The 125,000-nt window shown below is 46.2% G+C and overlaps 3 protein-coding genes across 9 annotated transcripts in view; 2 read left to right on the top strand and 1 right to left on the bottom strand.

The window, feature by feature from the left end:
- Positions 1-29,899: 29,899 nt before the first annotated feature.
- ppp1r13l (protein phosphatase 1, regulatory subunit 13 like) lies at positions 29,900-91,529 on the bottom strand. Of its 5 annotated transcripts, XM_071360248.1 has the most exons (15): positions 91,359-91,529; positions 66,913-66,975; positions 50,589-50,701; positions 49,802-50,495; positions 46,075-46,170; positions 44,001-44,080; positions 42,879-43,278; positions 42,452-42,760; positions 41,420-41,652; positions 36,959-37,057; positions 36,038-36,076; positions 35,355-35,488; positions 34,567-34,733; positions 33,963-34,156; positions 29,900-33,079 (listed from the first exon to the last, which is right to left on the bottom strand). In XM_071360248.1, the coding sequence occupies exons 2-15, from the start codon at positions 66,944-66,946 to the stop codon at positions 33,044-33,046; spliced, it is 2,628 nt and encodes an 875-aa protein (XP_071216349.1). In that variant the 5' UTR covers positions 66,947-66,975; positions 91,359-91,529; the 3' UTR covers positions 29,900-33,043. The 5 variants fall into 5 exon arrangements, with proteins under 5 accessions (XP_071216349.1, XP_071216347.1, XP_071216346.1 ...); XM_071360246.1 differs by lacking the exon at positions 36,038-36,076 and having other exon boundaries at positions 36,920-37,057; positions 91,273-91,528; XM_071360245.1 differs by lacking the exon at positions 36,038-36,076 and having other exon boundaries at positions 36,920-37,057; positions 91,359-91,528.
- A 9,576-nt stretch (positions 91,530-101,105) lies between these two features.
- On the top strand, positions 101,106-117,239 carry opa3 (outer mitochondrial membrane lipid metabolism regulator OPA3). Its single transcript, XM_071360244.1, has 2 exons — positions 101,106-101,289; positions 116,345-117,239. Exons 1-2 carry the CDS (start codon positions 101,148-101,150, stop codon positions 116,755-116,757), a joined length of 555 nt encoding a protein of 184 aa, XP_071216345.1. The 5' UTR covers positions 101,106-101,147; the 3' UTR covers positions 116,758-117,239.
- A 4,706-nt stretch (positions 117,240-121,945) lies between these two features.
- The window catches only part of hnrnpul1 (heterogeneous nuclear ribonucleoprotein U-like 1), a 35,076-nt gene continuing 32,021 nt past the window's right edge, over positions 121,946-125,000 (top strand). For 2 of the 3 annotated variants that reach the window (XM_071360242.1, XM_071360241.1), the window contains exons 1-3: positions 121,946-122,097; positions 122,627-122,946; positions 124,776-124,991. In XM_071360242.1, coding sequence (XP_071216343.1) covers positions 122,661-122,946; positions 124,776-124,991 — 502 coding nt within the window. In that variant the 5' untranslated portion in view covers positions 121,946-122,097; positions 122,627-122,660. The remainder of the gene's footprint in view (positions 122,098-122,626; positions 122,947-124,775; positions 124,992-125,000) is intronic. The other variant, XM_071360243.1, reaches the window with a different exon arrangement.

The following is a 125,000-nucleotide window of genomic DNA, read 5'->3' as shown; positions in this document are numbered from 1 at the left end:
ACAGGATACTACCCTCCACAACATAACCTTCCCTATGTCACCAGGACATATACAGAATACTACCCTCTACAACATAACCTTCCCTATGTCACCAGGACATATACAGGATACTACCCTCCACAACGCTATGTCACCAGGACATATACAGGATACTACCCTCTACAACATAACCTTCACTATGTCACCAGGACATATACAGGATACTACCCTCCACAACACTATGTCACCAGGACATATAATGGATACTACCCTCCTCAACACTATGTCACCAGGACATATACAGGATGCTACCCTCCATAACACTATGTCACCAGGACATATACAGGATATTACCCTCCACAACACTATGTCACCAGGACATATACAGGATACTACCCTCTACAACATAACCTTCACTATGTCACCAGGACATACAGTGAGGGAAAAAAGTATTTGATCCCCTGCTGATTTTGTACGTTTGCCCACTGACAAAGAAATGATCAGTCTATAATTTTAATGGTAGGTTTATTTGAACAGTGAGAGACAGAATATCAACAAAAAAATCCAGAAAAACGCATGTCAAAAATGTTATGAATTGATTTTTGAATTTTAATGAGGGAAATAAGTATTTGACCCCTCTGCAAAACATGACTTAGTACTTGGTGGCAAAACCCTTGTTGGCAATCACAGAGGTCAGACGTTTCTTGTAGTTGGCCACCAGGTTTGCACACATCTCAGGAGGGATTTTGTCCCACTCCTCTTTGCAGATCTTCTTCAAGTCATTAAGGTTTCGAGGCTGACGTTTGGCAACTCGAACCTTCAGCTCCCTCCACAGATTTTCTATGGGATTAAGGTCTGGAGACTGGCTAGGCCACTCCAGGACCTTAATGTGCTTCTTCTTGAGCCACTCCTTTGTTGCCTTGGCCGTGTGTTTTGGGTCATTGTCATGCTGGAATACCCATCCACGACCCATTTTCAATACCCTGGCTGAGGGAAGGAGGTTTTCACCCAAGATTTGACGGTACATGGCCCCGTCCATCGTCCCTTTGATGCGGTGAAGTTGTCCTGTCCCTTTAGCAGAAAAACACCCCCAAAGCATAATGTTTCCACCTCCATGTTTGACGGTGGGGATGGTTTCTTGGGGTCATAGGCAGCATTCCTCCTCCTCCAAACACGGCAAGTTGGGTTGATGCCAAAGAACTCCATTTTGGTCTCATCTGACCACAACACGTTCACCCAGTTGTCCTCTGAATCATTCAGATGTTCATTGGCAAACTTCAGACGGGCATGTATATGTGCTTTCTTGAGCAGGGGGACCTTGCGGGCGCTGCAGGATTTCAGTCCTTCACGGCATAGTGTGTTACCAATTGTTTTCTTGATGACTATGGTCCCAGCTGCCTTGAGATCATTGACAAGATCCTCCTGTGTAGTTCTGGGCTGATTCCTCACCGTTCTCATGATCATTGCAACTCCACGAGGTGAGATCTTGCATGGAGCCCCAGGCTGAGGGAGATTGACAGTTCTTTTGTGTTTCTTCCATTTGCGAATAATCACAGAAACTGTTGTCACCTTCTCACCAAGCTGCTTGGCGATGGTCTTGTAGCCCATTCCAGCCTTGTGTAGGTCTACAATCTTGTCCCTGACATCCTTGGAGAGCTCTTTGGTCTTGGCCATGGTGGAGAGTTTGGAATCTGATTGATTGATTGCTTCTGTGGACAAGTGTCTTTTATATAGGTAAGAAACTGAGATTAGGAGCACTCCCTTTAAGAGTGTGCTCCTAATCTCCGTTCGTTACCTGTATGAAAGACACCTGGGAGCCAGAAATCTTTTTGATTGAGAAGGGGTCAAATACTTATTTCCCTCAATAAAATGCAAATCAATTTATAACATTTTTGACATGCGTTTTTCTGGATTTTTTTGTTGATATTCTGTCTCTCACTGTTCAAATAAACCTACCATTAAAATTATAGACTGATCATTTCTTTGTCAGTGGGCAAACGTACAAAATCAGCAGGGGATCAAATACTTTTTTCCCTCACTGTATACAGGATACTACCCTCCACAACACTATGTCACCAGGACATATACAGGATACTACCCTCCACAACATAACCTTCACTATGTCACCAGGACATATACAGGATACAACCCTCCACAACACTATGTCACCAGGACATATACAGGATACTACCCTCCACTATGTCACCAGGACATATACAGGATACTACCCTCCACAACATAACCTTCCCTATGTCACCAGGACATATACAGAATACTACCCTCTACAACATAACCTTCCCTATGTCACCAGGACATATACAGGATACTACCCTCCACAACACTATGTCACCAGGACATATACAGGATACTACCCTCCACAACATAACCTTCCCTATGTCACCAGGACATATACAGGATACTACCCTCTACAACATAACCTTCACTATGTCACCAGGACATATACAGGATACTACCCTCCACAACACTATGTCACCAGGACATATACAGGATACTACCCTCCACAACATAACCTTCACTATGTCACCAGGACATATACAGGATACAACCCTCCACAACACTATGTCACCAGGACATATACAGGATACTACCCTCCATTATGTCACCAGGACATATACAGGATACTACCCTCCACAACATAACCTTCCCTATGTCACCAGGACATATACAGAATACTACCCTCTACAACATAACCTTCCCTATGTCACCAGGACATATACAGGATACTACCCTCCACAACGCTATGTCACCAGGACATATACAGGATACTACCCTCCACAACACTATGTCACCAGGACAAATACAGGATACTACCCTCCACAACATAACCTTCACTATGTCACCAGGACATATACAGGATACTAACCTCCACAACATAACCTTCACTATGTCACCAGGACATATACAGGATACTACCCTCCACAACACTATGTCACCAGGACATATACAGAACACTACCCTCCACAACACGATGTCACCAGGACATATACAGGATACTACCCTCCACAACATAACCTTCACTATGTCACCAGGACATATACAGGATACTACCCTCCACAACACTATGTCACCAGGACATATACAGGATACTACCCTCCACAACATAACCTTCACTATGTCACCAGGACATATAGAGGAAACTACCCTCCACAACACGATGTCACCAGGACATATACAGGATACTACCCTCCACAACAAAACCTTCCCTATGTCACCAGGACATATACAGGATTCTACCCTCCACAACATAACCTTCACTATGTCACCAGGACATATACAGGATACTACTCTCCACAACATAACCTTCACTATGTCACCGGGACATATACAAGATACTACATATACAGGATGCTACCCTCCATTTTAACCCCTTTTTCTCCCCAATTTCGTGGTATCCAATTGTTAGTAGTTACAGTCTTGTCTCATTGGTGCAACTCCTGCACGGACTCGGGAGAGGCGAAGGTCGAGAGCACAAACACAACCCAACCAAGCCGCACTGCTTCTTAACACAGCGCGCATCCAACCCGGAAGTCAGCCGCACCCAGGTGTCGGAGGAAACACCGTACACCTAGCAACCTGGTCAGCGTGCACTGCGCCCGGTGCGCCACAGGAGTTGCTAGTGCGCGATGAGACAAGGACATCCCTACCGGCCAAACCCTCCCTAACCAGGACGACGCTGGGCCAATTGTGCGCCGCCCCATGGGCCTCCCGGTCGCGGCCGGCTGCGACAGAGCCTGGGCTCGAACCCAGAGTCTCTGGTGGCCCATGGCCACTGCTCCACCCGGGAGGCCCTAGAATCCACATACTTTAATGAAGACAACGTCTCTATCCTGGAAGGGGAAATCAATAATTTCCAGGCCCAGTCTGTGGCGACCTAAATGCCAGAACCGGACAAGAACCTGACACCCTCAGCACACAGGTGGACAAACACCTACCTGGAGGTGACAGCATTCACTCCCCCGTATGCCCCCCTAGGCACAACTACAACAACATAACCAACAAAAAACGGGTCACAACTCCTGTAGCTCTGTCGCACGCTGGGTCTGTACATAGTCAATGGTAGGCTTCAAGGGGACTCCTATGGTAGGTACACCTATAGCTCATCTCTTGGCAGTAGTACTGTAGACTACTTTATCACTGACCTCAACCCAGAGTGTCTCAGATCGTTCACAGTCAGCCCACTGACCCACCCATCAGATAACAGCAAAATCACAGATTACCTGATCAGAGCAATAACTCAATCATTTGGCATCAAAGCCAAAGGAACTGAATAATATTAAGAAATGCTATATATCAAATCAAATCAAATCAAATTTTATTAGTCACATACACATGGTTAGCAGATGTTAATGCGAGTGTAGCGAAATGCTTGTGCTTCTAGTTCCGACAATGCAGTAATAACCAACAAGTAATCTAACCTAACAATTCCACAACTACTACCTTATACACACAAGTGTAAAGGGATAAAGAATATGTACATAAAGATATATGAATGAGTGATGGTACAGAACGGCATAGGCAAGATGCAGTAGATGGTATAGAGTACGGTATATACATATGAGATGAGTACTGTAGGGTATGTAAACATAAAGTGGCATAGTTTAAAGTGGCTAGTGGTACATGTATTACATAAAGATGGCAAGATGCAGTAGATGATATAGAGTACAGTATATACATATGAGATGGGTAATGTAGGGTATGTAAACATTATATTAAGTGGCATTGTTTAAAGTGGCTAGTGGTACATTTTTACATAATTTCCATCAATTCCCATTTTTAAAGTGGCTGGAGTTGAGTCAGTATGTTGGCAGCGGCCGCTAAATGTTAGTGGTGGCTGTTTAACAGTCTGATGGCCTTGAGATAGAAGCTGTTTTTCAGTCTCTCGGTCCCTGCTTTGATGCACCTGTACTGACCTCGCCTTCTGGATGATAGCGGGGTGAACAGGCAGTGGCTTGGGTGGTTGTTGTCCTTGATGATCTTTATGGCCTTCCTGTGACATCGGGTGGTGTAGGTGTCCTGGAGGGCAGGTAGTTTGCCCCCGGTGATGCGTTCTGCAGACCTCACTACCCTCTGGAGAGCCTTACGGTTGTGGGCGGAGCAGTTGCCGTACCAGGCGGTGATACAGCCCGACAGGATGCTCTCGATTGTGCATCTGTAGAAGTTTGTGAGTGCTTTTGGTGACAAGCCGAATTTCTTCAGCCTCCTGAGGTTGAAGAGGCGCTGCTGCGCCTTCTTCACAACGCTGTCTGTGTGGGTGGACCAATTCAGTTTGTCCGTGATGTGTACACCGAGGAACTTAAAACTTTCCACCTTCTCCACTACTGACCCGTCGATGTGGATAGGGGGGTGCTCCCTCTGCTGTTTCCTGAAGTCCACAATCATCTCCTTTGTTTTGTTGACGTTGAGTGTGAGGTTATTTTCCTGACACCACACTCCGAGGGCCCTCACCTCCTCCCTGTAGGCCGTCTCGTCGTTGTTGGTAATCAAGCCTACCACTGTAGTGTCATCCGCAAACTTGATGATTGAGTTGGAGGCGTGCATGGCCACGCAGTCGTGGGTGAACAGGGAGTACAGGAGAGGGCTCAGAACGCACCCTTGTGTGGCCCCAGTGTTGAGGATCAGCGGGGTGGAGATGTTGTTACCTACCCTCACCACCTGGGGGCGGCCCGTCAGGAAGTCCAGGACCCAGTTGCACAGGGCGGGGTCGAGACCCAGGGTCTCGAGCTTGATGACGAGTTTGGAGGGCACTATGGTGTTAAATGCTGAGCTGTAATCGATGAACAGCATTCTCACATGGGTATTCCTCTTGTCCAGATGGGTTAGGGCAGTGTGCAGTGTGGTTGCGATTGCGTCGTCTGTGGACCTATTGGGTCGGTAAGCAAATTGGAGTGGGTCTAGGGTGTCCGGTAGGGTGGAGGTGATATGGTCCTTGACTAGTCTCTCAAAGCACTTCATGATGACGGAAGTGAGTGCTACGGGGCGGTAGTCGTTTAGCTCAGTTACCTTAGCTTTCTTGGGAACAGGAACAATGGTGGCCCTCTTGAAGCATGTGGGAACAGCAGACTGGGATAAGGATTGATTGAATATGTCCGTAAACACACCAGCCAGCTGGTCTGTGCATGCTCTGAGGACGCGGCTGGGAATGCCGTCTGGGCCTGCAGCCTTGCGAGGGTTAACACGTTTAAATGTTTTACTCACCTCGGCTGCAGTGAAGGAGAGCCCGCAGGTTTTGGTAGGGGGCCGTGTCAGTGGCACTGTATTGTCCTCAAAGCGGGCAAAAAAGTTGTTTAGCCTGTCTAGGAGCAAGACATCCTGGTCCGCGACGGGGCTGGTTTTCTTTTTGTAATCCGTGATTGACTGTAGACCCTGCCACATACCTCTTGTGTCTGAGCTGTTGAATTGCGACTCGATTTTGTCTCTGTACTGGGACTTAGCCTGTTTGATTGCCTTGCGGAGAGAATAGCTACACTGTTTGTATTCGGTCATGCTTCCGGTCACCTTGCCCTGGTTAAAAGCAGTGGTTCGCGCTTTCAGTTTCACGCGAATGCTGCCGTCAATCCACGGTTTCTGGTTTGGGAATGTTTTAATCGTTGCTGTGGGTACGACATCGTCAATGCACTTCCTAATGAACTCGCTCACCGAATCAGCATATTCGTCAATATTGTTGTTGGACGCAATGCGGAACATATTCCAATCCGCGTGATCGAAGCAGTCTTGAAGCGTGGATTCAGATTGGTCGGACCAGCGTTGAACAGACCTGAGCGCGGGAGCTTGTTGTTTTAGTTTCTGTTTGTAGGCTGGAATCAACAAAATGGAGTCGTGGTCAGCTTTTCCGAAAGGGGGGCGGGGGAGGGCCTTATATGCGTCGCGGAAATTAGTATAACAATGATCTAGGGTTTTTCCAGCCCTGGTAGCACAATCGATATGCTGATAGAATTTAGGGAGTTTTGTTTTTAGATTAGCCTTGTTAAAATCCCCAGCTACGATGAATGCAGCCTCAGGGTGTGTGGTTTCCAGTTTACAAAGAGTCAGATAAAGTTCGTTCAGGGCCATCGATGTGTCTGCTTGGGGGGGAATATATACGGCTGTGATTATGATCGAAGAGAATTCCCTTGGTAGATAATGCGGTCGACATTTGATTGTGAGGAGTTCTAGATCAGGTGAACAGAATGACTTGAGTTCCTGTGTGTTGTTATGATGATCACACCACGTCTCGTTAATCATAAGGCATACCCCCCCGCCCCTCTTCTTACCAGAAAGATGTTTGTTTCTGTCGGCGCGATGCATGAAGAAACCAGCTGGCTGCACCGACTCCGTTAGCGTCTCTTGAGTTAGCCATGTTTCCGTGAAGCAGAGCACGTTGCAATCCCTGATGTCTCTCTGGAATGCTACCCGTGCTCGGATTTCATCAACCTTATTGTCAAGAGACTGGACATTGGCGAGTAGTATGCTAGGGAGTGGAGCGCGATGTGCCCGTCTCCGAAGCCTGACCAGGAGACCGCCTCGTTTGCCCCTTTTACGGCGTCGCACAGGGTCGCCGGCTGGGATCAGATCCATTGTATTGGGTGGAAGGCAAAACACTGGATCCGTTTCGGGAAAGTCATATTCCTGGTAGGAACGATGATGAGTTGACGTTAATCGTATATTCAGTAGTTCCTCCCGACTGTATGTAATGAAACCTAAGATTACCTGGGGTACCGATGTAAGAAATAACACATAAAAAAACAAAATACTGCATATTTTCCAAGGAACGCGAAGCGAGGCGGCCATCTCTTTTTCGGCGCCGGAAGTATTCAAGTATTCAATATATGGAAGGAATGTAGTGTGGAAACCTACCAAAAAGAAATTAGGCAACAACAAATTCAATCTCTTTTTGACAACTTCCTGGACAAAACGTTCCACTGTAACAGTGAAGGTGTAAACTTGGCAGTAGAATATCTAAACAGTATATTTGACCTCTCAGCTTCCTTATCAAATCTAATACACTAATATATATAATATAATAATAAACAGAAAACCGAAGAAAATGTATATAGGTTAAAATGAACAACAACGACAAACGTTTTGATGAAGAATGCAAAAATCTAAGAAAGAAATTAAGAAACCTGTCCAACCGAAAACATAGAGACCCAGAAAACCTGAGTCTACTTCTTCACTATGGTGAATCACTAAAACAATACAGAAATACACTACGGAAAAAGAAGGAACAGCACGTCAGATATCAGCTCAATGTCATTTTTTTATTTTACCTTTATTTAACCAGGTAGGCAAGTTGAGAACAAGTTCTCATTTACAATTGCGACCTGGCCAAGATAAAGCAAAGCAATTCGACACAAAAGAACAACACAGAGTTACACACGAAGTAAAACAAACATACACAAATAAATAAGTCTATATACAATGTGAGCAAATGACGTGAGATAAGGGAGGTAAAGGCAAAAAAAGGCCATGGTGGCGAAGTAAATACAATATAGCAAGTAAAAACACTGGAATGGTTGGTTTGCAGTGGAAAAATGTGCAAAGTAAAGATAGAAATAATGGGGTGCAAAGGAGCAAAATAAATAAATAAATGCAGTAGGGAAAGAGGTAGTTGTTTGGGCTAAATTATAGATGGGCTATGTACAGGTGCAGTAATCTGTGAGCTGCTCTGACAGCTGGTGCTTAAAGCTAGAGAGGGAGATAAGTGTTTCCAGTTTCAGAGATTTTTGTAGTTCATTCCAGTCATTGGCAGCAGAGAACTGGAAGGAGAGGCGGCCAAAGGAAGAATTGGTTTTGGAGGTGACCAGAGAGATATACCTGCTGGAGCGCGTGCTACAGGTGGGTGCTGCTATGGTGACCAGCGAGCTGAGATAAGGGGGGACTTTACCTAGCAGGGTTTTGTAGATGACCTGGAGTCAGTGGGTTTGGCGACGAGTATGAAGCGAGGGCCAGCCAACGAGAGCGTACAGGTCGCAGTGGTGGGTAGTATATGGGGCGTTGGTGACAAAACGGATGGCACTGTGATAGACTGCATCCAATTTATTGAGTAGGGTATTGGAGGCTATTTTGTAAATGACATCGCCGAAGTCGAGGATCGGTAGGATGGTCAGTTTTACAAGGGTATGTTTGGCAGCATGAGTGAAAGATGCTTTGTTGCGAAATAGGAAGCCAATTCTAGATTTAACTTTGGATTGGAGATGTTTGATGTGAGTCTGGAAGGAGAGTTTACAGTCTAACCAGACACCTAGGTATTTGTAGTTGTCCACATATTTTAAGTCAGAACCGTCCAGAGTAGTGATGTTGGACGAGCGGGCAGGTGCAGGCAGCGATCGGTTGAAGAGCATGCATTTAGTTTTACTTGTATTTAAGAGCAAATGGAGACCACGGAAGGAGAGTTGTATGGCATTGAAGCTCGTCTGGAGGGTTGTTAACACAGTGTCCAAAGAAGGGCCAGAAGTATACAGAATGGTGTCGTCTGCGTAGAGGTGGATCAGAGACTCACCAGCAGCAAGAGCGACATCATTGATGTATACAGAGAAGAGAGTCGGTCCAAGAATTGAACCCTGTGGCACCCCCATAGAGACTGCCAGAGGCCCGGACAACAGGCCCTCTGATTTGACACACTGAACTCTATCAGAGAAGTAGTTGGTGAACCAGGCGAGGCAATCATTTGAGAAACCAAGGCTATCGAGTCTGCCGATGAGGATGTGGTGATTGACAGAGTCGATATCCTTGGCCAGGTCAATGAATACGGCTGCACAGTATTGTCTCTTATCGATGGCGGTTATGATATCGTTTAGGACCTTGAGCGTGGCTGAGGTGCACCCATAACCAGCTCTGAAACCAGATTGCATAGCGGAGAAGGTACAGTGGGATTCAAAATGGTCAGTGATCTGTTTGTTAACTTGGCTTTCGAATATTTTAGAAAGGCAGGGCAGGATGGATATAGGTCTATAACAGTTTGGGTCTAGAGTATCTCCCCCTTTGAACAGGGGGATGACCACGGCAGCTTTCCAATCTTTGAGGATCTCAGACAACACGAAAGAGCGGTTGAATAGGCTAGTAATAGGGGTTGCAACAATTTCAGCAGATAGTTTTAGAAAGAAAGGGTCCAGATTGTCTAGCCTAGCTGATTTGTAGGGATCCAGATTTTGTAGCTCTTTCAGAACATCAGCTGTCTGGATTTGGTGTCAAGGAGAAGGGGGGGGGGGGGGCTTGGGCAAGTTGCTGCAGGGGGTGCTGAGATGTTGGCCCCGGGTTGGGCTAGCCAGGTGGAATGCATGGCCAGCCGTAGAAAAATGCTTATAGAAACTATCGATTATCGTAGATTTATCGGTGGTGATAGTGTTTCCTATCCTCAGTGCAGTGGGCAGCTGGGAGGAGGTGATCTTATTCTCTATGGACTTTCTGGTTCCTGACTTCCCTGAAAAGTTGCATATCGCGGGGCTATTCGATGCTAATGCAGAACGCCACAGGATGTTCTTGTGCTCGTCAAGGGCAGTCAAGTCTGGGGTGAACCAAGAGCTATATCTGTTCTTAGTTCTACATTTTTTAAATGGGCCATGCTTATTTAAGATGGTAAGGAAAGCCCTTTTGAAGAGCAGCCAGGCATCCTCTACTGACAGGATGAGGTCAATATCCTTCCAAGATAACCGGGCCAGGTTGATTAGAAAGGCCTGCTCGCTGAGGTGTTTTAGGGAGTGTAACAGTACAAACTCTGAAGATAGATGGGGGACGATCAATTCACATATGGTGTCCAGGGCACAGCTGGGGGCTGAAGGGGGTCTATAACAAGCGGCAATAGTGAGAGACTTGTTTCTGGAAAGGTGGATTTTTAAAAGTAGAAGCTTGAATTGTTTGGGCACAGACCTGGACAGTATGACAGAACTCTGCAGGCTAACTCCGCCCCCTGTGGCAGTCCCATCTTGTCGGAAAATGTTATAGTTAGGGATGGAAATTTCAGAATATTTGGTGGCCTTCTTAAGCCAGGATTCATACACGGACACCGGGTTGGCGGAGTGCGCTAAAGCAATGAATAAAACAAACTTAGGGAGGAGGCTTCTAATGTTAACATGCATCAAACTAAGGCTTTTACGGTTACAGAAGTCAACAAATGAGAGCTCCAGGGGAATGGGAGTGGAGCTAGGCGCTGCAGGGCCTGAGTTAACCTCTACATCACCAGAGGAACAGAGGAGGAGTAGGATAAGGGTACGTCTAAAGGCTAAAAGAACTGGTCGTCTAGTGTGTTGGGAACAGAGAATAAAAGGAGCAGATTTCTGGGAGCGGAAGAATATATTTAAGGCATAATGTACAGACAAGGGTATGGTAGGATGTGAGTACAGTGGAGGTAAACCTAAGTATTGAGTGACAATGAGAGAGATTTTGTCTCTAGAGACACCATTTAAGCCAGGTGAGGTCACCGCATGTGTGGGGGTTGGAACAAAAGGGCTAGCTAAGGCATATTGAGCAGGGCTGGAGCAGGGCTGTTAGAAAGAAGTGGTGGAGAAGACGAGAAGATGAGAAGAGTGGAGGAAAGGTCAGCCATGAGAGGGCTGATTAACAGAGGAAGGAGGGGATGAGAGGAGAGGGCTGATTAACAGAGGGAGGAGGGGATGAGAGGCGAGGGCTGTTTAACAGAGGGAGGAGGGGATGAGATGAGAGGGCTGATTAACAGAGGAAGGAGGGGATGAGATGAGAGGGCTGATTAACAGAGGAAGGAGGGGATGAGATGAGAGGGCTGATTAACAGAGGAAGGAGGGGATGAGATGAGAGGGCTGATTAACAGAGGAAGGAGGGGATGAGATGAGAGGGCTGATTAACAGAGGGAGGAGGGGATGAGAGGAGAAGGCTGATTAACAGAGGAAGGAGGGGATGAGAGGAGAAGGCTGATTAACAGAGGAAGGAGGGGATGAGAGGAGAGGGCTGATTAACAGAGGGAGGAGGGGATGAGAGGAGAGGGCTGAATAACAGAGGAAGGAGGGGATGAGAGGAGTAGGCTGATTAACAGAGGAAGGAGGGGATGATAGGAGAGGGCTGATTAACAGAGGAAGGAGGGGATGAGAGGAGAAGGCTGATTAACAGAGGAAGGAGGGGATGAGAGGAGTAGGCTGATTAACAGAGGAAGGAGGGGATGAGAGGAGAGGGCTGAATAACAGAGGAAGGAGGGGATGACAGGAGAGGGCTGATTAACAGAAGAAGAAGGCAAGACAAGCACTCCTCAATTATTCATCACTTCAGAAGAGAGGAGAGAGGGAACACTGGCGCTGTGGAAGAGGAGAGAAGGATGAGAAAAGGGAGGATGAGAAGAGGAAAGGAGGAGGAGAGGAGGGGAGGAGAGGAGGAGAGGAGGGGAGGAGGGGAGGAGAGGATGAGAAGAGGAAAGGACTGGAGGAGAGCTAAAGCAGATGTGAGGAGAGGAGGAGAGGAGGAGGAGAGGAGGGGAGGAGGAGGAGAGGAGGAGAGGAGGGGAGGAGGAGAGGAGGAGGAGAGCTAAAGCGGATGTGAGGAGAGGAGGAGAGGAGGAGGGGAAGAGCAGAGGAGCAGAGGAGGAGAGGAGGAGAGGAGGACAAGAACACGGGACAGAGGATGAGATATTTTTACCTCAAGTCACAGGCCTCAACAGACCCTGTAAAAAAAATCCTGTTGTTTTTACAGTAACTTTACTGGCAGACAGTTACTTGCAAGTTACTGTTAAAAAAATTGACAATATGTTACCGTAAGTTCCCAACAAATCTTTGATTAACAGTACATTACAGTTCATCAGTAAAAAACTGTTCTTTGGAATTTACGGTAACATACTATACCTTTTTTTGTTGTTGAGTAACTTACAGGTAACTTACAGTGTACATATAGGTGTAGGTACACTGTGGTAAACTATGTGTACCTGTTTGTTTCCTGCTGTGGATATGTGGACCTGAGAAAGCATCTGAGAGAGGGTTAAACAGAGGACACGCCCCCAAGTCAGTCTACTCTACCAACCAGCCTGACTCAGTCCACTGTACCTACCAGCCTGACTCAGTCCACTGTACCTACCAGCCTGACTCAGTCTACTGTACCTACCAGCCTGACTCAGTCTACTCTACCTACCAGCCTGACTGAGTCTACTCTACCAACCAGCCTGACTCAGTCCACTGTACCTACCAGCCTGACTCAGTCCATTCTACCTACCAGCCTGACTCAGTCTACTGTACCTACCAGCCTGACTCAGTCTACTGTACCTACCAGCCTGACTCAGTCTACTCTACCTACCAGCCTGACTGAGTCTACTCTACCTACCAGCCTGACTCAGTCTACTCTACCTACCAGCCTGACTCAGTCCACTGTACCTACCAGTAATATGGGTTATCTGTCTCACCTAAAGTCCATTCTGGTGGGAAGATGCTATAGACCACCAAGTGCTAACAGTCAGTATCTGGATAACACGTGTGAAATGCTTGATAATATATGTGATATCAGAGAGGCATATTTTCTAGGAGATTTAAACATTGACAAGTTTTCATCAAGCTGCCCACTCAAGATAAAGCTTCGAACTGTAACTAGTGCCTGCAACCTGGTTCAGGTTATCAACCAACCTACCAGGGTAGTTACAAACAGCACAGGAATGAAATTATCAACATGTATTGATCACATCTTTACTAACGCTGCAGAAATGTTCTTTAAAGCAGTATCCAGATCCATCTGATGTATTGATCACAATGTAGTAGCCATATCTAGGAAAACCAACGTTCCAAAGGCTGGGCCTAATATAGTGTATAAGAGGTCAGGCTGGGCCTAATATAGTGTATAAGAGGTCAGGCTGGGCCTAATATAGTGTATAAGAGGTCAGGCTGGGCCTAATATAGTGTATAAGAGGTCAGGCTGGGCCTAATATAGTGTATAAGAGGTCAGGCTGGGCCTAATATAGTGTATAAGAGGTCAGGCTGGGCCTAATATAGTGTATAAGAGGTCAGGCTGGGCCTAATATAGTGTATAAGAGGTCAGGCTGGGCCTAATATAGTGTATAAGAGGTCAGGCTGGGCCTAATATAGTGTATAAGAGGTCAGGCTGGGCCTAATATAGTGTATAAGAGGTCAGGCTGGGCCTAATATAGTGTATAAGAGGTCAGGCTGGGCCTAATATAGTGTATAAGAGGTCAGGCTGGGCCTAATATAGTGTATAAGAGGTCAGGCTGGGCCTAATATAGTGTATAAGAGGTCAGGCTGGGCCTAATATAGTGTATAAGAGGTCAGGCTGGGCCTAATATAGTGTATAAGAGGTCAGGCTGGGCCTAATATAGTGTATAAGAGGTCAGGCTGGGCCTAATATAGTGTATAAGAGGTCAGGCTGGGCCTAATATAGTGTATAAGAGGTCAGGCTGGGCCTAATATAGTGTCTAAGAGGTCAGGCTGGGCCTAATATAGTGTCTAAGAGGTCAGGCTGGGCCTAATATAGTGTATAAGAGGTCAGGCTGGGCCTAATATAGTGTCTAAGAGGTCAGGCTGGGCCTAATATAGTGTATAAGAGGTCAGGCTGGGCCTAATATAGTGTCTAAGAGGTCAGGCTGGGCCTAATATAGTGTCTAAGAGGTCAGGCTGGGCCTAATATAGTGTCTAAGAGGTCAGGCTGGGCCTAATATAGTGTCTAAGAGGTCAGGCTGGGCCTAATATAGTGTATAAGAGGTCAGGCTGGGCCTAATATAGTGTATAAGAGGTCAGGCTGGGCCTAATATAGTGTATAAGAGGTCAGGCTGGGCCTAATATAGTGTATAAGAGGTCAGGCTGGGCCTAATATAGTGTATAAGAGGTCAGGCTGGGCCTAATATAGTGTATAAGAGGTCAGGCTGGGCCTAATATAGTGTATAAGAGGTCAGGCTGGGCCTAATATAGTGTCTAAGAGGTCAGGCTGGGCCTAATATAGTGTATAAGAGGTCAGGCTGGGCCTAATATAGTGTCTAAGAGGTCAGGCTGGGCCTAATATAGTGTCTAAGAGGTCAGGCTGGGCCTAATATAGTGTCTAAGAGGTCAGGCTGGGCCTAATATAGTGTCTAAGAGGTCAGGCTGGGCCTAATATAGTGTCTAAGAGGTCAGGCTGGGCCTAATATAGTGTATAAGAGGTCAGGCTGGGCCTAATATAGTGTATAAGAGGTCAGGCTGGGCCTAATATAGTGTATAAGAGGTCAGGCTGGGCCTAATATAGTGTATAAGAGGTCAGGCTGGGCCTAATATAGTGTATAAGAGGTCAGGCTGGGCCTAATATAGTGTATAAGAGGTCAGGCTGGGCCTAATATAGTGTATAAGAGGTCAGGCTGGGCCTAATATAGTGTATAAGAGGTCAGGCTGGGCCTAATATAGTGTATAAGAGGTCAGGCTGGGCCTAATATAGTGTATAAGAGGTCAGGCTGGGCCTAATATAGTGTATAAGAGGTCAGGCTGGGCCTAATATAGTGTATAAGAGGTCGAGCTGGGCCTAATATAGTGTATAAGAGGTCATACAATAAGTTATGTAGTGATTCCTATGTTGTTGATGTAAAGAATATTTGTTGATCTGTGGTGTGTAATGAGAAGAAACTAGATGCTGAACTTGACGCATTTCTGAAATTGCTTATCCCAGTTACTAATAAGCACCCACCCATTAAGAAAATGATAATAAAAACTGTTAAATCCCCGTGGATTGATGAGGAATTGAAAAATGGTATGGTTGAGAGGGACGAGGCAAAACAAATTGCAAATACTGTAAGTCTGGCTACGCAACCCGATTGTCAAAGAAATCCTGTGACTAAACTGAATAAAAAGAAGAAGAAACTACACTATGAAACAAAGATAAATTACATTAAAGAATGAGAGTAAAAAGCTTCGGAGCAACTCCTTTTTATCTCTATTTTGGTTGGGAAAAAAGGCAAACTCAGGAGCACCTTAAATGAAATTTCGGGCAAAAAGGCAAACTCAGGAGCACCTTAAATGAAATTTCGGGCAAAAAGGCAAACTCAGGAGCACCTTAAATGAAATTTCGGGCCAAAAGGCAAACTCAGGAGCACCTTAAATGAAATTTCGGGAAAAAAGGCAAACTCAGGAGCACCTTAAATGAAATTTCGGGCAAAAAGGCAAACTCAGGAGCACCTTAAATGAAATTTCGGGCAAAAAGGCAAACTCAGGAGCACCTTAAATGAAATTTCGGGCAAAAAGGCAAACTCAGGAGCACCTTAAATGAAATTTCGGGCAAAAAGGCAAACTCAGGAGCACCTTAAATGAAATTTCGGGAAAAAAGGCAAACTCAGGAGCACCTTAAATGAAATTTCGGGCAAAAAGGCAAACTCAGGAGCACCTTAAATGAAATTTCGGGCAAAAAGGCAAACTCAGGAGCACCTTAAATGAAATTTCGGGCAAAAAGGCAAACTCAGGAGCACCTTAAATGAAATTCCGGGCAAAAAGGCAAACTCAGGAGCACCTTAAATGAAATTTCGGGCAAAAAGGCAAACTCAGGAGCACCTTAAATGAAATTTTGGGAAAAAAGGCAAACTCAGGAGCACCTTAAATGAAATTTCGGGCAAAAAGGCAAACTCAGGAGCACCTTAAATGAAATTTCGGGCAAAAAGGCAAACTCAGGAGCACCTTAAATGAAATTTCGGGAAAAAAGGCAAACTCAGGAGCACCTTAAATGAAATTTCGGGCAAAAAGGCAAACTCAGGAGCACCTTAAATGAAATTTCGGGCAAAAAGGCAAACTCAGCTCCATCATTCATTGAATCAGATGGCTCATTCATTACTAAACCCACTGATATTGCCAACCTACTTTAATGACTTCTTCATTGACAAGATAAACTTAGGCGTGACATGCCAGCAACAAACGCTGAGACTACACATCCAAGTACAGTTGAAGTCGGAAGTTTACATACACCTTAGCCAAATAGATTTAAACTCCGTTTTTCACAATTCCTGACATTTAATCCTAGTAAAAATTCCCTGTTTCAGGACAGTTAGGATCACCACTTTATTTTAAGAATGTGAAATATCAGAATAATAGTAGAGATAATGATTTATTTCAGCTTTTATTTCTTTCATCACATTCTCAGTGGGTCAGAAGTTTACATACACTCAATTAGTATTTGGTTGCATTGCCTTTAAATTGTTTAACTTGGGTCAAACTTTTCGGGTAGCCTTCCTTCCACAAGCATCCCACAATAAGTTGGGTGAATTTTGTCCCATTTTTCCTGACAGAGCTGGTGTAACTGAGTCAGGTTTGTAGGCCTCCTTGATCACACACGCTTTTTCAGTTCTGCCCACACATTTTCTATAGGATTGAGGTCAGGGCTTTGTGATGGCCATTCCAATACCTTGACTTTGTTGTCCTTAAGCCATTTTGCCACAACTTTGGAAGTATGCTTATGGTCATTGTCCATTTGGAAGACCAAATTTCAAATCAAATCAAAGTTTATTTGTCACGTGCACCGAATAAAACAGGTGTAGTAGACCTTAGTGAAATGCTTACTTACCGGCTCTAACCAATATTGCAAAAAAAGGTATTAGGTGAACAATAGGTAAGTAAAGAAATAAAACAACAGTAAAAAGACAGGCTATATACAGTAGCGAGGCTATAAAAGTAGCGAGGCTATATACAGTAGAGAGGCTATATACAGTAGAGGCTATATACAGTAGAGAGGCTACATACAGTAGAGAGGCTACATACAGTAGAGAGGCTACATACAGACACCGGTTAGTCAGGCTGATTGAGGTAGTATGTACATGTAGATATGGTTAAAGTGACTATGCATATATGATGAACAGAGAGTAGCAGTAGCGTAAAAGAGGGGTTGGCGGGTGGCGGGACACAATGCGGATAGCCCGGTTAGCCAATGTGCGGGAGCACTGGTTGGTCGGGCCAATTGAGGTAGTATGTACATGAACGTATAGTTAAAGTGACTATGCATATATGATAAACAGAGAGTAGCAGCAGCTTAAAAAAGAGAGGTTGGGGGGAGGCACACAATGCAAATAGTCCGGGTAGCCATTTGATTACCTGTTCAGGAGTCTTATGGCTTGCGACCAAGCTTTAACTTCCTGACTGTTGTCTTGAGATGTTGCTTCAATATATCCACATAATTTTCCTACCTCATGAAGCCATCTATTTTGTGAAGTACACCAGCCCCTCCTGCAGTAAAGCACCCCCACAACATGATGCTGCCACCCCCGTGCTTCACGGTTGGGATGGTGTTTTTCGGCTTGCAAGCCTCCCCCTTTTTCCTCCAAACATAACGATGGTCATTACGGCCAAACAGTTCTATTTTTGTTTCATCAGACCAGAGGACATTTCTCCAAAAAGTATGATCCTTGTTCCCATGTGCAGTTGCAAACTGCAGTCTGGCTTTTTTATGGCAGTTTTGGAGCAGTGGCTTCTTCCTTGCTGAGCGGCCTTTCAGGTTATGTCGATATAGGACTCGTTTTACTGGATATAGATACTTTTGTACCTGCTTCCTCCAGCATCTTCACAAGGTCCTTTGCTGTTCTGGGATTGATTTGCACTTTTCGCACCAAAGTACGTTCATCTCTAAGAGACAGAACGCGTCTCCTTCCTGAGCGGTATGACAGCTGCGTGGTCGCGTGGTGTTTATACTTGCGTACTATTGTTTGTACAGATGAACGTGGTACCATCAGGCGTTTGGAAATTGCTCCCAAGGACGAACCAGACTTGTGGAGGTCTCCAATTTTTCTTTCTGAGGTCTTGGCTGATTTCTTTTGATTTTCCCATGATGTCATGCAAAGAGGCACTGAGTTTGGAGGTAGGCCTTGAAATACATCCACAGGTACACCTCCAATTAACTCAGATGATGTCAATTAGCCTATCAGAAGCTTCTAAAGCCATGACATCATTTTCTGGAATTTTCCAAGCTGTTTAAAGGCACAGTCAACTTAGTGTATGTAAACTTCTGACCCACTGGAATTGAGATACAGTGAATTATAAGTGAAGTAATCTGTCTGTAAACAATTGTTGGAAAAATAACTTGTGTCATGCACAAAGTAGATGTCCTAAACGACTTGTCAAAACTATAGTTTGTTAACAAGAAATGTGTGGAGTGGTTGAAAAACGAGTTTTAATGACTCCAACCTAAGTGTATGTAAACTTCTGACTTCAACTGTATATCTGACCACATTATGAAAGACAAGCATAGTAATTCTGAATTCCGTAAAGTGAGTGTGGAAGAGGTGAAAAAAGTATTGTTTTCTATCAACAATGACAAGCCACCGGGGTCTGACAACTTGGATGGAAAATTACTGAGGATAATAGTGGACGATATTACCACTCCTATTTGCCATATTTTCAATGTAAGCCTACTAGAAAGTGTATGCCCTCAGGATTGGAGGGAAGCAAAATTCATTCCCCTACCTAAGAATAGTAATCCACCCTTTACTGGCTCAAATAGCCAACCAATCAGCCTGTTACCAACTCTTAGTAAACTTGTGTTTGACCAGATACAATGGTAAACAGTAAACAAATTGACAACAGACTTTCAGCACAGTTATATGGAAGGACATTTAACAAGCACAGCACTTACACAAATGACTGATGATTGGCTGAGAGAAATTGATGATGAAAAGATTGTGGAGGCTGTTTTGTTAGACTTCAGTGCGGCTTTTGACATTATCGGTCATGGTCTGCTCCTGGAAAAACGTATGTGTTATGGCTTTACACCCCCCCCTGCTATAATGTGGATAAAGAGTTACTTGTCTAACAGAACACAGAGTGTGTTCTTTAATGGAAGCCTCTCCAACATAATCCAGGTAGAATCAGGAATTCCCCAGGGCAGCTGTTTAGGCCCCTTGCTTTTTCAATCTTTACTAACCATATGCCACTGGCTTTGAGTAAAGCCAGAGTGTCTATGTATGTGGATGACTCAACACTATACACGTCAGCTACCACAGTGACTGAAATGACTGCAACACTGAACAAAGAGCTGCAGTTAGTTTCAGAATGGGTGGCAAAGAATAGGTTAGCCCTAAATATTTCAAAAACTAAAAGCATTGTATTTGGGACAGATCATTCACTAAACCCTAAACCTCAACTAAATCATCTAATAAATAATGTGGAAATTGAGCAAGTTGAGATGACTAAACTGCTTGGAGTAACACTGGATTGTAAACTGTCATGGTCAAAACATATTGATACAACAGTAGCTAAAATGGGGAGAAGTCTGTCCATAATAAAGCGCTGCTCTACCTTCTTAACAACACTATCAACAAGGCAGGTCCTACAAGCCCTAGTTTTGTCGCACCTGGACTACTGTTCAGTCGTGTGGTCAGGTGCCACAAAGAGGGACAATTGCAATTGGCTCAGAACAGGGCAGCACGGCTGGCCCTTGGATGTACACAGAGACCTAACATTAATAATATGCATGTCAATCTCTCCTGGGCTCAGACTGGAGGAGAGATTGACTTCATCACTACTTGTATATATGAGAGTGATTGACATGTTGAATGCACCGAGCTGTCTGAACTACTGGCACACAGCTCAGACACCCATACATACACCACAACACATGCCACCAGAGGTCTCTTCACAGTCCCCAAGTCCAGAACAGTGTCGTGTCTTTGGCATCATTAAAACTGAAGACTTATATATCAAATAACTCTGTAATTATTATTACGCGATTAAACTGATCATGTAACTGTAAATAACTAGGAAGTCGGTGCACCAAGGAAAATATTCAGATTACAAAGTTAAAATGTTCATAATATAACTTTCAGATATTTTAATATCTGCTCAATTAGTCTTCGAACTAATTAATTATTATTTACCTCACGTTAGTCTCATTCCAAACGTCGTAAATTGTTGGTTATCTGCACGAACCCAGTCTTCACTATGAGTCATCCATACATCAATTGTCTTGAAATCATTTATTTACTAACTAAGTAATTCACAGAAATGCATCACACAAACAAATAAAATAAAAATTTTCTTCAAATCAAAATCAAATCAAATTTTATTAGTCACATACACATGGTTAGCAGATGTTAATGCGAGTGTAGTGAAATGCTTGTGCTTCTAGTTCCGACAATGCAGTAATAACCAACAAGTAATCTAACCTAACAATTCCACAACTACTACCTTATACACACAAGTGTAAAGGGATGAAGAATATGTACATAAAGATATATGAATGAGTGATGGTACAGAACGGCATAGGCAAGATGCAGTAGATGGTATAGAGTACGGTATATACATATGAGATGAGTACTGTAGGGTATGTAAACATAAAGTGGCATAGTTTAAAGTGGCTAGTGATACATGTATTACATAAAGATGGCAAGATGCAGTAGATGATATAGAGTACAGTATATACATATACATTATATTAAGTGGCATTGTTTAAAGTGGCTAGAGATACATTTTTGATCAATTTACATCAATTCCCATTATTAAAGTGGCTGGAGTTGAGTCAGTATGTTGGCAGCAGCCACTCAATGTTAGTGGTGGCTGTTTAACAGTCTGATGGCCTTGAGATAGAAGCTGTTTTTCAGTCTCTCGGTCCCTGCTTTGATGCACCTATACTGACCTCGCCTTCTGGATGATAGCAGGGTGAACAGGCAGTGGCTCGGGTGGTTGTTGTCCTTGATGATCTTTTTGGCCTTCCTGTGACATCGGGTGGTGTAGGTGTCCTGGAGGGCAGGTAGTTTGCCCCCGGTGATGCGTTGTGCAGACCTCACTACCCTCTGGAGAGCCTTACGGTTGTGGGCGGAGCAGTTGCCGTACCAGGCAGTCCAAACAAACAAACAAAATAGATATGTTTACAAAGAAATGATAGGGGGATGTGCCCTAGTGGGCTAAACCGGTATGGCGGTTTGTTAGACAGAGTGATAATTATAACAATTGAAATGCTAATCCTTTGCACATGAACGCTCACTCATTCGGGAACAATTGCAATCAATATACACTGCTCAAAAAAATAAAGGGAACACTTAAACAACACAATGTAACTCCAAGTCAATCACACTTCTGTGAAATCAAACTGTCCACTTAGGAAGTGTCGTGTCTTTGGTATCGTTAAATTGAAGACTTTTAGTTTTATCATAGATTCCTGTAATTAGGGATTACGCGATCACTTTAGTAATAACGTAACTAATTAACTATGAATTCGAGGGCACCAGGGAAAGTTATTAGATTACAAAGTTATCATTTCCCAATATAACCTTTCAGATATTTCATATCTGATCAATGGTCTTCTAATTAATGATTGATTTACTCTACCTTACGTCAGTCTCATTCCAAACGTCGTAAATCCTTGATCTGCACGAACCCAGTCTTCACTATGAGTCATCCATACATCAATTGTCTTAAATCATTTATTTATTACTAACTAATTAATTCACAGAAATGCAAAACAAACAAACTTAAAATAGTTACATGAAATGATGGGAGAAATATGCCCTAGTGTGCTGAACCGGCATAGCGGCTGTTAGACAAAGGGAAAGTTGCGTTCGACTAAGAATTCACTACAGAGTCCATAATTATAACAATTGACATGCTAATCCTTACACATGAACGCTCACTCATTCGGGAACAATTGCAATCAATATATATATAGTTACGTCCAGTGTGTGTGTCGCCTTGGTCGTTGGAGAGAAGTTGGAGAGAAGTTCGTTTTGGTTGGAGTGAAGTTCTGTCTCGGTTGTGGATTGTTCAGAGGGACATTCGTTAAAGAATGATTGTTTCGGCGGTTGTCTTTCTTCGCGTTCAATGATACCGAATTCCTAGCTGCAGACTAGAAGTCAATATCAAAGACTTGTTCTGATTCGTATAAGAGTTTTAACCACGTGGTATAGAAAGTAATTCTACTCAACCTTCGTTCTCCTCCTTGGAGGATAACATGGTCTAGGGTAATTTCTTAAGAGTTGGCTTTTATTCAGATAGCAGAGAGGGGTGGTCCCATGGTCTCTGACCCAACTGGCTCAGGGGCGGTCCTTGGATTTAGTTCAAATACAACCAAATAGTTCAAATACAAATACAATTGTATTTTCCTTCATTAAACAGTTCAAAATCATATTACACAATTATACAAACAGTATCATACTCACTCATTCATTTTATACAACAAACAGATGTTAACCTCATATCTGAGGTTATTATATAAACAGCGGTATGGTAATGTGGTCCCACAGTCTCACGTGAGTTTCCCACGTGGTGACAAATGGACATGTTCATAGCTGGACCTTCACCGATCATTCCTACTTGTGCAGGAATATGAAATATGTTCGTACCTCAAGTTCTGTGAGGTGGAAGAGAATTCCTTTGTCCTGAAAGTTTACCCTCTGTCTTAATACTGTTTGTGGTGGGGAGATTCTCAGGAATTTACGACATCTCTCTGTGATCACAGCATGGGTTGAAGGAGGAAAGGGGGAGGCAGGGAGAGGGGGATGGGGTTTGCTATACCCACGCAGGCAACGTCATGACAGAAGCAACACTGATTGACAATAAATTTCACATGCTGTTGTGCAAATGGAATAGACAAAAGGTGGAAATTATAGGCAATTAGCAAGACACCCCCAAAAAAGGAGTGATTCTGCAGGTGGTGACCACAGACCACTTCTCAGTTCCTATGCTTCCTGGCTGATGTTTTGGTCACTTTTGAATGCTGGCGGTGCTTTCACTCTAGTGGTAGCATGAGACGGAGTCTACAACCCACACAAGTGGCTCAGGTAGTGCAGTTCATCCAGGATGGCACATCAATGCGAGTTGTGGCAAAAAGGTTTGCTGTGTCTGTCAGCGTAGTGTCCAGAGCATGGAGGCGCTACCAAGAGACAGGACAGTACATCAGGAGACGTGGAGGAGGCCGTAGGATGGCAACAACCCAGCAGCAGGACCGCTACCTCCGCCTTTGTGCAAGGAGGTGCACTGCCAGAGCCCTGCAAAATGACCTCCAGCAGGCCACAAATGTGCATGTGTCAGCATATGGTCTCACAAGGGGTCTGAGGATCTCATCTCGGTACCTAATGGCAGTCAGGCTACCTCTGGCGAGCACATGGAGGGCTGTGCGGCCCCACAAAGAAATGCCACCCCACACCATGACTGACCCATCACCAAACCGGTCATGCTGGAGGATGTTGCAGGCAGCAGAACGTTCTCCACGGCGTCTCCAGACTCTGTCACGTCTGTCACATGTGCTCAGTGTGAACCTGCTTTCATCTGTGAAGAGCACAGGGAGCCAGTGGCGAATTTGCCAATCTTGGTGTTCTCTGGCAAATGCCAAACGTCCTGCACGGTGTTGGGCTGTAAGCACAACCCCCACCTGTGGACGTCGGGCCCTCATACCACCCTCATGGAGTCTGTTTCTGACCGTTTGAGCAGACACATGCACATTTGTGGCCTGCTGGAGGTCATTTTGCAGGGCGCTGCCAGTGCACCTCCTTGCACAAAGACGGAGGTAGCGGTCCTGCTGCTGGGTTGTTGCCATCCTACGGCCTCCTCCACGTCTCCTGATGTACTGGCCTGTCTCCTGGTAGCGCCTCCATGCTCTGGACACTACGCTGACAGACACAGCAAACCTTTTTGCCACAGCTCGCATTGATGTGCCATCCTGGATGAACTGCACTACCTGAGCCACTTGTGTGGGTTGTAGACTCCGTCTCATGCTACCACTAGAGTGAAAGCACCGCCAGCATTCAAAAGTGACCAAAACATCAGCCAGGAAGCATAGGAACTGAGAAGTGGTCTGTGGTCACCACCTGCAGAATCACTCCTTTTTTGGGGGTGTCTTGCTAATTGCCTATAATTTCCACCTTTTGTCTATTCTATTTGCACAACAGCATGTGAAATTTATTGTCAATCAGTGTTGCTTCCTAAGTGGACAGTTTGATTTCACAGAAGTGTGATTGACTTGGAGTTACATTGTGTTGTTTAAGTGTTCCCTTTATTTTTTTGAGCAGTGTATATATTTACGCTCAGTGTGTCGTCGGGATCTCTGTTGAAAAGTTTGTTTCTGTTGGAAAGTCTGTCTGCCCTCTCTCTGTCGTGGTTAGAATGGATAGTTCAGAGTGACATTCATTCATGTCGTTATAGGATAGATGTTTCGGCGGTTGTCGGACTTCGCGTTCAATGATATCGAATTCCTGGCTGCAGACTAGTAATTAATATCAGACTTGTTCTTATTCTGTCGGTATCGATAGTCTAAGAGTTTAACCACGTGGTATGGTTAAAAGATTCAGCCATCTACTCAAACCTTAGGTTTATGGTCTCTACTCAAACCTTGGCCCTCTCGTTATCGAGGTAAGCTGGTCTCCTCTCAAACCTTGGCCCTCTCGTTATCGAGGTAAGCTGGTCTCCTCTCAAACCTTGGCCCTCTCGTAATTGAGGTAAGGTGGTCTGGTGATAGAAAACCCGGGTGGGGGTTTTATTCGGAAGAGCAGAAAAGGGCCTGTCCCATGACACCAGACCATAACTGTGCTCATGGGCGGTCCTCTGATTTAGTTAAACTCCAAAGGGAATTGGAGTTTCCTTCATTAAACAGTCCAAAATCACAAATGGCCTTAATTTTTGAGCGAGTCAGGTTGCTATGTGTGTCACCCTGAGATCATCATCACAACAGCATGTACACACACACACACACACACACACACACACACACACACACACACACACACACACACACACACACACACACACACACACACACACACACACACACACACACACACACACACACACACACACACACACACACACAGACCCCTCCTTCCCTGTTTTGTTGCGTTTAAATAATTGAGCTTGGTTCCAGTTGAATATACATCAGGAAAGATGTCTGCGTTGTTCAGACACATCTACTCTAGCCGAAGACATCCGAAGAGAGGGAAGGTTGTCTTCAATAGTTAATGGAGAAAATACAAGTTTAATGACCACTGGGTCTGATGCCTCACTGCATCACATCCCTGGGCTTGGACATGTCTGAAGCATTGTGTGAGTGTGTGTGTGTGTGAGTGTGTGTGTACTTGTTTTCCTACATTATCAGCACCCCAATGTCCTAACATTTCCCTTAATGTCCTGAAAATGTAGGACAACAATAGAAAGTCAGGACTTTTTTTTTCAGGTCCTGAAAATATTTGAATGCTATATTAAGACTAATGGATAGGGTTTTGGGGGTCAGGGTTTTGGGGGTTAGAGGAAAATAGGTCAAACATTTTTCTCTCGCTCCTTTTCATGAAGAATATTTCTGATTTTATTTTCATTGTTTTTCCAATAACCTGCAGCAACTCGTTTCACCTTGATTTACCTCCCTGTCTGAGCTGTAGTAGATCTCTCTCTCTCACACACACACTTTTAGATAGTCCTTTCTCTTCTATCCATCCCTTTATTTCTCCACCTCTTTTATCATTCCCTCTCTCTCTCCATCTCTCACCTCTCTCCTGTTTTTCTCTCTCTCCTGTCTTTCTCTCTCTCCTGTCTTTCTCTCTCTCCTCTGTCTCGCTCTCTCTCCTCTGTCTCGCTCTCTCTCCTGTCTTTCTCTCTCTCCTCTGTCTTTCTCTCTCCTGTCTTTCTCTCTCTCCTCTGTCTCGCTCTCTCTCCTCTGTCTCGCTCTCTCTCCTCTGTCTCGCTCTCTCTCCTGTCTTCCTCTCTCTACTGTCTTTCTCTCTCCTCTGTCTCGCTCTCTCTCCTGTCTTTCTCTCTCTGTCTTTCTCTCTCCTCTGTCTCGCTCTCTCTCTCAATCTTCTGTCTCTCTCTCCTCTGTCTCGCTCTCTCTCCTCTGTCTCGCTCTCTCTCCTGTCTTTTCTCTCTCTCTCTCTCCTGTCTTTCTCTCTCTCTGTCTTTCTCTCTCTGTCTTTCTCTCTCTCTGTCTTTCTCTCTCTCTCTCTGTCTGTCTCTCTCTCTGTCTGTCTCTCTCTCTCTGTCTCGCTCTCTCTCCTGTCTTTCTCTCTCCTCTGTCTCGCTCTCTCTCATGTCTTTCTCTCTCTGTCTGTCTCTCTCCTCTGTCTCGCTCTCTCTCTCAATCTTCTGTCTCTCTCTCCTCTGTCTCGCTCTCTCTCCTCTGTCTCGCTCTCTCTCCTGTCTTTCTCTCTCTCTCTCCTGTCTTTCTCTCTCTCTGTCTTTCTCTCTCTGTCTTTCTCTCTCTCTGTCTGTCTCTCTCTCTGTCTGTCTCTCTCTCTCTGTCTCGCTCTCTCTCCTGTCTTTCTCTCTCTCCTGTCTTTCTCTCTCCTCTGTCTCGCTCTCTCTCCTGTCTTTCTCTCTCTGTCTGTCTCTCTCCTCTGTCTCGCTCTCTCTCTCAATCTTCTGTCTCTCTCTCCTCTGTCTCGCTCTCTCTCCTCTGTCTCGCTCTCTCTCCTGTCTTTCTCTCTCTCTCTCCTGTCTTTCTCTCTCTCTGTCTTTCTCTCTCTGTCTTTCTCTCTCTCTGTCTGTCTCTCTCTCTGTCTGTCTCTCTCTCTGTCTGTCTCTCTCTCTGTCTGTCTCTTTCTCTCTCTCCTCTGTCCGTTCACTCTGTTCATGTGTAATAGATGTAATGCTTGTCATAAATCCCATCTGACCAGTGGACACTGCCCTCCACTGGATAGTAAAGGGTATTGCAAGCAGCAGACATCAAAACAGCTTGAAGTGATGCAGCAGACATCAAAACAGCTTGAAGTGATGCAGCAGACAACAAAACAGCTTGAAGTGATGCAGCAGACAACAAAACAGCTTGAAGTGATGCAGCAGACAACAAAACAGCTTGAAGTGATGCAGCAGACAACAAAACAGCTTGAAGTGATGCAGCAGACAACAAAACAGCTTGAAGTGATGCAGCAGACAACAAAACAGCTTGAAGTGATGCAGCAGACATCAAAACAGCTTGAAGTGATGCAGCAGACAACAAAACAGCTTGAAGTGATGCAGCAGACAACAAAACAGCTTGAAGTGATGCAGCAGACAACAAAACAGCTTGAAGTGATGCAGCAGACAACAAAACAGCTTGAAGTGATGCAGCAGACAACAAAACAGCTTGAAGTGATGCAGCAGACAACAAAACAGCTTGAAGTGATGCAGTCACTGAGATACATACGTGTTACTGTAACAGAATAAAGTCTACAGGTTATAACTAGTTAAAGGCTGTAGGTTATAACTAGTTAAAGGCTGTAGGTTATAACTAGTTAAAGTCTACAGGTTATAACTAGTTGAAGTCTACAGGTTATAACTAGTTAAAGTCTACAGGTTATAACTAGTTAAAGTCTACAGGTTATAACTAGTTAAAGTCTACAGGTTATAACTAGTTAAAGTCTACAGGTTATAACTACTCTGAACAGAAATATAAAACGCAACATGCAACAATTTCAAAGATTTGACTGAGTTCCTAAAAACCTTTTATGACCATTATGGAAAGAGGAGAATCTCACGAACACGGATGTTGGTTACTGACCGGTCTTCTAAACCACACCCCTATTTTTTTTTTAAGGTATCTGTGACCAACAGATGCATATCTTTATTCCCAGACAAAAATATAAAAACGTAACATGCAACAATTTCAAAGATTTTATTGAGTTAACAGTTCAAATAAGGATATCAGTCAAATTAGATGAATTCATTAGGCCCTAATCTATGGGTTTCACATGACTGGGAATACAGAGATGCATCTGTTGGGAACAGATACCAAAAAGTAGGGGTGTGGATCAGAAAACCAGTCAGTATCTGGTGTGACCACCATTTGCCTCATGGAGCGGGACACATCTCCTTCACATAGAGTTGATCAGGCTGTTGATTGTGGCCTGTGGAATGATGCCCCACTCCTCTTCAATGTCTGTGTGAAGTAGCTGGATATTGGCGTGAACTGGAACACGCTGTCTTACACGTCGATCCAGAGCATCCCAAACATGCTCAATAGGTGACATGTCTGGTGAGTATGCAGGCCATGGAAGAACTGAGACATTTTCAGCTTCCAGGAATTGTGTACAGATCCTTGCGACATGGGGCCGTGCATTATCATGCTGAAACATGAGGTGATGGCAGAGGATGAATGTCAATGTGCCTCAGGATCTCGTCACAGTATATCTGTGCATTCAAATTGCCATCGATAAAATGCAATTGTGTTTGTTGTCTGTAGCTTATGCCTGCCCATACCATAACCCATAGGGCACTCTGTTCACAACATTGACATCAGCAAACCACTCGCCCACACAACGTCATACAAGCTGTCTGCCATCTGCCCGGTACAGTTGAAACTGGGATTAATCTGTGCAGAGCACACTTCTCCAGCGTGCCTGTGGTCATCAAAGCTGAGCATTTGCCCACTGAAGTCGGTTATGACTCTGAACTGCAGTCAGGTCAAGACTCTGGTGAGGACGACGAGCACGCAGATGAGTTTCCCTGAGACGGTTTCTGACAGTTTGTGCAGAAATTCTTCGGTTGTGAAAACCCACAGTTTCATCAACTGTCCGGGTAGCTGGTCTCAGACTATGCCGCCGGTGAAGAAGCCGGATGTTGAGGTCCTGGGCTGGCGTGGTTACACCTGGTCTGCGGTTGTAAGGCTGGTTGGACGTACTGCCAACTTCTCTAAAACGACGTCGGAGACAAAGATTTACATTAAATAATCAGGCAACAGCTCTGGTGGACATTTCTGCCAATTGCACCATCCCTCAAAACTTGAGACATCTGTGGCGTTGTGTTGTGTGACAAAACCGCACATTTTAGAGTGGCCTTTTACTGTTCCCAGCACAAGGTGCACCTGTGTAATGACCATGCTGTTTAATCAGCTTCTTAATATGCCACACCTGTCAGGAGGATGAATTATCTTGGCAAAGGAGAAATGTTCACTGACAGGGGTTTAAACAAATTAGTGCACAACATTTGAGTGAAATAAGCTTTATGTTCGTATGGAACATTTCTGGGATATTTTATTTCAGCTCATGAAACATGGGACCAACACTTTACATATTGCGTTTTATATTTTTTGTTCAGTGTATATACAGAAAACAGCCATATATTGAACAGGAAAATACCGGACAGACATTGTTCATTTGCTTTATTTCATACTGTTATTTTCAGTGTTAAACATTTGTTCATCAAAACACTACGAGAGGTCTTGTGCTCAAAGCATAGTCCCATTCAAACAACAACCGACCTACTAATGTGTACAGACACACACAAGTGCATATGCACAGCCACAATCATCACACACAGACACCGACACACATGAAACCCACAACAGATCCTGGTCCATCTCCCGAACAAGCCTTTTCCTCTGACACAGAACAATACAATCATTTCAGTGTTCATTTTGTCACCTATTTGTAGATTAAGTCTTTATGATTAAAATATATTTTAATCTTAGTCCCATTTTAGTAATTGTATTCGTCTTAGTTTCAGTCACGGTCATTTTAGTTCTATTTTAGTCATTTTCTTTTGTTTTATTAAACAGTTCATACAAACCTCCATCTTAGTCACATAATAGCTTCCCCTCTCTTAGTCTCAGCCATCTTAGTCACATAATAGTGACTATTATATAATGACTATAATAAAGGCTACCTTTTAACTTCCATCATGTGCACATTCAGAAAGCCTTGTCCTTCTAGGAGGGATGCTGAAAAGTAATCTAGATTCTCTATTACAGGACCAGTAAAAGGCCCAGGTTGCAACTTATTTCTACGTGAAAACTGAAATGGTCTATTAATTATTTTTCCATTTTAGTAGATGCTCTTATCCAGAGCAACTTACAGTAGTGAGTGCATACATTTTCATACTGGACCATGGTGATGAAAAGTCTACAGGTACAAAACCCTAGATGACCAGCCTATGTACAATACACTAATGTATATTTTGATTTAATGGTTTGTAAGAATGGTACATTTAATATACTGCACAAAAAAGTGGTTGTTTTCCAATATTATTTGATCAGGAACAAAATATTTAATTTGATGTTAATTTGGATGTTTTGTGCCTTTGCCCATACGTTTTGATGTAATATTTGAGAACAGGGTTTAGTTCTTTCTGGATTCCATTAGAGATGACATCACAGAGAAAGGGGACAGGGTTGAGTTCTTTCTGGATTCCATTAGAGATGACATCACAGAGAAAGGGGACAGGGTTGAGTTCTTTCTGGATTCCATTAGAGATGACATCACAGAGAAAGAGGACAGGGTTTAGTTCTTTCTGGATTCCATTAGAGATGACATCACAGAGAAAGGGGACAGGGTTGAGTTCTTTCTGGATTCCATTAGAGATGACATCACAGAGAAAGGGGACAGGGTTTAGTTCTTTCTGGATTCCATTAGAGATGACATCACAGAGAAAGAGGACAGGGTTTAGTTCTTTCTGGATTCCATTAGAGATGACATCACAGAGAAAGAGGACAGGGTTGAGTTCTTTCTGGATTCCATTAGAGATGACATCACAGAGAAAGGGGACAGGGTTTAGTTCTTTCTGGATTCCATTAGAGATGACATCACAGAGAAAGAGGACAGGGTTGAGTTCTTTCTGGATTCCATTAGAGATGACATCACAGAGAAAGAGGACAGGGTTGAGTTCTTTCTGGATTCCATTAGAGATGACATCACAGAGAAAGAGGACAGGGTTGAGTTCTTTCTGGATTCCATTAGAGATGACATCACAGAGAAAGAGGACAGGGTTGAGTTCTTTCTGGATTCCATTAGAGATGACATCACAGAGAAAGAGGACAGAGTTGAGTTCTTTCTGGATTCCATTAGAGATGACATCACAGAGAAAGGGGACAGGGTTTAGTTCTTTCTGGATTCCATTAGAGATGACATCACAGAGAAAGGGGACAGGGTTGAGTTCTTTCTGGATTCCATTAGAGATGACATCACAGAGAAAGGGGACAGGGTTGAGTTCTTTCTGGAATCCATTAGAGATGACATCACAGAGAAAGGGGGCAGGGCAACAACTCTTATCCTTCCAACATTTGAATCCTGCAAGATACTGTTGTTAATTATTCAAGTACCTTTTTTTGTTGTTGTTGCAAAAATCAGAACCGGTTTGTACCTGTTAGACTTACCATCACCGTGAAGTGAAAAAACAAAACAATGTACAATATAGTAATTGAGTACATTGAGACAGCAAGTGGTTTGTGACGGTGTGGCTCATGGGGCTTGCAACGCTAGGGTTGTGAAGTTCTCGCGGCTATGCCTACACGAACGTAAGAGAGAGAGTAAACATGATTGTTTCTAGTTGAGGTTAGTTACAAGTGAAGCGTCCCTGCTTCACATCACTTCAAAAGATTGAAGCGTGACTGAAGAGACTGCCTGAGAGGCCGCGCAGATCAGCTCAATCAGATCGCGTAACTGAAAGATGTTCCTTCTTCCAATGAGAGGATTGCATGAAATATTCTGCATGCAATGCTTAGGATTGGACAAAACAGATGAAACGGAGCTTTATGTTCAAATGTCCGTTAGTCTTACTTGGAAGTCTAGTTACATTTTCGTCAACTAAAATGAGAAGTCATTTGTAATACTTGTGTTTTGATTCCCCCCCCCCCCCCCCAGGGCGTCTCATCTCGTTATCGCCATAGTTTTAGTCAGGGAAAAAAAAGAAAGAAAAAAAAAGAGATCCTTGAGTACTTTTCGTCATAGATATTGTTGACGAAATTAAAAACTGCAATATATATCAACGTTACATAGAACAATAACAACATTAGTAGCCTAGCAATGACATTTACTTAAAGAAGCATTTGAAGAAAGAGACAGAGAGAGACAGAGAGAGAGACAGAGAGAGACAGAGAGAGAGACAGAGAGAGAGACAGAGAGAGACAGAGAGAGAGAGAGACAGAGAGAGAGACAGAGAGACAGCGACAGAGAGAGAGAGAGAGAGAGAGAGACAGAGATAGAGAGAGACAGAGAGGTTTTATATACCAATAAAATCAGACTCATAAATGACAGTGACACATTGAGACCATTGACGAAGTATAATCCAGTAATAACATCACTGACACTCCCGTCTAGTACCTGCCCTATATCTCACTATAGTGACTCATGTCCTGTTATTCTACTTCACTTCTTAGTGAAATCAGGCAGGACAAAGGAACAAAGGTTATACTGCGTAATGTGGTTTCTCCTCCCAGGTCTTCAACAACAGTTTTCTGCTCCAGTTCCTGTTCCAGCCATTCGGTGGGGCGAGGGCTGATTGGGTCGAGGAGTCTAGCAGAGGGACTTAGGACGAACTTTAGGGAACAGCTGACCGAAGAAAAGGAAATTTGAAGAGAAAGAAAGAGAGAGAGAAAGAAAGAGAGAGAGGGAGACAGGGAGACAGAGACAGACAGACAGAGGGAGACAGGGAGAGAGGGGGAGACAGACAGACAGAGGGAGACAGGGAGAGAGGGGGAGAGAGAGAGAGAGAGAGAGAGAGAGAGAGAGAGAGAGAGAGACAGAGAGAGAGAGAGACAGAGAGAGAGAGAAGGAAAGAGAGAGAGAAAGAAAGAAAGAGAGAGACAAGGAAAGAGAGAGAGGGAGAGAGGGAGAGAGGGAGAGAGAGACAGAGAGAGAGAAGGAAAGAGAGAGAGGGAGAGAGAGAGAGAGGGAGAGAGAGAGAAGGAAAGAGAGAGAGGGAGAGAGGGAGAGAGAGACAGAGAGAGAGAAGGAAAGAGAGAGAGGGAGAGAGGGAGAGAGAGACAGAGACAGCGAGAGAGAGAGAGAGGGAGAGAGAGAGAGAGAGAGAGAGAGAGAGAGAGAGAGAGAGAGAGAGAGAGAGACAGAGAGACAGAGAGACAGAGAGACAGAGAGAGAGAGAGAGAGAGAAGGAAAGTCCAAAGAAAGGAAAGTCAACATTGAGTTCAGAACAGAAACTAACAATTATTTGTTGGCGCTGGACTAATGAAAATTGAGTTCGGAACAGAAACTAACCAGAAACTGTTTTAGTACTGGGCTAGAACAAATATGTGCTACCCTGTGGGATCTCAGGACCAGGAAACTGCCTTGCCACCAAGTAAATAGATTTTTTAAATTCAGGATATGTGAAAGTTATCCTGGAATTTGTCCCTGAAGGGGAACAGTCAGACCTTTACTGATTGATAAGGGAGGAGACAACTAATCAAATGAATCTAAACTTATTGTCTCTTACCCCAAAGTAGTTGTTAGGTATGAATCCCTCTCGGCCACAAAGTGATGCCCACCACCAATCTACCCCATCCGGCTTCTGGAGGATAGTCACCATGTCCCCCTCTCTGAAGCCCAGCTCGTCTGCCTCCTGGGAAGGGTACTCCCACAGGGCATACAGCACCCCGCTGTTCTCCACACCCATCGCCTCCTCCACACCTGACAACACACACACACACACACACACACACACACACACACACACACACACACACACACACACACACACACACACACACACACACACACACACACACACACACACACACACACACACACACACACACACACACACACACACACACACACACAACGATTTTTCTAACACTTTCAGAAAAGGTTTCGACACAGAGTGCAAATAGTTCAGGATAAAGTGGTCTATGTGGTTTAGTGGTTAGAGTGGATGACCCCGGCAGTCATGTAAGCCAGAGGCAGCATGGGTTAGAATCCAGACCACTGCTCGTTGACTCGATGTCTTCGACTGTTTCTGTTCAATAACAGATGTGGGACTGCCCCACTCCTAAAAATAGTTATGGAGAAAGAGGGCACCCCTGTCTAGTTCCTCCTACCCCTGAGGAAGCTCTCACACTCCTCGAAGCCCATAGCGTACGGGTCACACTTCTGAGAGGCTGTGGCCTCATCACTCTCCGTCACCGCCATGACAGCTGCTCCGTTCCTCACCAGGAACTGACAGAGAGGAAGGTCGTTACAGGATGCTGCACAGTGGAGGGGGGTCCTGGTACAGAGCAACAACAACAACACTATGTGAACAAAACAACCCGATCTGACTAAACACAACGCATAATGACACAATATGACCCAAAACAGGGACAGCAACAGAGGGAGGGGACAGTAAAGGAAAATTGGACTGGTCAATGAAAGAGCCCGTTATAAGGGAGGGGAAGTATTCGGGACTAGAATGTACTATTTTTTCTTTAAAAAAAATAAATGTAACCCTTATTTTACCAGGTACGTTGACATTTACAGCAACGACCTGTGGAATAGTTACAGGGGAGAGGAGATGGGGAACAAATGAGCCAATTGTAAGCTGGGGATGATTATGTGACCATGATGGTATGATGGCCAGATCGGGTATTTATCCAGGACACCGGGGTTAACACCTCTACTCTTACGATAAGTGCCATGTGATCTTTAGTGACAACAGAGAGTCAGGACACCCGTTTAACGTCCCATCCGAAAGACGGCACCCTACACAGGGCAATGTCAGAAAGTGGGATGCAGGATGGCACGCTGCTGGCCATAAGGAATAATGGCCAGCAGCGTGCCATTATTATGTAGAAGAAGGAAGCTAACAGGGACATAAGCCAGTTAAAAGGGCAGACGATAATGAAGTTACCATCCGTGGCTGTCTGGGGCGGAGACGTTGGCTCCTATACGAACCAGGAAGTCCACCACGCTGTAGTGACCTCCACAGATGGCGTTATGGAGGGCTGTGATGCCCTCGTCATTCGGCTGGCTCGGGTCACTCATCTACAGGTCACAGACCACGCAGGGGTGAACCTCATGCTTGCTGTCAACACACACTGAATGCTTTATTTGGGTCAACAACAGACCCTACCTCCTGCACCCAACCCCTACACCCATCCTTCTCACCTCCTGCAACCATCCTCCTCTACCTCCTGCACCCATCCTCCTCTACCTCCTGCACCCATCCTCCTCTACCTCCTGCACCCATCCTCCTCTACCTCCTGCACCCATCCTCCTCTACCTCCTGCACCCATCCCCCTCACCTCCTGCACCCATCCCCCTCACCTCCTGCACCCAACCCCATACCTCCTGCACCCCATCCTCCTCTACCTCCTGCACCCATCCTCCTCACCTCCTGCACCCATCCTCCTCGCCTCCTGCACCCATCCTCCTCACCTCCTGCACCCATCCTCCTCTACCTCCTGCACCCATCCTCCTCACCTCCTGCACTCATCCTCCTCTACCTCCTGCACCCATCCTCCTCACCTCCTGCACCCATCCCCCTCACCTCCTGCACCCATCCCCCTCACCTCCTGCACCCATCCCCCTCACCTCCTGCACGGCCCTCTGAACAGTGTCCAGTTCCCCCACCTCCTGCACGGCCCTCTGAACAGTGTCCAGTTCCCCCCACCTCCTGCACGGCCCTCTGAGCAGTGTCCAGTTCCCCCTACCTCCTGCACGGCCCTCTGAACAGTGTCCAGTTCCCCCTAGCTCCTGCACGGCCCTCTGAACAGTGTCCAGTTCCCCCTACCTCCTGCACGGCCCTCTGAACAGTGTCCAGTTCCCCCTAGCTCCTGCACGGCCCTCTGAACAGTGTCCAGTTCCCCCTACCTCCTGCACGGCCCTCTGAACAGTGTCCAGTTCCCCCTACCTCCTGCACGGCCCTCTGAACAGTGTCCAGTTCCCCCTACCTCCTGCACAGCCCCCTGAACAGTGTCCAGTTCCCCCCACCTCCTGCACGGCCCTCTGAACAGTGTCCAGTTCCCCCTACCTCCTGCACGGCCCTCTGAACAGTGTCCAGTTCCCCCTACCTCCTGCACGGCCCTCTGAACAGTGTCCAGTTCCCCCTACCTCCTGCACGGCCCTCTGAACAGTGTCCAGTTCCCCCTACCTCCTGCACGGCCCTCTGAACAGTGTCCAGTTCCCCCTACCTCCTGCACGGCCCTCTGAACAGTGTCCAGTTCCCCCCACCTCCTGCACGGCCCTCTGAACAGTGTCCAGTTCCCCCTACCTCCTGCACGGCCCTCTGAACAGTGTCCAGTTCTCCCCCACCTCCTGCACGGCCCTCTGAACAGTGTCCAGTTCCCCCTACCTCCTGCACGGCCCTCTGAACAGTGTCCAGTTCCCCCTACCTCCTGCACGGCCCTCTGAACAGTGTCCAGTTCCCCCCCACCTCCTGCACGGCCCTCTGAACAGTGTCCAGTTGCCCCCTACCTCCTGCATGGCCCTCTGAACAGTGTCCAGTTCCCCCACCAGTGACCCGTCCAGCAGTAGAACCAGAGGGCTGAGCCGAGCCCTCTGACCAGAATCCCCTCGTTCCCGACTGGCCCGACGCAGGATGGAATTGTACCCCTGGGAAGATGGAAGAGTACCACAACTTAATACCTTAACTTTTCCCTTATTAGATACAAGACGTAGTAACATCGAGATGGAGAGACATGACCAAGAAGTCTTTGTTTAAAATGCATGTGACTATTATTAGTGAAGACCTTTCACTAACTGGATCAGTTCACTGACAATGGGACTGTTTCATACATGGAATCAAGCTGCATCTTAGAGTACCAGCCAAAAGTTTGGACACATCTACTCATTCAAGTAAAAAAAATTAAATAAATTGTACTATTTTCTACATTGTAGTATAATAGTGAAGACATCAAAACTATGAAATAACACACATGGAATCATGTAGTAACCAAAAAAGAAGTGTTAAACAAATCAAAATATATTTTATATTTATATTTGAGATTCTTCAAAGTTGCCATCCTTTGCATTGATGACAGCTTTGCACACTCTTGGCATTCTCTCAACCAGCTTCATGAGGTAGTCATCTGGAATGCATTTCAATTAACAGGTTTTCCTTGTTAAAAGTTAATTTGTGGAATTTCTTTCCTTCTTAATGTGTTTGAGCCAATGAGTTCTGTTGTGACAAGGGATGGGTGGTATACCGAAGATAGCCCTACTTGGTAAAACACCAAGTACATATTATGGCAAGAACATCTCAATTAAGCAAAGAGAAACGACAGTCCATCATTAATTTAACACATGAAGGTCAGTCAATGTGGAACATTTCAAGAACTTTGACCGTTTCTTCAAGTGCAGTCGCAAAAACCATCAAGCGCTATGATGAAACTGGCTCTCATGAGGACCGCCACAGGAAAGGATGACCCAGAGTTACCTCTGCTGCAGAGGATAAGTTCATTAGAGTTACAAGCCTCAGAAATTCCAGCCCAAATAAATGCTTCACAGAGTTCAAGCAAAAGACATCAACTGTTCAGAGGAGACTGTGTGAATCAGGCCTTCATGGTCGAATTGCTGCAAAGAAACAACTATTAAAAGGACACCAATAATAAGAAGAGACTTGCTTGGGCCAAGAAACACGAGCAATGGACATTAAACCGGTGGAAATCTGTCCTTTGGTCTGATGAGTCCAAATCTGAGATTTTTGGTTCCAACCGCCGTGTCTTTGTGAGACGCAGAGTAGGGGAACGGATGATATCCGCATGTGTGGTTCTCTGGACGGTTCTGACTTAGAATATGTGGACAACTACAAATACCTAGGTATCTGGTTAGACTGTAAACTCTCCTTCCAGACTCACATTAAGCATCTCCAATCCAAAGTTAAATCTAGAATTGGCTTCCTATTCCGCAACAAAGCATCCTCCACTCATGCTGCCAAACATACCCTCGTAAAACTGACCATCCTACCGATCCTCGATTTCGGCGATGTCATTTACAAAATAGCCTCCAACACTCTACTCAACAAACTGGATGCAGTCTATCACAGTGCCATCCGTTTTGTCACCAAAGCCCCATATACTACCCACCACCGCGACCTGTATGCTCTCGTTGGCTGGCCCTCGCTTCATACTCGTTGCCAAACCCACTGGCTCCAGGTCATCTATAAGTCTCTGCTAGGTAAAGCCCCTCCTTATCTCAGCTCACTGGTCACCATAGCAGCACCCACCTGTAGCACGCGCTCCAGCAGGTATATTTCACTGGTCACCATAGCAACACCCACCTGTAGCACACGCTCCAGCAGGTATGTTTCACTGGTCAGCCCCAAAGCCAATTCCTCCTTTGGCTGCCTTTCCTTCCAGTTCTCTGCTGCCAATGACTGGAACGAACTACAACAATCACTGAAGCTGGAGACTCATATCTCCCTCTTCAGCTTTAAGCATCAGCTGTCAGAGCAGCTCACAGATCACTGCACCTGTACACAGCCCATCTGTAAATAGCCCATCAAACTACCTCATCCCCATACTGTATTTATTTATTTATCTTGCTCCTTTGCACCCCAGTATCTCTACTTGCACATTCATCTTCTACACATCCTACCATTCCAGTGTTTAATTTGCTATATTGTAATTACTTCACCACTATGGCCTATTTATTGCCTTACCTCTCTTATCTTACCTCATTTGCACACACTGTATATAGATTTGTTCTACTGTATTATTGACTGTATGTTTGTTTATTCCATGTGTAACTCTGTGTTGTTGTTTGTGTCGCACTGCTTTGCTCTATCTTGGCCAGGTCACAGTTGTAAATTAGAACTTGTTCTCAACTGGCCAACCTGGTTAAATAAAGGTTAAATTTAAAAAATATTATATATATTTTTTTTTAAAGAGTAGGTGAACGGATGATCTCTGCATGTGTGGTTCCCACCGTGACGCATGGAAGAGGAGGTGTGATGGTGCTTTGCTGGTGACACTGTCATGACCTCAACACAATTGAGATGGCTTGGGATAAGTTGGACCGCAGAGTGAAGGAAAAGCAGCCAACACGTGCTCAGCATATGTGGGAACTCCTTCAAGACGGTTGGAAAGTTGGTTGAGAGAATGCCAAGAGTGTGCAAAGCTGTCATCAAGGTAAAAGGGTGGCTACTTTGAAGAATCTAAAATATTACATACAGTGGGGAGAACAAGTATTTGATACACCGCCGATTTTGCAGGTTTTCCTACTTACAAAGCATGTAGAGGTCTGTCATTTTTATCATAGGTACACTTCAACTGTGAGAGACAGAATCTAAAACAAAAATCCAGAAAATCACATTGTATAATTTTTAAGTATTTAATTTGCATTTTATTGCATGACATAAGTATTTGATACATCAGAAAAGCAGAACTTAATATTTGGTACAGAAACCTTTGTTTGCAATTACAGAGTTCATACGTTTCCTGTAGTTCTTGACCAGGTTTGCACACACTGCAGCAGGGATTTTGGCCCACTCCTCCATACAGACCTTCTCCAGATCCTTCAGGTTTCGGGGCTGTCGCTGGGCAATACGGACTTTCAGCTCCCTCCAAAGATTTTCTATTGGGTTCAGGTCTGGAGACTGTCTAGGCCACTCAAGGACCTTGAAATGCTTCTTACGGAGCCACTCCTTAGTTGCCCTGGCTGTGTGTTTCGGGTCGTTGTCATGCTGGAAGACCCAGCCACGACCCATCTTCAATGCTCTTACTGAGGGAAGGAGGTTGTTGGCCAAGATCTCGCGATACATGGCCAAATCCATCCTTCCCTCAATACAGTGCAGTCGTCCTGTCCCCTTTGCAGAAAAGCATCCCCAAAGAATGATGTTTCCACCTCCATGCTTCACGGTTGGGATGGTGTTCTTGGGGTTGTACTCATCCTTCTTCTTCCTCCAAACACGGCGAGTGGAGTTTAGACCAAAAAGCTCTATTTTTGTCTCATCAGACCACATGACCTTCTCCCATTCCTCCTCTGGATCATCCAGATGGTCATTGGCAAACTTCAGACGGGCCTGGACATGCACTGGCTTGAGCAGGGGGACCTTGCGTGCACTGCAGGATTTTAATCCATGACGGCGTGGTGTGTTACTAATGGTTTTCTTTGAGATTGTGGTCCCAGCTCTCTTCAGGTCATTGACCAGGTCCTGCCGTGTAGTTCTGGGCTGATCCCTCACCTTCTTCATGATCATTGATGCCCCACGAGGTGAGATCTTGCATGAAGCCCCAGACCGAGGGTGATTGACCGTCATCTTGAACGTCTTCCATTTTCTAATAATTGCGCCAACAGTTGTTGCCTTCTCACCAAGCTGTTTTTCTATTGTCCTGTAGCCCATCCCAGCCTTGTGCAGGTCTACAATTTTATCCCTGATGTCCTTACACAGCTCTCTGGTCTTGGCCATTGTGGAGAGGTTGGAGTCTGTTTGATTGAGTGTGTGGACAGGTGTCTTTTATACAGGTAACGAGTTCAAACAGGTGGAGTTAATACAGGTAATGAGTGGAGAACAGGAGGGCTTCTCAAAGAAAAACTAACAGGTCTGTGAGAGCCGGAATTCTTACTGGTTGGTAGGTGATCAAATACTTATGTCATGCAATAAAATGCAAATTAATTACTTAAAAATCATACAATGTGAAGTAAAAAGTACAGACCTCTACATGCTTTGTAAGTAGGAAAACCTGCAAAATTGACAGTGTATCAAATACTTGTTCTTCCCACTGTATATTTTGATTTGTTTCAAACTTTTCGGGTTACTACATGATTCCATATGTGTTATTTCATAGTTTTGATGTCTTCACTATTATTCTACAATGTAGAAAATAGTAAAAATAAAGAAAATAAAACCCTGGAATTGAGTAGGTGTGTCCAATAGTTCTGACTGGTACTGTACATTTAAAACATCTTGACACACGTCACTGTAACATAGTCACAACAACAGAAAGCAAAGAGAAGAAATGTGTCCTGTCATACCCTGTACTCTGGCGAGGCAGGTTCAGGGTTAGGGACCGGGTTAGTGACAGGGGAGAGGGATGTAAAGCTGTCCCCTTCTCCGTCTGAGGATGAGCTGTAGTCACTCCTCATCTCCCCCCCTTGCTGGCCCGTCAACCCCTTCCGCCGGAAAAGTTTATTCATGATCTGTTTGTACTGTTTCCGATTGTGATCCGGCTGCAGGTTGGCTTGCTTCTTCTGGGGCTGGCCAGGGACTAGGGTCAAGGGTCACAAGGTTACCACAACATCGTGCACACACATGTAGACGCTTTCGAAAATGAAACATTCATAAGACCAGCGCCGCATTGATAACGTGATCAGCAGGAGATTCTACAGGGTGAGTATTGATAACGTGATCAGCAGGAGATTCTACAGGGTGAGTATTGATAACGTGATCAGTAGGAGATTCTACAGGGTGAGTATTGATAACGTGATCAGCAGAAGATTCTACAGGGTGAGTATTGATAACGTGATCAGCAGGAGATTCTACAGGGTGAGTATTGATAACGTGATCAGCAGGAGATTCTACAGGGTGAGTATTGATAACGTGATCAGCAGGAGATTCTACAGGGTGAGTATTGATAACGTGATCAGCAGAAGATTCTACAGGGTGAGTATTGATAACGTGATCAGCAGAAGATTCTACAGGGTGAGTATTGATAACGTGATCAGCAGAAGAATCTACAGGGTGAGTATTGATAACGTGATCAGCAGAAGAATCTACAGGGTGAGTATTGATAACGTGATCAGCAGAAGATTCTACAGGGTGAGTATTGATAACGTGATCAGCAGAAGATTCTACAGGGTGAGTATTGATAACGTGATCAGTCGGGGAGGCTGTAGATACATACTAAATAAATACAACTTTAATTAACAGAATGACTGTAAAACAGTTTGATAGTGAACTTTCTTTGTTGCGAACCATTCACTCCGTCATTGTCACTCACATCGCTGGTCCCCTTTTGTGTCAAATTCTTATGCAAAGTAATTGTATATTAGAAGTCATTTCCTAACCTTGTGACCCTGGTTCAGGGTTTGGGTCAAGTTTGGAGATAGGGGTCACAGAGCCGCGTCTCTTCAGGGCCCGGGGGATCTCAGAGCGGATACGGAACAGTTCTTCCATGTCAGGGACATCTGGGCTCTCTGGAGCCACCACTGGCTGCAGCTTGGACGGGCTGAGGGGCCTGGGGGCCACCACCTGGGATTCTCCTCCTATCTCTGTCTCCCTCTCTCTCTCTGGGAGAGCTGGGTCAGGGGCCGTGGGACTTTGATGAATCGGGTCCAGTCGCTCCAACTCAATGTCAACATCACCTGGTTTCAGCACTGTGGGAGAAGAGAGAACATACAGATGGACGGATGGACAGAATTACACACAGACGGGTGACCAAGCATAACCGGTTAGATTGTGAGAGTAGAGTCTATGTTCGTGTAGATACTATACCTTCCCCGTGGTAGGCTGGCTGCCTGAGCTCACGGGTCTGTGGCTGGGTCTGTGGCTGGGTCTGTGGCTGGGTCTGTGGCTCTCTGTACTCTAGGTAATCCCTATACTCCCTGGGTACAGCCTGGCGGTACAGAGCCACGTCCTTCTCGGGCCCCAGGGCCCGGGGGTGGAGGGCAGACGAGGCCCAGTAGGGGTTCTGGAGCCGCATGATGACGGAGAGAGGGATGGGTCTGTGCTGACGGGGGGGCTGGGAGGAGGAGGAGCAGGGGGGGATGGAGATACGGGATATGATTGGTTGGGGAGGGGCGTGGTAGAGGGAGGACGAGTCAGGAGGGACAGTAATACGGGTGTTACGGGGGAGAGATGCGTGGGTGGGCTGGTGGGAACGAGGGAGGGTGTCCTGGAGGGAAAGAAAAGGGGGCAGAGAGACAAAGAGAGAGAGAGAGAGACAGAGACAGAGACAGAGAGAGAGAGACAGACAGAGAGAGAGACAGACAAAGAGAGAGAGACAGAGAGAGAGACAGAGAGAGAGACAGAGACAGAGAGAGAGACAGAGAGAGAGACACAGAGAGAGACACAGAGAGACAGAGAGAGAGACACACAGAGAGAGACACAGAGAGAGAGACACAGAGAGAGAGAGACAGACAGACAGAGAGAGAGAGAGACAGAGACAGACAGAGAGAGACAGACAGAGAGAGAGACAGAGACAGAGAGAGAGACAGAGAGAGACACACAGAGAGAGACACAGAGAGACAGAGAGAGAGACACAGAGAGAGAGACACAGAGAGAGAGAGACAGACAGACAGAGAGAGAGAGACAGACAGAGAGAGAGACAGAGAGAGAGACAGAGAGAGAGAGAGAGACACAGAGAGACAGATTCTGTTCATCCGACCATCATTACTATACGTGACAATTTAAGCAATTTAACTTTCCATGTCAATAAAGTATAGAGAGGGATGATTATTAACAAACAAAACGCCTGAGCGCGCACACACACACACACACACACACACACACACACACACACACACACACACACACACACACACACACACACACACACACACACACACACACACACACACACACACACACACACACACACACACACACACACACTACCTTCTTGGAAGAGGAAGGGCCATCCAGGTTAGATTCTCTCCAGTTGGTGTTTGGCACCAACGGTCTCAGCCACTCAGTCTCTGCAACAAGGAGATGCTAGGTTAACAACAGGGAGATGCTAGGTTAACAACAGGGAGATGCTAGGTTAACAACAAGGAGATGCTAGGTTAACAACAGGGAGATGCTAGGTTAACAACAGGGAGATGCTAGGTTAACAACAGGGAGATGCTAGGTTAACAACAGGGAGATGCTAGGTTAACAACAGGGAGATGCTAGGTTAACAACAGGGAGATGCTAGGTTAACAACAGGGTGGTGCTAGGTTAACAACAGGGAGATGCTAGGTTAACAACAGGGAGATGCTAGGTTAACAACAAGGAGATGCTAGGTAAACAACAAGGAGATGCTAGGTTAACAACAGGGAGATGCTAGGTTAACAACAGGGAGATGCTAGGTTAACAACAGGGAGATGCTAGGTTAACAACAGGGTGGTGCTATGTTAACAACAAACAGGTGCTAGGTTAACAACAGACAGGTGCTAGGTTAACAACAGGGAGATGCTAGGTTAACAACAGGGAGATGCTAGGTTAACAACAGGGTGGTGCTATGTTAACAACAGACAGGTGCTAGGTTAACAACAGACAGGTGCTAGGTTAACAACAGACAGGTGCTAGGTTAACAACAAGGAGATGGTAGTTTAACAGGGAGATGGTAGGTTAACAACAGACAGGTGCTAGGTTAACAACAGACAGGTGCTAGGTTAACAACAGACAGGTGCTAGGTTAACAACAAGGAGATGGTAGTTTAACAGGGAGATGGTAGGTTAACAACCGGGAAATGCTAGGTTAACAACAGACAGGTGCTAGGTTAACAACAGGTAGATGGTAGGTGTGTGTGTGTTGAGGCCTTACTGTCATAGGTGTGTGTGTGTGTGTTGAGGCCTGACTGTCATAGGTGTGTGTGTGTTGAGGCCTGACTGTCATAGGTGTGTGTGTGTTGAGGCCTGACTGTCATAGGTGTGTGTGTGTTGAGGCCTGACTGTCATAGGTGTGTGTGTGTTGAGGCCTGACTGTCATAGGTGTGTGTTGAGGCCTGACTGTCATAGGTGTTTGTGTGTTGAGGCCTGACTGTCATAGGTGTGTGTTGAGGCCTGACTGTCATAGGCGCGCGCGTGTGTGTGTGTGTGAGGCCTAACTGTCGTAGGCGTGTGTGTGTGTGTGTGTGTGTGTGTGTGTGTGTGTGTGTGTGTGTGTGTGTGTGTGTGTGTGTGTGTGTGTGTGTGTGTGTGTGTGTGTGAGGCCTTACTGTCGTAGGCGTGTGTGTTGAGGCCTGACTGTCGTAGGTGTGTGTGTGTTGAGGCCTGACTGTCATAGGTGTGTGTGTTGAGGCCTGACTGTCATAGGTGTGTGTGTTGAGGCCTGACTGTCATAGGTGTGTGTGTGTTGAGGCCTGACTGTCGTAGGCGTGCGTGTGTTGAGGCCTGACTGTCGTAGGCGCGCGTGTGTGTGTGTGTGAGGCCTAACTGTCGTAGGCGTGTGTGTGTGTGTGTGTGTGTGTGAGGCCTAACTGTCGTAGGCGTGTGTGTGTGTGTGTATGTATGTGTGTGTGTGTGAGGCCTGACTGTCGTAGGCGCGTGCGCGTGTGTGTGTTTGTATGTGTGTGTTTGTATGTGTGTGTGTGTGTGTTTGTATGTGTGTGTGTGTGTGTGTGTGAGGCCTAACTGTCGTGTGTGTGTGTGTGTGTGAGGCCTAACTGTTGTGTGTGTGTGTGAGGCCTAACTGTCGTGTGTGTGTGTGAGGCCTAACTGTCGTGTGTGTGTGTGAGGCCTAACTGTCGTGTGTGTGTGTGAGGCCTAACTGTCGTGTGTGTGTGTGTGTGTGTGTGTGTGTGTGTGTGAGGCCTAACTGTCGTGTGTGTGTGTGTGTGTGTGTGTGTGTGTGTGGAGGCCTAACTGTTGTGTGTGTGTGTGTGTGTGTGTGTGTGTGAGGCCTAACTGTCGTGTGTGTGTGTGTGTGGTGTGTGGTGTGTGGTGTGTGGTGTGTGTGTGTGTGTGTGTGTGTGTGTGTGAGGCCTTACTGTCGTAGGCGTGGTGGGGTTTCTTCTTATGAGACGCCACGTCCAGATCAGTCTCATTCCATTTACCTGGGCTCTTATGTCTCTGCATGACTTCATCTGGAGAGAGAATAAAAGCTAACAGTCATATTAACTAATTCAGATTACTGAGAAATGTAGGCTCCTGTCTATGTGTCAAAGTTATTAACTTTGTAGTTAATTAACAGTGTAGTGACACGCACTAAAGAGTCAATATAGTGACACGTACTAGAGAGTCAATATAGTGACACGTACTAAAGAGTCAATATAGTGACACGTACTAGAGAGTCAATATAGTGACACGTACTAAAGAGTCAATGTAGTGACACGTACTAAAGAGTCAATGTAGTGACACGTACTAAAGAGTCAATGTAGTGACACGTACTAAAGAGTCAATGTAGTGACACGTACTAGAGTCAATGTAGTGACACGTACTAAAGAGTCAATGTAGTGACACGTACTAAAGAGTCAATGTAGTGACACGTACTAGAGTCAATGTAGTGACACGTACTAAAGAGTCAATGTAGTGACACGTACTAAAGAGTCAATGTAGTGACACGTACTAGAGTCAATGTAGTGACACGTACTAAAGAGTCAATGTAGTGACACGTACTAGAGAGTCAATATAGTGACACGTACTAAAGAGTCAATATAGTGACACGTACTAAAGAGTCAATGTAGTGACACGTACTAAAGAGTCAATGTAGTGACACGTACTAAAGAGTCAATGTAGTGACACGTACTAAAGAGTCAATGTAGTGACACGTACTAGAGTCAATGTAGTGACACGTACTAAAGAGTCAATATAGTGACACGTACTAAAGAGTCAATGTAGTGACACGTACTAGAGTCAATGTAGTGACACGTACTAAAGAGTCAATGTAGTGACACGTACTAAAGAGTCAATGTAGTGACACGTACTAGAGTCAATGTAGTGACACGTACTAAAGAGTCAATATAGTGACACGTACTAAAGAGTCAATGTAGTGACACGTACTAAAGAGTCAATATAGTGACACGTACTAAAGAGTCAATGTAGTGACACGTACTAAAGTGTCAATATAGTGACACGTACTAAAGAGTCAATATAGTGACACGTACTAAAGAGTCAATGTAGTGACACGTACTAAAGAGTCAATGTAGTGACACGTACTAAAGTGTCAATATAGTGACACGTACTAAAGAGTCAATGTAGTGACACGTACTAAAGAGTCAATGTAGTGACACGTACTAAAGTGTCAATGTAGTGACACGTACTAAAGAGTCAATGTAGTGACACGTACTAAAGAGTCAATGTAGTGACACGTACTAAAGTGTCAATATAGTGACACGTACTAAAGAGTCAATATAGTGACACGTACTAAAGAGTCAATGTAGTGACACGTACTAAAGAGTCAATGTAGTGACACGTACTAAAGAGTCAATATAGTGACACGTACTAAAGAGTCAATATAGTGACACGTACTAAAGAGTCAGTGTAGTGACACGTACTAGAGAATTGTGAAGCATTCACTATACTTCCAGAACCTGTGTTGACTAAATTACATTAAAGTTCCAATGCAGCCATTTTTATCTCAAAATCAAATAATTTCCGGGTAACAATTAAATACCTTACTGTGAATGTATTTGATTCAAATGGTCAAAAAGAAACAACAATAGCTTATTAGCAAAGAGTAATTTCTCAAGCAAGAATGATCCTAGGACTGTCTGGGTCTGAATGGGGAAGGGAACCTGAGGAGTAGCTGTTGAATTGAGGTTAGGAACTCTTTTCAAAACAGCTCTTTAAACTAAAAAGACACTATCATCATTTTCACAATTTCATACTTTTATTCCAGATCTGTTAATTGAAATGAATTCCAAAGGAATTCAACCTCATGAAGCTGGTTGAGAGAATGCCAAGAGTGTGCAAAGCTGTCATCAAAGCAAAGGGTGGCTACTTTGAATAATTTGTTTAACACTTTTTTTGGTTACTACATGATTCCATATGTGTTATTTCATAGTGTTGATGTCTTCACTATTATTCTACAATGTAGAAAATAGTAAAAATAAAGAAAAACCCTTGAATGAGTTAGTTGTGTCCAAACTTTTGACTGGTATTGTATATATAAATAAACACAGGAAAATCACATTTGACTGCACTGGCCCTTAAATATAGTACTACACGGTGCATTCGGAAAGTATTCAGACCCCTTGACTTTTTCCACATTGCTACGTTACAGCCTTATTCTAAAATAGATTAACATTTTTTTCCCGCTCAAACACAATACCCCATAATGACAAAGCAATTAATATATATACTTTTAAATATCCTATTTGCATAAGTATTCAGACCCTTTACTCAGTACTTTGTTGAAGCACCTTTGGCAGCGATTACAGCCTAGAGTCTTCTTGGGTATGATGCTACAAGCTTGGCACACCTGTATTTGGGGAGTTTCTCCCATTCCTTCTCTGCAGATCCTCTCAAGCTCTGTCAGGTTGGATGGGAAGCGTCGCTGCACAGCTATTTTCAGGTCTCTCCAGAGATGTTCGATCGGGTTCAAGTCCAGGCTCTGGCTGGGCCACTCAAGAACAATCAGAGACTTGTTCCGAAGCCACTCCTGCGTTGTCTTGGCTGTGTGCTTAGGGTCGTTGTCCTGTTGGAAGGTGAACCTTCGCCCCAGTCTGAGGTCCTGAGCGCTCTGGAGCAGGTTTTCATCAAGGATCTCTGTACTTTGCTCCGTTCATCCGTCCATCGATCCTGACTAGTCTTCCAGTCCCTGCCGGTGAAAAACATCCCCACAGCATGATGCTGCCACCACCATGCTTGGTGCCATGTTTCCTCCAGATGTGAAGCTTGGCATTCAGGCCAAAGGGTTCAATCTTGGTTTCATCAGACCAGTTAACCTTGTTTCTCATGGTCTGAGAGTCCTTTAGGTACCTTTTGGCAAACTTAGGCTGTCATGTGCCTTTTGCTGAGGAGTGGCTTCTGTCTGGCCACTATATTATAAATTCCTGATTGGTGGAGTGCTGCAGAGATGGTTGTCCTTCTGGAAGGTTCTCCCATCTCCACAGAGGAACTCCGGAGCTCTGTCAGAGTGACCATCGGGTTCTTGGTCACCTCCCTGACCAAGGTCCTTCTCCCCTGATTGCTCAGTTTGGCCGTGGGGCCACCTCTAGGAAGAGTCTTGGTGGTTCCAAACTTCTTCCATTTCAGAATGATGGAGGCCACTGTGTTCTTGGGGACCTTCAATGCTGCAGACATTTTTTGGTACCCTTCCCCAGATCTGTGCCTCGACACAATGCTGTCTCAGCATTCCTTCGACCTCATGGCTTGGTTTTTGCTCTGACATGCACTGTCAACTGTGGGACCTTATATAGACAGGTGTGTGTGCCTTCCCAAATCATGTCCAATCAATTGAATTTACCACAGGTGGACTCCAAGCAAGTTGTAGAAACATCTCAAGGAAACAGGATGCATCTGAGCTCAATTTCTAGTCCCATAACTAAAGGGTCTGAATAATTATGTAAATAACATATTTCTGTTAATTTCTTTTATACATTTGCAGGAAAAAAACTGTTTTCGCTTTGTCATTATGGGGTATTGTGTGTAGATTGATGAGGGAAAAAAACATTTTATAAATTTTAGAACAAGGCTGTAACATAACAAAATGTGGAAAAAGTCAAGGGGTCTGAATACTTAATGAATGCACCGTTGCTACAGTAGGCGACTCACCAGATTGGCTGAAAGGCACAAAGTTACGTGGCAGGGTACTGGGTGCTGCTGATTGGCTGAACTGGCAAGGGGAGTGGCTTCGGCCCAGTCGTGGGGATGTCCGACCCATCGTAGGAGAATCATACGGGGACAGCAGATTGGACAAGGAGTGTGAGGGTTGTACCCTCCCCCGATGTGATTGATCATAGCCAGGAGCAAAGGAAGGAGGGGAGTGGTTTGAATCAATATAGCTGATTGATCCTCGCGGGCTGCGGTCGTAGGTCATTCGGCGAGACGGAGAAGGAGACGCACGACGCTGGGTACGAGGTGATTGGTTGGGAGGGGTCAGCTGACCATAGGAGTAGTTGGGGTCAGGACCTCCAGAATGATGGGACGGAGAGAGAGAGTATCTGTCTCGTTGTGCCTGGGAAGGGGAGGAGGGCATCGTCTTAGGGCTGGAGACCATGGGATCCAGGTTGGAGAGGTTGGCGCTGGGGGAGTAGGGGAGGGTAGAGCTGGAGCTGGGGGAGTAGGGGAGGGTAGAGCTGGGGGAGTAGGAGAGAGAGCTGGGGGAGTAGGGGAGAGAGCTGAAGCTGGGGGAGTAGGGGAGAGAGCTGGAGCTGGGGGAGTAGGGGAGAGAGCTGGTGCCTCCTGTCTGTCTCTCTGAGGTTGAGGGCTGGAGTTTTCCTCTGGGGATCACAGCATCAGAGGCAGTCTGTAGGGAAACGAGGAGGAGAACATACACGGCACAGCATTGTTACTGAGCTCTGGGTCTGAATAGCTGAGGTGTGTGTGTGTGTGTGTGTACCTGAGAAACAGACTGGGTGGTGGGGGAGACCTTCTGTAACAGAGAGGTAAACTCTCTGGATAACTCATCAGCCTGGGCCAGAGACGCATTCAGGTCCTCGTCCATCGTCTGGACTGCATGGTCACACACACACACACACACACACACACACACACACACACACACACACACACACACACACACACACACACACACACACACACACACACACACACACACACACACACACACACACACACACACACACACACACACAAAAAATAACATTAGGAGAAGCAACTACTACATAAATATAGAGTAGGACAAACTTGATCTATTTTAAGTGTCTTCAGAATAGAAGACCTGGAGCTGAGGACTTAACCTGACCTGTTACAGAGCAAGTTCAGGTCAGGAAAAACTCCCGATCCTGCTAGAGAGCTCACACAGCTGTTATGCTGTTTGTTTTATGTGTCTATGGGTGGTGTTAAAGGGATAGGTCAGGCCTTTATCTACCGACCCAGAGTCAGATTAAGCCCTTTATCTACCGACCCAGAGTCAGATGAGGCCCTTTATCTACTGACCCAGAGTCAGATGAGGCCCTTTATCTACTGACCCAGAGTCAGATGAGGCCCTTTATCTACTGACCCAGAGTCAGATGAGGCCCTTTATCTTCTGACCCAGAGTCAGATGAGGCCCTTTATCTTCTGACCCAGAGTCAGATGAGGCCCTTTATCTACTGACCCAGAGTCAGATGAGGCCCTTTATCTTCTGACCCAGAGTCAGATGAGGCCCTTTATCTACTGACCCAGAGTCAGATGAGGCCCTTTATCTACTGACCCAGAGTCAGATGAGGCCCTTTATCTACTGACCCAGAGTCAGATGAGGCCCTTTATCTACTGACCCAGAGTCAGATGAGGCCCTTTATCTACTGACCCAGAGTCAGATTAAGCCCTTTATCTACCGACCCAGAGTCAGATGAGGCCCTTTATCTACTGACCCAGAGTCAGATGAAGCCCTTTATCTACTGACCCAGAGTCAGATGAGGCCCTTTATCTACTGACCCAGAGTCAGATGAAGCCCTTTATCTACTGACCCAGAGTCAGATGAGGCCCTTTATCTACTGACCCAGAGTCAGATGAAGCCCTTTATCTACTGACCCAGAGTCAGATGAACTCATGGGTACCATTTATATATCTATGCATGTAGGTTGAAAAGAAGTCGCTAACGCTAGTTGGTGACTGGAAGTCAAAGGTAAGTGCTAGCATGTCATTGCACTAACGCTAGTTGGTGACTGGAAGTCAAAGGTAAGTGCTAGCATGTCATTGCACTAACGCTAGTTAGTATTGGCTAGCGAAACTATCAAAATCCCGAAGTATCCCTTTAAGATGTTGTACTCACATAGTGTGTTTCTGCCATAGCTAACAGTACATTTACATTTTACATTTACATTTTACATTTACATTTTACATTTACATTTTACATTTACATTTTTACATTTTTAGTCATTTAGCAGACGCTCTTATCCAGAGCGATTTACAGTAGAGTGCATACATTTTTATTACATTTTTACATACTGAGACAAGGATATAAGGATTTAACGCCAGCAGCATACCACCCTGCATACCACTGTTGGCTTGCTTCTGAAGCTAAGCAGGGTCGGTCCTGGTCAGTCCCTGGATGGGAGACCAGATGCTGCTGGAAGTGGTGTTGGAGGGCCAGTAGGAGGCACTCTTTCCTCTGGTCTAAAAAATATCCCAATGCCCCAGGGCAGTGATTGGGGACACTGCCCTGTGTAGGGTGCCGTCTTTCGGATGGGACGTTAAACGGGTGTCCTGACTCTCTGAGGTCATTAAAGATCCCATGGCACTTATCGTAAGAGTAGGGGTGTTAACCCTGGTGTCCTGGCTAAATTCCCAATCTGGCCCTCAAACCATCATGGTCACCTAATAATCCCCAGTTTATAATTTATCCCCCTCCTCTCCCCTGTAACTATTCCCCAGGTCGTTGCTGCAAATGAGAATGTGTTCTCAGTCAACTTACCTGGTAAAATAAATAAATAAAATATCCCTACCGGCCAAGAGCAGACGCTCTTATCCAGAGCGACTTACAGTAGAGTGCATACATTTTATTAAATATTTTTTTTTTACACATACTGAGACAAGGATATCCCTACCGGCCAAACCCTCCCTACCGGCCAAACCCTCCCTACCGGCCAAACCCTCCCTAACCCGGACGACGCTATGCCAATTGTGCGTCGCCCCACGGATCTCCCGGTTGCGGCCGGCTGCGACAGAGCCTGGGCGCGAACCCAGCCCAGCCTGGGCGCGAACCCAGAGACTCTGGTGGTGCAGCTAGCACTGCGATGCAGTGCCCTAGACCACTGCGCCACCCGGGAGTACAGTGGATCTTCCTTTAAAAGTTGTGTAGTACTGCAGCAGAGCTTCCGGACTGTTGCGGAATTCTATGGCACGTTATTTGTTATTTAATTGTCAGCCATTGTTGCCATTAACGCTAGTTAGTTCTAGTTTGACCACCAGAGGGAATCTTTGAGAAGTATTTGACTGTTATTAAATATTGGCTGTACTAGAGAATTTAAAACATTTTTGTCGTAAGAACATAGTATATGGGATAGATTAAGAAATTTAGCTTAATTAATTTGATTAATGTTATGGTGTTTCTCTTCCAAGAAAAACGAAATTCTAAGGGTTTCCGTTAGGAAAATATGTCTCTCTGTACAATGTGACCGGTCGGGAGTAAACTACTAAGTGACTACGAGTGAAGAGCAAAATAATCCTAACATTTCCAAATCAAAATCTGATTGATTTATCAAGACCAGTCTCCATGCTATGTCATGATATTTATTCCCACAGTAATTCGTTATGGATCCATTAATATATTTAAAGTCCCTAAACTTCGACAAGAGTCTATTGTCCTGCTGATAGTTGAAATAAAACATCTGGATTTTGAAAGAGTATTTTTTATCATTATTTTATTAACGAAAGCATAAAGATGTTGATGAAGAAATACTGTACAGTATATGCGTTATCCGACATTTTGCGGTTGCATAAAGTTTGTAATCAGAAATGTAAAACTTTAGAGTACTTAAACCATTGCAAGTTGGGGGGAATTTCTTTTCACACCTACAGTAGCCGAGCTATTAGACTATCCTTTTGTAAAGGTTGAGGAGTCTATTGTCCTGCTAATAGCCCATCGTGGAAACGTTGTTTGCACCCTATAGGTTTTAGACCTGCAGTAGGTTATAACAATCCATGCCTTCTGGGAATGTTTAAAAGTCCAAAAGTTAGAAGTTGGCTGTCAGAAGTATTTTTTTTTAAATCAACCAATGGCAGCCTTTAAATGCTTTATTATCCAAATGTTTAAAGTGCGTGTGGGCGACAGAGAGAACGCATCCGACTGTTTCTAACATCAGGGCTTTCAGGAGGAATAGAAAATTGCGTGTAAATTCATAAACCACGTGCCATAGAATCGGTTCATCGAAAATCTCTTCCCAACTATTTTGCAATCTATACGGCACAGTTGTCAATTTTTTGGTCCTTAAATTAAACTGGCCGACAGACAAGTTCCTTACTTTTTCCCCCTTCCGCTCGCCTCTTCCATATTTGCGGTAATGCTGCAATTAGTTGGTTGTAATTTTGAGCAGACTTTTCCATATATTTTTGTTAGCTGCATGTGTGACAACTCCACCAGTTCTATTTATGAAATAACTTAAAGATTATACTTTTTTTTTTTTTTTTTAAACTTTTTTTCTCAAAACTAATGTTTTTTTCTCAATGAGTATATTTGAGTTTACATTTACATTTTACATTTAAGTCATTTAGCAGACGCTCTTATCCAGAGCCACAATATTTGTTGTATTATTTGTTCTGTCTTCGCAACCAACTTTCTATGGCTTGTTTTAAAAATAACTATATTTTGGAGATGATTTCGTTTTCAAATAACCGAAAGGGAGAGGTTGTAATCTGAATAAAGGGAGAGGTTGTAATCTGAATAAAGGGAGAGGTTGTAATCTGAATAAAGGGAGAGGTTGTAATCTGAGTAAAGGGAGAGGTTGTAATCTGAATAAAGGGAAAGAGGCCATTCTTGAACATGGGGTGAGACATTCTTACTAATCTGCTAGAGAACCAGTTCAGATTTAAGTATAACTTTTGTATGACTGAAGCCGTTAGTGAGCGGTCTAATGCTTGAATATTTAATCATTTCTGCCCTTCGAATTTATATTAATTATATAAATAGGCCCTTTTAAGTTTGTCTGGCTTGCCGTTTAAAAAAAATAAATAAAATTTGCTCAACATTTTTTAAAAACAGGTTGCTAGGTGTAGGCAAGACCATAAGCAAATAGGTCAACTGGGATATGACTAAAGATTTAATCAGGGTAAACTGGGATATGACTAAAGAGTTAATCAGGGTAAACTGGGATATGACTAAAGAGTTAAATCAGGGTGATTTTTCAACAAATAGTCAAATAGTTTCCTTTCCATGGTAGCAAGATCTTATCTATTTTTCAAACTGTCTATTAAAATGTATTGGAGTGAGATCATTTCTTTCTTTCAGGATATGTATACCGAGTATATCCACATCCGGCGTCATACCATTTTATTGGTAAACTACACAGTAATGGAAAAGTTATATTTTTTATTGATCCAATACAGAATATAGCAGGTAAAATAAATAAAAATAAAGCTTGCCACATGCATCTGATTATTCATTATGAAAAGGATTTATTTCTGGTCTGTGAGAATATCTAAGGTGCTTTTATATAATTATAATGCAGGGTTAATAATAATAATAATAATAATATTAATCGTTGGATAACAGATCAGCTCTCGGAACTCATTAAGAGGCGGCTTCTATCTTCAATATGCTTTAAATGCTTTATTATCCAAATGTTTAAAGTGCGTGTGGGCGACAGAGAGAACGCATTCGACTGTTTCTAACATCAGGGCTTTCAGGAGGAACAGGAAATTGCGTGTAAATTCATAAACCACGTGCCATAGAATCGGTTCATCGAAAATCTCTTCCCATCTTGCAATGTGTATGGCACAGCTGTCCATTTTATGCAGATATTCAATTTGTGCCACAGATTAGACTACCGATAGATCAGCGTTGTGACTCCCCCTTGTGGTAGTGCGGTGCAATGACAGAATGCAAGCATCTACCACTAAGGGTCGCGGCATAAACTCAAAACCTTTAAAAGGAAGAACCACTGTATGTCTCTACAGGTGTTGTTAAGGGTGATCTGGTACTCACACATGTTACTGCCATATACTGTAGTAGCAAGAAACACAGTCATGCATCTCGATGACTGGGGTTAACCTCTTAAAACGTAAAATGGCAAACTGTAGATTTCCGCCTAAATAGACATACCCAACAGTAACTGCTATTCATGTGTAATTACATGATTCTGACATGCAAAAACTTGGTATATTTGGAAAGAAGTCATCTGGGATATTATGAGGAAATGATCAGAAGATAGGAGTTGCATTGTTCAAAATAAACAAGATCAAACACTTTTTTTGTTGTTGAGTGAAGTGAGTTAATTATTGATGACCAGAGCTGGAAACACATCAGACGGCTCCCACAACATGTGAACAATATCAGAAAAGAATGGGATTGATAGACCTTACAACTAGAAATGGGAAGATATTTTAGTAAGTAGTGTCAGATGTGGTCACGGAACATTTCAAAGTGTTCCTAAACCTCTCCAAAGTGGCATATGTCTGTAAATGAGAATTCCAGTGCTATTACATATTTGCAATCCCTAAATGATATTGGTTCAGTATAAAAACACCCTTTCTACCATATCAACCTGACTCAAACATTATGGTGTTGTTATGGGGTATCCAGGGTACACTCAAGTGTCCTTTCAACCTCTCCAAAGTGCCCGAATGTGGTAATTGCACTGTGTTTGCCCACTGGATCTGCTCTACTATAAAAACTATACTTGTACAACACCAACAGCTCTCAAACATTGTAGTGGTGTCGGGGGACATACGGGGGATATCCAAGTGTGCCTGAACGTTTAGCCCAGGCATATCCAATGTATTGGTCCCACATACAAATTAACTGTTTACAAAAACAAATGTAAAAGCAACAGATATACAGTACCAGTCAAAAGTTTGGACACACCTACTCATTTGAGGGTTTTTCTTTATTTTTACATTGTAGAATAATAGTGAAGACATCAAAACTATGAAATAACACATATGGAATCATGTAGTAACCAACCACCCTTTGCCTTGATGACAGCTTTGCATACTTTTGGCATTCTCTCAACCAGCTTCATGAGGAATGCTTTTCCCACCGTCTTGAGGGAGTTCCCACATATGCTGAGCACCTGTTGGCTGCTATTCCTTCACTCTGCGGTCCAACTCATCCCAAACCATCTCCATTAGGTTGAGGTCGGGTGATTGTCGAGGCCAGGTCATTTGATGCAGCACTCCACCACTCTCCTTTTTGGTCAAATAGCCCTTACACAGCCTGGAGGTGTGTTTGGGGTCATTGTCCTGTTGAAAAACAAATCATAGTCGGACTAAGGGCAAACCGGATGGGATGGCGTATCGCTGCTGAATGCTGTGGTAGCCATGTTGGTTATGTGTGCCTTGAATTCTAAATAAATCACTGACAGTGTCACCAGCAAAGCATCCCCACACCTCCTCCTCCATGCTTCACGGTGGGAACCACACATGTGGAGATCATCCGTTCACCTACTCTGCGTCTCACAAAGACATGGTGGTTGGAGCCAAAAATCTGAAATTTGGACTCATCAGACCAAAGGACATATTTCCACCGGTCTAATGTCCATTGCTCGTGTTTCTTGGTCCAAGCAAGTCTCTTCTTATTATTGGTGTCCTTTAGTAGTGGTTTCTTTGCAGCAATTCAACCATGACGGCCTGATTCATGCAGTCTCCTCTGAACAGTTGATGTTGAGACGTGTCTGTTACTTGCACTCTGTAAAGCATTTATTTGGGCTGGAATTTCTGAGGCTGGTAACTCTAATGAACTTATCCTCTGCAGCAGAGGTAACTCTGGGTCTTCCTTTCCTGTGGTGGTCCTCATCAGAGCCAGTTTCATCATAGCGCTTGATGGTTTTTGCGACTGCACTTGAAGAAATGTTCAAAGTTCTTGAAATGTTCCGCATTGACTGACCTTCATGTGTTAAATTAATGATGGACTGTCGTTTCTCTTTGCTTATTTGAGCTGTTCTTGCCGTAATATGGACTTGGTCTTTTACCAAATATGTCTATCTTCTGTATACCAACCCTACTTTGTCACAACACAACTGGCACACCTGTTAATTGAAATGCATTCCAGGTGACTACCTCATGAAGCTGGTTGAGAGAATGCCAATAGTGTGCAAAGCTGTCATCAAGCCAAAGGGTGGCTACTTTGAAGAATCTCAAATATAACATATATTTTGATTTGTTGAACACCCGTTGTGGTTACTACATGATTCCATATGTGTTATTTCATAAGTGGTACTGTACATAAAAATATATAAAATGTCTTATCAAACACAAACTTGGTTACACCCCGTGTCCTTCAATAAAAAAGGTACAACAATAGAAATAAGCGGAACTATTTACAAAATGGCGTTCGTGTTTGTTTTCCATCCCAGGTATAGATGATTAGATATCACTTTCACCATAGCTTGTGCATGTCGTGATAGTCTTTGAAGCAAGTCTCTCTCTGACCAGGAAACAAAAAGAGAACTGGCATTTCGGACAGAACATCTGGCATTTCCCCCTTCTTTTCCACCTGTGTTTTTTTTGCAATACTTGCAGTTCTTCCTTTTGTCTTTTGGCATGTGTTTTGGATAGTGGCGCTCACCTTGAGTGGAGGGGGGGGGGGTCTTGTGATGGTTGTGAGGTTGCTTTGGGGCCCCAATTCAGCCATTTCCAACACCAGCTGCTCTCGGAAGGCCAACTGGGAGAGAGGGGTTTGTCCTTTTGCTTTGACCATCTGCTTGTGGAGAATGCTACAGTAAATGTTTTCCATGTCCACAAAGTTGTACCACTTCCTGGTCTTGCGGAGGACCTGGTAGTAGCCTATCAGAGCAGATCGGTCGACACCCCCCCATGCTGGCATTGTAGTCTTTCACTGAAACAGGAACGGGGACATTCTTCCTCACTCATGCCCCATTGTCATTTTTCACCCTCCTTGAGACATGGTTGTTATTGAATGCTTTATGCTGTGTGGTGAGCATGGTTACTTCCCTAGTGTCCTTCCATTTCACAAAAAAACAGCTTGTTAGTCCTGATCCAACATATGGTCCCCCTCTCCGCTGTCTTTGTCATGTCTTGTTAGTCCTGATCCAACATATGGTCCCCCTCTCCGCTGTCTTTGTCATGTCTTGTTAGTCCTGATCCAATGTATGGTCCCCCTCTCCGCTGTCTTTGTCATGTCTTGTTAGTCCTGATCCAACATATGGTCCCCCTCTCCGCTGTCTTTGTCATGTCTTGTTAGTCCTGATCCAACGTATGGTCCCCCTCTCCGCTGTCTTTGTCATGTCTTGTTAGTCCTGATCCAACGTTCCCCTCTCTGCTGTCTTTGTCATGTCTTGTTAGTCCTGATCCAACATATGGTCCCCCTCTCCGCTGTCTTTGTCATGTCTTGTTAGTCCTGATCCAACGTATGGTCCCCCTCTCCGCTGTCTTTGTCATGTGTTGTTAGTCCTGATCCAACGTTCCCCTCTCCGCTGTCTTTGTCATGTGTTGTTAGTCCTGATCCAACGTTCCCCTCTCCGCTGTCTTTGTCATGTCTTGTTAGTCCTGATCCAACATATGGTCCCCCTCTCCGCTGTCTTCGTCATGTCTTGTTAGTCCTGATCCAACATATGGTCCCCCTCTCCGCTGTCTTTGTCATGTCTTGGGGAAACCGATTCTGTTAGGACGAATGGTGCCACAAGCCCTTATTTTATTTTTCAAGAGGTCTATGAAAGGTGGATGTAGAGCCATCAGACAGGGTGATTGACATCGCAGTGGGGGGGCGCAGTGGGGGGGTGAAGACCTTGACCGGCGGGGGTGCTTGCTGAGGAGGGGTGATGGCCTTGACCGGCGGGGGCGCTAGCTGAGGAGGGGTGAAGGCCTTGACCGGCGGGGGTGCTTGCTGAGGAGGGGTGAAGGCCTTGACCGGCGGGGGCGCTTGCTGAGGAGGGGTGAAGACCTTGACCGGCGGGGGCGCTTGCTGAGGAGGGGTGAAGGCCTTGACCGGCGGGGGCGCTTGCTGAGGAGGGGTGAAGGCCTTGACCGGCGGGGGCGCTAGCTGAGGAGGGGTGAAGGCCTTGACCGGCGGGGGCGCTTGCCGAGGAGGGGTGAAGGCCTTGACCGGCGGGGGCGCTTGCTGAGGAGGGGTGAAGGCCTTGACCGGCGGGGGCGCTTGCCGGGGAGGGGTGAAGGCCTTGACCGGCGGGGGCGCTTGCCGAGGAGGGGTGAAGGCCTTGACCGGCGGGGGCGCTTGCTGAGGAGGGGTGAAGGCCTTGACCGTTCGGGGGCGCTTGCTGAGGAGGGGTGGCTCCCAAACGGCATCATTCAAATCCTCTGCATCCTCCTGTGGTGAATAAAATAAAGAGATATACTGTTGTAAAGACATACATAATTACAGTTGACTAAATTTACTAAACGACACCAAGCCTTAACTTTATCTATAAAGTGACTCGCATAGAAGTTGTGACGCACACACACACACACACACAATGCAAACAGTTACACTTTGGAAACAAAGGCAGAGGTGAGAACCACAAATAAAACAATGGCCATGAGAGATTAGTGGCCTCTCCAATGGCCATGAGAGTTTAGTGGCCTCTCCAAAGGCCATGAGAGTTTAGTGGCCTCTCCAATGGCCATGAGAGATGAGTGGCCTCTCCAATGGCCACGAGAGATGAGTGGCCTCTCCAATGGCCATGAGAGTTTAGTGGCCTCTCCAATGGCCATGAGAGTTTAGTGGCCTCTCCAATGGCCATGAGAGTTTTGTCATGTTTTGTCTTTGATCATGTCTTGTCCCTGTGCTTCCCTCTGCTGGTCTTATTAGGTTCTTTCTCTTTCTCTCTCTCTATCGTTCCGTTCATGCTCCCAGCTGTTTCTCATTCTCCCTACGACCTCATTTACTCTTTCACACCTGTCCCCTATTTTGCCCTCTGATTAGAGTCCCTATTTCTCCCTCTGTTTTCCGCTCCTGTCCTTGTCGGATTCTTGTTTGATGTTTGCAGTTCCTGTGTCTTGTTCCGCCCTGTCGTGTTCTTTTGCCTTCTTCAGATGCTGCGTGTGAGCAGGTGTCTATGTCAGCTACGGCCTGTGCCTTCCTGAAGCGACCTGCAGTCTGTGGTCGCGTCTCCAGTCGTTCCTCTCTATTGACGAGAGGATTTCAGTTTCCTGTTTTGGATTTCCATTGATTTATATCCAGGAGTATCATTATTTGTTTTATACTGGAATAAAGACTCTGTTACTATTACGTCGCTTTTGGGTCCTCATTCATCTGCATAACAGAAGAATCCGACCAAGAATGGACCCAGCGACTACGGATTCTCTCAACACTGCCGTCGAGTTCCAGGGAGCTATGCTCGGCAGACACGAGCAGGAATTGTTTGCTGCTCGTCATGCCGTTGAGACCCTGGCCGCTCAGGTCTCCGATCTCTCTGGACAGTTTCAGAGTCTTCGTCTCGTGCCACCAGCTACTTCCTGGTCTTCCGAGTCTCCGGAACCTAGGGTTAATAACCCACCATGTTACTCTGGGCAGCCCACTGAGTGTCGCTCCTTTCTCACCCAGTGTGATATTGTGTTCTCTCTCCAGCCCAACACGTACTCAAGAGAGAGAGCTCGGATCGCTTACGTCATATCACTCCTTACTGGTCGGGCTCGGGAGTGGGGCACAGCTATCTGGGAGGCAAGGGCTGAGTGTTCTAACGATTATCAGAACTTTAAAGAGGAGATGATACGGGTTTTTGATCGTTCAGTTTTTGGGAAGGAGGCTTCCAGGGCCCTGGCTTCCCTATGTCAAGGTGATCGATCCATAACGGATTACTCTATAGAGTTTCGCACTCTTGCTGCCTCCAGTGACTGGAACGAGCCGGCGTTGCTCGCTCGTTTTCTGGAGGGACTTCACGCTGAGGTTAAGGATGAGATTCTCTCCCGGGAGGTTCCTTCCAGCGTGGACTCTTTGATTGCACTCGCCATCCGCATAGAACGACGGATAGATCTTCGTCATCGAGCTCGTGGAAGAGAGCTCGCGTTAACGGTGCTTCCCCTCTCCGCATCTCAACCATCTCCTCCCACCGGCTCAGAGACTGAGCCCATGCAGCTGGGAGGTATTCGCATCTCGACTAAGGAGAGGGAACGGAGAATCACCAACCGCCTTTGCCTCTATTGCGGTTCTGCTGGACATTTTGTCATGTCATGTCCAGTAAAAGCCAGAGCTCATCAGTAAGCGGAGGGCTACTGGTGAGCGCTACTACTCAGGTCTCTCCATCAAGATCCTGTACTACCTTGTCGGTCCATCTACGCTGGACCGGTTCGGCTGCTTCCTGCAGTGCTTTGATAGACTCAGGGGCTGAGGGTTGTTTTATGGACGAAGCATGGGCTCGGAAACATGACATTCCTCTCAGACAGTTAGGGAAGCCCACGCCCATGTTCGCCTTAGATGGTAGTCTTCTCCCCAGTATCAGATGTGAGACACTACCTTTAACCCTCACAGTATCTGGTAACCACAGTGAGACCATTTCCTTTTTGATTTTTCGTTCACCTTTTACACCTGTTGTTTTGGGTCATCCCTGGCTAGTTTGTCATAATCCTTCTATTAATTGGTCTAGTAATTCTATTCTATCCTGGAACGTTTCTTGTCATGTGAAGTGTTTAATGTCTGCTATCCCTCCTGTGTCTTCTGTCCCCTCTACTCAGGAGGAACCTGGTGATTTGACAGGAGTGCCGGAGGAATATCATGATCTGCGCACGGTCTTCAGTCGGTCCAGAGCCAGCTCCCTTCCTCCTCACCGGTCGTATGATTGTTGTATTGATCTCCTTCCGGGGACCACTCCCCCTCGGGGTAGACTATACTCTCTGTCGGCTCCCGAACGTAAGGCTCTCGAGGATTATCTGTCTGTTTCTCTCGACGCCGGTACCGTGGTGCCTTCTTCCTCTCCCGCCGGAGCGGGATTTTTCTTTGTTAAGAAGAAGGACGGTACTCTGCGCCCCTGCGTGGATTATCGAGGGCTGAATGACATAACGGTTAAGAATCGTTATCCGCTTCCCCTTATGTCGTCAGCCTTCGAGATTTTGCAGGGAGCCAGGTGCTTTACTAAGTTGGACCTTCGTAACGCTTACCATCTCGTACGCATCAGAGAGGGGGACGAGTGGAAAACGGCGTTTAACACTCCGTTAGGGCATTTTGAATACCGGGTTCTGCCGTTCGGTCTCGCTAATGCTCCAGCTGTCTTTCAGGCATTAGTTAATGATGTACTGAGAGACATGCTGAACATTTTTGTTTTCGTTTACCTTGACGATATCCTGATTTTTTCACCGTCACTCGAGATTCATGTTCAGCACGTTCGACGTGTACTCCAGCGCCTTTTAGAGAATTGTCTCTACGTGAAGGCTGAGAAGTGCGCCTTTCATGTCTCCTCTGTCACTTTTCTCGGTTCTGTTATTTCCGCTGAAGGCATTCAGATGGATCCCGCTAAGGTCCAGGCTGTCAGCGATTGGCCCGTCCCTAAGTCACGTGTCGAGTTGCAGCGTTTTCTCGGTTTCGCTAATTTCTATCGGCGTTTCATTCGTAATTTCGGTCAAGTGGCTGCCCCTCTCACCGCTCTGACTTCTGTCAAGACTTGCTTTAAGTGGTCCGGTTCCGCCCAGGGAGCTTTTGATCTCCTCAAGAAGCGTTTTACATCCGCTCCTATCCTTGTTACTCCTGACGTCACTAAACAATTCATTGTCGAGGTTGACGCTTCAGAGGTGGGCGTGGGAGCCATTCTGTCTCAGCGCTTCCAGTCTGACGATAAGGTCCATCCTTGCGCTTACTTTTCTCATCGCCTGTCGCCATCGGAACGCAACTATGATGTGGGTAACCGCGAACTGCTCGCCATCCGCTTAGCCATAGGCGAATGGCGACAGTGGTTGGAGGGGGCGACCGTCCCTTTTGTCGTTTGGACTGACCATAAGAACCTTGAGTACATCCGTTCGGCCAAACGACTTAATGCACGTCAAGCTCGTTGGGCGTTGTTTTTCGCTCGTTTCGAGTTCGTGATTTCCTATCGTCCGGGAAATAAGAACACCAAGCCTGATGCCTTATCCCGTCTCTTTAGTTCTTCTGTGGCTTCTACCGACCCCGAGGGGATTCTCCCTGAAGGGCGTGTTGTCGGGTTGACTGTCTGGGGAATTGAGAGACAGGTAAAGCAAGCACTCACTCACACTGCGTCGCCGCGCGCTTGTCCTAGTAACCTTCTGTTCGTTCCTGTCTCTACTCGTCTGGCTGTTCTTCAGTGGGCTCACTCTGCCAAGTTAGCTGGCCACCCCGGCGTTCGGGGTACGCTTGCTTCTATTCGCCAGCGGTTTTGGTGGCCTACTCAGGAGCGGGACACGCGTCGTTTCGTGGCTGCTTGTTCGGACTGCGCGCAGACTAAGTCAGGTAACTCTCCTCCTGCCGGTCGTCTCAGACCGCTTCCCATTCCTTCTCGACCATGGTCTCACATCGCCTTAGACTTTATTACCGGTCTGCCTTCGTCTGCGGGGAAGACTGTGATTCTTACGGTTATCGATAGGTTCTCTAAGGCGGCACATTTCATTCCCCTCGCTAAGCTTCCTTCCGCTAAGGAGACGGCACAAATCATCATTGAGAATGTGTTCAGAATTCATGGCCTCCCGTTAGACGCCGTTTCAGACAGAGGTCCGCAATTCACGTCACAGTTTTGGAGGGAGTTCTGTCGTTTGATTGGTGCTTCCGTCAGTCTCTCTTCCGGGTTTCATCCCCAGTCTAACGGTCAAGCAGAAAGGGCCAATCAGTCGATTGGTCGCATTTTACGCAGCCTTTCGTTTCGAAACCCTGCGTCTTGGGCAGAACAGCTCCCCTGGGCTGAGTACGCTCACAACTCGCTTCCTTCGTCTGCTACCGGGCTGTCCCCGTTTCAGAGTAGTCTTGGCTACCAGCCTCCTCTGTTTTCGTCCCAGCTCGCCGAGTCCAGCGTTCCCTCCGCTCAGGCTTTTGTCCAACGTTGTGAGCGCACCTGGAGGAGGGTCAGGTCTGCACTTTGCCGTTACAGGGCGCAGACTGTGAGAGCCGCCAATAAGCGTAGGATTAAGAGTCCTAGGTATTGTCGCGGTCAGAGAGTGTGGCTTTCCACTCGTAACCTTCCCCTTACGACAGCTTCTCGCAAGTTGACTCCGCGGTTCATTGGTCCGTTCCGTGTCTCTCAGGTCGTCAATCCTGTCGCTGTGCGACTGCTTCTTCCGCAACATCTTCGTCGCGTCCACCCTGTCTTCCATGTCTCCTGTGTCAAGCCTTTTCTTCGCGCCCCCGTTCGTCTTCCCTCCCCCCCCCCCGTCCTTGTCGAGGGCGCTCCTATTTACAAGGTACGGAAGATCATGGACATGCGTTCTCGGGGACGTGGTCACCAGTACTTAGTGGATTGGGAGGGTTACGGTCCTGAGGAGAGGAGTTGGGTTCCATCTCGGGACGTGCTGGACCGTTCGTTGATCGATGATTTCCTTCGTTGCCGCCAGGGTTCCTCCTCGAGTGCGCCAGGAGGCGCTCGGTGAGTGGGGGGGTACTGTCATGTTTTGTCTTTGATCATGTCTTGTCCCTGTGCTTCCCTCTGCTGGTCTTATTAGGTTCTTTCTCTTTCTCTCTCTCTATCGTTCCGTTCATGCTCCCAGCTGTTTCTCATTCTCCCTACGACCTCATTTACTCTTTCACACCTGTCCCCTATTTTGCCCTCTGATTAGAGTCCCTATTTCTCCCTCTGTTTTCCGCTCCTGTCCTTGTCGGATTCTTGTTTGATGTTTGCAGTTCCTGTGTCTTGTTCCGCCCTGTCGTGTTCTTTTGCCTTCTTCAGATGCTGCGTGTGAGCAGGTGTCTATGTCAGCTACGGCCTGTGCCTTCCTGAAGCGACCTGCAGTCTGTGGTCGCGTCTCCAGTCGTTCCTCTCTATTGACGAGAGGATTTCAGTTTCCTGTTTTGGATTTCCATTGATTTATATCCAGGAGTATCATTATTTGTTTTATACTGGAATAAAGACTCTGTTACTATTACGTCGCTTTTGGGTCCTCATTCATCTGCATAACAAGTTTAGTGGCCTCTCCAATGGCCATGAGAGTTTAGTGGCCTCTCCAATGGCCATGAGAGTTTAGTGGCCTCTCCAATGGCCATGCGAGTTTAATGGCCCCTCCAAAGTTACAAGGATAAAACTTAGAACAGAAACAGTGAACTAATATGAAACATTGACAATAACTACTTTGGAATGATATAACATTGAAATCACTTGTTACATAGGGCCTATGTAAACTAAATCCAAAGCACAAAAAGCAGACAATTTATAATAAACTAAATACATATTGTAAATTAACTATATAAAGCCATGAAAATAATTTACTTACAGATCTGAAAGTGGATCCAAATCCTTCTGGAACGCAATCTTCGTCGGCCGAGTCGAAATCCTCTTTTTTAGGTTCCTGTTCGGTATTCTTAGTAGATATTCTTAGTTTTTTCTACCCCCTTGAGAAGCCACCTTTTATAATAAAGCGATGAAATCTGGATGAAATCTGTTGACAATGTAACGTAGCGTGCTCTGTGTGTCTCGTCTCTGAGTCAGGTAGAAATAGTTCGCATTACGCATTCAAATGTTCTAGGCCTTGCTTTGTCCCACCCAGGTCAACTGCATATCCCTGGAAAGCTTATCTCATTGGCTACAAGACTATCAAGGTGCCACAGTAGCCAATCCCTTGCGTAATGGATGCCTACAGCGCGTAAGCAGGCAACGTCATATTCTTTATGCGCAAAGATATAGTCACTCTGTGGACATCAGATAACAAGGCAATAGGCTAGATGTGTTCCTACCAACCCCCCCGGGACTTGGATACAGTAGCAGCCATCTTGGAATTAGGTCATCGGCTCGGCCTGCCCTTATATATTTGTATGCCCATATATGGTAGTAAGTCACACCAACGATTGTGAAAGCCCTCTGATCAATAGCCAAGATACTCAACTACCCGCAGACACCCTGCTCTTGCAGATAGAGGCTACCGTTCTCATACCAGACTGAATGGAATAGATTATAATCATACGGGTCCTCAAATATGGGGACTTTACACTTAAGAGGTTTTAAGACAGGAGTTGTAATACTCACACATGCTGCTAGAATATCTGTTCTGGGAACTCATGGCTGCGGAGTGGTGGTGGATTCCACTTCCTGGATTAACAAACACATGAAAACAACAATAAACAAAACAAAACCACATGACAACAAGCAGGATGAGAGAGATAACTACACTCACACACGCCGATACCATTCATACTAGTCTGCTAAAAGGCAGTGCTCGAATTCAGGGGGTGCGCAGGGGGTAAACTGTACCCCTTGACTGAAAGAAAAGAGAGCAAAAAGTCCACCCCTCGTTAGCTTAAACATTTGAAGGGTAAAAAAAATAATGGATCCCGATTATATTAAGCGATCTACAAGTACGCTTTCCTCCGCGAGCCTTTATGCTACAAAACACATTAGAAAGATGCAACTTCCATCGTCATGAGGATATTTGGTTCGTCTCTCTGACATTCAGAGGCTGTTACGATCGTCATGTGGGATATTTGGTTCGTCTCTCTGACATTCAGAGGCTGTTACGATCGTCATGAGGGATATTTGGTTAGTCTCTCTGTCATTCAGAGGCTGTTACGATCGTCATGAGGATATTTAGTTTGTCTCTCTGACATTCAGAGGCTGTTACGATCGTCATGAGGATATTTGGTTCGTCTCTCTGACATTCAGAGGCTGTTACGATCGTCATGTGGGATATTTGGTTCGTCTCTCTGACATTCAGAGGCTGAGTTACGATCGTCATGTGGGATATTTGGTTCGTCTCTCTAACATTCGGAGGCTGTTACGATCGTCATGAGGATATTTGGTTCGTCTCTCTGACATTCAGAGGCTGTTACGATCGTCATGAGGATATTTGGTTCGTCTCTCTGACATTCAGGGGCTGTTACGATCGTCATGTGGATATTTGGTTAGTCTCTCTGACATTCAGAGGCTGTTACCATCGTCATGAGGATATTTGGTTCGTCTCTCTGACATTCAGAGGCTGTTACCATCGTCATGAGGATATTTGGTTCGTCTCTCTGACATTCGGAGGCTGTTACGATCTTCTAAATTTGAGGAGGAAAAAAAGCTGTTGTATTACAGCCTGAATTAAAAATGGATTACATTGAGATTTTGTGTCACTGGCCTACACACACACACACACACACACACACACACACACACACACACACACACACACACACACACACACACACACACACACACACACACACACACACACACACACACACACACACACACAAAGTCAATTTTATATATATTTTTTACAAATATATATTCAATTAAAATACTGAAATGTCTTGAGTCAATAAGTATTCAACCCCTTTGTTATGGAAAGGATCCTAAATAAGTTCAGGAGTGAAAATGTGCTTAACACGTCACATAATAAGTTGCACGGACTCACTCTGTGTGTAATAATAGTGTTTAACATGATTTTTTTAATGACTACCTCATCTCTGTATCCCACACCTACAATTATCTGTAAAGTCCCTCAGTTGAGCAATGAATTTCCAACACAGATTCAACCACAAAGACCAGGGAGGCTTTCCAATGCCTCGCAAATTAAAAATAAATTCTAAAGCAGACATTGAATATCCCTTTGGGTGAAGTTATTACACTTTGGATGGTGTATCAATACACCCAGTCACTGTGATGTCTTCTTCACCTCAAACAGCAAGTAAACAAATGTCTGTTTTTAGAAACCATTGAGAATGACAATAGGTCCTCATTGTATTTGGAAAAAAATTCCAGCTCTCTTTCGATAACCACTTGAAAGGGAAACATGTAATGCTTTGATCCAGTGAATCATTACATAAATATCACATTTACATAAGTATTCAGACTCTTTACTCAGTACTTTGTTGAAGGACCTTTGGCAGCGATTACAGCATCAAGTCTTCTTGGGTATGACGCCACAAGCTTGGCACACCTATATTTGGGGAGTTTCTCCCATTCTTCTCTGCAGATCCTCTCAAGCTCTGTCAGGTTGGATGGGGAGCGTTGCTGCACAGATAGAGGTGAAGGTCGAACGTCCTCCGAAACACGAACCTGCCAAGCCGCACTGCTTCTTGACACACTCCTCACTTAACCCGGAAGCCAATGTGTCGGAGGAAACACCATACAGTTGGGCGACCGAAGCAAGCGGCAAAAAATACACGTTTTAAGATTGGTTGAAAGAAAAGATGACTCTCGGTCGACTAAGATTTTTTGGGGTCAGGGACAGCCATTTTCAACAGACACTGGGAGACAAATTAATCTTTTAGCCAAACAATAACTGAAAACACAAGGCCAAATATGACGTGCCTAGTTTAAATAAAGGTTAAAAAAAACTCTCTATATAAAAAATATAAAAAACAATACACTGGAGTTGCTTACCAAGACGATTGTTCCCGAGTTACAGTTTTGATTTAAATCTATGCTGTCTAGGTCCAAAAAGGATTCTTAACCGCAAAGCTGTTCATCAAGGCAAAGGGTGACTGCTTTGAAGAATCTCAAATATATTTTGATTTGTTTAACAACTTTTTTTAACAACTTTGTTTTGGTTTACTACATGATTCCATATGTGTTATTTCATAGTTTTCATGTCTTCACTGTTATTCTACAATGTAGAAAATAGTACAAATAAAGAAAAACCCTTGAATAAGTAGGTGTGTCCACACTTTTGACTGGTACTGTTTGTATTGTGCTTTAGAGGAGTTGGTAACAGTTAACATCTGAGCCATCTGAACCGGGCTCGGAGCGAGGGAGGGAGAGAGAGAGAAAAGGAGAGAGAGAGAGAGAAAAGGAGAGAGAGAGAGAGAGAGAGAGAAAAGGAGAGAGAGAGAGAGAGAGAGAGAGAAAAGGAGAGAGAGAGAGAGAGAGAGAGAGAAAAGGAGAGAGAGAGAGAGAGAGAGAGAGAAAAGGAGAGAGAGAGAGAGAGAGAGAGAGAAAAGAGAGAGAGAGAGAGAGAGAGAGAGAGAGAGAAGGAGAGAGAGAGAGAGAGAAAAGGAGAGAGAGAGAGAGAGAGAGAGAGAAGAGGAGAGAGAGAGAGAGAGAGAAAGAGAGAGAGAGAGAGAGAGAAAAGGAGAGAGAGAGAGAGAAAAGGAGAGAGAGAGAGAGAGAGAAGAAGAGAGAGAGAGAGAGAGAGAGAGAGAGAGAGAGAGAGAGAGAGAGAGAAAAGAGAGAGAGAGAGAGAGAGAGGAAAGGACAGAGAGAGAGAGAGAAAAGGAGAGAGAGAGAGGAAAGGAGAGAGGGAGAGAGAAAAGGAGAGAGGGAGAGAGAAAAGGAGAGAGAAAAGGAGAGAGGGAGAGAGAAAAGGAGAGAGGGAGAGAGAAAAGGAGAGAGAAAAGGAGAGAGGGAGAGAGAAAAGGAGAGAGGGAGAGAGAAAAGGAGAGAGGGAGAGAGAAAAGGAGAGAGGGAGGAATGAATTGTTATGTGCTCAAAGACATCTTAGAATATGTTCAGGACTTGCTGTGATGTTATAACGCTTTACATTGTTTAAAATTAGAATTTCGGCGGTCTAGAAAAGCATATTCATGAAGCTTCTCTCTACCTCCCTCCCTGTCCCTCCCCTCCAGCTTTCTCTGGGTAAGAGAAGATATTTTAGTGGTTTCCAAACCAGAATATCCTAAATCATGTTTAAACAAGTCAGCCTTTGAGCAGCCCATGCACACTATACAGCTCCACACACTGAACACTTTGTACACTGGTGTCGTCAATCCACTAGTAAGACATGACATCACTCATACAGTCCTGTACCCCTACCGACCCTGTGGTTCATTTTGGGCCCTCCCTCCCGCTCTCCTTTCCTCTCTCTCTCTCCTTTCCTCTTTCCCTCCCTCCCTCCCGCTCTCCTTCCCTCCCTCCCTCCCGCTCTCCTTTCCTCTCTCTCTCTCTCTCTCCTTTCCTCTTTCCCTCCCTCCCTCCCGCTCTCCTTTCCTCCCTCCCGCTCTCCTTCCCTCCCTCCCTCCCTCCCGCTCTCCTTTCCTCTCTCTCTCTCCTTTCCTCTTTCCCTCCCTCCCGCTCTCCTTTCCTCCCTCCCTCCCTCGCTCCGATTCACCCGTGTCTGTATAACAGTGTTCATTTTGTCACCGATTTCAGATTGAGTCTTTATGACTAAAATACCTTTTAATCTTAGTCCCATTTTAGTCATTGTATCCTTCTTAGTTTCAGTTCATATCAGTCGACTAGCTTTAGTTAAAGTCATTTTAGTTCTATTTTAGTCATTGTAGTTTTCTTGTTTTATTGTAACAGTTCATACAAACCTCCATCTTAGTCACATAGCTTCCACTCTCTTAGTCTCAGCCATCTTAGTCACATAGCTTCCACTCTCTTAGTCTCAGCCATCTTAGTCACATAATAGCTTCCACTCTCTTAGTCTCAGCCATCTTAGTCACATAATAGCTTCCACTCTCTTAGTCTCAGCCATCTTAGTCACATAGCTTCCACTCTCTTAGTCTCAGCCATCTTAGTCACATAATAGCTTCCACTCTCTTAGTCTCAGCCATCTTAGTCACATAATAGCTTCCACTCTCTTAGTCTCAGCCATCTTAGTCACATAGCTTCCACTCTCTTAGTCTCAGCCATCTCAGTCACATAATAGTCAGTGAATTATTTTCTATTAAATAATGACTATAAAGGCCACCTTTAACTTCCATCATGTGCACATTCAGATAGCCTTGTCCTACTAGGCCTACTATCCCATAATATGCTGTACCTTAGCAGGCAACATAGATATTATAACAACGCCATAATTAACCATATACTATAAAAGTCTTGGCTGCAGGTTAAACAATTTAAAATCTCAGATTTTCAGCTTTCCACCAAAAAATGCCAGAAGTATTACTGTATGCCTAATGTTCAACAAATAGCATTTGTTTTTCCCATTGGAGAAAAAGAAACCGCAACTGGAATTTGCTGACCGCAAGAGACTGCATCGGGGTGTTAGATTCATGAATAACAGCGCGGATGGGAAAATAGAGCTTATGATGAGAAAAAAAGCAAAATTGGCCTACAAAGTAAGAGAGAGGGGGGCGACAGGGTAGCCTAGTGGTTAGAGTGTAGGGGCGACAGGGTAGCCTAGTGCTTAGAGTGTAGGGGCGACAGGGTAGCCTAGTGGTTAGAGTGTAGGGGCGACAAGGTTAGAGTGTAGGGGCGACAGGGTAACCTAGTGGTTAGAGTGTAGGGGCGACAGGGTTAGAGTGTAGGGGCGACAGGGTAACCTAGTGGTTAGAGTGTAGGGGCGACAGGGTTAGAGTGTAGGGGCGACAGGGTAACCTAGTGGTTAGAGTGTAGGGGCGACAGGGTTAGAGTGTAGGGGCGACAGGGTAGCCTAGTGGTTAGAGTGGAGGGGCGACAGGGTTAGAGTGTAGGGGCGACAGGGTAACCTAGTGGTTAGAGTGTAGGGGCGACAGGGTTAGAGTGTAGGGGCGACAGGGTAACCTAGTGGTTAGAGTGTAGGGGCGACAGGGTAGCCTAGTGGTTAGAGTGTAGGGGGGACAGGGTAGCCTAGTGGTTAGAGTGTAGGGGCGACAGGGTAGCCTAGTGGTTAGAGTGTAGGGGCGACAGGGTAACCTAGTGGTTAGAGTGTAGGGGCGACAGGGTAACCTAGTGGTTAGAGTGTAGGGACGACAGGGTAACCTAGTGGTTAGAGTGTAGGGGCGACAGGGTAGCCTAGTGGTTAGAGTGGAGGGGCGACAGGGTAACCTAGTGGTTAGAGTGTAGGGGCGACAGGGTAACCTAGTGGTTAGAGTGTAGGGGCGACAGGGTAACCTAGTGGTTAGAGTGCAGGGGCGACAGGGTAACCTAGTGGTTAGAGTGTAGGGGCGACAGGGTAACCTAGTGGTTAGAGTGTAGGGGCGACAGGGTAACCTAGTGGTTAGAGTGTAGGGGCGACAGGGTAACCTAGTGGTTAGAGTGTAGGGGCGACAGGGTAACCTAGTGGTTAGAGTGTAGGGGCGACAGGGTAACCTAGTGGTTAGAGTGTAGGGGCGACAGGGTAACCTAGTGGTTAGAGTGTAGGGGCGACAGGGTAACCTAGTGGTTAGAGTGTAGGGGCGACAGGGTAACCTAGTGGTTAGAGTGTAGGGGCGACAGGGTAACCTAGTGGTTAGAGTGTAGGGGCGACAGGGTAGCCTAGTGGTTAGAGTGTAGGGACGACAGGGTAACCTAGTGGTTAGAGTGTAGGGGCGACAGGGTAACCTAGTGGTTAGAGTGTAGGGGCGACAGGGTAGCCTAGTGGTTAGAGTGTAGGGACGACAGGGTAACCTAGTGGTTAGAGTGTAGGGACGACAGGGTAACCTAGTGGTTAAAGTGTAGGGGCGACAGGGTAACCTAGTGGTTAGAGTGTAGGGGCGACAGGGTAACCTAGTGGTTAGAGTGTAGGGGCGACAGGGTAGCCTAGTGGTTAGAGTGTAGGGACGACAGGGTAACCTAGTGGTTAGAGTGTAGGGACGACAGGGTAACCTAGTGGTTAGAGTGTAGGGGCGACAGGGTAACCTAGTGGTTAGAGTGTAGGGGCGACAGGGTAACCTAGTGGTTAGAGTGTAGGGGCGACAGGGTAACCTAGTAGTTAGAGTGTAGGGACGACAGGGTAACCTAGTGGTTAGAGTGTAGGGGCGAAGGGGTAACCTAGTGGTTAGAGTGTAGGGGCGACAGGGTAGCCTAGTGGTTAGAGTGTAGGGACGACAGGGTAGCCTAGTGGTTAGAGTGTAGGGACGACAGGGTAACCTAGTGGTTAGAGTGTAGGGGCGACAGGGTAACCTAGTGGTTAGAGTGTAGGGGCGACGGGGTAACCTAGTGGTTAGAGTGTAGGGGCGACAGGGTAACCTAGTGGTTAGAGTGTAGGGACGACGGGGTAACCTAGTGGTTAGAGTGTAGGGGCGACGGGGTAACCTAGTGGTTAGAGTGTAGGGACGACAGGGTAACCTAGTGGTTAGAGTGTAGGGGCGACGGGGTAACCTAGTGGTTAGAGTGTAGGGGCGACAGGGTAACCTAGTGGTTAGAGTGTAGGGGCGACAGGGTAACCTAGTGGTTAGAGTGTAGGGGCGACAGGGTAACCTAGTGGTTAGAGTGTAGGGGCGACAGCGTAACCTAGTGGTTAGAGTGGAGGGGCGACAGGGTAACCTAGTGGTTAGAGTGTAGGGGCGACAGGGTAACCTAGTGGTTAGAGTGTAGGGGCGACAGGGTAACCTAGTGGTTAGAGTGTAGGGGCGACAGGGTAACCTAGTGGTTAGAGTGTAGGGGCGACAGGGTAACCTAGTGGTTAGAGTGTAGGGGCGACAGGGTAACCTAGTGGTTAGAGTGTAGGGGCGACAGGGTAACCTAGTGGTTAGAGTGTAGGGGCGACAGGGTAGCCTAGTGGTTAGAGTGTAGGGGCGACAGGGTAACCTAGTGGTTAGAGTGTAGGGTCGACAGGGTAACCTAGTGGTTAGAGTGTAGGGACGACAGGGTAACCTAGTGGTTAGAGTGTAGGGTCGACAGGGTAACCTAGTGGTTAGAGTGTAGGGGCGACAGGGTAACCTAGTGGTTAGAGTGGAGGGGCGACAGGGTAACCTAGTGGTTAGAGCGTAGGGGCGACAGGGTAACCTAGTGGTTAGAGCGTTGGACTAGTAACCGCAAGGTTGCAAGATCGAATCCCCCACCCCGAGTTGACAAGGTAAAAATCTGTCGTTCTGCCCCCTGAACAAGGCAGTTAACCCACTGTTCCTAGGCCGTCATTGTAAATAAGAATTTGTTCTTAACTGACTTGCCTTGTTAAATAAAGGTTAAATATATATTTTAAAAAACGAGTAAACATGACTGTTTCTAGTGGAGGTTAGTTCCAAGTGAAGTGTCCCTGCTTCACATCACTTCAAAAGGCGGAAGAGTGACTGCCAGACCCCCTGGCAGTTGTGTAGGAGAGCCGTGCAGATCAGCTCAATCTGATACTACTTAAGTAGTGATTGAATGTATTTTTTACCTAGTTACTTTACACCACTGGACAAAACAGATTAAAAAGGAGCTTCACGTCAAATTAAATGTCCTTTAGACCTTTTGGAATTCTGTCTCTACAGCTCAGTGAGCCGTTTGAGAGAAGCTTCACTCAGCCAGTCAGCCAGAAGTCCTATACGAACTGGAGACTCCAGACAGACAGAGAGACAGCAGGTTAGTGAGGACAGACTGGATGGGCAGAGCAGACCCAGACAGACGGAGAGACACACAGCAGGTTAGTGAGGACAGACTGGATGGGCAGAGCAGACCCAGACAGACAGAGAGACAGCAGGTTAGTGAGGACAGACTGGATGGGCAGAGCAGACCCAGACAGACAGAGACACAGCAGGTTAGTGAGGACAGACTGGATGGGCAGAGCAGACCCAGACAGACAGAGACACAGCAGGTTAGTGAGGACAGACTGGATGGGCAGAGCAGACCCAGACAGACGGAGAGACACACAGCAGGTTAGTGAGGACAGACTGGATGGGCAGAGCAGACCCAGACAGACGGAGAGACAAACAGCAGGTTAGTGAGGACAGACTGGATGGGCAGAGCAGACCCAGACAGACGGAGAGACACACAGCAGGTTAGTGAGGACAGACTGGATGGGCAGAGCAGACCCAGACAGACAGAGAGACAGCAGGTTAGTGAGGACAGACTGGATGGGCAGAGCAGACCCAGACAGACGGAGAGACAAACAGCAGGTTAGTGAGGACAGACTGGATGGGCAGAGCAGACCCAGACAGACAGAGAGACACACAGCAGGTTAGTGAGGACAGACTGGATGGGCAGAGCAGACCCAGACAGACAGACAGAGACACAGCAGGTTAGTGAGGACAGACTGGATGGGCAGAGCAGACCCAGACAGACAGAGAGACACACAGCAGGTTAGTGAGGACAGACTGGATGGGCAGAGCAGACCCAGACAGACAGAGACACAGCAGGTTAGTGAGGACAGACTGGATGGGCAGAGCAGACCCAGACAGACGGTGAGGTCAGTATATTCCAGAGTAGCAGTGGTCCCCCCAGATACAGGTTACAGTGCATTTGGAAAGTATTCAGACCCCTTGACTTTTTCCACAATTTCTTATGTTACAGCCTTATTCTAAAATTGATTAAATAGTTATTTCCCCCCCCCCCCCCCTCATCAATCTACACACAATACCCCATAATGACAAAGCAAAAAACAGGTGTTTACATAAATATTCAGACTCTTTACTCAGTACTTTGTTGAAGGACCTTTGGCAGCGATTACAGCATCAAGTCTTCTTGGGTATGACGCCACAAGCTTGGCACACCTATATTTGGGGAGTTTCTCCCATTCTTCTCTGCAGATCCTCTCAAGCTCTGTCAGGTTGGATGGGGAGCGTTGCTGCACAGATATTTTCAGGTCTCTCCAGAGATGTTCGATCGGGTTCAAGTCCGGGCTCTGGCTGGGCCACTCAAAGACATTCAGAGACTTGTCCTGAAGCCACTCCTGCGTTGTCTTGGCTGTGTGCTTAGGGTTGTTGTCTTATTGGAAGGTGAACCTTTGCCCCAGTCTGAGGTCTTGAGCGCTCTGGAGCAGGTTTTCATCAAGGATCTCTGTACTTTGCTCCGTTCAGCCGTCCATCGGTCCTGACTAGTCTCCCAGTCCCTGCCGGTGAAAAACACTGCACGCACACATGATGCTGCCACCACCATGCTTCACCGTAGGGATGGTGCCAGGTTTCCTCCAGATGTGACGCTTGGCATTCAGGCCAAAGAGTTCAATCTTGGTTTCATCAGACCAGTTAACCTTGTTTCTCATGGTCTGAGAGTCCTTTAGGTACCTTTTGGCAAACTCAGGCTGTCATGTGCCTTTTGCTGAGGAGTGGCTTCTGTCTGGCCACTATACAATACATTCCTGATTGGTGGAGTGCTGCAGAGATGGTTGTCCTTCTGGAAGGTTCTCCCATCTCCACAGAGGAACTCTGGAGCTCTGTCCGAGTGACCATCGGGTTCTTGGTCCCATCTTTGACCAAGGTCCTTCTCCCCTGATTGCTCAGTTTGGCCGTGGGGCCAGCTCTAGGAAGAGTCTTGGTGGTTCCAAACTTCTTCCATTTCAGAATGACGGAGGCCACTGTGTTCTTGGGGTATTGTGTAGATTGATGAGGGGGAAAAAATAATTTTATCCATTTTAGAATAAGCCTGTAACATCTGCAGCAAAGCACCCCCACAACATGATCCTGCCACCCCCGTGCTTCAAGGTTGGGATGGTGTTCTTCAGCTTGCAAGCATACCCCTTTCCCTCCAAACATAACGATGGTCATTATGGCCAAACTGTTCTATTTTTGTTTCATCAGACCAGAGGACATTTCTCCAAAAAGTACGGTCTTTGTCCCCATGTGCAGTTGCAAACCGTAGTCTGGCTTTTTTATGGCGGTTTTGGAGCAGTGGCTTCTTCCTTGCTGAGCGGCCTTTCAGGTTATGTCGATATAGGACTCGTTTTACTGTGGATATAGATACCTTTCTACCTGCTTCCTCCAGCATCTTCACAAGGTCCTTTGCTGTTGTTCTGGGATTGATTTGCACTTTTTGCACCAAAGTACGTTAATCTCTAGGAGACAGAACGCGTCTCCTTCCTGAGCGGTATGACGGCTGCGTGGTCCCATGGTGTTTATACTTGCGTACTATTGTTTGTACAGATGAACATGGTACCTTCAGGCATTTGGAAATTGCTCCCAAGGATGAACCAGACTTGTGGAGGTCTACAATTATTTTTCTGAGGTCTTGGCTGATTTCTTTTGATTTTCCCATGATGTCAAGCAAAGAGGCACTGAGTCTGAAGGTAGGCCTTGAAATACATCCACAGGTACACCTCCAATTGACTCAAATTGTGTCAATTAGCCTATCAGAAGCCATAACATAATTTTCTGGAATTTTCCAAGCTGTTTAAAGGCACAGTCAACTTAGTGTATGTAAACTTCTGACCCACTGGAATTGTGATACAGTGAATTATAAGTGAAATAATCTGTCTGAAAAACAATTGTTGGAAAAATTACTTGTGTCATGCACAAACTAGATGTCCTAACCGACTTGCCAAAACTATAGTTTGTTAACAAGAAATTTGTAGAGATGTTGAAAAACGAGTTTTAATGACACATACATAAGTGTATGTAAACTTCCGACTTCAACTGTATATTTTTGTTCAGTGTAAATTGGCTGAAACAAGGAGTTGCCCATCTCCATTTACCGTATCGGGCTAATCATTAACTAGATCCCAAATGTCATCTCTTAACTAGTTAGCATCCTATTGATTCACTTTATGTTCCAAAATAACTTGCATAAACCTGTTAGGTTAGCTTGGAGTAAGCCACTACCCGAGGTAACACACCCCCCTGCCTGTACTTCTCACACTTCATGTCACCAACCCCCCCAAACACTTTACCCGGTCGACACTACTCTTGTGCAACTAAACAGGTCATCTGTCTCATCACAATGCTTTTTTAAAGTCACACCCACTCAAAAAATGTTCATCTTGGGTGGCTTACCTTACCATTGACCTATGCTCCATTTAGCCCCACACAGAGCAGTAGCTTCGACATGACTCTGACAGAAACTCTGGGTTTAAATTATTATTATTATTATTTTTTTTTTAATGGTGCAGTTTACACATATTTAAGAAAGACAGAAAGTAGGAATGAAAAGCTGGGATTTTTAAACAAAGGCCATTAAAACGTCTGTTTTCCCCGTGACTGCAATACTTGTGGTGCTTTGACTGTTTGTCTGAATGCAGGTTTCCTTCATGGCACTTAGTGAATAATGTCCACAATGTCCAGTACTGCCGTAACTTACAATGTCCAGTACTACTGGACACGGTCAGTTACGGCAGTACTGGACACGGTCAGTTACGGTAGTACTGGACACGGTCAGTTACGGCAGTACTGGACACGGTCAGTTACGGCAGTACTGGACACTGTCAGTTACGGCAGTACTGGACACTGTCAGTTACGGCAGTACTGGACACTGTCAGTTACGGCAGTACTGGACACTGTCAGTTACGGCAGTACTGGACACTGTCAGTTACGGCAGTACTGGACACTGTCAGTTACGGCAGTACTGGACACGGTCAGTTACGGTAGTACTGGACACGGTCAGTTACGGCAGTACTGGACACTGTCAGTTACGGCAGTACTGGACACTGTCAGTTACGGCAGTACTGGACACGGTCAGTTACGGTACTACTGGACACGGTCAGTTACGGTAGTACTGGACACGGTCAGTTACGGCAGTACTGGACACGGTCAGTTACGGCAGTACTGGACACGGTCAGTTACGGTAGTACTGGACACGGTCAGTTACGGTAGTACTGGACACGGTCAGTTACGGTAGTACTGGACACGGTCAGTTACGGCAGTACTGGACACGGTCAGTTACGGCAGTACTGGACACGGTCAGTTACGGCAGTACTGGACACGGTCAGTTACGGCAGTACTGGACACTGTCAGTTACGGCAGTACTGGACACGGTCAGTTACGGCAGTACTGGACACGGTCAGTTACGGCAGTACTGGACACTGTCAGTTACGGCAGTACTGGACATTGTCAGTTACGGCAGTACTGGACACGGTCAGTTACGGCAGTACTGGACACGGTCAGTTACGGCAGTACTGGACACTGTCAGTTACGGCAGTACTGGACACTGTCAGTTACAGCTGCAATGAAGTTGTACACAGTTTGAACACCAGATTCTCTGACAATGTTATAACATGTTAGTTAGTTAGTTAGTGGGTTAGTTAGTGGGTTAGTTAGTGGGTTAGTTCATGGGTTAGCTAGTTAGTTAGTGGGTTAGTTAGTCAGTTGGTGGGTTATTTAGTCAGTTCGTTAGTCAGTTAGTGGGTTGGTTAGTCAGTTAGTGAGTTGGTTGGTTAGTCAGTTAGTGAGTTGGTTGGTTAGTCAGTTAGTGGGTTGGTTAGTCAGTTGGTGGGTTAGTTAGTCAGTTGGTGGGCTAGTTAGTCAGTTGGTGGGTTAGTTAGTCAGTTGGTGGGTTAGTTAGTCAGTTGGTGGGTTAGTTAGTCAGTTGGTGGGTTAGTTAGTCAGTTGGTGGGTTAGTTAGTCAGTTGGTGGGTGGGTTAGTTAGTCAGTTAGTGGGTTAGTTAGTCAGTTAGTTAGTCAGTTGGTGAGTTGGTTAGTCAGTTGGTGGGTTAGTTAGTCAGTTGGTGGGTTAGTTAGTCAGTTGGTGGGTTAGTTAGTCAGTTGGTGGGTTAGTTAGTCAGTTAGTGGGTTAGTTAGTCAGTTAGTTAGTCAGTTAGTGGGTTAGGTCATTTGGGTGATTAGATTACAGTCAACTTTAATAAGAGGCAGGTTACAACAGTGAAGCAAACAGTTCAAGTCATGATAATACCCGCATGTGTGTGTGTGTGTGTGTGTGTGTGTGTGTGTGTGTGTGTGTGTGTGTGTGTGTGTGTGTGTGCTGGTCTCCCAGGCTGTCTGTGTACTGCTATGTGACCTCTTAGCTCGAGTCATAGAGACCTCGTGACCACATTCCTCCAAACCATCACCCAGTCACCACACCTTCCAGCCTGCAAGAGGCCGGAGGACAGTGCTCCCTGAAACCAGGGCTCTGCCTGGGCCCCGACCACTCCTCTTCCTGCTACTGGCTAATGCTTATCTCTGTTTGTCAAGAGCAACACACACATTCCACTCTCACTGGCTCATACAGGTCACACACACATACACTCCAACTCTCACTCTCTACTCAGCAACTCACTTAACACCACTCTCTCTTCCTCTGTCTCTCAGCTTTTCCTCTCTTCACGTTTCACTACCTCCTCTCTTTCCCTCGTTGCTTCCCTAAAAGTCTCCTAGTGTCTGTTCTGTTGTCTACTGCAACACTTAGCTTCAGTCTCTTGTTACTCGTGCTGAACCCATCCCCTGGGATAGTTTGGTAATAGATAATTTCTCCATAGGCCTGCTGCGTACTGCCTGCTGTCTGCTGCGTACTGTCTGCTGCGTACTGCCTGCTGCGTACTGTCTGCTGCGTACTGCCTGCTGCGTACTGCCTGCTGCATACTGTCTGCTGTCTACTGTCTGCTGCGTACTGTCTGCTGGATGCTGCGTACTGCCTGCCGTTTGCTGCGTACTGCCTGCTGGATGCTGCGTACTGCCTGCCGTTTGCTGCGTACTGCCTGCTGCGTACTGTCTGCTGCGTACTGCCTGCTGCGTACTGCCTACTGCGTACTGCCTACTGCATGCCGCCTACTGCCTGCCGCGTACTGCCTGCCGCGTACTGCCTGCCGCGTACTGCCTGCCGCGTACTGCCTGCCGCGTACTGCCTGCCGCGTACTGCCTGCCGCGTACTGCCTGCCGCGTACTGCCTGCCGCGTACTGCCTGCCGCGTACTGTCTGCCGCGTACTGTCTGCCGCGTACTGCCTGCCGCGTACTGCCTGCCGCGTACTGCCTGCCGCGTACTGTCTGCCGCGTACTGCCTGCCGCGTACTGCCTGCCGCGTACTGCCTGCCGCGTACTGCCTGCCGCGTACTGTCTGCCGCGTACTGTCTGCCGCGTACTGTCTGCTGTGTCAATGTGCGGGGGCACCGGTGTCGAGGTAATTGATGTAATTATGTACATGCAGGTAGAGTTATTAAAGTGACTATGCAATGTTGTTCTGAGACCCCCCCCCACCCCACTAGCATTGACTTTGCCGATAGCTACTTTATTGAGGAGAAATGTACTTACTCTGAGATGTGGTTGTCCCACCTGGCTACCTTCAGACGGATGCACTAACTGTAAGTGGGCTCCTGGATAAGACTGTCTGCTAAATGACTCACATGTCAATGTAATGTTGTGTAGAGGTACACATGTACACAAGGCATTGAATACACGTGTCTGTTAAGCAGCGCTACTGTAGAGGTACACATGTACACATCTCAACCAATGAGACAGGCTTCAACTTCAAAAGGAATCTGACTGACGTATGTGTTTCGCAGAATTTACGCTCACACAGTCAACACACAGTCAACCTGAGGGGGGAAAACACACCCTAAAGTTGTGAACTAAAACTCCTACAGACAAGTCTTATGTCAGAGCACCAACGGTACACTCCTACACGACAGTGGAAAGCAGCAACAGAGATCCTAAACCAGGGATGGGCAACTCTCTGCGAGAGGCGTAGAGTTTGCTACAATTCTACACATTTTTACCCACGGGGCGGAGAGAACGTTTAGCAATTTTAAAACTCATTTAAATTCTACACATTTTTCTTAAAATAGGATAGAGGCAAATGTTTGCCGTTTTTTAAAAATGGTATCTGATGAATGAACCCCACCCCGGGCGTTAATTTAACCACGTTTACTAAAAGTTTAGATAGCTGGCTGCTAGACTGACTTACCAACGTTGATCGATGCACAACCTAATCTAGAAATGATTCACAGCTTCTACCAGTTTGACGGCAAAAACATACTGGCATTGTGAAATAAAATGGAGGCTTGTAAGAAAAGGATAAATACACCCTCCCTTTGCAACCCTTCTATGAGCTGTTCTGGCTCAAACAAGACAAGGCTACCACACACACACACACACACACACACAGACACACACACACCTCCCTCCGACGCACCCACTTTATCCGAGTCCTCATACCACAGAGTCAGTTAAAGACTGTCCTAACTCACAGCACCACACCCCATTCCTCTGAAGGACTCACTCACAGCAGGAGGGTTCCATAAAAAAAATATATAAAAAATGTAACCTTTATTTAACTAGGCAAGTCAGCTAAGAACAAATGATTATTTACAATGACGGTCTACCTTGTTCAGGGGCAGAACGACAGATTTTTACCTTGTCAGCTCTGGGATTCGATCCAGCAACCTTTCGGTTACTGGCCTAATCACTAAGCTACCTGCCGCCCCAAAAGCCAGTTAAAGCCAATGTGGATAAGGAACCATTGAACTAGACTAGAGCACGCGAATGAGGAACTATTGAGCTAGACTAGAGCATTGGGAATGAGGAACTATTGAACTAGACTAGAGCACGGGAATGAGGAACTATTGAGCTAGACTAGAGCACGGGAATGAGGAACTATTGAACTAGACTAGAGCACGGGAATGAGGAACTATTGAGCGAGACTAGAGCACGGGGATGAGGAACTATAGAGCTAGACTAGAGCACGGGGATGAGGAACTATAGAGCTAGACTAGAGCACGGGGATGAGGAACTATAGAGCTAGACTAGACTAGAGCACAGGGATGAGGAACTATTGAGCTAGACTAGACTAGAGCACAGGGATGAGGAACCATTGAGCTAGACTAGAGCACAGGGATGAGGAACTATTGAGCTAGACTAGAGCAGGAGGATGAGGAACTATTGAGCTAGACTAGAGAATGGGGATGAGGAACTATTGAGCTAGACTAGAGCACGCGGATGAGGAACTATTGAGCTAGACTTACTTATTGAGCATTGGGATGAGGCATTGGGATGAGGAACCATTGAACTAGACTAGAGCAGGGGGATGAGGAAATATTGAGCTAGACTAGAGCATTGGGATGAGGAACTATTGAGCTAGACTAGAGCAGGGGGATGAGGAACTATTGAGCTAGACTAGAGCATTGGGATGAGGCACTATTGAGCTAGACTAGAGCATTGGGATGAGGCACTATTGAGCTAGACTAGACTAGAGCAGGGGGATGAGGAACTATTGAGCTAGACTAGAGCATTGGGATGAGGAACTATTGAGCTAGACTAGACTAGAGCAGGGGGATGAGGAACCATTGAGCTAGACTAGAGCAGGGGGATGAGGAACCATTGAGCTAGACTAGAGCAGGAGGATGAGGAACTATTGAGCTAGACTAGAGCAGGAGGATGAGGAACCATTGAGCTAGACTAGAGCAGGAGGATTTATAGCTGAAGGAAAACAGATAGGACATGGGCAGAGAGCCATAAAACGCTCAGCTAGGCGTGATGGTACCGTGTGTACGATGTGTGTGTTTGTGTTACTCTATGAACGACTGATTGTCTGAGTGTAGATAGCACAGTTCTAGATTGAACATAAAACACATGTCTAGGCAGACTGGCACGGTCTGTCTTCTACACCATGGAGAAAACATATGTTGTCCGACTTTACTTACTGTAACACTGGTTCTCCATAAAACCCAACAGAAAAGGCAATCTTCTGAAAATGTTCAGTTTTGACAGTTCAAATATCAAACTGTCTAAACTAGCCTGTGCCCCCAAGCTTACAACAGTAACAGATAGCCTATAGAAATAAACTTACTGATTCACACAGACTGTTGAAATCTGTTGAAATATGTATAGAATGTTCCATACTGTCATGTCATGCACTTTGCACTTGGCAAGTTGGCAGTAGAAGAATGGTCCCACCCTGAGTTACTGCAATGCCGTGTCCATGGCAAGCTATGTGCAAGGTATGTTTAATGTTTACAATGTTTTGGTTTTCATGGATTGCTTGTTTTTCCCACCATGGATATATAGACATAACGAACTGCCAACGGCATGACATCTGAACTACAAATCAAAACGTTACAATAGAGATGGTACATGTTTACATAGCGGGTATTTGTTTACACATAGTGGTACATTGTGTTCTTGGCTGTTGCAGACTTTGTAGCTGCAAGGCTAGCCTAGTTCAAATTAACACACCTAAATGACTTTCACTACCTTGTCCAATCTGCAGATCCAAACCTCTAGAACACCCAGTCTCTCTCTCGCTCTCTCTCCGCCAGCCAGGCAGCAGCATGTGACTGAGGGAGGAATCTCTCAAGGCTCCACAATGTGACAGGCAGACATTCCAGTCCAGAACACAACACACACTAACAGCTATCTAATATCTAGCTAACATCCACATAGCTAACAGCTGTCTAATATCTAGCTATGTGGATGTTAGCTGACAGCTATCTAACATCTAGCTAACATCCACATAGCTAACAGCTGTCTAATATCTAGCTATGTGGATGTTAGCTGACAGCTATCTAACATCTAGCTAACATCCACATAGCTAACAGCTGTCTAATATCTAGCTATGTGGATGTTAGCTGACAGCTATCTAATATCTAGCTATCATCCACATAGCTAGATATTAGATAGCTATGAGCTATGTGGACGTTAGCTAGATATTAGATGGATGTGAGCTAACGTCCACATACAGTAGCTAACAGCTATCTAATATCTAGCTAATGTCCACATAGCTCACAGCTATCTGATATCTAGCTAACGTCCACATAGCTAGATATCAGATAGCTACTGTATGTGGACGTTAGCTCACAGCTATCTAATATCTAGCTATGTGGATGATGGCTACTGTATCTAATATCTAGCTAACAGCTATGTGGACGTTAGCTAACAGCTATCTAATATTTAGCTATCATCCACACAGCTAGATATCAGATAGCTGTGAGCTATGTGGACGTTAGCTAGATATCAGATAGCTGTGAGCTATGTGGACGTTAGCTAGATATCAGATAGCTGTGAGCTATGTGGACATTAGCTAGATATTAGATAGCTGTGAGCTATGTGGACATTAGCTAGATATTAGATAGCTGTGAGCTATGTGGACATTAGCTAGATATTAGATAGCTGTGAGCTAAAGTCCACATACAGTGCATTCGGAAAGAATTCAGACCCCTTGACTTTTCCACGTTTTGTTACAGCCTTATTCTAAAATGGATTCAATCACCCCCCCCCCCCCCTCATCAATCAACGCAATATACCCCAGCTAACGTCCACATAGCTCACAGCTAATAGCTGACATACGCTAAGGCCTATCATCCAAAACATGTTCTGCAGGGGACTTGGCTGAGGGCATCATTAACCTCTCATGGGTAGGGGGCAGTGTTCTCACCTCTGGATGAAAAGCGTGCCCAAAGTAAACTGCCTGTTACTCAGGCCCAGAAGCTAGGAAATGCATATAATTGGTAGATTTGGATAGAAAACACTCTAAAAATAATGCCTGTGAGTATAACAGAACTGATTTGGCAGGCGAAACAACGAGGACAAACCATCCAGGGGGAAAAAAATTGAGGTCATAGGATTTTCCAATTGTTTTCTATGGGATACCCTTATTATTAGGAACCTGGTTGCAGTTCCTATGGCTTCCACTAGATGTCAACAGTCTTTAGAAATTGTTCGATGTTTTTCTTTTGATTAATGAAGAAGTAGTCCCTGTCATTGTAAGTGTCACTCCAGGTGGACTCTACTGTTTTGATGCGCGTGAACTGGAGCGCGCTTCATGTTGTTTATATCCGGTATTTGAAACAGTTTATTCCGTCTTAAATTTATTTACATTTTAGGGTACCTGAGATTGGATTAGGAACGTTGTTTGAAATGTTTGGACCAAGTTTACAGGTAACTTATTAGATACTTTGTAGGCATGTTGGGCGAGTTGAAACCGGTGTATTTCTGAATCAAACGCGCCAAATAAATGGACATTTTTGGGACATAAAGAAGGACATTATCGAACAAAAGGACCATTTGTAATGTTTCTGGGACATTTTGGAGTGCCAACAGAAGAAGATCTTCAAAGGTAAGGCATTAATTATATCGCTATTTCTGACTTTCGTGGCACACCTGCCTGGTTGAAATATGATTTTCATGTGTTTGTATGCGGGGCGCTGTCCTCAGATAATCGCATGGTTTGCTTTCGCCATAAAGCCTTTTTGAAATCTGACACAGTGGCTGGATTAACAAGAAGTTAAGCTTTATTTTGATGTATAACACATATATTTTCAAGAATGTTAAATATTTGAATTTGGTATTTTTTGAATTTCGCGCCCTGCAATTTCACCGGATGTTGGCCAGGTGGGACGCTGCCGTCTCACATGCCCATAAGACGTTTTAAGGGACTCATCATCACATGTAAACACTGGGTCAATCTGTTACTATGAACACTACTGTTAGTTCAATACATTGCTTAGAGATTCCTTCTTCATTCTTTAATGTGAATTTGCATGACATGTCTTGTCTTGGAGGGCCTTAGTGTGTGTGTGTGTGTGTGTGTGTGTGTGTGTGTGTGTGTGTGTGTGTGTAATGTGTGTGTGTGTGTAATGTGTGTGTGTGTGTGTAATGTGTGTGTCAAATCAAAGTTTGTTTGTCACACACATAGTTTTTGCAGCTGGTATAAAAGGTGCAGCGAAATGCTTAGTTGCAAGATCCCTCAACAGTGTGTGATGAGTGATGTCCCATAGCGCTCCAGAGGGAAGCTAGAATACAGGTTACAGCAGGCTGAGTTGAGCTTTATTCATATAATTACATCATTATGTTACCCAGCTGGTTCTGACACACAGCCTACACTCTGCCCAGGCTGAAGGATGTTCTGACAGACATCTCTCTCTCTCTCTCTCTCTCTCTCTCTCTCTCTCTCTCTCTCTCTCTCTCTCTCTCTCTCTCTCTCTCTCTCTCTCTCTCTCTCTCTCTCTCTCTCTCTCTCTCTCTCTCTCTCTCTCTCTCTCTCTCTCTCTCTCTCTCTCTCTCTCTCTCTCTCTCTCTCTCTCTCTCTCTCTCTCTCTCTCTCTCCCTCTCTCTCTCTCCCCTCTCTCTCTCTCTCTCTCTCCCCTCTCTCTCTCTCTCTCTCTCTCTCTCTCTCTCTCTCTCTCTCTCTCTCTCTCTCTCTCTCTCTCTCTCTCTCTCTCTCTCTCTCTCTCTCCCTCTCTCTCTCTCTCTCCCCTCTCTCTCTCCCCCCCTCTCTCTCCCCCCCCTCTCTCTCTCTCTCTCTCTCTCTCTCTCTCTCTCTCGGCTGAAGGATGCTAGTTATCAAACAAGAAATACAGATTAGTTCGCTGTTACTTACTTATTCTCTGTTTTTTTTCTCTGTTGGTTGTTAAAAATAACAGTTTTACTTAAAATGTTTGCTCACAATCTATTAATCAAATGTACAATGTTATGACCAATGATGTATATATATAAACCCAGGATTACTGGTGCTATGGACAGGCTTTGAAGCCACCGGTCGTCTATATTGGCACTCCTCAGAAAAGCAGAATTAATGGCTTTATACAGTATTTCATTTAAAATGTTCAAGGACAAAATTACATTTATTTAAGTATGTTTTTAGTTGTAGCGTGGACAGTAGCATTAGTACTTTCCATTATTTATTTATTTTTTACATAAAGGAATGTTTTTAAATGTATGTAAAAAAGAATTCAATAAATTGCTCACATAATATAATTGAAAAAGTATCCATACAGATGTCTGTAATACAATAAATGTGGCAAAAACGAATGTAGACATTAGTAAATGAATTCTCTACATCTTCCTGAATGTTTTTAACACCGGTGGAGGAGTTCCTAGATGGAGGCACTAGGGGGGGGGGGGGGGGGGCAGCGCCCCTGTGACAACAATTTTGGACCCCCTTGTGGCCCCTCCCAAATGTGGAGTATGAAATCATTTTTACATAACTAATTTTTGCTATCGTTCTTTTTTTTTTTTTTACATCCGTTATTAGAGAGAAAATGCAAATAAATTGTTGAGTGATTATGAACATGGTCTTTTGCCTGCTAATGTCGGCAATGCAGTGAAGAAAACAATATGACAACAATAACGTCTATTGTAACTGGCCCCTCTGACAGTTCAACCGGGGCCCCTCTGACAGTTCAACCGGGGCCCCTCTGACAGTACAACCGGGGCCCCTCTGACAGTACAACCGGGGCCCCTCTGACAGTACAACCGGGGCCCCTCTGACAGTACAACCGGGGCCCCTCTGACAGTACAACCGGGGCCCCTCTGACAGTACAACCGGGGCCCCTCTGACAGTACAACCGGGGCCCCTCTGACAGTACAACCGGGGCCCCTCTGACAGTACAACCGGGGCCCCTCTGACAGTACAACCGGGGCCCCTCTGACAGTACAACCGGGCCCCTCTGACAGTACAGCCGGCCCCAGCTTGGCCCCCCCAGTTGAAATGGTCTAGAACCGCCACTGGATGGAGGCACGGTGGATTCAAAACAGCGCCCTTGTGCGTCATCTAGTGTATATATCATTTTTTTACATTTTATTTTACCTTTATTTAACCAGGTAAGCCAGTTGAGAACAAGTTCTCATTTACAACTGCGACCTGGCCAAGATAAAGCAAAGCAGTGCGACACAAACAACACATATTTACACATGGGATAAACAAACGTACAGTCAATAACACAATAAAAAAATCTATATATAGTGTGTGCAAATGAAGTAAGGAGGTAAGGCAATAGGCCAATAGTGGCAAAGTAATTACAATTTAGCAATTTACACTGGAGTGATGATGTGCAGGTAGAAATACTGGTGTGCAAAAGAGCAGAAATACAAAAACAAATATGGGGATGAGGTAGGTAGTAGGTTGGTGGGCTATTTACAGATGGGCTGTGTACAGCTGCAGCGATCGGTAAGCTACTCTGACAGCTGACGCTTAAAGTCAGTGAGGGAGATATGAGTCTCCAACTTCAGTGATTTTTGCAATTCGTTCCAGTCATTGGCAGCAGAGAACTGTAAGCAAAGGCGGCCAAAGGAGGTGTTGGCTTTGGGGGTGACCAGTGAGATATACCTGCTGGAGCGCGTGCTACGGGTGGGTGCTGCTATGGTGACCAGTGAGCTGAGATAAGGCGGAGCTTTACCTAGCAAGGACTTATAGAGCCAGTGGTTTTGGCGACGAATATGTAGCGAGGACCAGCCAACGAGAGCACACAGGTCGCAGTGGTGGGTAGAATATGGGGCGTTGGTGACAAAATGGATGGCACTGTGATAGACTGCATCCAATTTGCTGAGTAGTGTGTTGGAGGCTATTTTGTAAAGGACATCGCCGAAGTCAAGGATCGGTAGGATAGTCAGTTTAACGAGGGTATTTTTGGCAGCATGAGTGAAGAAGGCTTTGTTTTGCAAAATAGGAAGGCAATTCTAGATTTAACTTTGGATTAGAGATGCTTAATGTGATAATAAGTTATGCCACTATTTATTGACTTCAATAACTATTTCTCATGTCACATGAAAACATCATAAATTCAAATGAGTTAACGGTTTAAACTTTAGATCGGTTCAGTACCATATACCCCTTCTTGTAAATTAGGCAATGGCTGCATTTAGCTACAGTATAATATTATGTTTATAAGGCAATATAAAACTGGATAAGTTGCATCAAGTATTATCAAGTGTTAACCCAAATTCTTGAAGTACAAATGCAGGCTGGGCAGAATAGTTTTATATCTAGACCTGTGTCTGAGCTGTCTCATCCCGTTTTAGTGTAGTGTCAGTGCAGTGCTGTCTGTAGTGAATGGGAAGCCAACATCTGATTTCCATTAGTTGGTAGAAAATCCGTCAAGCTAAAGACATGTGTGAAGCTAGCCACAATAAGGATTAGCCACGGTCGTGGAATTTGCAGATCGCCTTCTAAATAAAAGCTCTCTTTCGAAAGCGATTCAAAAATTAGTTGAATCATGCCATCTTTGGACTAGATAACACTAAACGACGTTCGAATGTAAAATATGACAATAATTGGTTAAGAAAAAAAACCATGTTGAAATCACACTGTAAATGTATTAAGACTTTAGAATTGCATTGTGGGGCATATGTATATGCTCTGTACAAACATGGATCTTGGGTCCATGAAATGGGGTATCAGCCTCAGTGACAACCACAGATTACAACTGTGAAGAGTCTTCACAGGATCCATAGGCACAGATCAATAGGGTGACTGGTGAGCTTGTGCTACGATTGTAATATTTGTGAAAACTCTTCCCAGTTGTAGTCTGTGGTTGTCACTGAGTAGACACCCTATTTCATGGACATACGGTCCATAGGGAAGGTGGTACAGGGGCTCCCGAGTGGTGCAGAGGTCTAAGGCACTGCATCTCAGTGCTTGAGGCATCACTACAGACACCCTGGTTCAAATCCAGGCTGTGTCACATCCGGCTGTGATTGGGAGTCCTATAGGGCGGCGCACAATTGGCCCAGCATCGTCCGGGTATGGCTGGGGTAGGCCGTCATTGTAAATAAGAATTTGCTCTTAACTGACTTCCCTAGTTAAATAAAGGTTACATTTTAAAATATATATACGTTTGCCCCACAATGCAATTCTAAAGGCTAATACATCCACAGTGCAATTTCACAGATTTTTATTTTAACGAATTATTGTCTTTTGTTGAATTTATATAACAATATTCCGATTTTGTTTAGCATTAAAGTTGTCTAAATATGGTATGATTCCGCTATTTGTATCCGACTGAATCACTTTCAAATACTTTTATTTTGAAGGCAACCCGCAAAATACCACTACTGTGGCTCATCCTTATTGTGGCTAGCTTCACACAGGTAAACGAAAGCTCCTCCTCGCAAGACATCACAAAGAATGTCCTAAGTCTTCCATCAAAGCCATTTGAAAAAGGAATGACTGACCGTGTTTCGAAACGATCTATTGTAATATCTAATGGGACACGGAAATCTAGTATAAAGTAATCCTAAATCAACAAATGAAAATACATAATAAAACAAACTACAATTACTAACCTCCTGCAGTAAACTGGGCAGAGTAGGCTATCCCACGCAGCGAAACATTTCTATAGCCAGACAAACCAAATCAAATGCTTCCTTACCCGATGGACCTTAGTTCCGTTGAAAACTAAGACAGCAAAGTTCAGCCTGAACTAAACTTAGACAACTCCTTCACTATACGTCTGTTAAAACTAGGACTATTCTTGAGCCGTCCAGTCGGTGCGTTGTGAAATGAGTGAACTTATTTTGGAGCGGAGTCCAGCCCACTGCGCACTGTAACCCGACCCAGGTGTTCCAGTGCACAGCTGGCGCAGGTGAGCCCTCCCCTGGCCGCGGTGTATCATGGGGTATGTAGGTTTTTACACATTGACCGATGTTACTCATAATGTTCGGGAAATTACATTGCAATGACAGTATAGAGAAATGTAGGCTATTTATAATTTTGACTAAGGCTTTTGTCTCTTATATTGTAGGACTTATTAGATAAAGGTAGAATAGTTTCAGGTGTGAGTAGTCTAGTATCGGCATTAATAAATAAATTCATGTTTCTGCAGTGGTGGAAAAAGTACCCAATTGTCATACTTGAGTAAAAGTAAAGATACCTTAATAGAAAATGACTCAAGTAAAAGTCACCCAGTAAAATACTACTTGAGTAAAAGTCTAAAAGTATTTGGTTTTAAACATACTTAAGTATCAAAAGTAAATGTAAAAGTTATTTCAAAGTCCTTATATTAAGTAAACCAGACGGCATCATTTTCTTGTTTTTTATTAATTTACGGACAGCCAGGGGCACACTCCAACACTCAGACATCATTTACAAATGAAGCATGTGTGTTTAATGAGTCCTCCAGATCAGAGGTAGTAGGGATGACCAGGGATGTTCTCTGTTTAGTGAGTCCTCCAGATCAGAGACAGTAGGGATGACCAGGGATGTTCTCTGTTTAGTGAGTCCTCCAGATCAGAGACAGTAGGGATGACCAGGGATGTTCTCTGTTTAGTGAGTCCTCCAGATCAGAGGCACTAGGGATGACCAGCGATGTTCTCTGTTTAGTGAGTCCTCCAGATCAGAGGCAGTAGGGATGACCAGGGATGTTCTCTGTTTAGTGAGTCCTCCAGATCAGAGGCAGTAGGGATGACCAGGGATGTTCTCTGTTTAGTGAGTCCTCCAGATCAGAGGCACTAGGGATGACCAGCGATGTTCTCTGTTTAGTGAGTCCTCCAGATCAGAGGCAGTAGGGATGACCAGGGATGTTCTCTGTTTAGTGAGTCCTCCAGATCAGAGGCACTAGGGATGACCAGCGATGTTCTCTGTTTAGTGAGTCCTCCAGATCAGAGGCAGTAGGGATGACCAGGGATGTTCTCTGTTTAGTGAGTCCTCCAGATCAGAGGCAGTAGGGATGACCAGGGATGTTCTCTGTTTAGTGAGTCCACCAGATCAGAGGCAGTAGGGATGACCAGGGATGTTCTCTGTTTAGTGAGTCCTCCAGATCAGAGGCAGTAGGGATGACCAGGGATGTTCTCTGTTTAGTGAGTCCTCCAGATCAGAGGCACTAGGGATGACCAGGGATGTTCTCTGTTTAGTGAGTCCTCCAGATCAGAGGCACTAGGGATGACCAGGGATGTTCTCTGTTTAGTGAGTCCTCCAGATCAGAGGCACTAGGGATGACCAGGGATGTTCTCTGTTTAGTGAGTCCTCCAGATCAGAGGCACTAGGGATGACCAGGGATGTTCTCTGTTTAGTGAGTCCTCCAGATCAGAGGCAGTAGGGATGACCAGGGATGTTCTCTGTTTAGTGAGTCCTCCAGATCAGAGGCACTAGGGATGACCAGGGATGTTCTCTGTTTAGTGAGTCCTCCAGATCAGAGGCAGTAGGGATGACCAGGGATGTTCTCTGTTTAGTGAGTCCTCCAGATCAGAGACAGTAGGGATGACCAGGGATGTTCTCTGTTTAGTGAGTCCTCCAGATCAGAGGCAGTAGGGATGACCAGGGATGTTCTCTGTTTAGTGAGTCCTCCAGATCAGAGGCAGTAGGGATGACCAGGGGTGTTCTCTGTTTAGTGAGTCCTCCAGATCAGAGGCAGGAGGAATGACCAGGGATGTTCTCTGTTTAGTGAGTCCTCCAGATCAGAGGCAGTAGGGATGACCAGGGATGTTCTCTGTTTAGTGAGTCCTCCAGATCAGAGGCAGTAGGGATGACCAGGGATGTTCTCTGTTTAGTGAGTCCTCCAGATCAGAGGCAGTATGGATGACCAGGGATGTTCTCTGTTTAGTGAGTCCTCCAGATCAGAGGCAGTAGGGATGACCAGGGGTGTTCTCTGTTTAGTGAGTCCTCCAGATCAGAGGCAGGAGGAATGACCAGGGATGTTCTCTTGAGAAGTGTGCTAATTAGACCATTTTATTGTCCTGCTAAGCATTAAACATGTGATGAGTACTTTCGGTTGTCAGGGAAAATGTATTTAGTAAAAAGTACATACCTTTCTTTAGGAATGTAGTGAAGTAAAAGTAAAAGTGTCAAAATTATGAATAGTAAAGTAACGTGCAGATACCCAAAACAGCTTCTTAAGTATTACTTTCAAGTATTTTTTACCTAAGTACTTTACACCACCATGTTTCTGTTTGTCAAATCAAAATCAAATAAGGTGTCAATTGTGTAATCCTACGTTGTATGAAATTATACAGTATTTTTGGGTTGTCACTAGTGACCACAGCCTCAGCTCTATCTAAATAATGTATGAAAACAAAAATGTGCTTTTGGGTCAAAGCTTTTGACATGGTAAACCATTCCATTCCTGTTGGTCGGCTAAGGAGTGTTGGTGTCTCTGAGGGGTCTTTGGCCTGGTCTGCTAACTACCTCTCTCAAAGAGTGCAGTGTATAAAGTCAGAACATCTGCTGTCTCAGCCACAGCCTGTCACCAAGGGAGTACCCCAAGGCTCGATCCTAGGCCCCACGCTCTTCTCAATTTACATCAACAACATAGCTCAGGCAGTAGGAAGCTCTCTCTTCCACTTATATGCAGTTGATACAGTCTTATACTCAGCTGGCCCCTCCCCGGATTTTGTGTTTAACGCTCTACAACAAAGCTTTCTTAGTGTCCAACAAGCTTTCTCTGCCCTTAACTTTGTTCTGAACACCTCCAAAACAAAAGGACATGTGGTTTGGTAAGAAGAATGCCCCTCTCCCCATCGGTGTGACTACTACCTCTGAGGGTTTAGAGCTTGAGGTAGTCACCTCATACAAGTACTTGGGAGTATGGCTAGACGGTACACTGTCCTTCTCTCAGCACATATGCAAGCTGCAGGCTAAGGTTAAATCTAGACTTGGTTTCCTCTGCACTCTGTACTCCTCTGTAAACTGGTCATCAACCCGTCGCAAGACCCATTGGTTGATGCTTATTTATATAACCCTCTTAGGCCTCACTCCCCCCTATCTGAGATATCTACTGCAGCCCTCATCCTCCACATACAACACCCGTTCTGCCAGTCACATTCTGTTAAAGGTCCCCAAAGCATACACATCCCTGGGTCACTCCTCTTTTCAGTTCGCTGCAGCTAGCGACTGGAACAAGCTGCAACAAACACTCAAACTGGACAGTTTTATCTCAATCTCTTCATTCAAAGACTCAATCATGGACACACTTACTGACAGTTGTGGCTGCTCCGCGTGATGTACAGTCGTGGCCAAAAGTTTTGAGAAAGACACAAATATTAATTTCCACAAAGTTTGCTGCTTCAGTGTCTTTAGATATTTTTGTCAGATGTTACTAGGGAATACTGAAGTATAATTACAAGCATTTCATAAGTGTCAAAGGCTTTTAATGACAATTACATGAAGTTAATGCAAAGAGTCAATATTTGCAGTGTTGACCCTTCTTTTTCAAGACCTCTGCAATCCGCACTGGCATCCTGTCAATTAACTTCTGGTCCACATCCTGACAGATGGCAGCCCATTCTTGCATAATCAATGCTTGGAGTTTGTCAGAATTTGTGGGTTTTTGTTTGTCCACCCGCCTCTTGAGGATTGACCACAAGTTCTCAATGGGATTAAGGTCTGGGGAGTTTCCTGGCCATGGACCCAAAATATCGATGTTTTGTTCCCCGAGCCACTTAGGTATAATTTTTGCCTTATGGCAAGGTGCTCCATCATGCTGGAAAAGGCATTGTTCGTCACCAAACTGTTTCTGGATGGTTGGGAGAAGTTGCTCTCGGAGGATGTGTTGGTACCATTCTTTATTCATGGCTGTGTTCTTAGGCAAAATTGTGAGTGAGCCCACTCCCTTGGCTGAGAAGCAACCCCACACATGAATGGTCTCAGGATGCTTTACTGTTGGCATGACACAGGACTGATGGTAGCGCTCACCTTGTCTTCTCCGGACAAGCTTTTTATCCGGATGCCCCAAACAATCGGAAAGGGGATTCATCAGAGAAAATGACTTTACCCCAGTCCCCAGCAGTCCAATCCCTGTACCTTTTGCAGAATATCAGTCTGTCCCTGATGTTTTTCCTGGAGAGAAGTGGCTTCTTTGCTGCCCTTCTTGACACCAGGCCATCCTCCAAAAGTCTTCGCCTCACTGTGCGTGCAGATGCACTCACACCTGCCTGCTGCCATTCCTGAGCAAGCTCTGTACTGGTGGTGCCCCGATCCCGCAGCTGAATCAACTTTAGGAGACGGTCCTGGCGCTTGTTGGACTGTCTTGGGCGCCCTGACGCCTTCTTCACAACAATTGAACCGCTCTCCTTGAAGTTCTTGATGATCCGATAAATGGTTGATTTAGGTGCAATCTTACTGGCAGCAATATCCTTGCCTGTGAAGTGCATTTTGTGCAAAGCAATGATGACGGCACGTGTTTCCTTGCAGGTAACCATGGTTGACAGAGGAAGAACAATGATTCCAAGCACCACCCTCCAGTCTGTTATTCGAACTCAATCAGCATGACAGAGTGATCTCCAGCCTTGTCCTCGTCAACACTCACACCTGTGTTAACGAGAGAATCACTGACATGATGTCAGCTGGTCCTTTTGTGGCAGGGCTGAAATGCAGTGGAAAAGTTATTTGGGGGATTCAGTTCATTTGCATGGCAAAGAGGGACTTTGCAATTAATTGCAATTCATCTGATCACTCTTCATAACATTCTGGAGTATATGCAAATTGCCATCATACAAACTGAGGCAACAGACTTTGTGAAAATTTATATTTGTGTCATTCTCAAAACTTTTGGCCACGGATGTATTATTGTCTCTACCTTCTTTCCCTTTGTGCTGTTGTCTTTGCCCAAAAATGTTTGTCCCATGTTTGTGCTGCTGCCATGTTATGTTGCTAGCGTGTTGTTGTCATGTGTTGCTTCCATGTTGTGTTGTCATGTGTTGCTGCCATGTTGTGTTGTTGTCTTAGGTCTCTCTTTATGTAGTGTTGTGGAGTCTCTCTTGTCGTGATGTGTGTTTTGTCCTACATCCTACAGACTCTTTGAAGGTTTTGGACCGATGGAGTTACGCAGAGGTCTAAACTACTTAAGTAAAAATACTTTAAAGTACTACTGAAGTATTTTTTTAGGGTATCTGTACTTTACTATTTATATTTTTTGACTACTTTTACTTCACTACATTCCTTTTTTGATTTATCTTTTGGTACTTTTTCTCCCAATTTCGTGACAAGGACATCCCGGCCGGCTAAACTCTCCCCTAACCCGGACGACTCTGGGTCTCCATGGCTGTGGCGAGCTGTGACACAGCCTGGGATCGAACCCTGACACTGACACTCAGAAGTACCCGTTACATTTTGAATGCTTAGCAGGACAGGAAAAATGGACCAATTCACACACTTATCAAGAGAACATCCCTGCTCATCCCTACTGTCTCTGATCTGGCGGACTCACTAAACACAAATCCTTTGTTTGTAAATGATTTCTGAGTGTTGAGGAGTGTTCCTCTGGCTAAAAAAACTAGAAAATGGTGCTGTCTGGTTTGGTTAGTATAAGGAATTGTAAATTATTTCTAATTTTACTTTTGATACTTAAGTTTATTTGAGCAATTACATTTATTTTTGATACTTAAGTATATTTAAAACCAATTACGTTAAGACTTTTACTCAAGTAGTATTTTACTGGGTGTCTTTCACTTTTACTTGAGTCATTTTCTATTAAGGAATCTTTACTTTTACTACAGTATGACGATTTGCGTACCTTTTCCACCACTGGGGTTACCTGGGAGATCCATTTGACGTCTAGAGTTGGCTGAGGTTGCGTCAGTGAGGATAACAAGAAGTGGGCTTATTTTGTTTTTGTGTGTGTCCGAGGAGCAGGAGGAGTGTGCTTTGCACCTGAAAAAGATATTGGATTGGAATGTGTTGTGTGTGGATCTGTGAAGCAGGGTACCTATCAAGGGGATTGTCTCTGGAGAGGCACTAGGAGTGAGAGCAGAGGCTGTAACTGAAGAAGTAGAGGCAGTGGTCGGAGCACGCCGACTGACCCGTATGGTGGATGGAGTGGTCGGTACACGCCGACTGACCCGTATGGTGGATGGAGTGGTCGGTGCACGCCGACTGACCCGTATGGTGGATGGAGTGGTCGGAGCACGCCGACTGACCCGTATGGTGGATGGAGTGGTCGGAGCACGCCGACTGACCCGTATGGTGGATGGAGTGGTCGGAGCACGCCGACTGACCCGTATGGTGGATGGAGTGGTCGGAGCACGCCGACTGACCCGTATGGTGGATGGAGTGGTCGGTACATGCCGACTGACCCGTATGGTGGATGGAGTGGTCGGAGCACGCCGACTGACCCGTATGGTGGATGGAGTGGTCGGAGCACGCCGACTGACCCGTATGGTGGATGGAGTGGTCGGAGCACGCCGACTGACCCGTATGGTGGATGGAGTGGTCGGAGCACGCCGACTGACCCGTATGGTGGATGGAGTGGTCGGTACATGCCGACTGACCCGTATGGTGGATGGAGTGGTCGGTGCACGCCGACTGACCCGTATGGTGGATGGAGTAGTCGGAGCACGCCGACTGACCCGTATGGTGGATGGAGTGGTCGGAGCATGCCGACTGACCCGTATGGTGGATGGAGTGGTCGGTGCACGCCGACTGACCCGTATGGTGGATGGAGTGGTCGGAGCACGCCGACTGACCCGTATGGTGGATGGAGTGGTCGGAGCACGCCGACTGACCCGTATGGTGGATGGAGTGGTCGGAGCACGCCGACTGACCCGTATGGTGGATGGAGTGGTCGGAGCACGCCGACTGACCCGTATGGTGGATGGAGTGGTCGGAGCACGCCGACTGACCCGTATGGTGGATGGAGTGGTCGGAGCACGCCGACTGACCCGTATGGTGGATGGAGTGGTCGGTACATGCCGACTGACCCGTATGGTGGATGGAGTGGTCGGTGCACGCCGACTGACCCGTATGGTGGATGGAGTAGTCGGAGCACGCCGACTGACCCGTATGGTGGATGGAGTGGTCGGAGCATGCCGACTGACCCGTATGGTGGATGGAGTGGTCGGTGCACGCCGACTGACCCGTATGGTGGATGGAGTGGTCGGAGCACGCCGACTGACCCGTATGGTGGATGGAGTGGTCGGAGCACGCCGACTGACCCGTATGGTGGATGGAGTGGTCGGAGCACGCCGACTGACCCGTATGGTGGATGGAGTGGTCGGAGCACGCCGACTGACCCGTATGGTGGATGGAGTGGTCGGAGCACGCCGACTGACCCGTATGGTGGATGGAGTGGTCGGAGCACGCCGACTGACCCGTATGGTGGATGGAGTGGTCGGTACATGCCGACTGACCCGTATGGTGGATGGAGTGGTCGGTGCACGCCGACTGACCCGTATGGTGGATGGAGTAGTCGGAGCACGCCGACTGACCCGTATGGTGGATGGAGTGGTCGGAGCACGCCGACTGACCCGTATGGTGGATGGAGTGGTCGGTACACGCCGACTGACCCGTATGGTGGATGGAGTGGTCGGTACACGCCGACTGACCCGTATGGTGGATGGAGTTAGGAAGCCCATTTCATCCTTTATTTTGTTCTTTGAAGAAGAGTCTCTCCTTTCACACGTATGTTTGGGTTATGTGACATACCCTGTACACGCCTTCATGCCCAAACCCTTTTGCAGTGTGACACATTTAAAATATTTGAACATGAGTCAAGTGTATGTAGACAGGAGGAGTATCGATAGCCCAATATTGGACTAAAGCAGCCTAACTTTACTCCTTAGTCCAAGGACCTTACACGTTCTGTTTAAAGGGCAAATTGGCTCCGGAAGCCAAATCAGCCAAATACTCCCATCGAAACATGAATCGATTCTCAATTGCCATACGGTTCTAGAAAACATAAATCCCTCTACTTCCATTTCTCATTAAAAATAATTTCACAAAATGCAAAATACACACTTACTGCTCACTGTTTTAACCCGTTTTAACAGTTGCGGCAGACAGTATTTTTCAGTGTTTTGTCTTGTCTGTTTTCAGTAAATAAGCGCTGTAACATCGGAAAACAAAATGGCCGTCTGGGAACCCTAACCCTGTAAAAGGTGTGTATCAATTCAACCTTTTTCTCGCTGATATGAAAGATAAGGTTCTTATGATTCCAAATCCAGACCGCAAGCGATGTGTGTTAATCTCAAACCAAGTGTTGGGGCTCTTTAAAAATAAAAAAAACTCCACCGTACAGAAGACGCCTTTTTCGTCCAATGACTCTTATGTGTGATGTAAAAGAACTGAAAGTCATGACCACTGGCTAGAGAATTATATACGAGGTGAGACGGAAATGCTGTGGTGGCGAACGTGCGCCACAGTTCCTGTCCTGTTAGGGTGAAGGACACACAGGTGTGGCAAGATTAAGGCCTGTCCAGCGTGTCTCCCTCTCCGCAGGTGCTGAGAAGAGCGGAGGAAGGGAGTAACGGTGAAGAAACCATGGTAGTTGTATTATTATTAAAGACTCCAGTAAATGTTCCTCACCAACAGGATCCTGACATGTTGCATGTTAAAAAACGTGCACTTTGTATCGTTTATTTCATTGGTTCTAAAACTGCACGGAGCAAATAAAGAGGAAATCGGAGAAAATAAGCATCGTTGTTTAGTGCGGCTGATTTTTTTTGGGGGGGGGGGGGGGGACTCAGGGATTTTACAGCAGAGGCATTACAAGGAATCCTATCAATGAATGTTCAGTCTGTATTTTGTTTTCGGATGTTTGAGTGGATTAAAAAAAGTTTTTGTTTATTTCCGTTTTCTGTTTTGGAGTTCCCCCATCCAGTAGGGTGCAGCAACTCACCTTTTCCGGTGTATTCAGCCCTAAAGCACGACCAAAGAAGAGTTTCCTTGGTTTTGGTGGCAGCTGCAGAGAGGTATTTGGGTGTGTGAGACTTGACGTGAGAATAATTACAGGGTGTGTCCCATCCTTTCAAATTATTTTTTTTAAACTAGGAAAGTCAGTTAAGAACAAATTCTTATTTACAATGACGGCCAACAACGGCCAAACCCGAACGACGATGTGCCAATTGTGTGCCGCCCTATGGGACTCCCAATCACGGCCGGTTGTGATACAGCCTGGATTCAAACCAGGGTGTCTGTTGTGACGTTTCAAGCACTGAAATGCAGTGCCTTAGACCGCTGCGCCACTCGGGAGCCCAGGTAGGACCAAGGTTGGCCTGAGGTAGGACTAAATAGATTGAAATAGTGGAGTAGGGTGGTGTTATTTTGAATTTTATAATTTATTTTGTGAGTGTTGTGTTAGGGTATTTGTTTATTTTATTTATTATTACATTTTTTTCAAGCAAAGTATAAGGGAGTTGTACTCCAGTCTAGTAGGTGGTGCTAATTCAACATTTATTGGATGCCAACCGCCGTTAAACCACACCGAAGAAGAAGACGAAGTGTTTCCGTTAAGATGGCTGTCGGTGCCTTCCCCATCGCCAAGCTCCTCTACCTCGGTGTACGGCAGCTCAGCAAGCCCGTGGCCAACAAGCTCAAGGCTGGGGCTCTCCGGAGCGAGTTCTTCAAGACATATGTTTGTCTTCCACCGGGACAGAGTAAGTCATTTAGGTTTCATTGAAGCTACGGCCTGAGTGGTTCTGTTAAACGGGAGGTTGGGGAGAGTCGAAGGACGGGAGCGTCATGTAATAGTTAACCAATAGAATTCACCTGTCACTGCCGCTAGGCCAATAGTTTACATGGGAATGGTCGTGAAGAACGCCCATTTGTGACTTTTGGTGATTGAAATAGAAATGGTCCAATGATACGGTAGATACGTCAGTCAGGAGGATTATCCAGCGAACCATGTAGCCAATTGGAGCGCGTTAAAATTAATGTGTGCCGGACTTTGTTCGTTTGTCATTGAGGTTGTCTGTAGGAAATGAAATGTTAAGTGCTTTTTTAGCCATTATTACGAATGAAATGTAACATTTTACATTACAGCGACCTCCAGCAGTAGTATTACGCTATTAGCTATGTCACTATAGATAAAAAGAGTTTGATCTGAGTACAGATAATGTTGCATGGCTACCGTTGTCGCCTCCTCTTTCTCTGGGTGTTATTGGCAGTTGGCATCCAACGTTATAGTGTATTATCTCCACCTACTGTACTAGAGCGCCGCTGCCTCCCGCCTGTGTACTGGAGGCCTAGCTTAAACATGAACCAATATATAGAGGGGTTCCTATAGATGCAGGAATGCCCTGAATTGCGTGCTGCAGTTTCACCCTTCTACTTTGGATGAGCCATGTTTACAACCTCTTGTTATTGTCGCTGTGAAGTTTGAGTTTATCTAGTGAACACCCCTGTAACTGCATCACAGATAGAACAAGGAGACAGATGTTTCACCGATTTGTTTTGAATAAATCTGAAGCATTTTCCGGTTGGAATTTCCACTCCCCACCATATATGGTGAGGAGAAGGTGGCTGGCGTTGGGAGAGTATGGCGTGAGATGGAACTGGGCTGACATTCTGCTGATTTTCTTCTCGTAGAAGAAAACGCCTGCTCTTAAAGTTTTCTGTTACGAACAAAGTGCACTAAGTTTTGTAGACGTGACCTTTTGCCCAAAGTTTAAATGGCGTTGTTTACAAGGTGTGCAAGGGCTCGAATTGAGTTATTACACACGCGAACTACAGGGGAAGTAAATGGATACATGCTAGAAAGCACCAATAGGATCTCATTAGGTTGTTATACACACTAAGCTTCATTTACTCACATTGAAAACACAGATGTACTATCTTGGGTTAGTTATAAATATCTTTGGCGGCGTTTGGTTCTTACAACTGTATAGTTGATACATGGTCTGGCCAGACCATAATGCTGGGATACCAGCGACTGACCACCCGTTGTTGGCAGGGGTAGTTAGCCTAAGAATGGACTCAAAGGAGCTCAATGTTATTCTTTATAGTCCAAGGACCTTATATTTTCTGTCTTAGAAGTGAATTGGCTCTCTGGTAGCCAAAACAGCCAAATACTCCCATCTGAATCGATTCTCAATTATGGTACGGTTCTAGAACTAAAGCCCTCCTACTTTCATATCACATCAGTTGCCGCCAACAGTATTTCTTTTCAGTAGCTAGGTTTCTATCCAAATGGCGACCGATTATTCTTGTGAATATTCTAAAATCCACCTTAAGAAAATATGCCGACGTTTCCCACCAGTGGTGTATTTGCACCAAACTGACTTGTTGCGGATAAAAGGCAGAGCGTGATGATGTAGCGCACACACAATGTAGTAATTCTGCTTTTACAAAATGTGATGCTGTTTTCAAATGAAACACAATACCTTGCTCTTGTTAAAGCTTTTAGAATTTATTTGTTTTTATATGTCAAAAAACATGACTAGAAACATAATCTAATGGTGACACCTCGTTGCTCATTTACAAAAGGCACAAATAAAAACAAGAAACTGAATAAGACATGAGAAACCATGAGAGAAACTTAAGTTTTCATGTCCTGAATCAAAAATCTAAAGTTCAGTGTATCTCCATCGCACTTTCAACTCTACTGATCGTTTGGTCAGGAAAAACTGTTGTTTTTAAATAGCAAATGTGCCTCTGGTCTTGGCATGTGGTCTCTAGCCCAACAGCTCACAGATACAGTGCTGGTAGGCTAGTCTACATGATGTATTATTACGGGTAAGAGAGAGAATATTTTTATTTGTCAAACGGCAGACGAGCATCGATCTTCGTGTCACCAGAATAAGACCCTCGATATTTATTGGAATGGAGCATTAACTTCATCACACACTGTCATCACCACCACCACACACTGTCATCACCACCACCACACACTGTCATCACCACCACCACACACTGTCATCACCACCACCACACACTGTCATCACCACCACCACACACTGTCATCACCACCACCACACACTGTCATCACCACCACCACACACTGTCATCACCACCACCACACACTGTCATCACCACCACCACACACTGTCATCACCACCACCACACACTGTCATCACCACCACCACACACTGTCATCACCACCACCACACACTGTCATCGTCATCACCACACACTGTCATCACCACCACCACACACTGTCATCACCACCACCACACACTGTCATCACCACCACCACACACTGTCATCACCACCACCACACACTGTCATCGTCACCACCACACACTGTCATCGTCATCACCACACACTGTCATCGTCACCACCACACACTGTCATCGTCATCACCACACACTGTCATCGTCATCACCACACACTGTCATCACCACCACCACACACTGTCATCACCACCACCACACACTGTCATCACCACCACCACACACTGTCATCACCACCACCACACACTGTCATCACCACCACCACACACTGTCATCACCACCACCACACACTGTCATCACCACCACCACACACTGTCATCACCACCACCACACACTGTCATCACCACCACCACACACTGTCATCACCACCACCACACACTGTCATCACCACCACCACACACTGTCATCACCACCACCACACACTGTCATCACCACCACCACACACTGTCATCACCACCACCACACACTGTCATCACCACCACCACACACTGTCATCACCACCACCACACACTGTCATCACCACCACACACTGTCATCACCACCACCACACTGTCATCACCACCACCACACACTGTCATCACCACCACCACACACTGTCATCACCACCACCACACACTGTCATCACCACCACCACACACTGTCATCACCACCACCACACACTGTCATCATCACCACCACACACTGTCATCACCACCACCACACACTGTCATCACCACCACCACACACTGTCATCACCACCACCACACACTGTCATCACCACCACCACACACTGTCATCACCACCACACACTGTCATCACCACCACCACACACTGTCATCACCACCACCACACACTGTCATCACCACCATCACACACTGTCATCACCACCACCACACACTGTCATCACCACCACCACACACTGTCATCGCCACCACCACCACACTGTCATCACCACCACCACACACTGTCATCACCACCACCACACACTGTCATCACCACCACCACACACTGTCATCACCACCACCACACACTGTCATCACCACCACCACATACTGTCATCACCACCACCACACACTGTCATCACCACCACCACACACTGTCATCACCACCACACACTGTCATCACCACCACCACCACACTGTCATCACCACCACCACACACTGTCATCACCACCACCACACACTGTCATCACCACCACCACACACTGTCATCACCACCACCACACACTGTCATCACCACCACCACACTGTCATCACCACCACCACACACTGTCATCACCACCACCACACTGTCATCACCACCATCACACACTGTCATCACCACCATCACACACTGTCATCGTCACCACACACTGTCATCGTCACCACACACTGTCATCACCACCATCACACACTGTCATCACCACCACCACACACTGTCATCACCACCACACACTGTCATCACCACCATCACACACTGTCATCACCACCACCACACACTGTCATCACCACCACCACACACTGTCATCACCACCACCACACACTGTCATCACCACCACCACACACTGTCATCACCACCACCACACACTGTCATCACCACCATCACACACTGTCATCACCACCACCACACACTGTCATCACCACCACACACTGTCATCACCACCATCACACACTGTCATCACCACCATCACACACTGTCATCACCACCATCACACACTGTCATCACCACCACCACACTGTCATCACCACCACCACACTGTCATCACCACCACCACACACTGTCATCACCACCATCACACACTGTCATCACCACCACCACACACTGTCATCACCACCACCACACACTGTCATCGCCACCACCACACACTGTCATCGCCACCACCACACTGTCATCACCACCACCACACACTGTCATCACCACCATCACACACTGTCATCACCACCACCACACACTGTCATCACCACCACCACACACTGTCATCACCACCACCACACACTGTCATCACCACCACCACACACTGTCATCACCACCACCACACACTGTCATCACCACCACCACACTGTCATCACCACCATCACACTGTCATCACCACCACCACACACTGTCATCACCACCACCACACACTGTCATCACCACCACCACACTGTCATCACCACCACCACACACTGTCATCACCACCACCACACACTGTCATCACCACCACCACACACTGTCATCACCACCACCACACACTGTCATCACCACCATCACACACTGTCATCACCACCACCACACACTGTCATCACCACCACCACACACTGTCATCACCACCACCACACACTGTCATCACCACCACCACACACTGTCATCACCACCACCACACACTGTCATCACCACCACCACACACTGTCATCACCACCACCACACACTGTCATCACCACCACCACACACTGTCATCACCACCACCACACACTGTCATCACCACCACCACACACTGTCATCACCACCACCACACACTGTCATCACCACCACCACACACTGTCATCACCACCACCACACACTGTCATCACCACCACCACACACTGTCATCACCACCACCACACACTGTCATCACCACCACCACACACTGTCATCACCACCACCACACACTGTCATCACCACCACCACACACTGTCATCACCACCACCACACACTGTCATCACCACCACCACACACTGTCATCACCACCACCACACACTGTCATCACCACCACCACACACTGTCATCACCACCACCACACACTGTCATCACCACCACCACACACTGTCATCACCACCACCACACACTGTCATCACCACCACCACACACTGTCATCACCACCACCACACACTGTCATCACCACCACCACACACTGTCATCACCACCACCACACACTGTCATCACCACCACCACACACTGTCATCACCACCACCACACACTGTCATCACCACCACCACACACTGTCATCACCACCACCACACACTGTCATCACCACCACCACACACTGTCATCACCACCACCACACACTGTCATCACCACCACCACACACTGTCATCACCACCACCACACACTGTCATCACCACCACCACACAATGTCATCACCACCACCACACACTGTCATCACCACCACCACACACTGTCATCGTCATCACCACCACCACACACTGTCATCACCACCACCACACACTGTCATCACCACCACCACACACTGTCATCGTCACCACCACACACTGTCATCGTCATCACCACACACTGTCATCACCACCATCACACACTGTCATCACCACCACCACACAATGTCATCACCACCACCACACACTGTCATCACCACCATCACACACTGTCATCACCACCATCACACACTGTCATCACCACCATCACACACTGTCATCACCACCATCACACACTGTCATCACCACCACCACACACTGTCATCACCACCACCACACACTGTCATCGTCATCACCACACACTGTCATCACCACCATCACACACTGTCATCACCACCACCACACAATGTCATCACCACCACCACACACTGTCATCACCACCACCACACACTGTCATCACCACCACCACACACTGTCATCACCACCACCACACACTGTCATCGTCATCACCACCACCACACACTGTCATCGTCATCACCACCACCACACACTGTCATCGTCATCACCACCACCACACACTGTCATCGTCATCACCACCACCACACACTGTCATCACCACCACCACACACTGTCATCACCACCACCACACACTGTCATCGTCATCACCACCACCACACACTGTCATCGTCACCACCACACACTGTCATCGTCACCACCACACACTGTCATCACCACCACCACACACTGTCATCACCACCACCACACAATGTCATCACCACCACCACACACTGTCATCACCACCACCACACACTGTCATCACCACCACCACACACTGTCATCACCACCACCACACACTGTCATCGTCATCACCACCACCACACACTGTCATCGTCATCACCACCACCACACACTGTCATCGTCATCACCACCACCACACACTGTCATCGTCATCACCACCACCACACACTGTCATCGTCATCACCACCACCACCACACACTGTCATCGTCATCACCACCACCACCACACACTGTCATCGTCATCACCACCACCACCACACACTGTCATCGTCATCACCACCACCACCACACACTGTCATCGTCATCACCACCACCACCACACACTGTCATCGTCATCACCACCACCACCACACACTGTCATCGTCATCACCACCACCACCACACACTGTCATCGTCATCACCACCACCACCACACACTCATCGTCATCACCACCACCACCACACACTGTCATCGTCATCACCACCACCACCACACACTGTCATCGTCATCACCACCACCACACACTGTCATCGTCATCACCACCACCACACACTGTCATCGTCATCACCACCACCACACACTGTCATCGTCATCACCACCACCACACACTGTCATCTTCATCACCACCACCACACACTGTCATCTTCATCACCACCACCACCACACACTGTCATCGTCATCACCACCACCACACACTGTCATCGTCATCATCACCACCACACACTGTCATCGTCATCATCACCACCACACACTGTCATCGTCATCATCACCACCACACACTGTCGTCGTCATCACCACCACACACTGTCGTCGTCATCACCACCACACACTGTCGTCGTCATCACCACCACACACTGTCGTCGTCATCACCACCACCACACACTGTCATCGTCATCACCACCACCACCACACACTGTCATCGTCATCACCACCACCACCACACACTGTCATCGTCATCACCACCACCACACACTGTCATCGTCATCACCACCACCACCACACACTGTCATCGTCATCACCACCACCACACACTGTCATCACCACCACCACCACACACTGTCATCGTCATCACCACCACCACCACACACTGTCATCGTCATCACCACCACCACCACACACTGTCATCGTCATCACCACCACCACACACACTGTCATCGTCATCACCACCACCACACACTGTCATCGTCATCACCACCACCACACACTGTCATCGTCATCATCACCACCACACACTGTCGTCGTCACCACCACACACTGTCGTCGTCACCACCACACACTGTCGTCGTCACCACCACACACTGTCGTCGTCAGCACCACACACTGTCGTCGTCGCCACCACACACTGTCGTCGTCATCACCACCACCACACACTGTCATCGTCATCACCACCACCACCACACACTGTCATCGTCATCACCACCACCACCACACACTGTCATCGTCATCACCACCACCACCACACACTGTCATCGTCATCACCACCACCACCACACACTGTCATCGTCATCACCACCACCACCACACACTGTCATCGTCATCACCACCACCACCACACACTGTCATCGTCATCACCACCACCACCACACACTGTCATCGTCACCACCACCACCACACACTGTCATCGTCATCACCACCACCACACACTGTCATCGTCATCACCACCACCACACACTGTCATCGTCATCACCACCACCACACACTGTCATCTTCATCACCACCACCACACTGTCATCTTCATCACCACCACCACACACTGTCATCTTCATCACCACCACCACACACTGTCATCTTCATCACCACCACCACACACTGTCATCGTCATCACCACCACCACACACTGTCATCGTCATCACCACCACCACACACTGTCATCGTCATCACCACCACCACCACACACTGTCATCGTCATCACCACCACCACACACTGTCATCGTCATCACCACCACCACACACTGTCGTCGTCATCACCACCACCACCACACACTGTCGTCGTCATCACCACCACCACCACACACTGTCGTCGTCATCACCACCACCACCACACACTGTCGTCGTCATCACCACCACCACCACACACTGTCGTCGTCATCACCACCACCACCACACACTGTCATCGTCATCACCACCACCACACACTGTCATCGTCATCACCACCACCACACACTGTCGTCGTCATCACCACCACCACCACACACTGTCGTCGTCATCACCACCACCACCACACACTGTCGTCGTCATCACCACCACCACACACTGTCATCGTCATCACCACCACCACACACTGTCGTCGTCATCACCACCACCACACACTGTCGTCGTCATCACCACCACCACCACACACTGTCGTCGTCATCACCACCACCACACACTGTCGTCGTCATCACCACCACCACACACTGTCGTCGTCATCACCACCACCACACACTGTCATCGTCATCACCACCACCACACACTGTCATCGTCATCACCACCACCACACACTGTCATCGTCATCACCACCACCACACACTGTCATCGTCATCACCACCACCACACACTGTCATCGTCATCATCACCACCACACACTGTCGTCATCATCACCACACACTGTCGTCGTCGCCACCACACACTGTCGTCGTCGCCACCACACACTGTCGTCGTCGCCACCACACACTGTCGTCGTCGCCACCACACACTGTCGTCGTCGCCACCACACACTGTCGTCGTCGCCACCACACACTGTCGTCGTCGCCACCACACACTGTCGTCGTCGCCACCACACACTGTCGTCGTCGCCACCACACACTGTCGTCGTCGCCACCACACACTGTCGTCGTCGCCACCACACACTGTCGTCATCGTCACCACCACACACTGTCGTCACCGTCATCACCACCACCACACACTGTCATCGTCATCACCACCACCACACACTGTCATCGTCACCACCACACACTGTCATCGTCACCACCACACACTGTCATCACCACCACCACACAATGTCATCACCACCACCACACAATGTCATCACCACCACCACACAATGTCATCACCACCACCACACAATGTCATCACCACCACCACACACTGTCATCACCACCACCACACACTGTCATCGTCATCACCACCACCACACACTGTCATCGTCATCACCACCACCACACACTGTCATCGTCATCACCACCACCACACACTGTCATCGTCATCACCACCACCACACACTGTCATCGTCATCACCACCACCACACACTGTCATCACCACCACCACACACTGTCATCGTCATCACCACCACCACACACTGTCATCGTCACCACCACACACTGTCATCGTCACCACCACACACTGTCATCGCCACCACCACACACTGTCATCGCCACCACCACACACTGTCATCACCACCACCACACAATGTCATCACCACCACCACACACTGTCATCACCACCACCACACACTGTCATCACCACCACCACACACTGTCATCACCACCACCACACACTGTCATCACCACCACCACACACTGTCATCACCACCACCACACACTGTCATCACCACCACCACACACTGTCATCGTCATCACCACCACCACACACTGTCATCGTCATCACCACCACCACACACTGTCATCGTCATCACCACCACCACACACTGTCATCGTCATCACCACCACCACACACTGTCATCGTCATCACCACCACCACACACTGTCATCGTCATCACCACCACCACACACTGTCATCGTCATCACCACCACCACCACACACTGTCATCGTCATCACCACCACCACCACACACTGTCATCGTCATCACCACCACCACCACACACTGTCATCGTCATCACCACCACCACCACACACTGTCATCGTCATCACCACCACCACCACACACTGTCATCGTCATCACCACCACCACCACACACTCATCGTCATCACCACCACCACCACACACTGTCATCGTCATCACCACCACCACACACTGTCATCGTCATCACCACCACCACACACTGTCATCGTCATCACCACCACCACACACTGTCATCGTCATCACCACCACCACACACTGTCATCTTCATCACCACCACCACACACTGTCATCTTCATCACCACCACCACCACACACTGTCATCGTCATCACCACCACCACACACTGTCATCGTCATCATCACCACCACACACTGTCGTCGTCATCACCACCACACACTGTCGTCGTCACCACCACACACTGTCGTCGTCATCACCACCACCACACACTGTCATCGTCATCACCACCACCACCACACACTGTCATCGTCATCACCACCACCACACACTGTCATCGTCATCACCACCACCACACACTGTCATCGTCATCACCACCACCACCACACACTGTCATCGTCATCACCACCACCACCACACACTGTCATCGTCATCACCACCACCACACACTGTCATCGTCATCACCACCACCACCACACACTCATCGTCATCACCACCACCACCACACACTGTCATCGTCATCACCACCACCACACACTGTCATCGTCATCACCACCACCACACACTGTCATCGTCATCACCACCACCACACACTGTCATCGTCATCACCACCACCACACACTGTCATCTTCATCACCACCACCACACACTGTCATCTTCATCACCACCACCACCACACACTGTCATCGTCATCACCACCACCACACACTGTCATCGTCATCATCACCACCACACACTGTCGTCGTCATCACCACCACACACTGTCGTCGTCACCACCACACACTGTCGTCGTCATCACCACCACCACACACTGTCATCGTCATCACCACCACCACCACACACTGTCATCGTCATCACCACCACCACACACTGTCATCGTCATCACCACCACCACACACTGTCATCGTCATCACCACCACCACCACACACTGTCATCGTCATCACCACCACCACCACACACTGTCATCGTCATCACCACCACCACACACTGTCATCGTCATCACCACCACCACACACTGTCATCGTCATCACCACCACCACACACTGTCATCGTCACCACCACACACTGTCGTCGTCACCACCACACACTGTCGTCGTCACCACCACACACTGTCGTCGTCACCACCACACACTGTCGTCGTCACCACCACACACTGTCATCGTCATCACCACCACCACACACTGTCATCGTCATCATCACCACCACACACTGTCGTCGTCACCACCACACACTGTCGTCGTCACCACCACACACTGTCATCGTCATCACCACCACCACCACACACTGTCATCGTCATCACCACCACCACCACACACTCATCGTCATCACCACCACCACCACACACTGTCATCGTCATCACCACCACCACCACACACTGTCATCGTCATCACCACCACCACACACTGTCATCGTCATCACCACCACCACACACTGTCATCGTCATCACCACCACCACACACTGTCATCGTCATCACCACCACCACACACTGTCATCGTCATCACCACCACCACACACTGTCATCGTCATCACCACCACCACACACTGTCATCTTCATCACCACCACCACACACTGTCATCTTCATCACCACCACCACCACACACTGTCATCGTCATCACCACCACCACACACTGTCATCGTCATCATCACCACCACACACTGTCGTCGTCATCACCACCACACACTGTCGTCGTCACCACCACACACTGTCGTCGTCATCACCACCACCACACACTGTCATCGTCATCACCACCACCACCACACACTGTCATCGTCATCACCACCACCACACACTGTCATCGTCATCACCACCACCACACACTGTCATCGTCATCACCACCACCACCACACACTGTCATCGTCATCACCACCACCACCACACACTGTCATCGTCATCACCACCACCACCACACACTGTCATCGTCATCACCACCACCACACACTGTCATCGTCATCACCACCACCACACACTGTCATCGTCATCATCACCACCACACACTGTCGTCGTCACCACCACACACTGTCGTCGTCACCACCACACACTGTCATCGTCATCACCACCACCACCACACACTGTCATCGTCATCACCACCACCACACACTGTCATCGTCATCATCACCACCACACACTGTCGTCGTCATCACCACCACACACTGTCGTCGTCACCACCACACACTGTCGTCGTCATCACCACCACCACACACTGTCATCGTCATCACCACCACCACCACACACTGTCATCGTCATCACCACCACCACACACTGTCATCGTCATCACCACCACCACACACTGTCATCGTCATCACCACCACCACCACACACTGTCATCGTCATCACCACCACCACCACACACTGTCATCGTCATCACCACCACCACCACACACTGTCATCGTCATCACCACCACCACACACTGTCATCGTCATCACCACCACCACACACTGTCATCGTCATCATCACCACCACACACTGTCGTCGTCACCACCACACACTGTCGTCGTCACCACCACACACTGTCGTCGTCACCACCACACACTGTCATCGTCATCACCACCACCACACACTGTCATCGTCATCATCACCACCACACACTGTCGTCGTCACCACCACACACTGTCGTCGTCACCACCACACACTGTCGTCGTCACCACCACACACTGTCGTCGTCACCACCACACACTGTCGTCGTCGCCACCACACACTGTCGTCGTCATCACCACACACTGTCATCGTCATCACCACCACCACACACTGTCATCGTCATCATCACCACCACACACTGTCGTGTCGTCGTCACCACCACACACTGTCGTCGTCACCACCACACACTGTCGTCGTCACCACCACACACTGTCGTCGTCACCACCACACACTGTCATCGTCATCACCACCACCACACACTGTCATCGTCATCATCACCACCACACACTGTCGTCGTCACCACCACACACTGTCGTCGTCACCACCACACACTGTCGTCGTCACCACCACACACTGTCGTCGTCGCCACCACACACTGTCGTCGTCATCACCACACACTGTCATCGTCATCACCACCACCACACACTGTCATCGTCATCACCACCACCACACACTGTCATCGTCATCACCACCACCACACACTGTCATCGTCATCACCACCACCACACACTGTCATCGTCATCACCACCACCACACACTGTCATCGTCATCATCACCACCACACACTGTCATCATCACCACCACACACTTTCATCATCACCACCACACACTGTCATCGTCATCATCACCACCACACACTGTCGTCATCATCACCACACACTGTCGTCGTCGCCACCACACACTGTCGTCGTCGCCACCACACACTGTCGTCGTCGCCACCACACACTGTCGTCGTCGCCACCACACACTGTCGTCGTCGCCACCACACACTGTCGTCGTCGCCACCACACACTGTCGTCGTCGCCACCACACACTGTCGTCGTCGCCACCACACTGTCGTCGTCGCCACCACACTGTCGTCGTCGCCACCACACTGTCGTCGTCGCCACCACACACTGTCGTCGTCGCCACCACACACTGTCGTCGTCGCCACCACACACTGTCGTCATCGTCACCACCACACACTGTCGTCACCGTCATCACCATACACTGTCATCGTCTGTAGCTTAATAAACTGAATGCTTTCCTGACCTGTTGTAGTGGGAGGACCACCCGTCATCGCATGACTCCATATCTACTTCAGGGTGGTGGGTGGAGTCCATATCTACTTCAGGGTGGTGGGTGGAGTCCATATCTACTTCAGGGTGGTGGGTGGAGTCCATATCTACTTCAGGGTGGTGGGTGGAGTCCATATCTACTTCAGGGTGGTGGGTGGAGTCCATATCTACTTCAGGGTGGTGGGTGGAGTCCATATCTACTTCAGGGTGGTGGGTGGAGTCCATATCTACTTCAGGGTGGTGGGTGGAGTCCATATCTACTTCAGGGTGGTGGGTGGAGTCCATATCTACTTCAGGGTGGTGGGTGGAGTCCATATCTACTTCAGGGTGGTGGGTGGAGTCCATATCTACTTCAGGGTGGTGGGTGGAGTCCATATCTACTTCAGGGTGGTGGGTGGAGTCCATATCTACTTCAGGGTGGTGGGTGGAGTCCATATCTACTTCAGGGTGGTGGGTGGAGTCCATATCTACTTCAGGGTGGTGGGTGGAGTCCATATCTACTTCAGGGTGGTGGGTGGAGTCCATATCTACTTCAGGGTGGTGGGTGGAGTCCATATCTACTTCAGGGTGGTGGGTGGAGTCCATATCTACTTCAGGGTGGTGGGTGGAGTCCATATCTACTTCAGGGTGGTGGGTGGAGTCCATATCTACTTCAGGGTGGTGGGTGGAGTCCATATCTACTTCAGGGTGGTGGGTGGAGTCCATATCTACTTCAGGGTGGTGGGTGGAGTCCATATCTACTTCAGGGTGGTGGGTGGAGTCCATATTTACTTTTACAGACACAAAAAGGCCTGTTGGTGCGTCCACAAGTAGACGCCAGCGCGTCACACAGCGCTACCAAAACAAAGCGCTACACCTACACGAGGCATTAATCACTCGATACAAAACATGGATTTACTATCTTTTTAATGAATTTTTGCAGTCCCCCCCCCCCCCCCCTGATAAATATCAGCCCGTGGGTCGCTGGGCTTGAACCTGGCTTATGGTCTTACCACCTGTTGTATAAAATAGTAATGGCACCGGTTCTCTCTTCCCTCCCGTTCTAGTTTACCACTGGGTGGAGATGAGGACCAAGATGAGGATCATGGGTTTTCGGGGTTCCACTATCAAGCCCCTGAACGAGGAGGCGGCAGCAGAGCTGGGTGCAGAGCTGCTGGGGGAGGCCATCATCTTCATCGTCGGAGGAGGGTGTATGATCCTAGAGTACAGTAGACAGGCGGCCAACTCTAAGAGGAAGGAAGAAGAGCTGAGTCACACCATTGGCAGTCTGCAGACACAGATAGGAGAGCTGACCTTGAACGCAGAGACACTGGATGCCAGGCTAAGGGAGGTCAACAGGTTGCTGCTCTCCTTACCACCTCCAGCCCTAGCACCGTCTGCTCCTGCTACCACGCAAGTTCCTGTTTCGGATCCCGCTACCACTCTGGCTTCCTCTTCTGTGGATCCCAGTCAAAAGTGATACCTGTGTAATTTCTGAAATATAGCCTGGTGGTCGCCAGATCTGTTTTTGTCTTTAGCCAAGTTCTCGCTCATGTCATAACTAGCCTTTTCATATCTGGCTCTCTCAATGTAGTGTTGTCAGACGAGACTAAAGTCCTATACACACACTCTGCAAACGGAGCGACGGAGATCCGGAATGGACCGTGTACGACGCTCTGTTTGCGTCGTATATGTGTGTGTAGAGTCCTTTCCGTCTAGGTTATGATGCCACACGATTCAGTTGTTGGCTAAAACAGACACAGATCTCTGTCCACCAGGTTATGTCTGTTAATGAAAGGACTGTGAAGCTTATCGTATGCTTCCCAGATGAAACAGTTTGTGCATATATTATGAGGTTTACTTTGGTCTTTGGCAGGTGTTTTTTTTTTTTTGGGGCTGTTCATTTTTATTCTTGAGGCAAGTCTATGTTCGGTACTCCTAGTAGTAGTACTCCTAGTAGTAGTACTCCTAGTAGTAGTACTCCTAGTAGTAGTACTCCTAGTAGTAGTACTCCTAGTAGTAGGAACTATTGACGGGATTCTTCAATGAAATGTTAGTCATTCAACAAGTAGCCTCTGCTGAGATGTTTTGAGGAGAAATGGAAAGAGGTCATTATTAACAAAGCAACACCATCTTATCTCTGCCTCCATTGACCATTGACCGAAGAGAACCTCCCCCGACAGTCTTCTATTCTCCTGGTCAAGACCCGGGATGTAGTTTCAGGCCTTTCTTTGACAGCTGCTATGTTCGGTGTTCAACGAGCGAACGACTAGTTTTCATGCACATGTTTTCACTGAGAAATACTGCACTAAACATCTGTTAGATTGGGGAAATTGTGCAACTAAGACTTCCTCTGCAAAAAAAAAATGTCAACATTTCTTTACAGATTTCTTGATTTATCTCAGATTAATTTCACCTGTTTTGAGGGAAGTGTTACTGGGTATGTTGCTACGGTGGCTCAAGAGGGACAAACCACATGGTAGATTCACTCCCCCCCCCCCCCAATTTTTTTTTAAGTGATGTTCATTTAGGGTGTATGTGGGCAGATGTTTTGTTTAGCCGTGCTGAGTTCTGCTAGAAGAAAACCGACCCTCTATGCAGAAGCCTTCATCAGTTAAGTGGAGGAAAGTGCGACCACAATACAGTGTCTGTCTGTTGCTATATGCTAAGGATTTCCTGTAGTGGTGTGAGTGGACCTATCTCTTAATACTTGGGGGTTTTGCTGTGAGTCAGGGGTGGCTGCTGGAGCAATGATTCGCTGTCATATAGTGTATTCATTTGGTGTGGTGGGGGGGTTCAATGCTTTATTTAACACTGAACAAAAATATATAAAAAAAAAACGCAATATGTAACGTGTTCACCCCATGTTTCATGAGCTGAAATAAAATATCCCCCACATTTTTCCATACACACAAAGCTTATTTCTCTAAAACGTTTTGTTTACATCCCTGTTAGTGAGCGTTTCTCATTTGCTAAGACTAATCTATCCATCTGACAGTTGTGGCATATCAAAAAGCTGATTTAAACAGCATGATCATTACACAGGTGCACCTTGTGCTGGGGACGTTAAAAGGCCACTTTAAAATGTTCAGTTTTGTCACAAAACACAATGCAACACATGTCTCAAGTTTTGAGGGAGTGTGAAATTGGCACGCTGACTGCAGGAATGTCCACCAGAGCTGTTGCCAGACTATTGAGTGTTAATTTGTGTACCATAAACTGCCTCCAATATTTTTTTGAGATTATTTGGCAGCATGTCCAACCGGCCTCACAACTGCAGACCACCTTTAACCACGCCAGCCCAGGACCTCCATATAAGGCTTCTTCACCTGCGGGATAGTCTGAGGTGGGGTGCTGAGGAGTATTTCTGTCTGTAAATAAAGCCCTTTTTCTGGGGCAAAACTCATTCTGATTGGCTGGGCCTGCCTTCCCAGTGGGCCTGGCTGCCAAGTGGGGAGGCCTATGCCCACCCATTGCTGCTCCCCTGCCCAGTCTTGTGAAATCCATAGATTAGGGCCTAATGAATTTATTTCAATTGACTGATTTCCTTAAAATGAACTGTAAATCAGTAAAATCTTTGAAATTGTTGCATGTTGTGTTTTATATTTTTGTTCACTATAATATATATATATATATACACTACCCCACGGCCTGGACAAGGGGAACTGTTTCAACATATCACATTTCTCTGGTTGAAATGAAGCAGCTATATTGAACAGTGATTGGTTTGGCTTGGTGATAGTAATAGAGTGACTGCATGGGGATCTATTATGCTTAGACTAGGAGGAGACCATGTGACCTGACCATGTGACCTGACCAGGAAACACTGGCCCTATATGACAGCGTTTCCCTCCTCCAGTACCCCCACTCATTTTTGTTGTTGGCCCAGATGACAAATTCCCCTGATTCAACTAATTGAGGACTTGATGAAGTTGAATCGGATGTGCTTGTTTGTGGCTACAACAACAATGTGTTATGTTGTAGGACTGGAGGTGGGAAACGCTGCTATATGGGTACCAGTGGTGGAAAAAGTACTAAAATCTCATTCTGTAGTAAAAGTGAAGATATTTTAATAGAAAATTACTCAAGTAAAATTTAGTCATCCAGTAAAATACTACTTGAGTAAAAGTATTTGGTTTTAAATATACTTAAGTATCAAATGTAAATGTAGTTGCTAAAATATACTTAATAAGTATCAAAAGTAAAAGTATGAATAATAAAAAATGTCCTTATATTAAGAAAACCAGATGGCACAATCTTCTTGTTTTTTATTTTCGCATAGCAAGGGTCACATTCCAACACTCAGACATCATTTAAAAACAAAGCATTGGTGTTTAGTGAGTCCCCCAGATCAGAGGCAGTAGGGATGACCAGGGATGTTCTCTGTTTAGTGAGTCCTCCAGATCAGAGGCAGTAGGGATGACCAGGGATGTTCTCTGTTTAGTCAGTCCTCCAGATCAGAGGCAGTAGGGATAACCAGGGATGTTCTCTGTTTAGTGAGTCCACCAGATCAGAGGCAGTAGGGACGACCAAGGATGTTCTCTGTTTAGTGAGTCCACCAGATCAGAGGCAGTAGGGATGACCAGGGATGTTCTCTGTTTAGTGAGTCCTCCAGATCAGAGGTAGTAGGGATGACCAGGGATGTTCTCTTGATAAGTATGCGAATTGGACCATTTTCTGTCCTGCTAAGCATTCAAAATTTACTTTTGGGTGTCAGGGAAAATTTATGGAGTAAAAAGTACATCATTTTCTTTAGGAATGTAGTGGAGTAAAAGTCAAAAATATAAATGGTAAAGTACAGATAACCCCCAAAAACAACTTAAGTACTTTCCACCACTGATGGGTGCTTTGACCCAGTATGACACAGGGGAAACTAACTGGCAATAATATTTGCTGACTTGAAAATTTGAAATTTGTACATTTAGCTACATCAAATGTTGCCCACCTTCTCCAAGTACAACAGAGCTTTACTATGGTTCTGTCTAGATGGGATACAGACTTTTAGGTGGGATACAGACTTATGAAAAGGGTTAGCTAAAATGCTCTCCTAGCCTGCTATGAAAAGTCACTTCCTGGTTGTAGCTGTACGCCATCTTGTCCAGGGTTTTCCCAAACTCTTTTTTTGTTGCCATAGCTCTACACAGCTGATTCAAATAATCAACGAATCATCAAGCTTTGATCAGTTGGATCAACTGTGTAGTGTTAGGCGGGCAAAAACCAAAATGTGCATCCATTGGGGTCCTGAGGACCTTGGGAAACGTTGATCTAGTCACAACCCTGTATTATTGTCTTGACTCACTGTGTGAATCCCTTCCCTAGTTGGTGATGTACTGTGACATGTGTAAAATAAATTGCTGGAAATTAATGAGTATAAAATATAAAGTGAAATTTACTAATCATGTGTTCTCTGCAGTTTATTGTTATAAAACTGTACAATATTGCTTAGATTTGAAAAAATTATCCAAGGCCTAAAATGGTGGGTATGTTCGACGATTGGCCAGAAGATGGAGGTAGTGCGTGTGTTGTTGATGACATCCGCTATCTGCAGTGTTGCCATGTTTGTGGTTTCCGGCTAAATTTGGCCCGTTTGAAAACGAAGTCGCGGGTGGAAAAGAATTGGTTGAGTGATTTTGGGCTATTTCTAAGTTGCACCACGTCTGCCATGGAATTTCTCTTAAAAACATATATTTAACTGTGACCTGCTGCTGACTGTCATATTTACTGTTCACTTTTTATTGTTTATTTCACTTGCTTTGGCAATGTGAACATATGTTTCCCCATGCCATGCCCCCATTGACATCACTCAAACTCCCCTGTCGGATTTGACATCACTCAAACTCCCCTGTCGGGGATTTGAACAGATGCGCAAAGGGGATTTATTGATAAACCTGATTCGAGCCCTGAATGCTGATTGGGTGAAATCCGTGGTATATCAGACCATATTTTTTATTTTATTTTAATTTCACCTTTATTTAACTAGGCAAGTCAGTTAAGAACAAATTCTTATTTACAGTGACGGCCTACCAAAAGGCCTCCTGGGATTAAAAAAATAAAAAATAAATACAATATAAATATAGGACAAAACACACATCACAACACTACATAAAGAGAGGCATAAGACAACAACATAGCAAGGCAGCTACACATGACAACACAACATGGTAGCAACAACATGGTAGAAGGACAAAACATGGTACAAACATTATTGGGCACAGACAACAGCACAAAGGGCAAGAAGAGAGAGAGAACAATACATCACACAAAGCATATACCGGGGTTCTAATTACGTTGGTAACCATTTTATAATAGCAATAAGGCATCCTGGGGGTTTGTGGTATATGGCCAATAAACCACAGCTAATGAATGTAACCAGGCACACTATGTTGCGTCATGCTTAAGAACAGCCCTTAGCCGTGGTATATTGGCCATATACCATACCTCCTCTGGCCTTATTGCTAAATCATAGCAGTCAAACGAGTTAAATTCATCCATTGATGAAAAATGATCTGTCAAGTTTAATAACGTAAAATTATATTTTCTCTTCCGACATATTAAAATTCCTTTATTATGTCATGTCATAGCTCACAATAATTATTAACTTGAGGAAAAACGAATTTTGCTTATCATGTTGATACAACGGTAACATTATGGAAAAGTGCTTTTATTGTATAAATATGGCTACTCTTCTCTTGCGCGGGTTTTGTGTTGTCATTGTAATAGACATTTGAGCTTGACCTGGCAACCTGCGTATCATAAATCCCATTCGAGCAAGCGTCCGTCTGTATTTATAGGCCATTTTGAAGCGGGGCATCAAGCAAAGGTACAAAACTATGTTTTTCATATTTGCTATTTCGCTCTATTTCAAATTTGTATGTGAATATTTGTGTTTGCACGACGATGTATTTGTATCTTTAGCGGAACACTCAAATGCGCAGTGAAGCTTTTTTCCACCGTTGCACAAACCAACTGTCATCGGGCGCAGTGACAGATGTCATCATGCAGCTAGCGTTAGCATTATAGCTAGCGGTACAGTAGCTACATTTAACAACCATAATGTTATTCAGATAATGTAAATGACTGCTATCAATGGAATTATGTTATCGAGGCAGTTTTTCAGTTTATATTTGCGCATTGGCTTGTATCATTGGCTATCATAATCATTTAATAAGCAGTGTTTACAGTGCATCATCCACCTAGCCAGTTGGCTAACAACAGTGCATGGTGCTATTATTAAAGTTGGCGCCAGTTTCATAGTGGACATAGCTATACAGTGCCGCTACGAATTCAACCCGAGGGTGCATTCTGTGCAATGACTTTTATTCATTGAGTTTTGTTTGTTATCTATGCAGAAATATTTAATAGTTGCATAGATCTCCATGCACCATGAGGAGTGCTGAGGTGAAGAAACTGAAAGTGAACGAGCTGAAAGAGGAGCTGCGTCGGCGATCCCTGGACACCAAGGGGCTGAAGGCTGACCTGGTGGAGCGGCTCAAGGCGGCTCTGGAGGCGGAAGCTGCGGAGCCCGGGGGAGCTGCAAGTGGGACACCGGAGCAGGAGCAGGCAACACCGGAGGAGGAGCCGGAGCAGGAGCCGGAGCAGGAGCAGCGGGGAGATGGAGAGGAGGGATTCTCAGCCGGGTTGTTGGGGGATAAAGGATTCCCGAACAAAGGTAGAACTAGACAGACTTCCTATCTGTGCACATGAAATGTCACGCAGGGAACATTTCCTTTGAAATATAATGAGGTTTCTGGGGGGTTAAAGTTCTCCGTCACATCGACCGATTTCCGTCATATGGATTCTGGAGAGGTCGTTTTTGAGATCAGTTTAGATCCGCAATAAAATCTCTGTGGGGACCACAGCAGCGCTGAACGCAGACAGCGGTGTGTAGACTACTGTAGCTGCTGGCAAAGTAATTCAAAGCCTATACTTTATCACTCAGGATGTAACTTTTAAGTGCTACTATTTTTGCTATGTTGTTATTAAAACAAAATCAGACATTAGTTTACCTAGTCGGCTGTTGTGTGTTCTATGATAAATAAATATTCCTGTGCATTTAAGTTGTGAGAGCCATAGGAGGGAGATATATTTTGACAAGCAGGCAACAATTCTTAATGCAATCACAGGAAAACGTTTTTGAAAGCAGTTTTGGCCTTTGTTTATGCTTTTTTTTAAAGAGGGGGATACCAATTTTACATGGCTACTGTGTTTTGCCCAAGCACTACACCGCTGATTCAAATCATTAAAGCTTAATGATTAGTTGATTATTTGCATAGTGCTAAGGCAAAAAAACGAAATGTGCACCTCTTGGTGTCCCAAGGAATTTATTTTAATTTTTAAATTTAACCTTTATTTAACTAGGCAAGTCAGTTAAGAACAAAATCTTATTTTACAATGACTGCCTACCCCTGCCAAATCCTCCCCTAACCCGGGCGACGCTGTGACAATTGTGCACCCACCTATGGGACTCCCAATCATGGCCGGTTGTGATGCAGCCCTGGATCTAACCAATCCTTCAATTGCTTGTGTGGTATCATTTTACAAATGCAGTTTTTACAACCAGAGTTTCAAGCATCGTTTAGTAGCTGCACAACATAGCTCTTAAAGGGGCAATGACATCTTAAAGGGGCAATGACATCTTAAAGGGGCAATGACATCTTAAAGGGGCAATGTCATCTTAAAGGGGCAATGACATTTTAAAGGGGCAATGACATTTTAAAGGGGCAATGTCATCTTAAAGGGGCAATGACATCTTAAAGGGGCAATGCCATCTTAAAGGGGCAATGACATCTTAAAGGGGCAATGTCATCTTAAAGGGGCAATGACATCTTTAAGGGGCAATGACATCTTAAAGGGGCAATGTCATCTTAAAGGGGCAATGCCATCTTAAAGAGGCAATGCCATCTTAAAGAGGCAATGCCATCTTAAAGGGGCACATATGCATGATCCAATATGTTAAAAAGTTAATATAATTTTTAACTATATGTTATGGGACACATTTCTGGAAGTGGAAATTATATTTTAGATGCTGTCAGCATAATTTTATTTTCATAAATTTTGAAGTAGAATTTCCTTTTAAAAGTCACCAGAATGGAGCTTCTCAGTCCTTCTACATAAATATTATCTAAGCAAGAGGACTGGAATTGGTCAAACTCGCAGTTTAACATTTTCACTAAAGGCATGCTGGTCATGACTTTGTTACATTAAAGGGGAGGTTAACATAGCCCCTGACATTAGATCTGAGATCAACATAAGTTTCAGTCATGGAATTTTGTTATGCTTTAACCTCTGGGTACTGTATATTGTTGAGTACATGATAACAGTAGCATGATAATAGTGCATGATAACACTGCATGATAACAGTGCATGATAACAGTGCATGATAATAGTGCATGATAATATGCAATTATATGCATGATTTTACATTGCAATATTAGCTACCTTGAACGTCAGTAACTTGTTGAATGCTGAAATGGTCTTTGATTTCTTGTGTGTAAATAGATTCTCTAGACATTGGTGCAGGAGGAGCCCCTGGGGAGGAGAGCAGGGGGGTGGAGAGAGAAGAGTCGTCTGATTCTGATCTGGGCTTCAGCGTGCCTGTCTTCACTGCAGACGTCTCTCTCCCTGTCCCTGTTTTCAAGACAGAGGAGACGCAGTCTGAGGAGATCAAATTAGCCCTGGCAGAGCAGCGGCAGGGGCAGTCTGAGAGGAAGCAAGGTAAGAACC

This window comes from Salvelinus alpinus, chromosome 22 (assembly GCF_045679555.1).
Source record: "Salvelinus alpinus chromosome 22, SLU_Salpinus.1, whole genome shotgun sequence".
NCBI lineage: Eukaryota > Metazoa > Chordata > Actinopteri > Salmoniformes > Salmonidae > Salvelinus > Salvelinus alpinus.
Note: the sequence above shows the minus strand (reverse complement) of the source record. Positions and strands in the feature narration are given on the sequence as shown.

Excerpts from the sequence above, each read along its gene's own strand:
- ppp1r13l (XM_071360248.1), bottom strand. The coding sequence starts at position 66,946 with ATGAGTTCCCAGAACAGATATTCTAGCAGCATGT. Across the intron at positions 44,081-46,074 it reads ACCCCACCACGCCTACGACA|AGACTGAGTGGCTGAGACCG; the intron begins GTAAGGCCTCAC and ends TCCTTGTTGCAG. Across the intron at positions 34,734-35,354 it reads GCCCCAGACAGCCACGGATG|GACCCCCCTCCACTGTGCAG; the intron begins GTAACTTCATTA and ends GCTCTGTACCAG.
- opa3 (XM_071360244.1), top strand. The coding sequence starts at position 101,148 with ATGGCTGTCGGTGCCTTCCCCATCGCCAAGCTCCTCTACCTCGGTGTA. Across the intron at positions 101,290-116,344 it reads TTGTCTTCCACCGGGACAGA|TTTACCACTGGGTGGAGATG; the intron begins GTAAGTCATTTA and ends CTCCCGTTCTAG.